The following is a 126,786-nucleotide window of genomic DNA, read 5'->3' as shown; positions in this document are numbered from 1 at the left end:
GCAGGTGAATTATTTCACTTTTTTTATCAGTATATAGCAAAGTAGGTTTAGTAAAATGAGTTCTCGTCGGGAATAGTACTTATACGATCACAAGAAGATTTTTTTATCAGTAGTAGGCATTTTTGCTATGAGTCACTGACATTACTCTACACTTTGGTCGCTTGATCTAATATAAACTTACTGGCAGCAGCAGCATACCCTTTATATTGTAGATATCATAGAGAGTGAGTAGTATGGAGTGCAATAGGTTCATATGCTTTCTGTGGAGAAAACATACAGTATTGTACTAGACACCGAAAACATGCTTGTGGATAAAATACCTTTATTATATGCACCCTTCTCCCTATGTAAAAGTGATCGACTAATGCTTCGTTCAATTATTGTACAGTATAAGCTCTGCGTTACATCTTATACAGGTGTAGTATGTATGTAGGTTTCGAAAAGAGCTTCAATATACCCCTATATATACCTTTCTTTATCAGCTCCAGACAGTGCTGTCACTTTGTTAACTGTTGTGTTTCTTGAATACAAAGATTTATTATTTATTACAGTGGGGATTATGTATTTGTAACTGTCATGGTTGATAGTGAATACCATCAGCAGTCTTGTTGTAAGGACAGCGAACAGTCATCATCCTCGTTTCCGTATGATGGCTCTGTTATGTATCCTGGGGCTCGCAGCAATAGGTATGTCTTGTTGGCACGAGAGGTTACAACGCTTGATGAATCTTGAGCCAAGCCCTAACATGTATGATAAAAAGCCGTTATGAGTTAAGCATTTCCCAAATACGTGTGTATACAGCAATGCTGAGCTTCAGAGGACAGAAGCCTTTCCTACATATTCCACACATACCACAGAAGAGCACTTTCAAAACTGCCGAATGGAAATAGCTCATTTGCTGATAGCTAAAAAAATATGTATGCGATCTTTTCCACAAATGTATGATATATCATCGAGCAATATCATGCATTGTTAGATAATTTGAAACTCTGTGTAATTCCAATTTCGGGAAGATTCAGGAACGAAAATATAGCCTATGAAGCAACTTTACAACCATTATCTGCCTGCTTCCTTTACTGCCGGTTTTTACAAAAGAAGTTTAGTGCTGTTCTTTGAAAGAAAAACAGGAGGACGCATCTATTTTCTCTCTAGCTTCTTGAGGAGATGGATGATGGCTGTAATAGGTGACAGCAGCGGGGGGAAACAATGAACCAGCAATTTCTACTACGTTTTCCCCTGAGCGAAGAAAAGAACAATGCAAATGGCAGCCAGACAGACAGACAGATAGACAGAAGTAGTAGAGATCTAAAAGGTTACAGCAGCAAAGATACAGGGGTGGTGCGCTGTGGTTTGGTAGCACTAGTGGGTTGGCAGTTCTTTTTCTCTTTTTGGTTGTTGTAAGTAAAAAAAAAAAAGGCAACTTTGAACAGTGGAGAGAAGGTCAAGAGAAATAAAAGAGAGAGAGAGAGAAAGGAGAGAAAGAAGAAGGTATACAGCTCTGACAGCTGCGAGAAATGGCTACGTATCAGTGGCTGACGATTGCTGCATTTGGATCAACCGGATGGGCTCCTGTTGTTGTGTCTCTATCTTTACAGGATGAGTTGCCGCTGCTGCTGCTGCTGCTGCTGCTGCTGCAATCTGTTCTTCGGGATGCTCCATGATTGTAAAATCGTCTCGATCTTGTTGATGAAGGGGTGGCGGTCGCTTGTTTGCACTTCCCATGATTTCCAAATTCGTCAGCTTCTTTTGTGCAGCCGCAGCGACGCCCGCTGCAGTCCGTTGATGCATCACGCCAAACTTTTGCCACACGTAATTGATACAGTTTTCAGTTCCGGGTAAATCTTGGATCATTTTGGCGATTGTTGCGTGTGTGAATCCGTAATAGTCAGGTCCAGAAGCTATGAACAGAGGGTGGTTACCACTTTAATCCCTCCCAACCCCAAGCGTTACAAGGCACGCATCCACCTGAGAAGTTCCGGACAATTAAAAACTAACCCGAGTTGGAATGATCCCTGTGTCGAATTTCATTGGCACGTTTGACAATGGCAGTCCATACACCGGTTGCAGAGTTGGCAATGATCGGCTGGTCGGGACAATCCTCAGCAACCACACGGAACTAATACATTTACAAGTGTCAAGTGTGAGCTTTCATTCACAGCCAAGTGAAAGAGACCAGACAACGCCATCCTCAAGCTTTTTTAGCTTTTTGCCGTACCCTAGGACCCTGTTCGCCATTCTCCTCGACCGAGCACGTATATGAAGTATTGGTATTTGGATCGACCATGCTCAGGTACGTTCTACAACAACAATCCATGGTTTTAGTACCACCCTACCCCATTGTGGGAAAGCTTAAAGTTGTTTGATTTACCTGCTCACTTTGAAGCCAGGAGGCCAGATGTAGCGATCATTGTGGTAGGTGGGGAGGGGCACGACACGACCTAGGGAGTGGACCGTAAGAATGCCGACACGCGCGGGCAGCTTGTATTCTCCTGAAACGGAGTCTTTTTCAAGCGGCTGCACACGGCGCATCTTGGGTTCCACGGGTCCACGCCGCATGCGTTTGGGTCGAGACGATGGTACCATGCGGCCGTCTTGAAGCATTACTTCCACACGTGGCCTGGCGGGACTGCTTGATTGCGATGAGGAGCCCTGGGAACTCGGAGGAGATGAGCTGTTCGAGGTGGGCTGAGGAAGTGGCGGGGAATCCAATGGGGGTGCAGGTGCTTCTGCTGTTGCTGTGGGTGGCTCAGGCAGTACAGGTGGTGCAGGTACGACATTGGGTTGACGATCATGATGATGATGATGATGATGATGAAGATGATGGTGCTGGCGGTGGTGATGATGAGAAGGAGAAGGACGATACGGGTCTTCCCGCTGCAGTGCTGATGGGGGTGGCAGCGTTGGTGGTTGTTGTTGTTGTTGATTGTGGTATGGGTTGCTGCTGCTGTTGGTATGACGTTGCTGTGGTTGTTGCTGATGGTGATGAGAAGGGTGATGACGGTAAGAAGCAGTTTCAGGTGGAGGATGCAGAGGCGGTGGTGGTGGTGGCAGACGATGTTGTTCTTGTGGATGGTGATGATGATACTGTCGCCGTTCTGCTTCTTCCTCTTCTTCATCTTGTTTGTGTTGCTGAGCTTGCCAAGGAGCGGATGGTATAGGTGACAAATCATGTGTGGGGTGCGGCGGCGGTAGTGATGGCGGCGGTGAATCTAGAAAGAGACAAATTTGGTGAGCACACAAAAGAGGCGCACGGACGGCACAATTGGGATCATCGACTGAAATTACGTTGGCTTTGCTGCTCATAGGCTTGATCCGAGACGGTGCTTGCTGAATCATCAATGTCCATGTGCATCGTCGGTGTTTGCTGTGCACCGGCAGCGCTGTCGGTGACGGTAGTAGCACCATCTGTGCTTGCAGTTGTATTTGTCGTAGTCGCATTAGTGGTGTTAGTAGTAGTAGTAGCAGTAGTAGCAGTAGCATTAATAATAGTAGTGCCAGGGGTGGCGACAGCACTAGGGATCATCATCGGCTGCTGCCCTCGATCATATCTGCATATTCTTTCTAGCAACATACTAAAACAAGTGGCGTTTTTCGGTCAATTGCATACTTGACCCTTTTCTAACCCTCTCCTACCCTTCCCTCTCAGCTACCCACCAGCCGACTCCTTTTCAAAAACACTAACTTTTTCTCTTTGGCGAGACGTCTCAATCGTTTCTTTGCTCGGCTCAGGTCATTCGTCAACGATTCGTTTTTCTGCAGCTTTCCCAATGAGTCTTTTTTTTTTCTTTTCGGGCGGGGGGCCCACCCTTTTTTTGAATTGTGTCTGATCAACGTTACCTCTGTGATCTCTTTGAGGCGTCGCTTCAGCAACTGGTATTTTTCTTCGGTTACTTCGGTGGAGGTATGGCGTTCGGTTACGAGCTGGGTAAAAGCAGTCGGTGTCATGTCCAGTTCAGTATTCAACGTGTCTGCAACGCTCAGGGCCATGGTGATTTTTTTTTTGTTTTGTACTGCAGCTGTTATTTTCTTATTGTATCGTTAATGGGCAGACACTGGAATCTTTGGGCGCTTGTAGGAGTGGGAGTATACGTTGTGTGTGAAAGAGAGTGAGAATTGGGAGGGGAAAAGTGGGCCTGAAACACATGGACCCAGCCAAAGTCGTCAGTTACTGCGCATCCCTATTAGACATAAAAAAAATAACAAGAATGTCGGGCGGACAAAATGTGGGGTGGGGGGGTGGGGTGGGGGAGGGGAGGGAGTAGTACCTTGTTTTGGTATTCTTTTTGAATTTTTCTGTTTGTTCGCTGGTGTACACTCGATTAACGGTTGTTCTTTTGAATGGATCGAATGAAAGAAAAAGGGGGGAAAAAAGGGATCACGGCAAGATGCAAGGCAAGCTATTTGCTGGAACAGTCGGTGCAAAAGCAAGCTCAGCTGTGCGTATGGCGAAAAAAAAAAAAGAAGGTGACGTAGAGAACTTCTTCTTACCATATTTGGTTGATTGCTGTGGGTACTACACACATACACACGTACAATTCATGAAACTTTATTATAGACAAATAGCAGTCGGTCAGTTTAGTCGTGTTTAGTGGGCTACATATTAACAATGGTGAGTGGACCTTTGCTGTCGTGGTTGTTTACAGCACATGAAGATAATATATTTACAAGACAACAAAGGATATAATCATATTAGGAGCTAGATGATGGTGACAAGAAGGAGAGTAGTAAAGTAGTAATAGTAATAGTAGTAATAATAGGTATAAAGCGGAATTATTCTATGATTGACACGTAGGGACACTGGCCATCCACTCATTCGCACGCAAGACCTCTTGAGCCGTCGGTCTTTTGCTGGGATTCGGGTCCAGGATGCGGTACATGAGCCGTTTCGGTCCCATCTCCAGGCCCTGAAACACATCACATCCATCCTCCTTTGCCCGTCGTTTGATCGTTTCTCGTGCTCGCGCCATCTCTGCCTCTCGATCTTCTGAGCTGCGTCGCAGACTCGCCCGCTCGCGCCGGAACTTTTGCCGCTCCCCGTCAATGAGCTGGCGGAATTTGATGTACCGGTCATAATCTTCGTCATCGCCCTGTTTAGCCACTTGCCACATTTGGTTGCCCGTGCGCATCCCCATGTAGATAATGCCACAGCTCCACATATCCGCTGGCGGCGCGTCGTACTCGTACGGCTCAAACTGTTCGGGCGCAATGTACGGCTCAGATCCGACCAGCCCGGCCTGCTGTTGATGATGCTGGACTGGGTCGCCGTTGTCGTCCTTGTGGACGATCTTTGTGGACGTGTCAAAGTCTGAGATCTTCAAGCAGCCGGTTGAAGTCAGCAGCAGGTTCTCCGGCTTGAGGTCGCGGTGCGCAATGTTGTTGCTGTGGAGATAGTCGATGCCTTGGATGAGCTGCTTGAAGAAGCAGTTGGCTTCTGCGGATATCAGGCCATCCGCGGCTTCAAAGATCAGAGCAAACAGATCGCCGCCGTCGCAATACTCCATCACCTGACAGTAGACCGGAGATGTTTCACTCAGTGGGAGCAGATCAAACGTTTGTATGACGTGTTTGTGGTCTAGTGACGACGCGATTTTGTATTCGCTCGTAAGTCGCTGGACGAACCGTCTGGTCTGCTCTCCACTCTTTTTCCTAAATTCCTTTTTTTTTTGTATTGTGTGTGTGCGTGTGTGTGTGCACGATGGTTTGTATATGTGATTGTACGCATAGCAAGAAAACCCTCACATGTGTTCTTATATGTGGCATAGAGAAGTGCCTCTCACAGCCCAAGTTTGAAGAAGAAGAAGAAGAAGAAGAAGGGGTCCAGTTACCTTGACAGCATAGAACGTGGCGTCTCTGTGAATGACTCTAATCTTTCCATAGGCTCCCCTGCCGATAATTTCCTGACAATTTCCCCATTTTTGGGTCAAATAAATTTTGGAGGGCGCACGTTTCAGCGTCGTGTCGACTGCATCCCGCTCTTCCTGGAGCGCGTCGGGTGACATCTTGCCCTCGCCCCACAAGAGCCCGCGCCAGCCGTCCACGATGCCGTTGAGCGACGACGTGAGTTTGCTTGGCGTGGGACTTGTCAAATGATGGCTGTGGCTGTTGTCTGCATGCACCACAAAGCGATCTCCCGCAAGACCGCTTTGTTGCTGATGCTGTTGCCGGCCCCGCTGTTGTTCCTGGTGCTGTTGCTGAAGGATATCGGTAGGCTCTGCCATGTTGGTATTGCTATACGATGGAGACAGCGGTGAAGTAGGAGGTGACGATGACTGCTTCACTGCAGTAGTAGCAGGTTGCTGTTGTTGTTGTTGTTGCTGCTGATGCGACTGGAAGAAGGTTTGAAATACGCCCATTTTTCTTGTTGTTTTTCCTTTGCAGTTTTAATGATGATGATGATAAAAAAATAAAGAAAGCAAGAAAGAGAAAGAAGAGATGCAAGCGGGAAAAACCCTGAGTTGAAAAAAAAAATTAATAGGGGAGTATGTGTGTGTGTGTGTGTGTGTGCTATGTAGAGTGAGTGAGTGGGAGTGAGTGGGAGTGAGAAGGAAAGGGCAGCTAAAAAAAACTAAGCATAATTTTACTCCGCACCCTCAGCTTCGTCTTTGGCATTGAGCTGACTCGTGAGTGACCGAACTTGTTCCCGGAGCTTATTCAGCTCGTCGTCCTTGTTCCGGTTCTGTGCTTTCAGCCGCAGGATGTACTCGTACGAGTGCTGTATTAAAACGACCTTGCTCATCTGCTTGACTTCCTTTTCCTTGTTACTCTTGAGCTCCTCTACCGATAAACTGCTGCTGCTGCTGCTGCCTTCTTCATTCTCTCCTTCTGCTCCTTCTATCCCTTCTAACTCTCCACCTTGCAGCTGTTTGAGCTCTTCTTCCTTTTCCACCAGCGCGTCTGCAATCTCTTTGCGCAAAGAGTCAAAGCTTTGTTTCAGCGTATCGCGTCGTTTCTGCTCTGCTGCCTTGTGCGCTGACCGTCGATTCTCCACACCCGACTGGAAACTCGACGAGAAATCGATCCCCAGGCTCTTGGCTTTTCCCTCACGCATGTTCTGATAGTTGCTTTTAGTCGCCAGTGCAGCCGCTGCCACCTGTTCTTCAATGGCAGATAACCGTTTGCCGTTAGGCTGGAGTGAGGGCGAGATCAGTGGTTTCAGGGCACGTGGTGACGATTGGATGGGTGCGGTGGTTGGCATTGGCCGCAGGGCCGCAGGTGATACAAGCGCTGCAATCGTCGGATCTGTGTTCGGCCGTGGAGACATGTGAGCCATAGGGGCCAGCCCTGGTGATGTGAATGGTGCTGCTGTCGTTGATCGCCCCGTTTTCCGTCGCTTCGGTGTCGGTTTTTTGCTGATGGACTTGCTGTTCTTGCTACTATTATCTTCAAGCATGGCGGCTGGCAACGATGCCATATTGTCGACTGCAGGCGAAACATGGTTGGGCATAGGCTGGCCAGTACCGCGGCCTAGCTTCATCAGTAACGACGGCGTTGCTGGTGCTAGGAAGCGCCCGTCCTGAGCTGCCAATGCAGGAGGTTGTGACGAGGACGACGACGATGGAGATGTCGAGGGTGGCGGTAGCATCTCCTGTCCGCCCATACTCGTAGGGGGGAGCGTACTAGCCGTTGCTGTTGCAGCTACTACTGAATGATTGATGTTGCTGCTGCTGCTGCCATTCGTCGTACTGTTGCAGCTGCTACTGCTACTACTACTACTGCTACAAGCAGGCATTATGTTGTTCCTACTGCCGGTATGCTGATTTCCTTGCAAGTGGCGATGTGCTGCCCGTAGCTGGTTCTGCTGTCGTTCGATCATGGCCAATTTTTGCTGCAAAACGCTCTCTGGTGATTGTTCGTTACTTAACTGGTTGAAATGGTGATGAGGAGGCACTGCTTGAAGTGCTGGGGATGTGAGTGGTGAAAATGTATCGTTGGTAGCTGCTGCTGTTGTAGCCATGGCATCGTGGTGGTGGTGGTGGTTATGCGTCGTGATATTATTATTATTATTATTATTATCGTAAATATTAGAAGTATTATTATTACTATTATTGTGTTGTGTAATAGTCGTGGGTGCAATGGCAGGCGATTCTAAGGGACTGAGAAAGTCCTAAATACAGAGATACACCAAATTCGTCCTTTCTTAATCAATACACACGCATACTCAAAATTCATCTGTTGTTGTTACCTCATCGTCGCCGAAACCAGCAATATCGTCCAAATGATAGGGTCGAGGATTCAAGCCGTTGACGCCATGTGTAGTTGAAATCTGCAAAGGCGACATCATGTACTCGGGATTCGTTCCGGACAAAACGCTGCTGCTGGTGAATTTGCCTGCATCGGGCGTCAGGTGCGGAACATTGGTATAGTCCACATGGTGTTGCTGCTGTGGTTGTTGCTGGGTCGCTGTCAGGTGGGTAAAATCGGCAGTGCCGTCTGCGAATGCGAAAAAGTCAACAGAAACGTCGGCATGGTGGTGGTGATGATTCTGTTGGTGTTGATCCTGGTGCTGTTCTTGGTGGTGGTGGTGACTCGAAGCGGTCGTGGTTGGCGTCGTAGGACACAGCTGATAGCTACCATTCTTGAAAACATCGTGCGTGTCTTCGAAATTTAAAGAACTAAAGTCCATTAAGGAATACGATTGGTCTGTGCTATCGTCGTGGTTTGCGTTGTTGTTGTTGTTATGGTTTCCAAGTGAAAGAGAAAAGCCTTTTTTTTTCAGCCACAACCAAGTGAAAAAAAGAAAAGAATATGTAATAGAAAAAAAGGCTGGGTTTCTACAATAGGATGCAGACCACTCTAAACTATGGGGTGCTGGTGCTGGTGCTGCTGAGTTAGCTTATACAAAATGTATATTCGCCCGTTGCTTGGTTGCTCTAAACTTTGCCAGTAGCATAGCAACGGTTCTGTTTATGATGCAAACCTTGTTTCTTGCAGCTAAATGAACCTTGTGTTCAAAATACCACTAATTGGGGATGTCTGGCTGCCACATAAATTATCCATTCAATTTACTCTTGGACACATCCAATACATCCAATACTGCCATTCAACCATAGCCTATTCTCACACTCCCAAATGCACGAAAAAAAGTTCTTATTGGTGCATTTTGTCCATACCCCGCCAACTTTGCCCAGTGAATGATGAGAAACATATAGCAGAAACAGCAGAAATCGGCTGTCTGTAGTCCGCCTTGGCGTTTCTCCTTACACCACTACGTCATAAGATTCACAAGTCTATGTACCGTGTTTCTATCATTTGTCTGGTATTATCGAATTGTGTGATCATCCCCTTCCCTAAACCAAGTCTCTTTTCCACTTGACAAACTGTCAGTCATGGCGATAGATCAAGAATGAATCCTCTTTGATTGTCACACGCATATTCTAAGCGCCGCTTATGGGTGCTGCTGTTGTGTAAGTATGCTAATTTAGCTGGAGTGCTTGCAGGATCGGACACATACCAAGTTTTAACCCCAAACCATGCTGATATAACACTCTGTTTCTCAATCATTGTCATAACGGTTTTCTGTAACTCAGCTTATCGAACATTACGGTTTCAATGGATTGATGTACCAAGCCGCCTAAGAAAAAAAATTTGCTTTATGTATGTCGTTAACAATGATGCTATAATAAGCACAATCTTGCAGAGACTTCAAATATGTCACAACCTCTGCCACTGCTTCTTTCGCAAACTTTTCCGGTCAATGTTTTGCACTAAATGCACTAATTAATTGACGGCCGGATATACGACTGTATAGAAGAACATATTACGATATACAAAGAAAAGAAAGACAATTAACAACAATGTAATATTAAAACTTTACAAACAAGAAAGGAGGGAAAGCAAAAAAGAAACTGATCGTGACGTAGTATGGAAAGAAAGAAAGGAACATGTACAGAAAGATTGACTTGTTCAAAGAAGAAGTCTTTAGCAGATGGAAGGGGAATGAAAGGACTTTTGGTGACTAGAGTGGAAAAAAAGTGGGATATATAGTGGAGTTCTTTTTACTAATATTATGTTCAACATGCTGGGAGATACGAGCGGCAGACAGGGCATTCCAGTTTAATGCGCATCCACTAGGTATGAAGAAGAAAATATATGCGATTAATTCAAAGAAAAAGTTGACAAGATCATCTCATCATAAGTTACTACTTGAGTTACTACTTACTTTCTCCAAACAATCGGTGTGGAATAAATGCTGGCAAGGGGTTAGCATGTATTGCGCCCGTCCAAGGACATGGAGCCCAGTTGGACCACTAGCGGATGTATCGACAGGAAGCATACAGATTGCACAATCCCGCGGGTGTCGTGACTTGTCACTGTTTTCCTGAACATTTTCCTCGTCTTCGACAGGTAATACAGGGTGATAATTGTATGTTTGCGGTAGATACTGTAGAATATATACGTTGATTTAGTTTTTTTTTTCCTTTTCCCAAGACTTATACATGTCTTAACTACTTACCTTCTCAGGCACAAAGAATCGTGGGCCCAGAATATCTTGGAGGAAAAGTATAAACACCTGCAAGGCTACGTAACCTACTAATGCCCACACCCAAGGCGATGGTTCGTGTGCAATCAGATTTTCTGGGCAACCATAGAAATCTATTTAGGAGTAACTTGTGAGTTTCATCTCGGACTATGCGATTCGCTGTAACGTAAAAGAAATAGAAAAAAACAAAAGCGGAGCGTTCTTTACACAGAGGTATTCCCAAACGAGTGACACTCATGCCGATCACATAGCGTCTGCTCAAAGGTCGTCGACAGCCGCGTAAAATGTTGCGCACAATTTGAGGTATCCAGAAGGAATAAAAACCAAAGCCTAAGGTTCCGATAATAATACTTTGAACAAATGCAGAACGTGTTGCCGTTTGATAGAATAGGAACAGTCCAAACAACAGAAGCGCGTCTATATGAAAAAATTATTATATCAGTTTTTCCTACTTTTGTCTTTATCATCTCTCACCTCCCGTCCAGCAAAATAAAAAAAGTAAGCATGTCTACAAAAGCTTACACATTCTATAATACAGTGCACTGATGTCACGTCGTGGATCGGAAACAGGCTGCGGTGTTGGTTGTGGTCGGTTAGCGAGGGGTAAGATAGTTCCTCGTTCTTCTTGGTTGCCATTTGCTGTTGTTCCGTTATCATCATTATTGCTATTGTTATTGTTGTTGTTGGAAGGCGATGATCGCGCACTCTCGGGCCGCTGAATTCGCCATATTAGTAACAAATAGCGCATGCCAAATACCGATACCAAAACAAAACTAAAGAACGCAGCAGTGGCAAATGGCATAAAGACCGTTTCAATGACAACGCCTGTCGTTAGGTGCAACAAACTCAAGTAGCCATCCATCATGGATTGCATAGCAACTGTCCAGTAGGAGACATTTGAGACGCTCTAGTTTTTTTTAAAAATACGACGCGTTATTTTACGTTACAATTCTGTTTTTTACTGGGTGCCACACAAAAGAGATTTCTGAACTTACCGAAGGTGTGGGGGTATATTCCATCTGGTGGATCAAAGCGAATATCTGAATTATAGCCAACACGCTTGCCATGGTTGCGTAGGAAACTGCTTTACTATAGTATCGTTCGATTTTGGCGCCGATGCCGTCATCAGAAGTAAGTGCCAACCCACAATTGGGAGAATACATGACGGCCGACATTGTGAGAGGAGGAGGACGAATCGTGCTAATGCCTTGGGGATTTTCCAGCTCTGTTTCAAATTGTTATTACATATGCATTATACTACAGACTTTGAAGGAAGAGGGATAAGGATACTTTACGAACCTTTTTCGTATTCCAAGAGCTGTAGTAACTTTACATCTGATGGTACAGGGTGTAGTTGAGCAAACATTTGAAATGAACAACCAAAGTTTACAGACATCGGCGGTTCTAGATAAGTAGAGACTGTAAGTAGCTTGTAATAAGAAGGCAAGCGATACTAGAAGAACGGGAGAAAACAAACCACGATCTTCAATCTGATCACCCCAGGACGCTAGTGTCTTTAACTCCTCAACGCGCTTGTCAATTTGCTCTATCAACGCTGCCCTTGTCTTGGTCATAGATTGGTTGGTCGGTAGCATGTGCAACAATTCCTCGAACTCATAGTTTGCTCTATGAAGGTGGAAGGTGGAAGGTGGGATTAACAATGTTAGGATGTCACATTATCAACCTAGAACTTGGAAATGATTCATTTACCCATCTGGTGCACCTATAAGATATATGCTGCCATTGCTTAGAAAATGGACACCTCCTGCCTGCAGTACGGCGCCATAATCTGTTTTTTCTGCATCTTTGAGCCGCATGTAGCCCTACAGCAAGAATCCAGCTTGAGAAAAAAGGGCTGAAAAAAACCACTCTACTGTTGTGTACAAACAATGGCTTTACCTCTAGAAAATTGACACTTTCATCACTTGTAGCAATGGACTTTATATTGAATGCGTATGATCCCCCATCATTGATATGAAAGCTTCCTCTCGATTCCTCTTCCAATGTCCTGTTCGAAACATCGATGTCGGGGACTGTCACGTTTTCACTCTGCCACGTTCCTGTTGAGACACATTCAATGAGCCTATCATCCGCTCCCCATCTCCATACATGAATCGCCAGATGCCAGGAATAGCGCTCTTGTATTCTTTACCTCTGAAAACACCGGTAACATTGTGATAATAATGGGAGGTTGGATTATGATTGTGCAGCTGCTGGACTTTGGTATTGATATCGGATGACAAGGGCTGCATAGATACATATTGAGTCATTATCATTAATGCCTCTTCTTATGCTTAATAACACAATAATATTCATATCGCAGGAGAAATCAAGTGTGCCTCACATGTGTATTATTGACGCCAAATGTGACGTTATTTAAGGATTCTTTTTCCAACTTATAGGATTCAAGTAAATCGTCTACTGTCGGTCGCCCTCGTCGTGTCGCCTCATCTTCTGAGAAATTAAGAAACAGTAAAGAAAATAGAAAAAGTAGCATATAAAAGCTAGACCGATTCATCGCTTGTCGCTGTAGCAGTTGCACATTTTCTGGTGATTCCATGGAAAACAATTTTGTATTTTTTTTAAAGCCGTGATAAACAGAAACGAAAAGAAAAAAAAAGAGGGACTACAGGAAAACTGTCTGTCTCTCGTTCCATCTTTCTCTGTCGCACGCTTACACAACACTGCTAAAGTTTCAATCCCAGACATGTGTTTTAACGACGAGCGCAGCATTGTTGGTGAACACAAAATTGGATATGCATAGTTTGTTTTGATGTGATCCCACAGTAACGCTGAACTCATCTGTTTACGTTTTCTCAACAGCGATTCAGATATTCATAGTAACCAGTACTTTTTGGCTCCTGCCAAGGTTAAAACACTCTATATTCTCACTCGACGATGCTGGGTGAGAGGATGACGGCAATGTAATCACCAATTTGGCACCATACAGCCGCCTTTTGCCGGACTCGGCTAGTTCTCTACGCTAAATCCCGGATAGTGCTGCTCTACAAAACCATTTTAAATACTATAGCGTGGTTGGATGATATTGTGTAGCATTTCTCACACCACCACCAATTTATACTGGCAGGACCACCTTACATGTAATATACAACGAATAATGCACAGTCAACGTAACTTAGTCATCTTATTAGAACACACTTCATACTCTAATTATTTTTCATGCAGCTAATTGCTCTCTTTCTATACACCCCCACGTATAAAACTGATCGGCTGTTTAGCATCTTACATTGCATCGAACGTTCGCAAGTGAACTCGAAGGTTTCAGACAGTATGCTTTCTTCACACGATTAAAATTAAAATATTAAATATCAACACAACATGGAGGCCGTGTATGAATCACATGTACTTGCAAATGGACTTACATTGCTATGACTTTTGTATATATTGCTGCTGGATGATGTCTCCGGTTCCTTCTGTGCTAATACGATTAAACCCAATATTCGCAGTTCAAACAAAATGTATTTCAGTACATATGGGTTGAAAATGGCCAAGTGGCAACATCCATTAGGCAATCTACCAGCCAATGGGAGACGAAGGAATTCTGAAGGTATTATAGATATAAGGGGATGAAACAAGCGGGCATACCCTCAAGGGGGGACTGTTGACGTATTAGTGATACCGCACATCTGAAAAAAAAAGACTCGTATAATGAGAAAAAGGTTAGTGTTGGGAAGAAACTGCGGATGTTTGAAATCGATGGTAAAAAATGCTGGTAAACTAGCCAAGAGAGAATGAGGACGAGAAGAAGGACACTTCCATGAAATATGCTGTAAGGACGAGTATAATACTCGTGTGTGTGTGTCTAGAGAAGGGCATACTCTGGAGCAGGTTCTATGTCCGGTTCATCATAGTCAACGCCTGTATGGCTGAGGCGATCTATTTTGCGCAGGACACAGAGCAGAGTCAGCCAAGCTCTCGAACAGTTGCTAAATCGAAGCACAGAGGAGGAAAATTGTCGAGAAAGCGAGCTGTTACAACCAGCAGTAGCAACAGCAACAATAGCAAAGAAGCCACATTAATACGCAGCAGTAGTGAATGACAGGCAATATCTAGAGGGAACGTAGTATGGCAGGCGACAAATATGCGGGAGATATTTGAAAGGAGTGGAAGGAGCATCCTTGACAATGCTGGCCAATTGCGAGCTTCAATGTACTGTTGATGTTTCTCTTACATAATATATTAAATGCCAGCAGGTTAGTCTTTTTTCTTCTTTCGTTCCGGCGTATACAGTAGCACGCACCATTACAGTGAGTTCACTAGCATCCGATCCATACGGTACTGACATTGTTGTCAAAGTTGTGCAGGCTGTTGTTTCTGTCAAACTGGACGGTAAAATGGCTAAACGACACATGTACACAATACTTTTTTCTTTCAACCCAACTTTGTATTATTGTTGCTGTTGTTAGATGGCGCAGAAAATGTTCGCGCGTATGAACATTTAGTAGGAGACCCTATCGGGTGCATCATTATAAAATTGCAGCAAGGAAACGATATCATTTTTGTTCACACGCAGTCTGCATACTGTATAGCAATATGTATTACCAGTGTGGTTTCCAAAGACGTGACATATGTGTCTTGATAATTGTTACTGATGTGTCGAGCTTACATATGATAAAATTATCAGATGGCAGCGATGATAGCTCAATCAAGAAGCAAAGCAACAGGAAGAATCCAGACAGCAATGATAATACTGATGCAGTAATGGAATCACATATTCATCAGGTGCAAGTTCATTCGAGAAAAAGACGAGCAAAATGGCTCCTTTAGTAGATGGTTTGTTGAGTTGAAGGCATCCATTTGCGCCGTTCAAACTTCAGTACTTCTATTAAGCAGGTATCTATACATAAATCAAAGTATGCAAGCGAGATCTACCCATTATTATTGACCTTAGCACTGCCGATTCTTTGTTTCCCTTTAATGTTTTCTTAGCACACTCACATAAGAACCACTCACTAACATCAAACTACATGTATAGTACAGGCGTCATGATCGATCTACTGAAAAATACAAATTCAAAAAGACCAAAGAGTTTACAACGCGGTCAACATGTTGCATAAGAGCTATTTGCACGGTTATTGCGCAAGCTTTATCGCCTTCTTGTCGCCTCTTGGAAGTGACGTTTGGCTCAAAATCACGCTTCTTTGAAAACAGGCGCAATTTACTGCATCTGAATCAGGTGAAAACCAAAATGACAAGAAAATCCTGTTGTGATAAGCTACGCGCAGGAAGAGAGAGAGAGAGAGAGAGAGAGGGACTAGCAGCTGAAAACAGACTTCTGTTGGCGTATGCTCTGTGGTGTTGCCTCTTATAAAATAACCCCTTTTTACAAGGAGGGTCGCACCATATCCGTGGTAACAAGCAATTTAGGCGAACACAGAAGGTGAAAAGGAGTGTCAAAGTGTGATAAAGCGCGCTGTGATCGTGTTACTGTCGTCTGTCATTGTTCCCCGCTTTGTTTAGCACGGAACTGTGGGTGGGCAAAAAAATAAGGAACTTGTCAAGCACATGAAAAAAAGGCAAAGCAAAAAAAATAAAGCGGCAAAACGTTTATGAGAAGAGTGCGAAAAGAAAAAGATTGTTTTATTTTGTTTATCATTTTGTTTATTTGTGTTTAATAAAAAATAAAAAGTTCGTTTTAATTATCCCACCACATACCCGAAGGTACGTGTCCACATTCCCACTAGTACATTGCAAAAGATTTCCTATGACCGGACCACTGAATCCGGCCAATCCTCAGAATCCTCTTGACAATCGCCAGCACAAGCAATGACCCGATCAGGGCACCAAACAGTGAATCTGTACTACAGATCAAAGCTGTACCAAAACGAACTGAAGAGAAGAGAAAAAAGAAAGGCGAAATTGCTCGCTTTATATAGACATTTTTTCTCGTTCGGGACTTCAAATCCCCGTGAATTCTCATTGGCCCGGATAACGGATTGCGAGTCAACTTGTGGGTTGCCTACTATGACATAACAAAACATACAGCACCAAAGGAAATGAAAGGAATGGTATACCCGATGGTCAAGTAGACTAGCGTGCTTCGGCGGTAGTGGTACGTGTCTCTCACCATGCGGAGCTGTACCCTCCGATGGTATCGGCGCTTGTTTGTGAGTGGGCCGTGCACGGCACCGTGTCAAGCAAAAACAAAGACACGAATGCGAATGAGCGTGTAGATTCACGGAAAAGGCGCTTTTCTGCGAGCAATAAAATGGCAATATGGTAATGACTGACAAGGGTAAACAACCTAAAAGGCTCTCCGGCATTAGCTGTTTAGTAAATATCAAGGACACGATCCTCCCAGCAGCCAGTTTCTATTCTTCACCCAACAAGGTAAACAGTATAGAGCGTAGTCCAGTACCATTCCATTTTATTAGCATCTTTTGATTGTATGTGTGGTGCATAATATTGTGCGTGTGCGGGCATAGATACAACACACACTTGACCCCAACGCTGCACTAAATGAAAAAGACCCGTTGCCTTTTATCTTAAACTGTGCTCGTCAACCATTTTCGCCATCCGCCAAGAACAGTTCTTTGAACTACGCCGTGTAACCTCTTCCCTCCGTCTCGAATTTATACTGCTGCTGGTGAGGAGGTGCCCACCCTCCATCTCAGTTTATGCTGCTGCTGCAAAAATTCCATCCTCATCCCAAGTATGTGCTGCTGCAGACAAGTTGGCCCGCTCATGGTGAGTATACGCTGCCGCTAGTGAAATCGACTCATCCTTCATTGTTTTTCATTGCTGCCGATAAAGTAAATCAGTTCGTTTGATTTTGTGCGGTTCTACGTACTCTTGAGCAGCGTTCAAGATCCATGGGGACGATCAGTAGAATAACACTACAAACGATGACTTCCTCCAGCTTTGACACTTTTGCGCGTGATTCGTTGCTCCAATTATTACCTTGCTCACTCGCCATCCCTTTGTGCGTTTCGAGTGCAAAGTCAATTGGCCAAATCGTTGCGTCACAATGCGCTTTCACTCTACATAGTTTTCGTTTCAGGGGAAAGCTTTTGGGACGTTTAAGGTTTGACACAGACGCGTAAATTTGTCACTATCCAAAAAAGAAAGATTTGTGTTGCGCTCTTCCTGATTTCCTCATTCCTAGACTATCTTTGCTTCCTGCTGATTTACGTCCATTATGCTTGTCGTTGGTGTGGATTTGTGCCCACGCGTTCATAGCCTTTGTTATGTAATAAAAAAAACAGAGAGACGTAGCGAACTTTCCCCTATTGTTGCCTATTTCTACAGCAAAATACACATTGTGTCTCTGATCGTCTTTTTATAGACTACTTGTCGTTGCCGAATTAATGCTGTTATAATAAAGCCCGAGAGAAACATCCTGCTCTTTTGCAGTTGCTTTTTATATACGCTAAGAGCACCGTTTACTGTGCATTACGTCCCACTCAGCTTAACATATAGTCCCTTTTGGTATAAATTACGATCCGCTTAATTTTTACCATGTCTTGTCTTTAAATGCCACAGAAAAGTGTGCTGGGGACGAGCAGCTTCTTCACTACAAGACTTCTTCAAGCAGCAATTCCATTCACGACTGGTGCATTGACTGGTGGCAAGGTGGCATATCAATTAAAGTTGGCAGGGATAGTAATATGTGTTTGCTCTTGGACTACATGCGTCTTTATGTAGGGCTTGCCGTACAATGGACGCTCCAAGGCTACGTTTTTGGTTTGAGCCACTGATTCGGTCAGTGTACGGAAATGTTCACGAAGCCATGTCACCTTTACCAATAGGTCAAGAAGGACTTCGTCTTTGGATCGCTTTCAAAGACATTGCATACCGTGGGCGACGACTGATAATGAGCGCCGAAATGACTATCTGTCCCTCCAATAGGGATCGTCGCTTAAACAGAAATACTCATAATTCTTAGATTTCAATGGAAGTTTTTCCAGCAGTGGATTATGATGTTTGGGGAATCCTTTGGTCATATACCATAAATGTGTGGACAGTAGCATATCATCAAATACATAATCAAAGGAACAAGATGGGCGGTGGAAATAAGGTAATCACAACGTGATCTGCCGACGTTGGTCAACATCCAAAATTGCGTTGAATGGTTTTTTAAATGTAATGAGGGTAATCATTAAATATCTCGAACAACCATTGGAAAAAAAACGTCGTGTATCATATTTGGGGAAGAAAACCGTGGCAGCTATCATCTACATACCTAAATGCGGTGCTTCCCGTCTTTGCACCATCATCTCATCGATCATACACGCCGCTCAATGCTGTTACTGTAGGTGGAAGTTCAATTTCATCCTGTACGTGGCTGGACACGCTGATTTTTACGCCTTGCGGTATCAATCGACGCTCAAGCGAGACGTGCCCTTTTCCCATTCTGTTATGAACAATTGATGAAACACCTTGTAGCCGAACAAATTGCAGAGTAGATAGTCTGCAAGAGAGACATTACTGACGCTACAATAACGTTGATGTGCAATACAGTAAAGTGTATAACAATTCAATAGAATCCGTACAAACGGCCCATCTGGACGCATAACCAAAACAAGGAGACCCTCGGTATGTGTACATACAAGCAATGATGCGTGGCATGGAGGTGGACTACGATGTCCTTAAGCAAACAAATCCTGGGCGAAAAGGAATCAAAACAGGAACACCAACAAACATGAACGAAGAGATAGCAAGGGTGAGTGTTTTTCAGCATTGATTCCGGGGAAGAAATAGCTGTAAAAGATAACGAACAACAACAGCGCAAAGCATGTGTTATTTCCATTGCTCAATATGTAAGGCGTAAAATTTATGCATTCATTTGGGCTACAAGAGTCTTTTCTATCAAGTGATATAAAAGAATCTAGAGATGAAAAGTCTAATGTAAACGAACAGTAACGCAGCAAAACTACTGTACTCTGACATAGTTGTACATACTGCATGGATAGCGCTCTGTTCGTACTAGATAGTACTTTTTTTCTTCCCCGCGCATGGGTATCTTTAACAAGTAGTGCGAATTTAATTGATGACGGGCTATCTCAACTACCACTACGGCAAAAATTGCAGAAACAAATTGCTTCAGTACAGAGAGGCGAACGATATATGAACCTAGAAAAAAGCCGTAAGCTCGAGACTGAAATATTGGAAGCTGATGCCTTAACAACATTATCGAGGCCATTTTGGAAATGATGATTACTAAGAGCAACTATTGTTAAAGTCGTCTTGACCAAAGCATAATCATGTGTGCAGCATGGGCGCAACTATGTATATAAATTTTTTGAAACGACCATAAATCTTAGCAATAGGCGTCTTCAAAACATACTTTGGCAACGCGGTTTCGCGGTTGTTAGTCATGTTTGACTTTGACTTTAATACTGCGGCTGATGGTCATGCCTTCCAAAGGAATCATGCATCAGAGGAGGAAAATTTTGATTTGTGATATGGAATGTCATTACCAAGACAATATAAGTAAATTGGTATGTTAGCGATGTAAATGATTTTACAAAGCAAGGTAGTGTGTATTATATAGCATGTACTAGTGGTGTTGTTGTTACTTCCAGCTTGAATAGTGTCGTGCATTAGTTTCTAAGAATTTGGCAATATCGGTGATTTGATTTTGGCTAACAATCCTTTATTACCGTACACACCAGGATGTTTGGAACCAACTCATACGCTTGCAATCGGAAACTTCATTCGATGTCTTGTAAGGTAGCATTGATCACGATCGATATGCTGTTTTGCTCCATAAGCTTCAATGCAGGGTTTATGAGGTCCGAGCTCAAATTGGTGAGGCATTCGCTAAACGTGTATCATTATAGCATGCAAAGTATATAAGTCGTTTTTCCCTCGCTCGGTCACTATAGCTCCCGACATTCATTGTTACTACGGAAATTATCAAATCGAATCGCAGGACAGGGTGGGTCGTTGCTTATCTAATGTAACACGAAAATTGCAATGTGTGCATGAGTGCGTGTTTTAAAGTTCGCTTATAAAAGTTGTACAAGAGACATGTCTAGAAGAGATGAAGTGGCACTAGGAAGACAACCATCTCGAGCAATGATTTGCTGACCTTCAGGCCCAATTCTGCAACCAACAAAATGCAAATGCATGCATAAAGTTAGTAGCCACTCGTTTACTTAATACGGCTGACGTAAACCAAATTGATTTTGTCTGTTAAAGATCTAAGCACAAATTGCGATAACACTTTCTGAGGAGACACTATTGAATGATAGAGAAGATACATATAGAGCACTGTCTACCTTACTATTGCTTTCATTTGTGAGTAGTAATAAAAGCCTTTGAGGTAAAGTATTCTATGCGTTATACGAACAAGCTTGCGGATGTATTACAGTGTTATGGGTAGGTAGTTATATACCAGCCATATGAATAGCAGATTATCCGTCTAATACATAGTTGTTGCTCGCGTAGTACTGTCTTTTGCTGGCTCTTTTATTACGGTTGTTCGATACGTCTCTTTTCGTCGTATAATAAGCCATCTCCACTACTGTACTTTACGCTGTTTAGACACGAGACAGATGTTTACAGCTCGCACTACCAAAATAAGAAGCTGTTTCACAAGTTTGATTTTAATAGTGGAGCTCTTACGATGTTTGGTCTGCATTATATACTCTGGAAGCACATCACTTACTGCGTGAACGCAAGAGGCCCAAAACCATTGTGCGTCTACTAGTAGTGAAACCAAACCACCCTTCCTCCGAACGATTTTGGACCCAGCAAGCATTTTGCTGCCAGGCAACAAAAAGGAAAAGAAAACAACGATTTAAGCAACAGCAATGCTTCGACATTTGACAGCTACACGCGCAATCACCAGAGGTCTTCTTGCACGAGCCTATACAACTGAAGCTTCGGGTAGGATTTATTTTCTGCGAATCCGTTACATACGATTTGACGTTTATTGAAAACTAATCGCGTTAAATACACCACACTAGGCGCTTTATTGGGACGTCTCAAGGACGATCGCAAAAGCTTTATGCGATCAAAGCAACAGCCAGATCTCAATGTCGTAAAGAACATTCTGAGCGACTATACATACCATATCAAGTCGCCCAACACCCCGGAAAACCAATCGGAAGAAGCAGCACTGTTGTCCGTAATCCAAAAGCTTGTCAAGAAGCGCCAAGATGCTATCGGCCAATACACAGCAGGCAACCGTCCCGAGCTGGCAGAGCAGGAGCAAGGCGAATTAAAGGTGCTGCAACGTTATCTTCCCGAGCAAATGTCGGCGGAAGAGGTGGAGCAGAAGGTCAAGGAGTTGATTGAGCAAGTGGGAGCGACATCAATGAAGGATATGGGCAAGGTGATGAAGGCATGGACGGATCAGACAGCAGACAAGAAGATGGTCAGCGATGCCGTGAAAAAATTGCTGGGACAGTAAAAGATGGGGATTTTGGGGCCAAGGCTCGCCAAGCAACGCTTGTGGAAAAGTATATAATCAGAAAACTCCTGCATAATTTTCAGCGCTTGGCAAATTAGAGCTTTTTCTTTCCTTTCTTTAATAATAACAACAATAAAAATGGGTGGCAGTCCCTCTCATCTTCAGCAACCGCAACAGCAACAGCAGCAACAGTGCCACAACTGTGTTTATACGCAATACTACCATGCACCGCCTTGTGCAGTGGTCGTGAGTCAGGTCAGCAAAGAGAGCGATTCTTTTTTTAGTGTGGTCCCTGCGCAAACATTGGCTGACAGGGCAATTTCTATTTTTCTTCTTCCCTTTCTCCCCTGTATTGTAACAACAGCGTGTTTGGTACTATAATCCACAGCACTACCAAAGGCACCACCACCACTACTACCACCACCACCACCAGCAACCGTACTCTTACCGACAGCCGACCACGCGTTCGTACCGATCCCCGTCGTTACGAAGATCAATGACCGTCCTACAGCCTTCACCCCCTCCGCCACAGCCTCAACCATTGCGTGAATCGCGATACTCTGTACGGCTCATTTATACAAAGTCTGGCTTCTACGCTCGAGCTGCTTCTGGCGAGCCTGACATTCACGGCTTTTTTGCGATCGTCTCGAGCAATGTCGTGAGTCTCTTTCTTTTTTCCTTTATCTATTCGAGAACTTTCCTCTTATGTCGCTGATAAATCCGTGATAGGCGGACGTTGATATCTTGGTAGCATGGATACCTGAATATCTGGTTGAGGCCAAGGATTTGGAAACCTTTTTGCAACTCGATGGTACCTTGGCGTCTGAGCAAGGTTCGTTTATTAGTACTTCACCACCTACTATATCCCCGGAGGCAACGATGACTAGGAACGATATATATTGATATAATGTCCCTCTCTCTCTCTCGTGTGATGTAGGTTTTCCAACAGTGACACTTGATACAGGCCAAGGAGAATCAATGATCATCCCGCTTTTTGATATTTACTCGCTCTATGTCTGTCCACCATCAACATTTAATACTAACGAAGACAGCGGATCAATCATAATCACCACTTCCAAAGGCGATCTACTGCAACCGTTATGGTACAGAACAAACGCATCACCTTGGCCAGGCTTTGACGTTCTCGATATCATTGGTGCATTTGCCACAGTGCAACGCTCACTGGATGACGAATATACCCATCTAATTATACGACCAACTACCAATATCCCTGATACCCAAGAAACACAACCGCCTACTACCACCACAGCTACTGGTAGTGGTACTAATGCTTATAATGCCGGTGCACAACCGACAGACGATCCAGGAAGACAAGCGCTTCGGGATGCTCGATGGAATGTCTTGGAGCGATTATCGCGAATAACCCAAATATCGCGTGATACAGCAGGTAGGATGCAGGATCTATTTTATCTTTACTACTCTACGCCATGTTATAAACAAAAAAAAATGATAAATCTATAGCTCAAGTGCTGGAGCATCCAATCTCAAGAGCGATTATTCCCTTACTACCACCTTCAATCCAGTCATTGAGTCGCAACATCACCGTCCGAGAAACCATGAACGATTATGATCGAGCAACGTATTATCTAGCACAATGGTAAGTAAACAGTTCAGGAACTCAGTTGCAAAAGATGGAACATCCTTAGATTTATGCTTATCTATGCCATGTAGGGGCGATGAAAATGAAAAAGATCATGAGCATTTGCCCGAGAACGAGCGCGATTTACTAATATATGACATGCCAGAGATGAACAAGGTGAATTTTTTGTTGTCATCACATCTTGTTCTAAGCTGTATACGAAGAAACTAACGAAATATCTGTTATAGCCCCCACCAACACACACCAGACGAGATCCAATTGCACCCGAGGAGTGGGTTGATTACTTTGATGGGGAAGGCAGACTTAGGGTTGCTGAAGGATACATTCTTGGCCTTATATTTCGTGGCGGATTGCATCCGGATGTTCGAATTGAAGCCTGGAAGTTCTTATTGGGTATCTATCCATGGGATAGTACGTTTGATGAACGTGAAGCCATTCGTCGCAGTAGAGTGTAAGCACCTTTTTTTTCACTCTTTCTAGAGTTTTTGTGACCACAGAATGGTATTAAGATATATTTTTGTGCAGAGACGAATACTACGAAATCAAAGCACGATGGTTCAATGATATGGAGGCACGCAGCGAGGACAAGTTTAAAGACGAGAAGCACCGGATCGGTAAGATAAAATAGCTATCATACTCACTACTTTTAAAAACGTTTTCGCTCTAACTTTAGAGAATTTTTATAGACAAAGACGTTCATCGGACAGATCGCACAATCTCCATTTTCGAAGGTGAAGACCTGCCAAATCCAGACCCAAACATGGCTGTCGGTACCAATGCCAACCTTGAGATTATGAAGGACATCCTGGTTAGCTACAACTTCCACAATACGGAACTTGGCTATGTGCAAGGCATGTCGGATCTATTAGCACCGATATTTGTGGCCATGGGGACCGAGGAAATGGCGTTTTGGTGCTTTGTGCACTTTATGGATCGCGTCGAGTCGAACTTTTATATGGACCAGTCAGGCATGCACGGACAACTCAAGACGCTAGATGTCTTGATTCGATTTATGGATCCAAAGCTATATAAGCGATTAGAGGAGACAGAGACAGCCAACTTGTTCTTCTGTTTCCGATGGCTTCTGGTATGGTTCAAGCGCGAGTTTGAGTGGGATGATGTGATTCGACTCTGGGAAGTGCTTTGGACAAACCACCTGTCACCCCACATGATCATGTTCATTGCTCTGGCCGTCCTGGATCAGCACCGCCAAGTCATTTTGGAAAACTTGACTCAATTTGATGAGATTCTCAAGGTCAGTTTAGGAGCACCTACAGCTCTTTTTCTTCATTCGCTTGTAAGATCGATAATACGAAAAAAAAAATTAACATGAGATAAATTAGTATATCAACGAGCTGACGGGAACGATTGATCTGGAAGAAACGTTGAAGCGCGCAGAAGTCTTGTTCTATCAGTTTGAACGACGAGTCAAGGCCATGGACCGAAAACGAGAGCAGCTCGAAGAAAAGCTGGAAGAGCGGTCGGTATGGAACAATGAAGACGAGCGGACCAAAGTTGAGAAATCAATCAAGGAACTTGAGGTGGACGATAAACTAAAAAAACTACTAAAAAGCGACGCCGATCCTCAAGCGTCTCTGTCGTCGTCGTCGTCGTCTTAGTTGTTAGTTTTTTTTTTGTGAATGGCAATAATACATAATAAGAGGTAGATTGGTATGCAACATAAAAGGGATTTATTGGGGATTTTCAAAGAAAGGGGGTTGCAGTATGTGTGTTTGTGTGTTATCAGGAGAAGGAGGCTGTCATTGTTTGTAATTAATGGCAGTGTGGTTGCTCAGCATAACCAAATTCTTGCCTGAATGAATGCCATAACAAAGAAGGCCACGGACATCGCTGTAAGAAAACAAGCAAAGAGTCATTTGATACAAAACAAAGAGACGGCCATGTGTATCCGCAGCTACAGTGGTGACGTGTGGCAGTGGGCCACAATCGTTCATTCACTATTATTCCTGTCAAAGACAGAAAATGTGGGCACCGAAGCGCAGCGGAACACGAAAAACAAGTACAAAAAAAATCCGGGCAGGTTGAACGCAGAAGAAAAGGTTGACGCTCTCTTTTCCTATTTACGATTCGCTTTTTTTTCCGTTATGGAGCGTAATACCACCGCCTTCTATGAGACTCTGGGCGTCTCAAAGACCGCTACACCTGAGGAAATTAAGAAGGTATGCTTCTTGTTTAGGCACTCCCTTGGTCGAAATGTCCCAACTTGATTGCTGATCTCGCGATTCCACACTTGTTTCTAGGCTTACCGACGCTTGGCACTGCGATACCACCCTGACAAGAATCCAGACAGCGCTGACACGGTATAACTTCAAAAAAGAAAACCCTTCACGATTTACATTGGCTCTAACGCGTACATTTCTTTCTCTTTTTAGTTTAAGAGCATCAGTCTTGCTTATGAGGTATTACTCATATCAGAAAGTGAACTCAAAAGCAAGCTTGTTGCGGTGACTGACATATGAAAATTATCACAGGTTCTTAGCGATGAACAGAAACGACGTGTATACGACCGCTATGGAGAACTGGGTCTTCAAATGATGGATACGGTGGCGAGCCCATTGTTTGATCCCGAGGTGGAATCGATGCTATGCACAATGCTGAGCTCTCTCGGACTCGGCTTTGCTCTATTGATCATTTTTTTCGCCTTCTTGACCGTCCGCATCGACGAAATCGTATCATGGAGTTGGGCTGTCGTATGGATTCCCTTGTGGATCATTGATGCCGTCGTAGGCCTCCTTGTCATACGCTATTTTATACACTCGCTCAGCAAAGACGACAGCGACAACGGCCATAACCACGACGACGATGACGATGACGAGGAAATGGACGAAACAAAACGAGCAAAACGCAAAGCGGCGAGGCGCAGGCTTGGCATCGCGCGACAGCTGGTCCTGGTTGTTTACTGGATACTGTTTCTACTGTTTCAAATCTTTATCGTATTGCGCCTCGACAATCGCGTTGCGTGGTCGGCTGCAGTCATCTTTGTACCGTACTTTATCCTGGAGGGTATCCATTTTGTCCTCAAATGCATCGAGTTTGTTGTCACAGCAACGGCTGGTGTGCGCATGGCTGCATCCGAACACAAGACCCGGATTCTGTTGACGCTGTTTTTCCAAACATTCTGGTTCTTTGCTGTGCGTCTGGTGCAGTTTGTACTGATTGCAACAAGGATCGATAACACTATTACGTGCTCGTGGGGGGTTGTTTTTATCCCGTTGTACTTGGTTGCCGTCAAGTATGCGCTACAACTGGGATGGAGCTATGTTGTGTTCAGCCGGCTATCGGCACAACCGGAATTGCAGCATCAAGGAAAAGTCACGGTCATGCTCGGCGTGGTGGCACTTGTGGTCGTGGGTGTTCTGGCCTATGCTTTGATCGGTCTGCTGGCGAGAAGACTCGACGGTAGTTTTGTCAAGATGTCGAATGTGTTTGTCCCCATTTTTATTGCTCTGGTAAGTCTAGATACTATTTGAAACGGGGACGATGGGAAGAAGTGCATCATGTATGAACTGACGGACGTGCATGTAGTCGTTCTTATTCTGCTGTGCAGGATGCTGTCTCCCTTGCATGCTGATGGTATCGTCAGTGGCGGATATGGAGGACATTGAACAGGAGCAGCGGCTAGTCGATCCGAATAAGCGCATTACACAGTCGGGAGAAGCGTCAATGTCGAGTACACTTTAGAGTTGATACCACAGACTCACACAACACACCTGTGCATCCGCCACACTTACACACACACACACATTCCATCATCACTACTACTACTATTATTACTACAACTACTACTACTACTACTATACTCTTACTGCATAACTCATCCCGTTTTTTCTTTCTACTATTATCTACATAACTTATCATTTCGATTGTACTCTATTGTTTCCGTTTCATATTGAAATAGATACCATTCTCTTCTCATTAATAACATCAGTATTAATAGTCTAAGCAAACATGCTTACTATTTTCTGCATGGTCTTTGCTGATGAATAAGGAAGCCACACTAACCCGAAACTCCACACACACACACACACCCTTTGTAACTTTCCAAAAGTCTTGGCCTTTGTAACACAACGAATGAAATAGCAAATCCAGGTTCAGTCATCGTTCACTCCGCAGACGTCAACCGACACTGTTCCCCCTTCTTTCATATTCATAAAAAGCTTTAAATAAAAGGAGAGCTTTTCTGTACCTTTCTTTTCTCAATACTTATTTTTTCTTTTTACCCCTCCATATACCGGTTTTTTTTACAATGTCGCTCAGGGTAGATTGGAAAAGCCCGCACACAAAAAGAATCATTGTATCCTATTTACCGGACTGGATTCTCGTGATTCTTATGGCAGGCGCTTTCTACGGTATTGACCAGATTCCACCGTTCCATCGCGAATTCTCACTCGAAGACAAGACAATCATGTTTCCACACTCACCAAGCGATTCCGTTCCCATGTGGGTCGTCGGTGTAAGTATGATATGCATGTTTATCTTTTCTTGGGTGTGGCGCTAACGTTCCTGAAAACTGGGTGGTTTTTAGGTGATATGTCTTGCAGCACCCATTGTCATTATCGCTATTATGTCTCTCGGCTTCAAACGCAGCATAATTGACTTTCACAGTGGTATACTCGGTAAAATTCTTATTCTATCCTTCTGTTGTTGTAGTAACAACAAAAAGCATTAACCCTCTTCTCTTTCTGCTTCCTGCCTCTACGCTACCAGGCCTCGGGCTTAGCTTAAGTATGTGTCTCATGCTGACGACAACCATCAAGGTAAATATATACACAGTGAGAGTATATCAATAATTAATAAAGGAAATTGTGGTCAAACGAATAAACTGCTTAAAATTAATGACTTAGATTACCGTCGGTCGCCCAAGACCTGATTTTCTTGATCGGTGCCAGCCTGCGGAAGGGTCTGTTGACCCTCCATTTGGCTTATCCAACTATACCGTTTGCACATCGCCACTTGACACGCACGAGATGCTGGACGGGTTCAAGAGTTTTCCTAGTGGACATTCTTCATGTAAGCTGTTCTATCCTCGAGAAAGAGCATAGCCACTAACCACCAACCATTCATCATTAGTTTCGTTCGCTGGGCTTCTTTACCTTGGGCTCTTTATTGCAGGCAAAATGCAAATGTTTGATGAACGAGGCGTATGTCTATTTCTTTTTTTTTTACCACTTCTACACCATTGTTGCTTGAAATTAAAACTCTACCTGTGATAATACCAGCATACGTACAAGGGCTTTATATTCGCTTTTCCATTTATCGGTGCGCTGCTTGTCGCCATTTCACGTACTCAAGATTACCGACATCATTGGCAAGATGTTTTCATTGGCTCCTTACTAGGTAAAGATACATGTAAAGCTTATTTCTGAAAACCATTTAGGCTAATTCATAAAATAATTAAGGTTCAGCATGCGCTTGGTTTGCTTACCGTCAGTACTATCCATCTTTGGCTCACTCGACGCCTCACCATCCATTCAAGAGCAGAATTCATTTTTTTAAACATGGTACTTCAAATGAAAGAATTCTACGTTATAATCAAGAACCTGTGTATAACCCAGGTCGAGCAGACAGTGAACATGGCTTATTGGGCGATGATCCCGGTAACGCGTACGCTATGCAAAACACGCGCAATTATCCCCAACAATCATCACAGCAGGAACCGCAAAACCAGCAATACCCGTATAGCCGTGAAGGTACCGTGGCTGCTTCTAGTAGCTACGACCCTCCCAGTGGTAAAATTTAAAATAGTTCTCTATCTTTATTCCCGCCATCCAACCTATCACTTGCTCGGCATATATATACAGTCCCTATCTGTTCCTTTTTCTTTCATGTAATACTATGTAGTGATTCTCTGTGTATTTTTTTGGTCCAAAACGCGTACATATTCTCTTTTGCTCTTCATTTATTTATTACTTTATGGCTCTGTTGCTTACTATTGATAACTCACTGAGCAACGAATCGATGTGACGGATGTCTATGTTATTGTTCTGCACTTTCAAACGTCGCAGTATACTAGCACATATACTTACATATTGCATTGTTCGCTTTCAAATGCCAAGATGCAGATAAAATATGTTGACGTTGCTCAAGATGATACTATAGATCTGTTCTTAGAAATTGAGGATAACTATCAATGTTGAATTGCGACAATATATGGTCCCTTCTTTGGTTGTTTTCGCTATTGCAATCATTTATACTGTACCTCAAAACAATTATTCCTGGAGAGCGACGGTTTTTGATCGCCCACTTTCGCCGCTGTCTTCATCCATTACGTGCGAAAAAAGTAACACCATATGATAGTGGTTGTAAGCTCTCTTTTCATACTGTCGCCAATCATTACCTTTATACATCCAATTTGTAGTAACGATCGTTATCTGCGTGTCTATGACCGTATATTAGATAGAATAATATTGTGCATCACTCTAATACCTGAGATTGTATACAGATGTAATAGCCCTCCCACTGCCCTTTTTTGACGCGTCCTATCAATTGAAGTACCAACGCATACGTGCGTCAGCTTATTTGACCCTCGATCTTCGTCTCTTTTACACTTATGCCAAGTAACTAATAAAGTTAATACGACCATCTTTTTGTCTTTGTTCCTTAACACATTCATTCACTTGCGCAGGTATATATAGTATTAGCAAATAGAAACGAGCGTTAAAAAATGGTCCAATTCTTTCATATGTGTGTCAACGACGACATTGAACAGATAAGAGGCGTTTCATCTAAGCTTAGAATACCGAGCTAGAACCCATTCAAACGGTTTAAGACGCGCCTGTCTAAGCCTACTGCTATCTCTGCTAATCTATATGACGCGTTTAAACGATAACTATGTATAAAGGGTATATACATCTGCAGTGACTTCTATCACTAAAATACTGCTACTATAAGTACTGCTTGGTTAAAGCGATGTTTAAGCGATGTTGATGGATAAACAGCACCATATAATAAGAACTCGATGGTTTAGCGCGTCTTTTATTTATTTCTTCCATAGCAAAGACATCATAAGGTGCGTAAGAATCGCGGATCAAACCAATGCTATCACACCTTCCTAAAGCAGCACCGTGCTTGAAATTCGGGCACAATTTTAGTTTTAATATACCCAACTCTCTTTCCTCTCTTATTTCTTCTCTCTTGTTGCCACGTTATGTTTCTGCAGCGCATATATAAGGGAGCTGCAGCGTTTCTAATATTAGCGACATGGTTAAGTAATCATGTTTTAGCTGACGAACATAACCATGTGGTAAGTTCTCTCCAATTGTAAAAAAAAAAGCGAAGAAAGCAATAGAGCGTCATGTCTTTTTTTTTTCCTACATGCCACCGGTAACCATTTGACTTGAAACCTTCAATAAATAGTACGAACCTGAAGAAGAGGTTGTAGCGTGGATGAATACTGTCGGACCACTCAACAATCGGCAAGAAACATACCCTTATTACCAATTACCTTTTTGCCGAGGAACGAGTTCCGTCGAACACCATCATGAAACGCTTGGCGAAGCCCTGCAGGGCATGGACCTCATTAACTCGGGCATTCCTATACGTTTTCTTCGTACGTCAAGCATATACTTGTATAGCACACACAGTGCTTTAATTGCCTTTCACAAGTATGCCTTTCTTATATGCTTATGGTAACTATTTTTCATTATATAGAGCCGGTGGCGAAAGATACAGTATGTCAGAAGACGTTGGACCCTGAAGAAATTCGTGTTATGCGCTATGCTGTGTATCATGACTATTGGTATACCATGTTTGTCGGTAATATTGATTTACTATTTATATAAATGTAGCAATAATACCTCAGGAACCTCTAATAATATATAATACCTTTTGACATAATAGATGACTTGCCTGTTACCAATCCTGTGGGCGTTAACGATGCAGAGTCAAGCATGAATGAAAAGGAAGAGGACCACGATTCACGTTTCGATACGCTTTATCTTTACACGCATAGACACTTTATTATCCATTATAACGGCGACAGGGTATTAATGATGGGAATTTGGTTAAGCAAAGAAAGAAATGGAGATACTAAATGGTTAGGATGAATTGAAGACTGATATGTGGTGAAAAATATTGTGTAGATCATTGCTGTCCTTTTACAATATGGCGAACAATATGCCGAACCTGTTGAATTGAGCCTTACTGACCCGTCCTTAGATGTTACCTTTACATACTCGGTTGAATGGAAAGAAACAACGACTACATTTGAGGATCGCTTCCAACGACTTTTAGAGGCTGACTTCTTTGAGCACAAGGTAAGAAGAGCTACTTTATTGGCTGAGCAGGCTTTTGCATGGCGTTATATGCATGTGTTGATTGTGAGTGTGAGAGAGGAAAAGAAACATAGGAAAGAAAACTAAGACTAAATCAATACGCAATGACAGGTTCATTGGTTGTCTATTTTCAGCTCTTTCATGATGGTACTATTTTTGACTGGCTTAGTATCCGTCATTTTACTACGCACTATCAAACGGGACTATGCACGATACGATCGCGAGGAAGGATTGGCCGATTTTGTATGTGTTGTCTGCTTTATTTTGTAGATAAACAAACCAAGGGTAAATGCAGACAGAGAGGATAAACTAATTAGAATGTTTATATAAAAGGATCGCGATCTTGGGGACGATTATGGCTGGAAACAAGTACACGGGGATGTTTTCCGACAACCTCCTCGTCTCATGGTCATGTCTGCCTTGATGGGAACTGGCTGTCAATTGGTCATGCTTGCAGGCGTCGTCATTTTGTATACGATCATAGGTGACTTGTATGCCGAGCGCGCAACCATCTTGACAGCAACCATCTTTTTATACGCTTTGACATCTGGTGTTGCTGGTTATACCAGTGCAAGATACTATGCCCGTTATGGAGGTATGCTATAAGCAATCGAAAAATACTTCATCTCTTTTGGAGAAAGCAATCGCCTAATTTACAATTATTTTTGGTTGCTAGGCAAGGAATGGGTACGAAACGTGCTCTTGACTGCCAGCATATGGCCAGGATGCGTTGCTATGATTGGTGGATATGTCAACAGTGTGGCTATCTATTATTCTAGCTCGCGTGCCATTGCATTCACCATTGTGGTACGTGCTCTATCATGCAATGACAACTCCAAAATTCAATACTGACCAAATAATACTGCGCGTTTAAACAGCTCGCGATGCTTGCTATCTGGGTATTCTTATGCTTCCCCTTGACACTACTGGGTGCCATAATCGGCCGAAACTGGGGCAGCAATGCTGACTTTCCTTGTCGCGTTAATCCGATCCCTCGACCCATCCCAGACAAGGTCTGGTATGCCGAGCCTATGGTGATCATACTGATGGGTGGTGTGCTGCCATTTGGAAGCATTTTTATCGAAATGTATTTCATCTTCACGTCATTCTGGACGTACAAGATCTACTATGTCTATGGATTCATGTTCCTTGTTTTCATGATTATGCTCATTGTCAGCGCATGTGTTGCAATTGTGAGCAGCTACTTTTTACTCAACTCTGAGGATCATCGATGGTAAGTACATCATTATTTTTGGATCTAGAGTGTACTAAAAGAAGAGGAGTAAGTGGAAAGAAAGGTATGCTGAACAGTTGGGATTATTTTGTTAGGCATTGGCTCAGTTTCATGACATGCGCTTCAACATCGATCTATGTGTACATTTATTCAGTGTACTACTTCTTCGCAAAAACAAAGTAAGTCTACTGTAAGGCATATATCCCCAGGAATTTCTTGACCTAATCTGCCGTGAATATAGAATGACGGGTTTCTTTCAGACCAGTTTTTACTTTGGTTACACTGCATTATTATCTCTGGGCATGTTCTGTATGCTAGGTAAGTCCAAAAGCCATGCATTCTGTTTAATGAAGATAGATGCCAACTAACGCAAAATAAACACCTCAGGATTTGTTGGCCATTCGGCAGCTGGTCTGTTTGTACGGAAGATTTACCAGAATGTAAAAATCGATTAAACTTATAAATATATCAATATAAATAAACAAACAAAAGCTATTTCGCATTTTTCATACAGAAAGTCGGATCACGAGTGTATGAAGACAAGCGCAGTTTTCTTTTAATGTTTTGTTTGTTATAATTGCCACACAAATGTTTACCACTGCTATCAATTATGAGCTAATTACAGGCGTTACATGACGTGTAGTATTTTATTAATCCACCTCTTCCATCTTGGAAGCACCAGCATCCTCAACAGGAGCAGATTGATCTTGAGATGCTGACTGATCGTCCATGGAGACATCGTCTGTATCATCGATGCTGAGACCAAGGGCGACCATGCGGTAGATACGGCTTGCGTAATCGGACGGGTTGTCCAAAGTGAAACCAGACGTCAACAATGCAGTCTCGTACAAAAGCTGGGTCAAGTCCTTGACCGTTCGGTCACTTGAATCAGCATCGACCTTTTCCTTCAATGCCTTGACAATACCATGGTTAGGGTTGAGTTCCAAGGTCTTTTTCGACGCCATGTACGACGACATGGTCGAATCGCGCAAGGCCTGGGCCTTCATGATTCGTTCCATGTTGGCTGACCAACCAAACTGGCCAGTAGTCAAGACACATGGAGAGCTTGTCAAAATATCCGAGATAATGACCTTCTCGATCTTGTCGCCCAAAGATTCCTTGATGGTCTGGCAGAGTGGCTCGTACTGCTTTTTTTCCTCCTCCAAGCGTTTCTTTTCTTCTTCATCCTCTTCCAGCTCCACACCTTCCTTGGTGATGCACACAAGCTTCTTGTCGTCATACTCGCGCAGTTGCGAGATCGAGTACTCGTCAATAGGGTCGGTCATCAGAAGAACTTCAAACCCGCGTTTTTTGAAGCCTTCAAGGAACGGCGAGTTTTCGACTGCTGCACGTGATTCGCCCGTGATGTAATAAATGTTCTTTTGCTTCTCGGGCATGCGAGTAACATAATCCTTGAATGAAGTCATTTCGTCGCCAGACTTTGTAGAATAGTAACGCAACAATTCGGCCAGTTTGGTGCGGTTCTGGTTGTCCTCGTGGATGCCCAGCTTGAGGTTTTTGGAAAATGCTTCATAGAACTTGTTAAAGTTCTCCTTGTCCTCGGCAATCTCGTTGAACATTTCCAAGCATTTCTTGACAAGGTTCTTGCGGATTACCTTGAGAATCTTGTTTTGCTGAAGCATTTCACGAGAAATGTTCAAAGGCAAGTCCTCCGAATCAACGACGCCCTTGACAAAGCTGAGCCATTCCGGAATCAACTCTTCACAGTCGTCGGTAATAAACACACGGCGTACATAGAGCTTGATATTGTTGCGCTTCTTCTTTCCTTCAAAGAGATCGAATGGCGCACGCTTGGGGACAAACAGGATGGCACGGAATTCAAGCTGACCCTCGACTGAGAAATGCTTGACTGCCAGTTGGTCCTCCCAGTCGTTTGTCAAGGCCTTATAGAACTGCGCGTATTCTTCAGGCTTGACATCCTCTGGATTACGTGTCCACAGAGGCTTGGTTTTGTTCAATTCCTCTTGATCGATCACCTTTTCCTTGACTTTCTTTGTCTTTTTCTCCTTCTTAGTATCCTCCTCGTCCTCGACTTCTTCAATCTTGGGCTTGTCTTGCTGTGCTTCTTCTTGCTCGGCTTCTTCGTCGGGAACCTCCTTCTCGACTTCCTTTTCAGTGACCAACTGGATGGGATACGAGATGAACTCTGAGTGCTTCTTAACAATATCCTTGATACGTCGCTCCTCCATGTATTCCAGTTGATCTTCCTTCAAGTACAGACGGAGCTCTGTGCCACGGCCCAGTCGCTCATTGGATTCGTCCAAGGTGATGGTGAAATGGCCGCCTGCAGCAGATTCCCAGATATACTGCTCGTCATCGTTGTGCTTGGTGATGACTTGCACCTTGTCGGCAACTAGGTAGGCAGAATAGAAACCTACACCGAACTGACCAATCATGGAAATATCCGCGCCGGCAGACAAGGCTTCCATAAACGCTTTCGTGCCAGACTTGGCGATCGTACCCAGGTTGTTGACCAGATCGGCCTTGGTCATGCCCACGCCCGTGTCGCGGATCGTCAGCACGTTGTGTTCTTTGTCCGGGGTGATTCGAATGTACAGCTCTTTTTCTGCGTCCAATACAGTCGGATCCGTCAATGACTGGTAGCGCACCTTGTCCAGTGCATCGGAGGCGTTGGATATCAGCTCACGCAAAAAAATTTCCTGTATATTGAATAAACATGTGTATGCATGTGTTATTGCTACATCGCGGGAATGTTTCGCTATCCTTTGAATGAATCTTTCAGCGAACAACTTGCCTTGTTGGAGTAAAAGGTGTTGATGATCAAGCTCATCAACTGAGAGATCTCAGCTTGGAACGAAAATGTTTCCGTTTCAGTACCCATTTTGAAGGATCAACTATGCAAAAGATGTATGTGTAAAGGGGAAAAAAGGAAAGGAAAAAGAGAGAAAGAGAGAGCTGGGGTATTGTCGCTCGCTTCGTCGTCGTTCAACACCAGAGCTAGCGCTTCAAATTTTGTTTGCGTGATGCGGCAAATGCAATTTGGAAAATTTAATATGCAGGTTTCAGTTCGGTTTGAAACATCAAACAACAAAGGCTGCAATCCAATCCAATCCACTCCAATTAATCATCGCTATCACACGTCAAAGAAGATATCATGTCTTGATCAATCAGTTCTATCATGATAACGTCCTCGAAAAGATATTGAGACTCGGTAGCATATTATCAACCATCCTTAAGACTTAAACTCATGCAGCTCGGCTGCAGTAGCGACGGTGTATTTGGGCCTAGTGCTTTTAAACAAGCACGCAACAAAATTGTTAAACAGAATTTTCCGCTTGCTATGCAATAAAATCACTTTTAAAAAAACAAAAAACATTTAGTGCAAAAGGAAAAACACTTACAGCTATGTATTGTTGCTTACCTACAGACTTTATGCTTTCATACAGCCTTGTTCGCGTACATATAACTCCTCTTTTGCTGTCACCATTAGTAGCAGCAGTAGTAACAATTTCTAAAGACTGGCTTGGTTTTCGAACGTGGACAGGAAGGGCTGATGCCATAGTCCGAGGGGAATTGTTGTTATCAGGATCTACTTGTACTTTATTCAACAGAGTATATTTTTTGAGTTGACAAGACGAAAGGCGCATTTTTAACAGAAATGAAGAATAAAGGAAAAAAACTTAAAGTTTACCCGTGGTAGTGGTATGCGTAGTAGATTTGTTCTTGACGCCAGGAACCAAAGATATAAAGAGATTCTGCAGTCGAGAAAACATGGCGGCAGATGCACGCGTTGTAAGTTGGTACGCGATAAAAGAACAATGAGAGCGACAGATATTCGCCCCCACCAGTCAAAAATTCCCACTTGAAAAGGCCTTTCCTCACGAAATTTATGCTTCTTTAAATTGGTGTTCATTTTTTTCTGGCAATCCGAATTTTTTTCAGTATGATACACTGGTGGAGATTACGGTGTGATGTTTTATGGTAGATTATACGGGTATTCTTCAAACAAAAGTCCACGCTCCTTTAAGATCATTTGTATCCCTTTGAAATGGCATACTTACTGTTTGTCGGCCGTGACATTTCGCTTGCGTTTCTTGATATTTTCTTCGATGTTCATGTACATCCTTTGTGTTGCTTCATCAATAAAGCAGCCGTCCCGATACACGTGCGTGCTGCAGTCATGTTCTGCGTTATGCACCCCCACACCACCTTGGATCCTTGCACATGGTTCGCGCCAGTATTGCATCACTTGGGTAAGCGTTATGATTACTACTTTGATCGAATATGAATAATGCTTGACAACCAGGGTGCAAGAGGTCAAATAGTGGGATCGCGTCTTCTTCTAGCTGCTTAACCATGTCTTTGCTGGTCCAATACTGTTCCCGGTTAGCCCCTCCATAGAAATACGTACGCGAGGTCCATATTCCAGATCGCATTGTGCCATGACACGCGCATTGGAACTCGGATATCATAATGGATTGCCCAGGACTTTTGTTGCGTAGGATACTCTCGCCGTCTGCCAGCCATAGCTTTTGTCTAACGTCGTTCTCGTCATGGGTAACCATAACGATTTGTTTTTTTGATCTGGCGCTAAAGATGGCTCAGTTGTGACTTCTGCACGTTCTCCTTCGTACGACTCCATTTGCTTCTAGTACTTCATCATTTGTTTCGCCCATTGTAATCGGTATGCTACCACGTCATCTCATTCGTGCCCGTCGTAGTATATACCCTTGCTTTTTTTTGCGGTATCGATAACCCCATTCAGACATGCATCGCCATAATGTCGTCTGTGATACTGAGCCTAGAACACCAAGTACTTTAGGGACGATAGTTTCCATTAATAAATTCAACCAAAGCAAGGATGTTACGCATTGTTGGTGTGTTGAGATGGACCCAGAATCACGGAATTCGCGCGCCCAGTAGCAGATGGCCTTTGCCCTGTACTCTTTTGATGGAGTGGTCCAGATATTTGCGAACTATCAATACTGTTGTTCAATCCCTGTGATCGATAATAGTAGTACCGGTATACAGCTTGTGTTTTCGCCATTTGAGAAGCATCAATAGTATTGAACGTGCTTCCTTGGTTCGCTACTGGCTTTATAAGTGCTGTTAAAGATGCTAAAAGTTGTGAGAGTTGCTCGTCACTATCGACAATGGCAATTCTATGGTTTTTTGGAGAGAGCTTGGAAGAATTTTACTCGGCGTTTGCGTCGCCTTCTTATAATAGCTGGTGACTTTTTTGCAACCTTCTGCAGCACCTTCTGCTTCTGTTCGTCTTCGCCAATCGGTCGTACGGGAGCCTTTGTTGTATACTACGCGCATGGATCTATCTGCATCGTCCCTCCAAACCAGCAATAGATTTGCAGCCTGTTGTAAATTATCGTGAGTCAAGTCAACGAGTTCCCAATCATTGTTAGTATCGTCGTCGTTGTCATTTGATTCGGATTCTGCATTGACAAGTGTAACAATCGCTGGATTTCCCGAAGCTATAAATCTTTCATATTCATTGTGTTGTTTTCTCTTTGCGTTTTCTCTTGCGCTCTTTAGACGCTTTCTAAGTGGTGGCGTCTGGTCGAAGGAAAAGGGTGTGGCCCCATCTCATAGCTCTTGCCAGTGACAGTGTAAGGCATTAGATATTAGCCAAATTAGGAAATTTCACGCGAGTATTGTTTACCCGAATATGCATGAGTGCGTTTCAATTTTCCCCTTCGCCTGACCGGCCGACTTTGACGACTATCCTCTCCTTCCCAAAACATGCTTTAGAGGAGTTATATAGCCAAATAGAACTAGACTAAATAAAAGCAATTGATTTGGTTGATAGCTTTCAATTTTGGGGAAATGTTTGGCGGTTATAGATGAAATAGACCATATCATATCGGTAGATCTTTTCGCTCTGCCTATTTTTTTAGACTTTTTACGCCGGCCAAACAGCATCAATAAGTGGCAAAGAAGCAGCAGTTTACCAGAGAATAACAAACTATAAGCATAGCTTTCAAGCTTTGTGTGTCGACTATGGCTTTCCCCTGCAAAACTTTGAACTTGGTCCTTCAAAGAGACTTGAAAAAGAACGAAACTGTTTTTGAGATCATTCTCGTCTTTTTATATAGTGCAGACATGATGCTGAACCAGCCTTAAAATTGCCCACAATAAAAAAAATCCCACAAAGTCATTCACTTGAAATAAAGAAAGAAGCAAAGAAAAAATCATCGTCTCTTTCGATCCAAATCATCCAAATAGTCACGATACAGGTCCTCGCGAAGATGCTTTGACTCGATCGCAAGGTATCGACTATCCTTTTCTAAAATGACCTTTGCATCCCGCCACCGCATGCCTGCGTGAATCTCCTTGGTTTGTTTGAGCAGATCCATGTATGCCCTCTGTTTGTCGCGTTTGCTGCTGTGACTTCCGGAAGCCGCAGACGCATCTTTTTCCTTCCGGAGCTTTTTGACATAATCTTTAAACATGGATTCGCGTGTCTTGATTTCACGGATGGCTTTAAAGCGACTGTCGTTCTTGACTTTGCGTCGAAAGTCGTCCCAATACATTTTGGCTGTTGCTTCTTCTTTTAGTAGCGACATGAATTGTTCTTCTGGAGGCTGTAGTGCACGTAGTTAGCAATTCATCTTGTGGGATCATTCTTATAATGCCTTTGTAGTCGGTTTTTTACCTTGGTAACAGGCTTCTTGGCCTTGTGCTCTTGAGCAAGCACGCGACAGAAATTATCAAACAGGTTCTTCCGCTTGCTAAGTGGTTGTATCACTATAAGGGATCAGCTAAAATGAGGGTCTACTAGCAGAAAATCAACGAGTGTCGAAAAACTTACAGCTATAGCGCTCGTCATTGATCATTTTGGGTAGTTCTCTTTCCCATGTGGTGAATGGCGATATATCTTTTTCCGATAACATTTGCTGTATTTGTTTGTTTGGAATAGCCATGTCTTTCTGTGAGCATACATGTACTTTTTAACCGGATTCGGTATATGTCAACAAAACAACGAGCTTACCGTGAATAGTTCTATCCGTTCTTCTTCCAACATCTGTGGTGGCTCGTTGGACTTCTCTGGTTGTTGCTGTTGTGCAGGAGGTTGTTGTTTATGTTCTCCTTCTCCTTCTTCCTCTGGAGCAAGACCCATGGCCGCCAATTCTTCAGGTTCCATGGCCTGTAGTTGATACATCAAATCTTCTTCTGTCATTCTAATGATCATATCAGTAAGAGCCTATCGCGACTGTGCAATTCGAATCAAGTCGAAATATGTATCCACAAAACTTACTCGGCTGCCTCCTGATCTTCATCCTGCTGCTGCTGCTGCTGCTGTGACTCTTGTTCGTTTTCTTCATGCTTGGCCCGTTTCGTACTATCCGAGTCATTTTCTTCTTCCTCCATTTTACGTTTGCCTTGTTGCTGTTCTATTAATTGTTGTTGAATGCGTCGTTGTTCGTCCTCTCTTTCTTCTCGTTCACGCTGTTCGCGTTCTCGTTGCTCTTGTTCCTTCTTTTCCTGCTCTTGTCTAAGTTGTTCTCGTTCCTCTTCCTTCATCTTCTCCACGGGTTCCTTTAACTCTTCTGGTAACTCCCATACGGACTTTTTGGTCGGTTTGTGATAAAAGAATTCAAGGCCGTCGGGCGTCTGTACCAGCAGCCACTCTGTTCCTGGAATCGGTTTCCTGTTATATGTGTATATGAGCTTACATATTTCTTCCATGGCATAAAATATATTTTGTGTATTCAGTTACTTTGTCTTCTTTTTCGATTTCGGTTTTACTGTTTCTTTTGTAGCTGCACCAGTGACTCCAGGTGGTGGCATGGGTGGGATCGTCCAACTCGTTTCACCGGTTGCGCTGTTGTAGTAATAAGGCCTTTGCATGCCAGGTTGACGAGCAGTCAGCCAACCTGGTGGTAATTGCACGTCGGCATTGACTACTGTCTGTGGCAGTTGTGCTTGCACTTGTGCTTGCGCCTGTGTTTGAAGTTGAGGCGATTGCTGCTGCTGCTGTTGTGGTGGTGGTGATGGATCCATTTCGCCAACTTAAATATATGCTCTTTTCGCAGGTGGTGGTGTCTAAGAAAAAAAAAAAGAAGACGATCCATTTCGGGCAGCGGAGTGTGACGTAAAAATCCAGGTCCGCCTCTCACTGAAGGAGCAATGTGAGAGAGAGAGAGAGAGGGGGACGACGCGTACTCACTTTGGACTGAAGGGTGCTTTCAACTTTTTTTTTCCTCTCTCTTCGTATTTGCCGCGCGTCACTTTTTCAATCCTCTCTACTTTTGTTTTTTCGATACCACTAGAAAGGAATTTACATAACCAATCATGGTAATTATTCTAAACGATACATTACAACACCCCATTGACGATAGAAAATTTACGGGGGAGGAAAAGCACTAAAACACTTGTATTACTTTTTCTTGCTTCGATGCAATCTAGTCGATTATGCAATATAATGGTGGGTCCGTTGTGGCCATGAATGGAAAGAACTGTGTGGCTATTGCTGCAGACAAGCGTCTAGGTCAACAGTTCATGACCGTATCGACTGAATTCCAAAAGATGTTTCAAGGAACCGAGAAAACGTTCATTGGTCTTCCAGGATTGGCAACCGATGTCCTGACATTGTAAGCTTTCACTATGCCCACAACTGGGGACTATTCGAAGTTATGTGCATATACCCAGTACTGACCACGATGTATATGATAATACACATATTTATGCAGGGCTGAACGCTTCCGATTCAAGATCAATATGTACAAGATGCGCGAAGAAAGAGATATTGAGCCAAAGACATTAGCACACATGGTTTCATCCACACTTTACGAGCGACGGTAATATGAGAATGCGCTTTATATCAATTAACTCTTAGGAAGATGGGGGAACCACTGACAAGATAAGGATATAGATTTGGACCGTATTTTGTGGAGCCCGTGGTTGCGGGTTTGGACAAGAACAACGAGCCATTTATATGCTCGATGGATCTGATTGGCTGTATCAACTTTGCCAAGGACTTTGTTGTGAGCGGCACAGCAGGACCTAATCTGTATGGCATGTGCGAGTCGTTGTGGGAGCCTGATCTAGAGCCCGAGGATCTGTTTGAGACGATTTCGCAGGCGCTGCTGAATGCACAGGACCGAGACGCATTATCTGGCTGGGGTGCTGTAGTCCATATCATGTAAGTCTAGCACTGAAGATGCGGTGTGTTCAACTTAAAAGTCCAACTCATATAATGTCTGTAACCGACTGTAGAACACCGGATAAAATTGTTACGAGAACCCTGAAAGCACGACAGGTAAAGTGTGAAGTAAAAACGGGGCACTAGTATTTGCTGCTTCTTTATCGCTAATACCATCCATATGATCACAGGACTAAGAGAACATGACAAGGAGAAAGAGCTCTTTTCCTGGCTTACAATAACAATAATAAAACAACAAAAACAGTCTTTGTGTGTAATACGGGTTTATGATATTATTACTACTATGGTTACTTGTGACATGCCAAAAAGAAAGAGAGAAAAAAAAAACGACAACAACAGAATGAGAGAAACAAAATATACAAGGGGGTGGGTGTTTGCAAAACAAAATAGGTGTTGATATCTGTACATGAGAAGAAAGGAGATGCAGTGTGGAAAAGATGTATGAGTGGAGTGGAGTGGAGGTGTGTTTTTTAAAGAAACAAGTGTGCTAACAAATGAAACTGTGGAATATGTGGGGATCTGCTTTAACAGGAAATACGGATTGGAGGGGCGGGCCGATCGTCAAAGGTTCGAGACCTTTTTCGAAGACAGGTGCAAGAGGCTCCGAAGCTTGTTTGTCATGGAAGACGTTCGAGAAGTGGTTGGTTGCGGCTGTGGAGCGGCTTTGGCGGGAGGGGCATCAGCAGCAAATCGCACAGACGGACGTTTTGGGGATGGTGGCGGTGTGTTGACCTCTGCTGCTGCTTGTGCTTGAGCCTCAGTAGTAGCAACAGTAGTAGTGGTAGTGGTAGTGGTAGTAGTAGTGGTAGTAGCTGGCGGTGATGGTGGTATTGACTGTGCTTTGTGAATGAGAATGCTGGGCAGTTCTTGGCTCGTGGATGACCGTCGTGCAACGGTGACTTTTGGGGCGTCTCGTTCCATCTGCTCAAACTCTTCTCGCTCCCGCCGCTCGTTCTCTTGGATGATGACCTGGAGCAGCTCAAAGCAGTCGCGCCGTCGATCGGTGTGGCGATGGTGTCTGCTGTGTGAGGGACGAGGACGTCGATGCGACGAGTTGTTTGACGTGGGTGGTGGCGTGGGTGGAAGAAAAAAGTTGTCCTGTTGGTGGAGCGGTGTGATGGTTGTGTCGATGCAAAACTGAGGCGACTGTTGTTCGTAGAGCGCCTGCGCTGCTGTTGTGCTGGACGGCGGCAGGGCGAGTGCTGAGGACATTTGGAAAGTTGACAAAAGGAAGGAGGAGGGGGGTGGGATGGTGATAGTGGTGGCAATAGTGATGGTAGCAGTAGAGGCCAAACGGACGAGAGGAAGTAGAGGAAGAAGAGGAAAAGAAGCGAAGAAGAGCAAGAAGGTGGGTGAAGGGAGTTAAAAAAGAAAAAAGAAGAGAAGCGAGCGAGTGGGAAGGGAGGAGGGATTTTCTTTGCTTTTGAAACACTAAAAAGTCCGAATGATTTGCGCTTTTGTCGATCTTTTTTGCTGAACTGACCAATAGCGCATGGCCTGTGACACGATTGGGATTGTCCTCTATTCGCAGTTATTTACTCGGTATGGCGCAGCACACGCCCCCATGCCCCCCCACCCTTCCTCCCCCGGTCCCAAACTCTGTTGCATCTCCCTTTTATGGGCTGCCCATCACTGTCATTCACTCATTTGGACGGGAACGACTTTTGGCAGACATGAAGAGACAGCATAGGGAGATGTGTGCAAGAAGAGGTGTTGCATATGCGCTGTGAGAAAAAAAAAGTTTAGTTTCGTTAGCTTCTCAAACAGCCATTAGCAACCAAGTGTGTCCCAACTCAACCCGCAGCATGTTTGCTACTCCACAGAGATCTCACTCATGCAAATGACATCATTCAGAATGTCTCTTTTTGTTTATTGATGATATTCACATTTATTGCAATGGGAAGGAGGGGTCTGTACAATGTTGCTCGCTTAAGGGCAACAATCAAAAAGCCTTTCACTGGGCCTTGGAGAAACGCTCGGCAACGGTCTTCCAGTTGATGACCTCCCAGATGGCCTTGAGATAGTCCGGGCGGACATTCTTGTACTGAAGGTAGTAGGCCTAATGGAAAAGAAACACCCCCCGTGACCCCAATTGTTTAGTCAAGTGTAAGAGAACAAGGTGCGAGTGTGATGCGCAGGTGTGTGCGATCGACTTGAGCTCCTCCTCCTCCCCCACTCCGCGGAATTAAAACTCCCAGCCCAAAAGCACTACTTACATGCTCCCAGACATCAACACCCAAAAGAGGAGCCAATCCTACAAGAGTATTGAGTTAAATGCACGTTCCGGTTAAACACTTTAGCCATTCACCGGTCAGTGTCTTCATGCGCGCCCTTTCGGGGCCAGACTTTTGCTGCTTACCGAGCAAGGGATCTTGGTTCGGAGTGGTGGCGATCTCCAGCTGCTTCGATTCCTTGTTGAAGCCCTGTTTACATTCCCAACGTCATCCATTAGTAATCTCTCCCCCCCTTAATTCAACTCTATAGAAGATTCAATTTGATTCTTACCAGCCATGCCCAGCCAGAGCCTAGAAGGATCATGAAAGGTGACAGGAGTTAATAGCCGATGACGAGTCATATCCAATCAATGGATTTGCCTTTGCTTACCTTGGACGCCAGCAGCAGCGGCATTGAACTTGGCAACAAAACCATCAAAGGAGCCCCACTTGGTTTCAATCGCGCTCAACAAGTCGCCCTTGGGCAGCTCACCGCCACCATTGCTCTTGGGTGCCAAGTTTTGCCAGAACAAGCTGTGGTTGATGTGACCTACACACATTTTACATTTTCTAAGTATTTCTCTTGTTTGCTGCCAGTCTGTTGCTTGTTTGTTTATAAAGTAATTGACACGCGTTTAGGGTAAAAAGAGACCGAACTCACCACCACCGTTAAACTTGATTGCGTTTTGCAAAGCAATCAGCTCGGTCAGGTTGTTAGCCTGGAACGAGCTCTGCAACTTTTCCTCGGCAACATTGTAAGCATTGACATAGGTTTGATGGTGCTTGGAATGGTGGAGCTTCATGATTTCAGTGTTGATATAGGGTTCAAGCGCCTAAGAGAGCACGAACAAACATTTTTATTAATCACAATGATGGGCTTTTGTTGGTCCCACCCCGTGGGTTTGGTAATACGCGTTGGTAAGAAAACATACATCATAGCCGTAAGGAAGATCAGGCAAGGTGACCTTGGTGCGGACGGCAGTCAAGCAGCGAGCAGCCGACTTGAAGTTGGAGGACTTGACGGAACGGGCAGCGAGCGAAAGCATTTTTGTAATTGTTTGTTTCTTTCGAAAGTGTTAATAAAAGAAGAAAAAGAAATGAAAGCAGATTTCGCACGAAATTTTGTTTAAAGCCCCGGACATGTTGACGGCGGGCGACGCGTTCATATGCAAAGCGAGCAGACCGGAGACAGCGAAACAAGAGAACTAGAGAGAAACTTATGTGCGGATGGTGATGTCACCTTCTCCTTCTCCTCCTCCGACCTCTCCCCGGATAATCGATTGACCGTCAGCACGTTTCGTTACCATAGGGAATAAAGTGGCTGTTCTGGAATACTTCGCACACGTTCTCTCCTATGAGTTTCAATGATAAAGGGAGAGAGAGAGATGGGCGCAACGGGCAGCGTTTTACAGCGCATCACATAGCAGTAATTATAATAATAACAATAAGTGTGTACAGAAACGAAAATATCATGAGGTATGGGGGAAGATGCATGGATCAACCAACGACCATACACAAAGACATCGGAAACCCCGCATATTTTGTGTCCACATAAAAACTTACAATAGCCCTTCAAAGAGAGGACGGAGTGGGGTGCACATAAAAAATATACAGTAGCAGCAGCAGCAGCAGTAAGTGAACGGCTCCTCTTTGCAACACATACAAATCAAGAGTATATATAATAAGCTTTTCTTCTACATCAATCGTCGTCGCCTTTTCCCTTCCCCCAGTCCACCTTCTTCTTCTTCTTCTTTCTACATAGCATCTCTCTACTCATCACTCTCACTCGCACTCGCACTCCCGCTGTCTGCCGCGTATTAGAACCAGTGCTTTCCGCTTCAAATAAACAAAACACACATACACATATACATATATCCCACCTAAACATAAGCCATGCCTCATCCATCATCATCATCAGCAGCAGCAGCAGCAGCAGCATCCCGCACACATTCCAACGAACAAGCCATTCGACCCCACATTTGCGAATACTGCCAAAAGTCGTTCTATCGGTTAGAGCATAAAGTGCGGCACATCCGCACACACACAGGCGAAAAGCCGCATGCTTGCACGCTATGTGACAAGCGCTTTGCACGATCCGACGAACTCAGTCGCCATGCGCGCGCACACTTGAGTCCACCCACGATCCTGCTACATCGACGCAAGCGCACCCGCCGGTCTTCCAACTCAGCCAAACCGCGTTCACCTGACGACGAAGCAGCTTATATGCGTCAGCAACAGTACTGTTCGATCCTCAGATTCATCCATCCAGGACAACAACACCATTACAACAAGTCAGCACGCAGCAGTAGTAATAACAGCAGTAGGAGCAGCATCGATCAGAATAGCACAGTATCATCATCAGCTCCACAACAGCAACAGCAGCAGCAGCAGCAGAAACAACAACAAGCTTTAGCCAAATTAAACCATTGTCCTGCACCAGGGTGTTACAAATCATTTTGGCGACGGGGCCAGCTGACCCGCCATATTGAGCAGCTGCATGGAATTCAGCTGTCTACAAACGAGCGCGCAGACCCGGAAAAAATACCAGAATCAACGTTTCTCATTAACAACAACAACAACAAAGATGACGAAGAAGATGACGATGACGACAATACTGATATGGTTACTTTTGATGGCGAAGACGACGAGCCCTCATTATCAGCAGCAGATTCATCAGAAGAAAGCGCAAGCAGCAGCAGTGAAACTGGCGATTACGACTACTCCTATTACAATTATCCTCGAACGCTAGTAGCAGCAACAACAACAACAACAACAACGCAAGCACCTATAAGCGGCGGAGACTGTGTGGAACAAAGAACCAATCACCAGGGACAACAACAAGAAGAAGACCACGAAGCGTGGGTGTGTGCCCAAAAATGGCAAGCGTCAGCACCTTTGACGATGATGATGATGCTGGTGGACGAGCCAGGAACACCAGAAACAACAACTGCAACAACAACGCACTATTATTGTCGACTCGGCCCTGAGCAACCGTTGTGTGCAATGGACGATGGCTTTAAAGGGCTACCTCCATTGAGCTCTTTAGCTGCTGCAGGTTACCTTAGTCAGCATTCACAACAAGAACAAGAACAACAAGAACCCCACCACAACGACATGTGTCCTCCTCCAGCTGTGGAGCGTCATGCCCGGTTGCCCTCAATAAAGCTATTGCTTTGTGACGCTGACGACTTATAGCGACATTCTCGTAAACTTTGGGCTACTTATTATTGCACCCCTTCCCTACCTTATACCTGTTCCTGTTTCTATATGTCATCATGGCCAATTGCATCTCCCCACCCCCCTTCTTTTTTAAATTTAACAAGCGTTGCACATTATGTTACTTTATGGGTTATCTTTTTTATTCTATGTACGTATAAATTCAAAATGTGTGTTTTCTTTCTTTTTCTAATACTGTAACTATTTCTACTATTATTACTATTATTTATATATATGTATATCAACTGAGCTGTCTTTTTTTTTTCGGGGAGGCGCTCTACGCAATCGCATGTACAAGGGGGGGAAAAGTTGAGTAAGGTTATGATACAAGTTATTACAATCTGAACAAAAAGTTTTTGTCCTCTTTGTCGGTCAAATCCAAGTGAGCATCTGTTGGGGCATCTGGTGGGTTAGCCAAACGACGCTTGTTCTCACGCATCATCAGGGCTCGGAGAGTGAAGAAGCACGCAATGGCCACACCATTGCCGGCGCAAAAGCCAATCATGGCACCAATGTATCGTGGAGCCTATTTTAGTGAAAGATCAATTCGGTCAATGAGTCTTCTCATGGTACGACAGCAATTCTAGAAAGAAGAATAGATATATACAAACCTCCTTCTCCAACATGATAAGTGGTCCAATGAAGTTACCAAGGGTGTAAAAGACGACAAGCATGGAATTGTAGAAAATCTTCTTTGTGTAGCCAGACACATTGTTGCCAACGGAAGTGGCAAGAAGACCATAGCCACCGGTGCTTGCCCAGCTCAAGTAATAACCCAGGAGTTTGACGGCGCCATCAGGAATAGCGGCTAACACAATGCATCCGATCAAACTGATGATGGCCATCATGATGCCGGTCAAGCATACTTGATTAGTGCGTCGAGCAACAAGAGTGGCAAGGATAGTACCTAGGGTGGAAGCGACGCCACCAGGCATTTTAAGCAAGATCGATTCGCCAGACTATTATATATCATGACCGTTTAGTATAATACAAATAACAAATAAGATCTAATGTAGAATCTCTTTACTCTTTTTCTGGTTTGGGCAAGTAGCACAAACAGCGAGAAGAAGCAGGGGCTGAGGGTGTGTGAGAAGAAGTAGTAAGAGTTGTACAACATACCGAAAAGCTACCAAGACCCTTGATGAATTGAGCACTGAACACAAGCAAACCGCCATTTTGGATCTGCAAACCAATGGCAGCAATGCACATCAACCACAAACGCGGCTCCATGAGTGCTTCGACGATCTGGTACTTTTTGATTTCCACGTTACGAACGACAGCATTATCCTGGATACGTTCCTCGACAATGACCTTTTCTTCTTCCGTCAGGCGCAAGAGTTTGGATCGCTGGTTATCGGCGAGGAAGAAGAACGCCAGGAGACCCAGGAACACGGTAATTGAGCCAAATACAATATGATTCCACCGCCACATTTCAATGTTCAAGCGAGTGCCCATGTGCGAGATACCAAAAGCAACCAAGTTACCGACCACAGAGCCCATACCAAAGCACATGGTGACTACACCAAAGTAGGTCGTTTGTTCAGATCGACGGTACATGGTGTTGACCAAGAGGTAGATTGTGGGCATGCATGCAGCTTCAAAAAAGCCCAAAAGGAAACGGACGGCTGCAAGTTCTGGAAACGTGTGACATAGGGCGGTGAAAAGCATAACCTATATCAATGTCAAAGTACAATATAAGCTTATCAGAGAACTTGATTGTGTATGATATTACCTAGTAAACAAGTCTTAGAATCATTTTACATACCGCACCCCATAGAATAATGCAGACGCCCATATAGCGGCCGATCGGAAAACGTTGTAAGAAGTAACTGTTAAGGGGCTACACAATATATACGTACACCAAAAAGAAATGTTATATTTGAGTTATCATTGTTTCAATTCAACATATTAGAGAAGTCCTGTTATTATAATTACCTGGAAAACAAGATGACCCAAAAAGAAGAGTGATCCAAGCCAGCTGAATTGTGAACCGGTGATTTGCGTGTCTTCATAGATACCAAGTACGGCTGAAACGCTCAAAGCTGCTTTGTCGGCAAACTATCATTATTAGAATAGAGGGTAGAAACATGATTTAGATTAATAATGCTCGAATAAAATAAAGTTATTATCTCACAGTACAAGTCCAAAATAAACAGATGATTACCTGTACAATAATGATCCAAGACACCAAGGGCATGATAGTGTATGTAATTTTTCTCACTAGACGCTTTTCAGCTTCTGTCTTGACATATGGCTTTTGGAAACCAACACCACCTTTTTCATGATCTACAGAGAGACTGGATGCGGCATCACTCTTGACGTCGTTGTGAATAACATTGGGTTTTTGCTCGTCATTGCTGTTGCCGTTCTTGTTATTGAACAACATGATGAAGGATATCTAATATGAAAGGTCTCGTGTAATAAAAATTGCAATAGTAGGTAGGTAAATTATAAGAGAAATAGAAAAATAGTATGGTAACAACAGGGGCGTGACGAACGAGACGAAAGACCTGTTGATAAAAGGAAGGACAGCTTATATATACAGAAGGAAGATCTAGTGAATCATAAGGTTGGCTGGAGAAAGGCCGCCGGGATGGAGCAGGCAGGTTGGCAGGTAGGAGTCACCATTGCGTTTGACAGATCGAAGAGTTGGATCAAAACGGATAGTATCATTCTCACGAAATACCGTTTTGTCATGGAGATTCCCGCGCTTGAACAACGTGCTCTAATACCACCTTACTCCTCATCCAATACACACACACACACGCACACTCGCTTCTTTTCTTTTTTTTTTGGAGTTATGGGGTAAATCCGGGGTAACGGTGGTTGAAAATACCCATATTGGGCAGCTGTGTATCACTCGAATCCCATTTCGCTGAATTCCATGCTTGAACTATGCGGGACCAATAATTTTTCATTGCCCCCCCACACTTTTTGAGAAAACAGAAGTTTATTTTTTTTTATTTGAGTATTTCTTCCCACACACACGCATCGCATCTGTGCACCCGAAATGGGAATATTTTGTACATTCTATGCGAACACCACATCTATGGTTGGTTTTTTTTCCCGTAGTAGTCTGTATTCTGTCATTGGCATATGTTTCTTTTAGGAGAAAATGCGACCTTTATGGGAAAAAGTGTATGTCTTTTCTGTGTAAATTCAGAAATGAATACAATTGTTACTTTTTTTTTCCACATAATCCTTTATTCTACAGTAGCTGTTCTGGGTTAGCTTACATATTTGGAAGCGAGAGTGACGGTACAAAAAGTACTCTATATTTTTTTATGCTCTTAATCTTAACGTCCGTCCCGCACCCCACTCCCTCGGATGTGTTACTCAAAAAGAAAAAAGAAAAAGATACGAGGGCGTGAGTGTGTCGTCGGAGAACCCGAAGGCATCAAGAAACCAGCGCGCATTATGTATTAGAAATCAAATCTCTCCGGGTATATATTCTACAGTGTGCATTATATATGTCATTCGACTTATCGATGCTCCGTACACTCTTTTTGACCATTTTTTTTTCGAAAGTTGAAGCTGGTTCATTAAGATGAACGGTTTAACCATCATCTTCTCGACTAAACAGCAGTATCGTTTGCCGCATCAATAAGTAGCGTACCAGATTTGACACAGCAGCAGTAGTACCCGCGATCTCTGCCCTACATCATAATAGATTCCATAACAAGAAATCCACTCAAATCGTCACCCACGTTTCCCCGTTGAGTCCAACCGATAAACTCGTCGAATATGTAGAATATCGGGAAACCTCCCCACCGTTATTTTTGGAATACTTTACTGTCACTGCTTCCTTAAAATTTTATCATCTTAGATCGTGAAAATCTACTTAATTTTCCTCGTACGATCACCTGTGTAAGGTAGTAGACGATGGCTCTTATCTCAGCTTCATGTTAAGGCAGTAATAACGTATAATTGGTTCTGAATGGTCGCTGAGCTCTCGTTCTTCAATTACTATACACACAACATCAGCAACCATCGTTAGCAACGTGCCCTTTTCTTGTATCGTCACAAATACACACGCAAATTACTGAACCCAAGCTAGCGGTAGATACTAGATTTTGATGAATGAAAAATATCTACCATACATCGTTCGCCTTTTCAGCTATGTTGATATGTACCAATCTTACTACAGCAGTGTCGAAAAGACATAAATATGTAATTTTAAACGTTTCTATGTGTACCCCATACAACACAGATCAACCTTTGATTCTTGTCAAAAGATACATGTTGGAGATGCGCGACGTTACAAACGAACGTCTGCATTGAGGAAAGACCATGGGTTGAGTGATTGAGTATAGTTGAACACGTCAAGCCAATAAGAGTTAGCACATCAGGGATAGCACATTTAGATTGTAATAAAACACATCGCTTTGAGACTAATTCGAGCAGGTCAATTCACCAATCTGTTTTAGTAACGCGAAATCTTCTGTATACGGACGAACTAGTAAATTGACAACAAAGTATTCAGCACCATATTTCCGATAGTCCCCCAACTTGAGTCACTCAGAACCAATAAATGTGTACACAACGTCCTTTCCTTATTCTTGGTCATTCATCACTCTCTGTCACCATCTCATTGATATCAGAATTGACCTAGTCGATATCTGGCAAAGTACACGGATAGGTTTCAACTTAGACCAAAGATACATACTGCGAATCAGAATGTACAGACGTTAGGCAATGGTAAATAAGTCATGATACTAGAGAAGTACCGTTTCACGTAGTTCTTCTATCTAATTTTTCCAGGTCTCTATTTTTTTCACATGAAGCAAATTTAAGGAAAGTGATGTAGCTAATACTGACAGCAGTGTTTCACAAATAGACTTTCGAAAACTATGTCATATTGCAATGGTTTCTGTGCAACTACTATACAGAAGGTCTCAAAATGGACAAATGCCGATGAAGGGATGACCATGTGATGATGCTGCTCTAGACAGAAGCATGATGACTAAAAATGGACGGTATGATGACACAGAAACAGAGCTCGATATCGTGCTAGAGGATTAGGTTCTAGGAGAATTACAGAATAATATATATATATATGTAGAATCTTTCTTCAACGGGCTGTTAAAATATAAGAACACTATTTACATATGGCAAAGCAAGTTGTAATCAAGGAAACATTTTAAAGAAGCTTTATAGAAACAAACTAATATATATACAAAATTTATATGTAGTTGCGTGTATGAGTAGAAAATACCACGAGTATGTAGTACTACGTAATAATGTAGAGCAAATATAATAGTATCACTCTATAGTTTATAAATGTAGTTTCTATCTTGTTTATCGGTGAGATCCAAAGTGACGTCCGTTTCCTCTGCGGGAGGATTCGCCAACCGCTTCTGATTCTCCTTGGCCATCATGAAACGCATCACCAGATAACTAGCAATGGCAACACCGTTACCAATACAGAAGCCAATCATCGCACCTGTGTATCGCGGTGCCTATTATACATTTATTAGTTTCATTTATTTCGTCGAGAACTGGGCATGCAATATAGAAAAAGTTTGCGAAAAAGATACTGACCTCTCTTTCAACCATGCATAATGGACCGATAAAGTTGCCGATTGTATAGAAAATAACAAAGGCACCGTTATAGAAGATCTTCTTACTGTAGCTGTTTTTTTTTGTATACAAAGTACGTGTCAATGAGTTCAGCATTATACAAAGAATTAAAACGAGTGTTGTAGCAGCAAATTGATTATGAACATACCCAGACACGTTAGTTCCAATTGTGGTAATTAGCAAACTGTAACCTCCAGTCAAGAACCATGAAATGTAAAATCCAGCAAGCTTGGCAGGACCTTGTTCGACAACAGCAAGGATAATGCAACCAATTAGACTGACGGTAGACATGAAAGCTCCAGTGTAGCAGATTTGACCAGTGCGTCTTGCTACAATGGTTGCAAACACGACACCCAAGAAAGAGCATGTACCAGCAGGTACCTTGAGCAGAATCGATTCTCCAGCCTTTATAATAAGTACCAGCTATACGTTAGTGTCATCGAAGATATAAAGAAAAATATAATCATCTTCAGCTTACAGTAAAGTCACCGAGTTCCTTGATAAATTGTGCGCTGAAAACTTGAAGTGCACCATTTTGCATATTCAATCCCATGACAGCAAGGCAGATGCAGTAAAAGCGAACTTCTGTCAATGCTTCCAACATCTGCCCCCATTTGATGTTCTGGTGGCGAACAACGGCATTATCTCGTGTTCGTTCATCTGCAATTTTTTCTTCTTCTTCGGTCAATCGCAAGAGCCATGACTTGGGGTTGTCGACCAAGAAGAAGAAACAGAGAAGTCCGAGAAGGATAGTCAATGCACCAAAAATGATGTGGTTCCTGTTGTCATGATGGGTGTTAAAGTTAGTACTATCCTTTATTTATGCAATGCATGATACCCAGGTCATCCTGCCACCCGTGGTAATCATCTACTTACCAGCGCCACATCATAATTCCTCGCTGATGACCAAGGTTAGAAATACCATAAGCTACTAAGCCTCCAAAGATAGAGCCCCATCCGCTTGCCATGGTAACAATACCATAAAATGTCGTCTGCTCAGATCGTCGAAAGAGTGTATTGACAATAAGGTAAACACTGAAGAAATACGGAGGTAGCTCATAATTAGATTCCAAATCACTGTTGTTTCTCGATCCTTGTCCACTAAAAAAAAAATTTGTACCTGGGCATAGCGGCTCCCTCAAAAAGGCCAAGCAGGAAGCGCATCCCCATGAGTTGGGAGAAAGTATGACAATACGCTGTTGCAAGCATGATCTGTAAAGTATATTAGTTATCATTTATTCTTTACACTTGTACCTGCTTGGTAGTTGCTAAGTATCCTTTCTACTGAATAGTAGACTTACAAAACCCCAAATAAAAATGCAGACACCGAGATAACGTCCAACTGGAAGCTTTTGTAGCAGAATGTTATTGAAAGGCTAATAGTAAAAGGAGGTATACAGTACATTGATTGTGAGTTCAAATTTTAGTTTTGATGCGTTGCATTGTATGACTAGAAGCTGTGTCTGCCGTGCTACTATTTGATAGTACCTGACAGACTAAATGCCCTATGAAAAACATGGAACCAAGCCAGCTGAATTGTGACCCAGTCAAATGCACTGTGTTTACAAGATGAAGCGAATAGTTGTTAATAACCGTGTGTTTGGATGATGCTAAAAAACGAAAATAGTTACACATACCATCATCGTAGATTCCAAGTACAGCCGATACACTTAATGCTGCTTTATCTGCGAACTACGGATTGTGCATTAAAAAGTTAGCAACTCGGAATAACAAAATAAAAGCGATCAATAATGCCGTGTTAAATTACCTGTAACATAAGAATCCATGCCACAAAAGGCATCAGAGTGCATGCGATCTTTCGGACAAGTTTCTTCTCTGCTTCAGATTTGACGTACGGCTTCCGGAACCCTTTCGCTTTCTCTTCATCATTTTCGACACCGTCCGAAGAGTCCGACGAAGCTGCGTCTCCGTCTATCTTTTTATCTTGTACGATGACACGCTCAGTATGCGTCGTTTCCATCACTTGTGCTGCCTTTTCATTGTTGCTATTGTCGCCATGATAGTCTTGCTGTGATGCCCCCATGTTTTATATTATATGCTTTGACTGGAAGTATATACACAAACGAGAAAAAATAAGAGAGAGCCGTGGGAGGATGCTTTTCTTGAGCGTCATAAAAGTGTCAATTCTTTTATAGCAGTGACAACGTGTACGTCTCAACTAGTACATATTCTCACAGACCATAATCCATGTCCTACATTCTCGTAAAATTTTCTCATACATAGCGAGTTTTGTCACGGATCAGGCGTCGTGACTTTACAGAGTGAAAGCCTGGTATGATTGTATCTGGCGGTAGCGTCTAAGGATATTGTGGAGTGCCTTATAATGTTGGACAATGCTAGTGTAGCCGTTGACACATTTTCAAATGAGAGGCCGTACTACTTGCATTAGCAGCGGAAGCTTTTTTTTATTATTATTATTGAGCGACTAGCATGATAAGAACGAAGTCGGAGGAAAGACAAAAGAATAAGGCTGTCACGCAAGATCTGGTGTACCATGCAACAACTGCTCTTGTCATACAGCGACGCTGTTCTGTTACTTTTAATGTCATAGTTTAATTTTACCGTGGTGTTTAAGGCTATAAGTTATCGTTTTGGCTTCTTACTTCTAAAGCGTACACAAGCATTATTTTATTGAAGCGGTACACAGCCATCGCGCAGCAACAGGCGAACAGACTAGATCGTTATTGTAGCAACTGTTGTGCACGTTTTTGGGATTTTTGATGCCCCGCGTTTTTCCAATACCGGATCAATATTCAAAGTCGAAAGTTGGTGGAATATCCCCGGGATTACAACCAGATCTGTATTCTGTTGTGGCACCAATCACTTTTATTATGACTATTTTCTCACTGCATCTCTTGGGAATTATTCGTTGCCTTTTATGTATAAAAACAGTAATCCCAGTTGTACATCTTTGATTCATTTGCTGTGCTAACGGATATAACAGCCAATCATAGCAAAAATTTTCTTTTATCTCACTAATCATTGTATCATTGGATTGTATGGGAGCTGCTATTGCTACCAGAGAGAGAGAAAAGAACAGGTAGATATTGGTGCTATATGTTATAGAGCGTTCTGTTCTGATGCTCGTCTCACTAATCCATACTTTCTATTTCACACGTTCTTTGTTCTTACTCGGTTGAAATGGAGTGCGTTTAAGATCATCCGTGCAAGCCGCCTGATAGAGAAATTGGCACTATCTCAGAAATCTTGGTTGAAAATCGTCATTGTTGCTAGTGCGGATAGAAACAGCTTCCTCTACCTACTGCTTCTGTTTGGTCGAAGGGCTCGATCAAATCATACATCATAAAGCACTGATATATAACAGATTGATCATCGATGAGACATAGTGCAACCACGTACACATATAGTCAATTGTCATCAAGAGAACTTGTCATCAATTATCTGACTCTGTAATATGTATCATAAATCATCGTTGTATGATATGATGCTTATGTATCTTTCTCTTCACTTTCATGGATTTTATTTCTACGGTCAGAATCTTTTAGCTACAGCTATACAGTATGTCCTATTGTTTTTGTGTGTTAGACATATAAGATTGTAGAGAATGCACGTATAGGCTACCGAAAACAATGGCATTATTCATTAATCTAAAAAAATAACACTAAACAGGAGGGGGAGGGGCATGAATAGCAATTATTACTTTGTGATGGTCTTGCATAGTAAAGCACAATCATTTATTTACCTATCGTATACATATAGTATATGTTCGATCTAAGCGAATGTCGATGATAATCTAATCCAAAGCGACAGTAAAACAGTTGTGGATGCTAGCATGTAATAACACAGTACGTTGCTATAACGTTTGAAGAGGATATTATTATATGAGCCAAATAAACAGTACTTACCGCTGATGAACGACCCAGTGTGACAAAGCTAATCATCACTATCGAAGGGACTATAAACTCACCACAACTTCTACTTCTGGTGGCGCTTACTAGCTGCAATGGCTCTTAAACACATGTAGTGATGGCTATCAATCTAGGAACAGGGAGTTGAACTACAAATTGTGTTATCACTGTAGTTGCATCCTCTTGCCTGTCAAATTCGGTCCAATGATATTCCCGAACCGTCATCTGGACGAAAAGAGAATCCAGGAGTTCAGAAATCCTATTCAACACGTTTACGATAAAAAGCCTCAAATGCATTTAAATTTTGACAGCACATGTGAAGCAGTGCACCTTGTCATGATTGAAGAAAAACAGTTATGTACAGTGGCTGGATCCCCATTAACTGCTGTCTACTCGGCGTCAGGCTCAACATCAGGGTGAGGCCAATCTGAATTGCATCAACACAAAACAATCGAAATGAAGAGATATGCGTACTAGTGAAAACGCCTGATTTTATGTATCATTTTATGTACTTTACTAAGAGATATATTACGAAGCATCGTCGACGGTCGCGGTCGGATATTCAGCTCCTTTTTCTTCTTCTGGAGACAGAAAGAGAAAAATACACAATAAGAATGAGTAAAAGAGAAATAGACAAAGTTACACATTTCATGCGTGGCGCACCAAACGTTTTGAAGAACCTTTAGCATTAGTTTTAAGTTGCTGCCACAAAGCTTCCTTTTGCATGTTTGCTTTTACAAGTTTGCTGCGAGCTCCTTGTAACCGCCAAAGATACTCATTGCTGAAATTGATGTTTTCCTGATTGATAACAGATTATCCAGGATCAGTATTCTTGTCCAAACAAACAGTCTTTCCCTTGTTGCTTACCAGTAGTAACTCGCGTACGTTCCGTACAACTTCCAGTGCTTCTGTGTCTGGGCCAGCTTCAGTCATATCCTCATCTTTGTCTTCTTCTACTTTGGGTCTGATTGCTGCATCTGTATTATCTATAGATTTGTCTTGCGTGGTGGTTTTCTCGTCCGATGGAGATCCGTTTTGTTCTTTTTCGCTTTCTCCGGTTGCATTTGTCGCGGCAGTATCATCTGCACTGTTGTCTGCTGCCGCTGCCGCTGCTGCCGCTGCTGCTGCTGCTGCTTTTCGTTGTTCCGGCGTCCTTTCATAATCCAGATCGAGATATTGAGGATCGTCGTGGTGAAGAATGGCTGATAACCGGGAAAGGATTTTGCAAAAGTTCTTCTCGCCTTCAATGAATTCCATTGCTGTGTTGCCGAGCTCTTCAATTTGCGGAGATTTAATGATCCGCTTTAAAGCCGGTCGTCGAACGATGTCCGTGGCGTATTCAATTGGGCTTAGGATTTCTGTTTTCCATTTATTTTCACGGAAAAGGCACAAATGATTTAGTTATCCTGGGTCGCCGCAATACCGTCACCAAGCTATATTTTCTTCTCTTATCCTCCCGCTACTTACCTTCAATGTTAATTTTTCGATAAGGATCGTCCTCTTCAGCATCAGACAGCTCTTCATCCAGTTCTCGTCGACGACGTTTCACTACCGTCCGTTTTTTGTCACCCAACAGAAACTATACAATCGAGAGGAGTGCTATGTTAAATATTTTTCTGGTGCTGCAGTCGCTATACGTGTAGCCAAGTTGCATATGAGGCCCCTAAGCAGTACCTCCTCTTCGTTCGCCAAAGTACGCGGTGCCCGTAACTTGTTTCCACCTAACTGTGAATCGGCAGAAGCCCAATTGTTCAGTGTAGTCAACGGTTAAGGATTTTCTTTTTTTAAATGTTTTTGTTTTTCCTTCATGATAGTCTTAGTAAATCGTATCTTTTAAAACAGAAACAATCAAAAAGGATATGTTTATAGCCGCGATTGTGAGCCACCAAACCAACTTGGTCAGCTTCACTATCAACGTCGTCGTCTCGAATCCACTTGGATGCAGCAGGGGGTGCATTGTTAGGCTGGCTTCGTTCTGCTGAAGGTGGTGCTGTGGTTGAGCTGTTGGATGGCGCTGCATGTGCGAAAGGATCGTTCATGGTGCCCATGAGTACTTTCTGTTTCTTTAATCGAGGTGGAGAAAGAGAGAGGAGAGGTCGAAGGTCTCAAAAGGAAATAAGGGGAAAAAAAGTCAGCGCAATGCCAACGAGCAGCGCCTCTAAGTTATCCCAATTTCGACCCAGCGGGATGCATCATCTCCACCAGACATGGAGACGGCATAATATAAAACGCACATTTGACAATTCTTGTACCGATGCAAGCGCAATCTTTTTCAATGAAAACTTTATTTTGCTGTGTAGAGAAAAAGAAAGAGAGACAGGAAGGGAAAAAGAAGGTGAATTTATACATATTGCGACAACCAGCGGAAACCATCGCCATAGCCCTGTCTCATTACAACCGAGCACATGAAGATCTCGATAGGTCGGATATCATTAAGGGGTACCTTGCCCTACACAATAGCAGCAACAGCAGATGGTTTGTTGATTATTGTCACGACACGGTCTCCACCTTTATCGCATGTGCTACACCGCATCAATCCCTTTCCCCATATGCCTTACCTTGCCAGTGGTTTGGAACATGCCGAGCTGCTGTCGCAGTTCATCCTCACTCACGGCACCGGGAGCATCAATCTTGTTGCCAAGGACCAAGAAAGGAACGTTGGACAGTTGTTCAATGGCCAAAAGTGCCTAATATCCCCCATTCATACGCACATACAACAATTCAGTCTTTCTTTTCTTTTTTTTTTCCTCGTGAAAATAACAGAGGTGATACTTACGTCAAGCTCCGCCTTGGCTTCAGGGAAACGACGATGATCGGCAGAATCCACAAGGAAGACAATGCCAGACACTTCTGGGAAATAATCTCGCCATAATCGACGCGCCTGCTGATGTCCTCCCAAATCATATGTTGTGAATTTGACATTACCAATGGCAAGTTCTTCGGAGGCTAAACAAAAGGGAATAGCATAACGCGTTTATTTTTAAATGTAAGCTCTCATTGTCTCCTTCTGCTCCCTCTTGTCGTTGATGTTCTTCATACGTATCTTTACTAAAAACAGAAAATAACAAGATAAACAACTTACTGGGGTGAAGAGTGGGTTGCAGTGTGGCGAGACGATCATTTTTTAACATGTGCAAAAGTGTGGTCTTGCCTGCGTTATCGAGACCAAGGAAAAGAATCTTGGCGTTCTTGTTCAAAAGACCTAAAAAGGTGTAAACGAAACAAGAGTTTTTTAAGTGTCTTCGTTAGCACTGATGGATAAGTTTATGTTCCAATTTGAAGCTAGACATTACCCAAAGAGGCCAACACATCGTAGAACCAGTTGATGATGAACATGGTGAAACAAAGAAGTTGTGGAAAGGGAGAGAAAAGGGTGGTGTGCCACCTGGCAGTGACGACGTTGCCCGCCAGCTCTCGTCGGTCCTGATGAATTTCCGTTCCGCTTCTGCCAATAGCAAGGGACGAGAGGAGGTGTGATGATCCCTTTTGAATTCCTTGTTTGCACTACCCGGATAAGCCTTTCTTATTTATATCACCCGATTTTAAACTATTAATCTGCAACAGAATGTTCATTTTTTTATGTATTTCTGAAACTGTAGAACCATAGCAATACACAGACAAAACCCCCATAATGACAAAACTATAGAATAAAGCATGATATCTTGTTGTAGTTTCGAGTCGACTTGCTTTTGCACCACTGACAAGAGATCTGATACAGAGGAAATAGCATAAAAGCTTCGTTCCACCGAGTTTTTTGCATCCAGCGCACTGACACGTGTCAGGTTTACATAGGTGTTTTGAGCCTTGACAATGCAACGATATCGGAAGCATGAATTAGTACTGTATATACAATCGATGGTGGGAGAATGGCTGAGCAAAGGAAAGATCTATACACTTACAATCCAGGTCAGACCATTTTCAAGCTGCTCAATTTTTGTCATAAAGAGACAGTCTAGTACATCTTTAGCAGGCTCCTCTAATACCGTACCGCCAAGTGTCAGCTTGACAAAGTCACTAATATGGTCAGTGACTAACCCTATGGTATCATTAGCTGACAAGGCTATTGATCGGATAGCGCCAAAAGTGTGTTCATTGATGCTGGCTTCCGAACTCGCTATCCATTGATTGAGCGTGTTGGCTTGTGACTCTATATGAGACAATGCTTGAATGGCAGCGCTACCCGATTGGTCTGTGGCCCAGTGTTGTACAAGAGTGTTGAACTGGCCATTGTTCTCCAATATCTGATGCATCGTTGCACTTGCCACAAAAGTCATCATAAGACCCAAAATACCGGTAAGAAAACAATAAAAAACCACAGGATGCGTCAGATAGTCGAACCACCAGGCTAAAACAGGTCGCCGTTGGAGCTTCTCGTTTGTTATGATGGATGCTATTACTGGCTTTCGATTCGCATGGCCCAGACTCTCGAGTTTTTGTTCGATGCTTTTGCGTTCGCTTCGCAATTCATCCGACTTGTGCTGCAAGGTTACCAACGTGAATGCAAGATCTCTGATGCGTCGACTGGTGTACGTGTGTCGAAATCGAACCCAGAGGACGTTCACGACAATGCAAGTCAGAGCAGCTACGACTATAAGAACGATAATAATATTCGTCACCGTTAACAGCTTTTGCTGCACCGAGTTCAACCCGTCTTGAATGGCCGTCAAATCACAGAATTCTTTTGACTGTAACTGCTGCTGTTGCGCAGTAAATGCTGTTGGTACGTTGTCTGGTTTCCACGTCACCACGTTGTCATGGATTTGCTGCTTGATTTTTTCAAATGGCTGCCGAATCATGAGGTCGAACGGATCGTCTGCACCGTTTGTCGTCCAATTTTGCACTTTGTTCTGGACATCCTGCATAGTGCTGGTCCAGTTTCCGAGTTGTACACTATTGTCCGCAACGTCTTCGTCGTTATCGCCAGAGATGAGGTGTCCGATGATACTGGTACCCTTGTCTAATCCAGTAAGGATGCTTTCTGCTGCTTGTTGCACGGGTCCTGCAATTTTGGTCACTGCTGATATCGCTCCGTTGACAGCTAGGCCGAGCAAACATCTGTACATGGACTTGTAGGCACCGATAATCCACAGAATTATCTCTTCTAATGCTTGGACCATGAAAATGAGTTGGCGAGCGATGCTGTCAATGACGGCGCGGCTGGCTTTGATTGAATCCTCAAGCATGATATGAGGGATATTGGCAACTTGGGATGCGGCGTGGTCAATTTCTCGACAGAAATGTTGAGCATTAAGCTGTGCTGATGCTATCGAGGATTGGATTACTGTCCGAAGCTGGGCGAGTGTGATGAAAAATGGGATAAAAATCAGCGTGCCTATGTTAAGCCATGCTATCGCGTACTCGTCAAATACATTTAGCATTCTTTCGTGAAAAATCAAGTCAAGGGGATGTGGGTATATCAATAAACGTTGTTGTGGATGTGAAAAAATATAGAAAGGAAAGCAGCGATTTATATGTCATCTTTCTCATTCAAGCGAAGATCAAGTTTAAGTACATAGTGCACCATTGTAAAGGTCAAAATCCCATTTATAAAGGTCATAGTCGCGTAAGAATAAAGAACAAGAATAGGTAGCGAAATTGGATTCTGATTCGACGATACACACCAAGACATACAGTAAATCAAATGTATTTCGCTCATTGTTCCTGGAAAAGTCAAGCGTACATTATAGTTGCCTGTCTTTGATATACTTCATTTGTTATGCATTGTTTGATGCGAGCACCTTTATTTACACAGTGCGAATATGAGCACAAGGGGAAAAAGAAAGATGATTTAGAACTGAAATAGCAATTGTCTTCTACAGATACATTCCTGGCTTTTGATAATTGAATGGTGTCGTCTCTTTCGTCTCCTTTGTCCATTCAATGATCCAGTCGAGCACTTCCTTGTGCCAGCGGATCGAGTTGGCTGGGCGCAACACCCAATGACTCTCATCCGGGAAATATAGCAAACGAGAAGGAATACCTTGGCGCTGAAGAGCAGTGAATGTAGCCAGACCTTCACCATCAACAAGTCGATAGTCACGGCCACCTATATAGACGGATACCCACCATTAGTAACTAATGTGATCGGGGAAAAGAAACACAGGTAACTTACTGTGGATGACGAGAGTAGGAGTGCGCCAATTTTGGACATAGTTCGAAGGCGACCATCGCTCATAGATAACGCGATGAAGAGGGTTGAAAGGAACTCCACCGAACTACATGTTGTTTATCAAAAGTAGTATGAGTAAATTCATTGCTCATACAGCATTCACAATACCACAATGAATTTTACCTCTCGTTCGGGGAAGTAGAGCTCGTCAGTCGTATAGTAGGTGTTCACGGTGGAAAACATGCCATCATGGTTCACTAAGGCTCGGAAGCGTTTGCTATGGGAGTTTAACCAGTTAATCATATATCCACCGTATGATGCGCCCAAGCCGGCCAAACGGTCGGCATCCAAGAATGAATAGGTTTCGAAAAGATAATCAAGGCCCTTTTCGAGGTCATGGTAAGGGTGAGAGCCCCAATTGTATTGGATCGAATCACAGAATTTTTGACCATAACCTATCAAGTTGGAAAGATTTATGTTTAGCATAATGTACACGTTACATTATAGCCTTGATCATCGCTAAATTACCAGTGGATCCATGAGGGTTAATAGCAACGGTAACAAATCCAGCACCAGCGAACACTTGTGGGTTCCAGCGCGTCGACCTTAAAGCCATTGATAACTTGTTAATATCTAAAGTTCACCCTAAAAGGAATAATAATATAAAGAGGAGCAACTCGGGACACTAACCAGCTATCAGTCCAAGCACCCTGAGGACCACCGTGAATCAAAAATGCAACAGGATATTTAGCATTCGAGTCGAAATTTGGTGGCTTGATCAACCAACCATGCACACGGTCACCAAGAGCGCCAGTGAATTCGAATTCCTCAGGTTTTTGTAGGTCCAGTACGCTCAGAGCATTAAACAGGTCGTCAGTAACACCAGTAGATTGTACCAAACCTGACGTTGCGTTAAAGGTGTGCACGACGTTGGGAAAGTTCATTGAGTTGACAGAGAACACCAAAGATCCAGAAGGCAACACAGAAATTCCAGATGCAGCGTGTTCTTCAGTGAGAGTCTGGATCTGCTCAGTAGCGATATCGATAGCAAAGATCTTTTCACGTCCGTATTCTTCGGCCACAACATACAGCTTGGAGGAATCAGGCGAAAATGCCAATTCTGAAGGGCTTCTGTCCCAGTTTTCGACCAAATATGTGCGATGGCCGATGTTGCGATCGTATATCACGATACGGTTGCGGTCAGATTCGTATTGAGGTGTGAGCATTTGGAGGTAAGCCAAAGATCCAGAAGGAGCATATTTAGGAGAGGAAGAAGTGGCGGGAATATCTGCGTTCAAGGCAATGGGTCTCGAGTTTCCAGTAAGTGGGACAATATAGACGTGCTTTGAAGTTTGCCAGGCGTTGTCAGGGGTTTGGATTTTTGATAGGAAAGCTAATTCCTCGCCTATTACAAAAAAACCGCAACTTAGCACGAAGATACTCAAAAACAACTATACCGGGAGTGGGAGATGGGTTGGTTTTCCAATTTACCATCAGGTGAGATGTCATAATCAGACTTGTCTCCAAAAGGAGGACTAGGAGATTCCTGAAGTTTGCATTATTACAGTGATCGTCATCATCCATTCATTTGAATACTTTCTTTTTCACGTACCAAATCGCTTCCAGCCAAGAGATTGCGTGGTTCTTCAGAAATCTTGTAGCGACCTTCTTCCGTGACATCCATCTGAACTGCGAAAAGGTTGCTCTTCTTTTCCGCTCTGAATTCATCCCAGTGACTATCAACCGTTAAACAGAGAATTGCATCGATTAGATTTGGAGTACATATTCATGTTTATCTTTTTCTGTTGTCGATCAGAATGTACGAGAACTTACCGAACCATCAAATGATCATAAGCAACGCCGGAATCTTTCTTTGTTTCCTTCAGTTTTTGGTCTTTGGCTTTTGTACCATCCAAAGTAGGTTCATCTGGATACACTGAGGCGGAAAAGACAAGCACTTGCTTCTTTGCATTATACCTAGAAATAAATCAACCGAAAAAAATCATGCATATCTTAATATCCGAACAGATTGCAGATAATAATCCTTCCTTAAATCTTACTTGACGTTGGCAAAGTCGATAGAAAAGTTGGTCAGCTGATAAGCTTCCTTTTTACCTTCGACGTCAACCACGTATAGCTGATTAACAGCCTCGCTTTCACGATGCTCAAAGTAAGCAATGTGCTGATCGTCAAGGAAAAAGGGTTCGCTTTGCGAAGCGCCAAGTTTGGGTGAAGTCAGTTTGGAACGTCTGTTTGTGTCGAGTCCAATTAACTCCAAGTTGCTTGCGCTCTACATTAGGATTGAGCCATGGAGGTGTCATGTTAGCTTTTCAACGAATTGTATGGCTTCACTTCACTGAGTCTGTCTCTCTCTTGCATTACTTGATCTTCGTCAACGTTGTATACAGACTGCGCATAGACGGCCAGATGTCCGCTAGGGGAAACGGAAGCACTGCCAGGCCGAGGCATGGAAATGACATCAAGTGGTTGCAGTGAGCGTCCGCTCACCATAGCATTAAAAAATAATGCGCCTAAAATGAGCACCCAAGAAGCTTGGTATGCCATGGGAAAGTAAATAGTGGAAAAAGGGACAACACCAACTGCGTTTCCGTACTTTCGGCGAAAAACGTTTATGAACGGAAGCGCACGCGCGGGGCCCATAACACCTTTCCAAATAGGGCGCGTTTTGCCTTTGTTGGCTGCAAACGCGCGATTCTGGGGTTGATTATGCATATAGTGTGCAACCTCATCAATGCTCACCTTACTAATAAATGTCACCAGAACAAAGCACGGCAAACAACACGACACGACACGCGAGTTTTTCTAACTGTTTTTTTATTATTAATTGATTAGTTTATTACAGTGCCCAAAGCTTGACCACGCCATCGCTGGATCCACTGGCTAAAACGCCATCGCGGAAGCGCACGGAATTTACTGGTCCGGTATGACCTTGTAAGGTTGTATGTTGGAACGATGTCCGGTTATAAATCTACAAAAACACGGTTACATACAGATGAGTTATTTCATCACGCATCTCCGCTTTTTGAGTGTCGCTATTACTTACATCGATATTCTCTGTAGTATTTGAGCTGATTATCCGGCTTGCGTCAAACTGAAGTGACGATACCGGACATGAATAATTTAGTGTGTCAAACACGGAACCAGTCCGTAAATCCCAAATCTGATTTTAATTGTGTTACAGATATAATTCATGTAAGTCGCGAGAAGTTGTTGAAGGGAGAGTAATAAGAAAGAACAGGTTGAACTTACGCGTATTGTTTTGTCGGCACTGCCGCTGACAAGATGTACTTCATCAAACTGTAAGCATGTGATGGGGCCTAATCATAACATGAGCACATAGTAATGAGTCTTCAGTTCCTTCTCCATGGTAGAATGTATCGCTTATGTACCTGTGTGTCCAGGAAGTGTCCGATGGGCCTGTCCTGTTCGTACTATAGTATAGAAATCGAATCACTTAAGCATCAATACTCAAAAGAAAGAAAAAATTAGTACAAAAATAACTTACAATCCCACATCCGTAGCTTTCCATCGATGGTACCGCTTGCCAGAGCGAAATTCCAGAACTGAAGTGCACCTACAAAGTTGCTCGGTTCGAAGAAGCTGTGTAGTCCATCCAACGACCATTGATCGAGTGATTTCATGGCGCGCCACCCGGAAGAGGAAGAGCCACTGCCCGCAGAATTGCTCGCCCACATTACGTCTAGAGTCAACACACATTGCTGTGTCTCTAAATCCCACTGTTTCATTGTTTTATCGTTGGCACCAGAAACCTGTTTCAATAGAATAAGCATTTCAATATACCAGGCATATCCCTCCATTCCTTCTGTAAAAGTCAAGTAACCAATGCTTACCGCCATTGTTTGATCCGAAAATAGAGCTGTCACTTCAGCATGGTGGCCTTCAAGGTTTCCAACGCAGCAATCATTTAAAACGGGGAGCATGTTGTCATCATTAGACGCTAACTCGGGCGAGCTTCGTCCGCTCGAAACAGCCGAGGTAGCAGCAGAGCTAGTCGATGATGGTGTTGGTGCGGGGGAAATTGCAGTCAAGTTCCATTGCTTGATGGATCCGTCCTCCGAACCGGTCAATAAACAGGCGTTGTCAAGCTGCATGCATCGGACTAGACTCGTGTGTCCTTCCAGACTGCCAAGGCAACGGTTGCGATGGAGATCCCATGCCCTTACTGTACCATCCATGGACGATGACACCAGAATGCCTTTTGGATGGTTGAAGTCTACGCAAAGTACATCGTCGGCATGTCCCTCGAGCGTCTACAGCAAACAAAGTTTGGTTGTTTGTTAGCACAAATAGTACTCTTGTTTAGTTGGTGATTCGTTTTTGCCGCATGTGTAACCTTGTAGCATGTTCCACGTTCATATATCTCATCCTCCGAATCTGCCTCGTCTTGTATCCCGGTTCTTGAACTGGCCGCGTCGCTGTCACGACCATCTTCCTCAACAGCAACGATTGATCCATTGAGGGCATCGACTGGCAAACAGACAAAAATAGGTTGGTTAAGCTCTAGTTCTGTTTCTCCTCCTTATCGTCCTTTCCGCAGCCTCCTTCATTTAAACACCACCACTCACTGGTCAATAAAAGCTGCTGTTCCTTTGCCTCTAGTTTCGCCCATTTCGTTTCTAATGACTTGCGTTTGTTGACGAGTTCCTCTATTTGCATATTGATCTGGTTGATTTCGTTTGCTGTTGAAGACTAGTCAACGAGAAATCGTTAGCCGTCATACATTGTTCGCGACAGTATATGAACACCCTTTAGTTTTGGTGACTTTAGAATTCACTACCTTTTGCTTCTGTAACTTATTACTCTCTCGCATCTTCTGCTCCCTGTCAGCAATTTTCTGTGTTAATGATCTGCCTGTCTCTAGAAAGTTACAATAAACAAAGAGGCATGTTAGACGTTTCTTTTGTTCTTGTCATTTGAAAGTTATGTAACGATGAAGCTTGCGTTCTTACCACCATCAGCAATACTGCTTGACGAACCACCATGCTTTTTCCGTCGGTTGCGTGACCGCTTGTGTGAAGTAGGTGCAGGATTAGAGTTTGCAAGCGAAGGATACGTTGCAGCGAAGCCTTGGAACAACGAAAGCGGTGCGTTGGATTCGGGTATCTCGGCCTTAAGCAGTTCGGAGCTCGAGGGCCAAGCTTGCCGGGCTCCCTGAAGGACGAGCTCAGAGCTCACCGTTGAGCCGGATTGCGATGAAGACGTACGTTGACGTTGTTGTTGTTGCATTAGTTGTAAAGCTCTGGCAAGCGATTCGCTTTGATAGACCGGGTGTGCAGCCAATGGGCTAAACATGACCGTAGTGAGAGATTCGAGATGGGTAAGTGGAGCAGTCCAGTCAGGAAACGACGAAGGTGTAAGAAAGTCTCGCGCTGCTTGCGCTACTCCGAACGCCTTATCACGCGCCGTGCCAACCAGAGCAGTTGACGAGTAGTTGAGACTGCTCATCCGCGTTGAAACTGCTCCCTGGTCATTGTTTCTGGTGCGGCGTGAAGTCTCCTTCGTTGACATTGAAGGGGAGAAGGGAAATAAAGAAAGAGGCAAAGAGAATGAGCTCTAGGGACTTGTTTAGCGCAAAGCAAGATGGAATAAGCAGCGGGGTTTTGACGTATGTCCAGCTGTTTTTTTTGTTGCCATGATGATTATATAGGCAGGCTGAACTGCAGCTCAAATTTGAGAGTCCCCTCCGCTCTCACACACTCTCTCCGAATTTCATGCTTCTTCTTCTATGACTGAATCTACTGACACCACCACCGCTGCCATGCCAACACTGGCTTCCCAACTGACTAATGTATCATCGGACACCGATTTTACAGAGCTCACTGCCGGAACCTCAATAAAAACACAGGGCTCTTGTACACGACTCCCTCTTCCAGACAACATCGAACGTGACCAAGATCGACTGAGTATCAACGGACAAGAGTCAAGTGGCCAACCGCCGACGACCAGAAAGAATCGTGCCAATGAGATTCGCAAAAGCTATCAAGCACCACCTCCAGTCGTGCCAGACCTGGAGGGTGAAATGGAAAAATGGTTTACCATGGCAGACAGGTATGCTATGCTGCATTTCACTACAGAGTGGGGGATACGCACAAAGAAAGAAGGACGACGGACGTTTTGGCTCCGAGGGTTCATTCACACTCTTGGTCTGACCGCTATTATTGTAGATATGGATTTCTAGTAGAGAATTCAACACAGCAACCCAATGCAGAGTATGTGCCTGATTATTTTATGCACGAAGAAGAAAAAATGCAAGTGAAAAAGTATAGTAACCACCCTGCAGACAGGCACAGAAAGAAGTTGAACGCTCTACTAAATGGGCTCGTATGGCCGAACATACGCGTTTGAATGGCGAGGATCTCCACATATTCAAAAGAAACCATAAGGTATTCCAGAAGATTTTACCTGTGAGAAATTTCAGCATTTCGCTATATTGACGTGTGAGGGGAATCCTTGTGTTTCATCTCGTTTGCTTTGACTTAGTTCGTAAAACGTATATTCAAGGGTATACCGGATTGCTGGCGGAGAGATGCATGGTATTTATAGCGAGGCTTAGATAAAAAGCATTTGAGCATAAGCCCTTCTAACGAATTCCCCTTCGACCATACTCACAACACACATCTGCACCCAGGTACTTTTTATGCACAGACGGGCTGCGTACTGCCGAAGATGATGAAGAGCTACGTGAACAGTACAAGGTACATAAGTATATCCTATATTCTTTCTGCAGCTCATTCGTTTGTGCGAGAATTATGCTGATCCCAGGTGTGCATGTCGGGGTTTTCCTGCTGCTTGCTTTAGTCTCTACTGTCAAAGCCGTCCCAGCATGAGCGTCAAATCGATCTTGACATAGCAAGGACGATGCACGGTCATATCATGTTCCGCCAACGATACGGGCAGGGGTAAGTGTATTTAGTGGGAGATGCCAGGAGTTTTTGTGGGTGTAGGAAGGCTTAGAACTACAAGAATGCTTAATTTCTTGGTATAGCCAACGTGCTTTATTCAACGTTCTGCGCGCTTTTTCAGGATTTGATACCGAAGTGGGGTATTGTCAGGGAATGACAAATATTGTCGCAATGCTACTGATGTATTGCGAAGAGGAGGTTTGTATCTAACCAAGCTTTTGTGACTAGGTGTAAAGAAGGAATAACACTCCCTAAACAATAATGGTGAATACGACTGTACACACTCACGCTTCCTCACTCTCGTTGTAGAGATCTTTTACAGCATTGGTTCACATGTTTCTCCGTGATGGATTGCATGACTTGTTCATTGCAGGGTTTCCGGCATTGATGGAGAGTTTCTACATCCAGGAACAGCTCGTGGAACGCTATATGCCGAAATTACACCATCATTTGGTAAGGATCTGCTTTCGCGAGAGATTGTAAAAAAGATGACTGTTCAGAGCTCATCCAATCCCAATGCTTCTATATCTAGATGAATGTGGGGTTGAGCAGCGACGCCTACGCCACTCGTTGGTACATCACTTTGTTTACTGGTGGTGTTGTATCCTATCAAACGTTATTGCGGATATGGGATGTATATTTCCTTGTCGGTTTTGATATATTTTATTTTGTGGCCATTGCTCTTTTAAAAACACATCAAGGTATAAGTGGTGTACATGTAAGAAGGAAGAAATAGATGGTATTCCTTCTGGAACATACTGTGATAGGTCAATTAACAATTGCTCCCTATAGATCAACTGTTGACAGGTGAATTCGATCAATGTATAACACTGCTCGGGTCTACCATGACTGTACCGGACGATGATAGATTTATGAAGCTTGTAAAACGGCTATACGAAAGAGGAGCGCGGTATATACCCACATTCAAATCAAACTACAAATCCAAGAAAAACCTATGGTACTGTATAGTAGCAACAACAATACCATATGAGCCTGAATAGCTTACTTGTTTCGTTTATGTAGAATGCACACCGCCTTCTAATAATATCAGTGGCCAATCCAGTTTATAATTTTCATTATCATCGTTTCTACAGCACAGCCGACGGCATTTCTTATTTACACATTCTCGTATATTTACACAAATTTTTGCGTTCTTGTCCACTACATACACAACACATCCAATTCTTACGATTTTCCAAAGGCGTAACATACATGTAATGAATAATGACTATACCAATATTATTAATTCTCTTTTCGTACAAGTATGGATGTCTTTTATACACCGCAACAGATATGATCCTTGCACGATGTTTGTCACCTTCTATTATACATGCACCATCAAGGAGAATGCTGTTTCAATAAAAACTAATTGAGGTCCCATCATCCGTAGGATATGTGGAATAGCTTGAGATAACCAGGAATAGAGTAAGGAGCTGTCGATACTCATGAATGACATCACTTGACAAAAGAAAAGTTAATTGGCGTTTATGCATTATTAATGCAGTGTGCCTCTAATTTCGGTAAAAAGAGGGAGCAAGATCAGGCACGCACATTGTCTGCATGCAAAGACGATCATGTACAGTGGGCTGATTGTATACACGTGCAACAGCAGCAGCTGTTAGCACATTCAAAAATACATGTATATATTCTTCCATCTGGGGTTCGTATTATCATCAATCAAAATTGATGTTGAATTCTATTTCAATCGTAAAGTCTGCGGGGAATTGACAGTGGTGGGTATCATTGACCGCTCCATCGATCTCGGCTTTTGTCAATTTGAACGTTCTTGGGACATTCGTGTTGTCAGGTACGATAAACCGTGTATTTAGCCAAAACCTACATAGTTTTTTCTAGTGTTGTTCAAGGTTAATAACTTCTCGTGAGGGTCTTAGGAACGCATACACTTCTTTTGAAAAAGAAATGGGTACTTTGAAGACATAAAGCGATCTAACAAAAAACTCCAGCTTGAAGTCATCTTCGACGCGAATGCACGGAATTTCCAGTACGATAGTCTTGTCATTGACTTTGACGGTACACTAAAACAAAGCATACAATGTTACTTCTACTGTTTCGACACTTGATACGGATCGTATGGAGTGACATACGTTTGACTGATTTCTTTGAAACAAAACCCCCTCGCCATTGGATATGCAAAAATCAGTCCAAATATCTATAGACGCATAAAGGGAAGAACAACATGTCAGTATATCTTCGGTATTGTACGAGGCCTTTTTTTTTGGCACACGAACAACAAACATATGCTAAAGTACTTTAGAAACAACCTGCGTGGTTTATATATGCAGTAGGAATGCCGTAAATTGTCACTTTGAAAATGCTGATGGCACAAGATTCACTAGTGCAGTTGACGGTGTTCCTGGCTACCCCAGAATTGTAAATACATTGCATCCATTTTTCAAAATACTGCACATAGCGTATCTGGCTGGGTATAGTGATGCCCTATAAATTTCGTGCTTTAACATAAGCATCGCATTGACTTGTCGTTCTCTGGTGTTTTAAGAAAGTAGTTTAACAAACATACTCTTCCATCTTTCGTTCTCTTGGTGTTATAGAGACGCATAGCTGCATCAGAACTTGCAGCCTGCTGCGTGTATAGCAGTAAAGCAGCAATTGCAGTTCCCGTTCGTCCTTTACCGGCCTTGCAATGGATTGCAACTACGTGTTTTGGATCCTTTAGCCATTGCCCAGCGTCTTTGCAGAATTCAATCAACAGGTTAAAGGGAGGTGCCTGATGATCTTTGAAGCCAAACATTGCAGCTATAATTTTTTTCCTGTGTTCGATCAATTTCTATTTCCTTTGCCTTTCCACCAGCACGACATTCTTGATACGAATGTTTTAAATTTCCCTTCACCTGACGAACTAAAAACTTCCTCACGATACTGCTTCTCTGATCGTCTATCCAAAACCACCGTATATTAATCGCACAGTACAGCACTAATCAAACAAGCTTACCAAGATATCATTGCGAACAACTTACAGATTGTATACTTTGTAATTTGTTGGACCGTGTCGGTCGTCAAGGAATCTTTTGTCGCTATTAATATCGAACTATGACCAAAGACGCAATCCATCATCGCACAAAGTAGCCTTACTAAAATTTCTCCCTCTTGTGCGCACTCACTTTTTAACCTCCTTCAGTGGGTTCCGATAGAGCCCTTCCCAGCCTTCGGAAGGATATGACATTGCAATTACTCTGTCGGTGACATCTATATGGTAGCACAATGACTTTAGCATCACAGAGTGTGTTTATAGAGTGAGTGAATGAGATGAACGTACAACTAAGATCAAGATTGACGGAGGCTTTCGGATCAACAAAACGGCATCTATTTTCAGAGACAATGGAACGTACAGCCATTGCGCGAAGCGTAGTATCTTGCGTTTGTCAAGAACAAAGAGAGTGAATCAGTAGCTGGGCATGAATTTTTATGCTACTCTCCCTGTAGCTGTTGTAGTCATGACAACATTTGGGCAACTACCAGAGTCTATGAAAATCATGCAAGACACAGTAGCGGAACAATCGATAGGTATCAGAAACATGAACAATACAACACGAGATCATTACAAGGAAAGTGCCTTTTCCCCCAAAATATGCTGTCTGTAGCAGAGCAACAGATTCCCTATCGATCATCGTCGATTGTTTTATTCTGTTAGCATTGCTACTGCCTATTTGCTGCAGCATAGCCATCACAAAGGAGGTTCGTTACAGTTATGTGGATCATTTGTTGTCCGGTGCACTTTGTAGATCAATTGCTGCTCGTGATAGCCTACTATTCTTGATCAGAAAGTGCCTTCAAAGACACGATATCAGTCAAATAGCAGCCCCATAATGCCTGATGCTAAACAACTACAGTGACAACACAATGGCGATCAAACAGTTAAAGACTTAATGGGGTAATAGTATAACAGCACCGTGGAGTTTACTTGCTTTATTTGACTATCAAAACCAGAAAATCCGAAGCAAATCCGGAGTCGTTGGACGCCGCCAGCACTCACAATTTTTTATTACTCCTCCTCCACTCCACGCACACGTGAATCCGCACCTAGAAAACGATGAGCGGCATCGTGAATGATATTGTACAGTCTATTATGACGCCCGGGTACACGGCAAAGGGGGTCATCAAGCTCATGTTCTACGCATTCTACGTCCTGTTTGCTACATTGGCTGCAATGGTTGTCGTCACGGGTTTCAATGGTCATGTCATTGCGTTGTTGCTCCTATCTATATGCCTGTTCCTGACGATACGATGGTACATATACATATGATTTTCATTTTCTAGCTTATACATCAATATAACATGTGTGTTTGTATAGGTTTATTGCTGAAATGGAGCGGGTCAAGGCTCAAGAACAAGCAAAGAAGGATTAGGGATGCTTTTTTCTCTGGTTCTCTTCTTTTTCTCTAATAATCTGCACGTGTACACATGAAGTGGGAGGATCATGCATGTCTGGAGAATATACATTATATTGGCGGGTTTCTTATGACGAAAAATGCAGCAATTCAGCTACCTTTTTTTGTATGGCACGGTCCAGCTTTAAAAGATAGAGAGAAAAATAGACAGGAGGAAGAAAAGCACGTAGCCCCCAGGAAAAAAAACTGTAATATTCTATACTGTCAGGGACAGCTCTTACAGTGAAGAAGCAAAAAATAGGAAAGGAGTAATAAGGAGAGTTTAGAGTAAAAGTAAAAAGTGCGGTTTCCCGCAATGCATGAACGAATAGGCCCCATTCTGGTTTCGAAGGGGTTGGAAAGTAAGGGAGAGGAACGACTAGTGAAGAGCGGGTCGTGGTGGTGTACAGTAAGAGGGGTCACAGTACTGTACGATGCCGTGCCCAAAAAGACAAAGGAAGACAGAGACGTTGAAATCCTGTCAAGTTTGTTTCCACACTAAAAATTACTAGAGGAGAAAGGGAGAATACCACGGCAACGAATATATTAGATGAATGTTATTATGTGTATCAGATCGCTTCTATCATACTATTATTAAATATGATAAGTCCCAAATTATACTCGTGACGGGATAACCACAACGTCCTTGAAGCAAAGATAGCGCGCAAAAAAATGAAGGATGCAATATGAAGAAGAAGAGAAGGGGTATTGGGGTGTACGGGGGGTACAAAACTAGAGGAGCATGGAGCTAGCGCAGAAGATAGGCGTGTCGAGGGGATGCAAAAACGAAGTTCTTCGATTGACGCAAAGGCCCGGAAAGGTGGCGGAACAAAACTACAGTAATGCTGCATATCGAGAAACCCGCTCATGTATTAACGACGCACCTCATATGTAATAGTGAGCTTATCAGGCAGCACATTTGACTTTCTGATCTTCTCGCTCTCGCTCTCTATCCAAGGTTGCTCTACCCATATTTGTGTATGCGTCAAGGAGCCGACCGAGCATTAGAAAAAAAGTTCGTGGGTGGGTGTCGATCACATAATAATGCATACATGGTTAAAGTCACGTTGATATACATCATTTAGTTTCTCCATCCTTCGCCTGCTGCTGCCATTGGTGATATGCACGATATGTATTGCCTTGACATCCTGTACGTACATACATGTTTATTGCCCGGGGATAAAAAAGAAATCAAGGCACTTTTCTCTTGCCAACAACCAGACGCTAGCACGCACAAGTTTGCGAATCTTGCATAACCGATCGAGCAGAATATATTTATGCTCGTTTTATTATATGGCATCAAATATACTTCATGAAGTACCAGAAAATATCAGTGCATTCAACAAATCATATTGGTAACATACTCTTTTATTACTCACATGACCACTCAAAGTAACATTCTATCAGCACGAGCACTCATATTGTATGATGCGCAGAACGAGAGCGAGAGAGAGCAAGGGAGGGGTTTTTGGATCAAGTGTGTGTAAGCAATGACAGGAGTTCTTTTAATAGCAGAGCACATCCTAGTTTCTGGAATATCTCATACAGTGGCTGTAAAAATCATGTGTAAGTACATCGTAGATACATGTACAGTGTACATGCTGTTTCTCTCATATGTCATGTAGATATAAATATATACTTGTATGCTATACGGATACTTCCAGATTATCCCTTTACGCACTCTTCTCTTTTTTGCTCTTATATATAAACCCTGTACTTTCTTACTTCTTTTTCCCTTCTATTCATACGCGTCTTCACTTATATATACATCACTCACTATATACTATACATACTCTACTCACTTCAACTTCTATCATCATGGAAATTTCTGAAATTGTACATCGCGAACAAACACCTAGCAAGGAACGACCTTTTCAATGCACATACGATAGTTGCATAAGGGCATTTGGTTCGTATATTCAGTTGCTCTTCATTACTTCCATTTTTCAAAACCGATGACATGTAAGCTAACAATAAAACCTCAAAAAGCTCGACGCTCTGACCTTGTGCGTCATTTGCGCATTCATACAAATGACCGGCCCTTCAAATGCGGGGTGTCCATGTGTGATAAAAGTTTTATTCAGGTAAAGTTAAAGTTCATGGGGGCCTTTGAAGCCCTTTTCCTCGATCCATCGGTTTCTTGTACTAACGACCGACGTAACTGCTATTAGCGCTCGGCATTGAATGTACATATGAGAACTCATACTGGTGAGAAGCCTCATTTATGCGAGTATCCCCAATGCGATAAGCGTTTTAGCGACAGCAGCTCACTAGCCCGACACAGGTATGTACACAGGTCTACGCTTTTCTTATGCTTCGAAGATTGCCGAATCTAAACTTCGTTTCGTTCCGCTTGCAACAGACGTACACATACTGGACGAAAACCGTATCGCTGCTCTGAGGGTTCATGTACCAAACGATTCGTTCTTAAAACCACCTTAATACAACACATGAAGGCGGAACATCCGAGTAAAAACCAGCAGCAGAAAGCCAAATGGCAACCATTTCGTCAAGAGCGACAACTACATCATTATTATAGCACTTTTGCTAATACTTCTCGGCAACAACAACATCAGCAGATGACGATGCTTTCTTCTACTGCCAAAATAAGCAAAATCACGTTTGGCTCTACACCATCGGCACCTTTATTAGCCTCGGCATATGAAAACCATGGAGCAGGAGGAGTTAATTTGTTTGCAAATAACCATAATAACATAATCTACGGAAGAATGGTGTCATCATCACCAACATCTTCAACACTCGCTCTCGAGCACCACCACCAACAACAAGAACAACAAGAGTATAATTGTAGTCCATCACCTACTTCCACACATAGCACTAGCACAACATGCTCCATCGAAGATCATCGTTCGGTTGTAAAGACGCCCTACTCCACGCACCACCATCATGGTTTGTCGCCTCTTCTACTCGCGTCTCCTTTTCGACATCCCGGGTTTTCCTCTTCCTGCAGTAGCCTTCATATGTCTCCTTCACAGAAACGGCAGCAGCAACAGATCATGGCTGTTTCAGATAAGCGTTCACGTTATCACGAAACGAACACCCCATCCTCAGGGATGCAATTCGCATGCAAGACATCATTGTCCGGGCCACCACCATATACTACTACTATTCCTCTCCCTCTTTCTCCTCCTCCTTCTTCTCCTCCAATGTTTTATTAAGATGCTTCGAATTTCCTCCTCCCATGTAAAAATGCAACCAACTTTCTTTTTCTGTTCACATCCCTGCAACAACATCACACACCCCCAATTGTTACCCTGGAAGTACCGCCATGGATTACTCATTTGCGCGAAAAGTGGCATGCGACAGCAGTCAAATCTTGTACCATACTTATATACTTTCTCTTATAAACACGTCTCTATAATCACGATAAAGTACTTATCATAAAGGGTCCAAGTAGCAATATCTACGTATATAAAATATAGTAAACTGAAGCGAACAAGAACATCTTGTTGATATAGTCTTGATACTCGATTATTACAATACAAACCTAAGGGTACTACGCGTATACTGCTCCTCAGTATCTACTATATGTTTCAATACGACAATGATAAACCTTCAATTTACAATAATACGTAGTAGCAGTAGTAGCTTGTTTATTATACCACACCTGTACTTGTCCTTGCCTTTCAATATGTACTACTTGAGACCCGTTATGTACTGCGTACCTGCGTGTGTAGATCATCCTTCTTCAAAATTAAAGAGGAGGTATGTATGATTTGCTGCTATGATGCGCTAGAAATGACAATGTTGGCGTGCAGTCAAGAAGAAAACAGGTAAGTCATGGTAAAAGCCTGTGTATATTCCTGGGAAATCGCCATTAATCAGGGTCCGTCTGTTTTTTTCTTTTCTTCGAAAAGGAGAGAGCACGGTGAATAGTGTTGTAATAGTAGTAGCAGGTTTCAAAAATAGTAGTTAACCCTATAATTTTTCCATGTGCTCTTTACGTAGTAATGACAGTAATATTGCCATCAATGATAAGGCTACGCCCATCATGATGTTGTCCTATTTCCTCTTTCCAAAAGATGCAGCAATATGAGGTCAGGGGCTGGGGCGATAGAGTAATTTTTGCTTACATACTAATTTAAGGGTCTTGTTTTGTGCGTGTTGGCTTGTGCGTCAGGAGTTCTCGTGATCACCACCACTCAACAGCAACAACACCCATCAACCCCTGGATATATGATATCCCCGACTTTTTCATATTCAAAAAACATCCTTTTTTAACGTGATAAAGAAAGGAAAGTACGCTATTACGCTATGAAGGCATCGATGCCCTTCTTTTTGCCCTGTACTTTTTATCGTTATATTAATACACGTGTGTACTCGTACCTATGGAGAAGGGCCATATAATCTCCATAAAAGAGTAAAATGTGGTACGACTCATGTAATCCGAGAAGACCCTGTATCCTCATTTTCTTTTCTGAGAGATTACGATTGCAGCACAGTCTTTCTCTCTGTGTATGTGTATGTGTATCTCTCACGTACCCCACAAATAAACCAGCACATCCTTGTTTTGTTTCTCCTTGATCATAGTCTTTTTTGGATTTTTTGCTTTGTCAAAAGAAGATGGTCTTTTTATTCTATGCTCCCCTGAAGCCGCCTGTTGCTATATGGAGAAAGAAAAAGTTTGGAAATTAAGACACGCATGTTCATGAGTCTAGGCTATACTAATCGTGTAAGATAGAATTGCATGCAAGTATCGTAAAATTTGAATCGATCTGTATATAATATCGCACTACAAACTTACATGCGCGTTGCACATACTGCTCGATAAGGTTTAACCATAATCAGAGCTACTATAATTTGATTCGTTCCACATCATAGTAAATTTCATTTGTCGTGGAGCTAAAGAAAAGAGGGCACAGATGTAAGGAACATATGTTGTTATACGCACGAAACGAAAACAGACACCATGCAGACCCTTATTATACTTTAAGGCTTAGCACCGCTCCGAAAACCCTTGCAAGTCATCAAAATCAGCAATGTAATCGATCCAACTGTCAAACTAACCCTTTTTATTGCAGAATAAGCCGTTATCGGCTCAATAGCAACCGAGGCTTTGACATACTGTTATATGTAGCTCTTTCTCTCATCAACCTACTGAGGAGTTCTCTAGACTCGAAATAAGAAAACTAGGAAACCTTCGGGACATATTATCACCCTTTATTATTCGTGACCATAAATGATTCTTTTTTTCTCTGCTGGCTTCGGGCTTCTGAACACTTTTAGTCATCCTCCAGTCATCATCCCCTTTCAGTTATGGAACAGCTCGCTCAGAGGGATGACATTGTAAATTTCCAACATGAGCTAAGGACCACACAAATGTTATATGAAAGGCCAATACACTAAGTAAAAGCAAAGCAGTACTTCCCTTGTACTCAGACGACGTCAAGGAATGCAACGAAAAGCTATTGCTTTTTATACGGTTTGTTTTGTTTTCCATGACCGAAACGTATCAGTAACTTTTGAGTGTCGATATGTATGGAGCTCGACGCTTCCACATTTACAGTAAATCGGCCGACTCGCCCCATATGGCTGAACCTTCTGAAAAGTACTTTATTTCTTTTTTTGGATGTAATGAGGAGAGATACCAGTGATAGTAATCGAACTAATTAGATTGGGCGACATGTATTTGAACATAGTAGCTCTGAATGCCGCTACTGTATATACATATGATAGAATATATATGAGTCAATACTTTTAAAGTAGTTAGGAAGGGAAAATGACACCAATTATACCCATGCACTGTACATATACGATCACTTGGCATGACATATAATATAAGATTGACCTTTGTACATTGTCAACGATTTTGAGGTTATAACGTTTGGTTAGTCACTGAGCTCGTTTAGCTGCGAAAAGTACAATGAAAACGAATTTAACATGTCTTGATAGCACTGTAACATCGTATTAAAGGCTTCTGCACGGCTGACTGGTGCAACATACGCATTTCGTAGCAATATATCCTCTGACAGCGCACTCGAGGAGCATCGAATTTGACATGATAATTTGTACGCAGTTGTATCCATTGCCTATTCTATCATGCTAGGAATTTACGACACAAGTAACACCTCGTCCAGCAGAGAACAGGCGGAAATGTGACAGAGTGCTGATAATAACCAACCGCTTTAATATCATATTCTACCATACCCTCAATGTGCGCATTTAATCCTCTACATGCACGGACCACAACAATATATATATATACTTAAATTATCATTATGCAGCTCTACACATATACAGCACTACCATATTTACTATGTAGTAGTTACGAAGATATGTATTACGACGATTGATTGCTTAACCTAAGTTAATCATGCCAGTTTATCGATGTGTCTTTAATCATTAAGCAGCTATACAGCTACTCATCATGATGAAGAAACGCTTCTAAGAATATAAAAAAAGGCAAAGTCGTCATATAATCATACTATACCTCGACTCTCTACCTCTCTCTGAGTAGGTACCATTTTTTAGAAGATTCAGAATCATTCCAAGGATTTATGTATCTTTTTAAGACTTCACTGTGCTGTTATGCAATGGCTATAGTGTAAATGTAAGCGCCTCAATGTCCAACTCCCAATATATAATACAATTATTGTCAGCTTTTTTTATCTCCCACAAAGCACCGTGAAGAATTAGTTACGGTGGAACGTTTCACATGACCGTGGGATAGTTGATGTGCTCAGGTACCCCATATAGCAGCAAGTACCCCGCCTTTTCTTCTCTCTTTTACATTCGTTGTTGAACACATATAACATAATAATGAATAGACTCTCCTCCACCATGCTCCGATCCTCTACCCGATCAGCAATTACAAAAGTATGTTACAATCCAACAACAAGAAGAGAACAAGAACGGCAAAGCTGATCGATTGAGCGTAAACTTATATAGGCTGCTGCGTCTGCATCAGTGCGTCGAGCCTACTCAACACCAGCGGCTGCGTCGAATTTCGTCAAAATCGTTGAAGTGGGCCCTCGTGACGGTTTACAAAACGAAAAGCAAGTGATTCCAACACCTGTCAAGATTGAGTTGATTGAAAGACTTGCCAATGCTGGATTACCGGTTGTGGAAGCAACCAGCTTTGTCAGTCCAAAATGGGTGCCTCAGGTATATAAAGTCAAATGGAATATATACGGATCGAATTTAAAGAGAGAGAGCGAAAAAAGAGCCAGCTATTCATTTCAGGCTGATGTATGCGAGAATTTATAGATGGGCGATAACCGTGAAGTATTTACGACGATTAAAAAGAAGCCTGGTGTTGGATATCCGGTCTTGACACCTAATATCCGTGGTGTAGATAATGCATCTGCAGCCGGTGCATCTGAGGTGGCCATGTTTGCAGCAGTCACTGAAACATTCAACCGAAAGAACACAAACTGCTCGACCGAAGAAGCTATGGATCGCATGGTGGACGTGACTAAGGCTGCACTTGACAAAGGCCTCAAAGTTCGAGGGTGAGAAATAGAAGATGCAGTTGTGTAATCACTGGCGGAAGGAACTGATGTACTAAGCTTCTATGTGCCTATGGTAGTTACGTCTCATGTGTCCTGGGATGCCCATATGAAGGCGTAGTATCACCTATTGCCGTTGCACAGATGGCAAAGAAAATGTACGATGCCGGTTGCTATGAGATCAGTCTAGGCGATACGATTGGTGTCGGGACTGCCGGCTCAATGGGGCGGATGCTGGATGAAGTGCTCAAGGTGGTTCCAGCCGACGCCTTGGCTGTCCATTGTCATGACACATACGGTCAAGCGCTGGCCAACATTTTGAAGGCACTCGAGGTAACAGCATAATTTCAAATTGTGTGTGACATTGAAAGTAGTATATATTTTCTGACATGATGCATTTTTCCACAGTACGGTGTTCGAGTTGTAGATAGCTCAGTAGCAGGTCTCGGTGGTTGTCCTTATGCGCCTGGTGCCAAAGGCAACGTAGCCACAGAGGATGTGGTATACATGCTCCACGGCATGGGCTTTGAGACCGGTGTCAGCCTGGATTCTCTTGTTGAAACGGGACGGTGGATCTCTGAGCAACTGGGTCGCGAGACCAACTCTCGCGCTGGAGCGGCATTGATGACCGTCAAAGCACGTCGTCAAAGCAAAATTTAAAGATGAATGTAAAAATTTATATATATTAAAAACGAGAAGGCGACATTACATTTAGAGAATATTACATTACTATAACAATATGCGATAATTTTTATAAAAAATGTTACTAGCGGAGAAGGGAGATTCAGGCGATAGAGAAAAATATATGAGGAAGAGAGAACGAATCAAAATGATGCGATGGAACAAGCGAACAGATATGTAGTAGAAAATTATATTAGAGGCAGTCAATAAATAGTAGTACGAGATTAACGGAATTGTGGAATGAAAAGATGGAGAGAAATTTAGCCCTTGTACTTGAGCACAGTGCCAAAGATGTAGTCCCAGACCTTGGATGTGATGCCGTAGCCAAGATCAAAGTTCTTGTAGTGGTGTGCCATGTGGTACTTTTTCATCTCCTTGAAGTGGAATTCAAACACCTTGGCGTGGTGCAAGTAATAGTGGACGCAGTCATACAGCACATAGCCAAAGAAGCCACCTGCAATCACACCGTATGCTATCACCGGTGGAAACAAGGCGTGGCCGAGTCGAGTCAATGGATATGAAATGAATACGTTCAATGTAGGCGGCATGACAAGTCGTAATCTAGAATTTAAATTTTAGTCACGCCACCGGAATTTTTCCGCAACGAAATATGACACCCTAAACCTGCCGATTCATGAACTTTTTTTTGGCCCTTACCTATCCATAGGAAGATAATGATGGAAACCGTGCAGAGTAAAGTGCAGAGTAAATGCGATTTGGTTGTCGGGAAGATAATCGTCGACATGGAATAAAAAGCGATGCAAGCCGTACTCGAGCAAGGTCCAGATAGCAATTCCAAGACCAAATGACAGCACACTGGCCAGCGGCATACCACTGTCGAACGACACCTTGAAATGGTAGGCGACGACGGGTAACCAAAACACCGGTATGACCCACCATGCTGTCTTGCTCAGCGGCTCCAACAGCCAGTGGCCAAAGAACTGTGCAGGCTCAGGCAAGTACCGGGGCTTGTGCACCTGCTCCAGGTAGAATTCCTTGGTAAAGTTACCTCGCATCATTTGGGGAATTAACGGTTTGCGCAGGTCCAAGAACTGATGCTTCTTGATATCGAGTGCGAGGTCTGTTACGGAAGGGTGGAAATCGGGTCTGGCATAATCTTCGTCTGCTCCATTTAATGTCGCTGTTGTGGTTTTTGGGGTCGTTGAAGCTTTGTTGTCGGAAGAAGGTGCAAGGACACCGATACAATACTCTTCCAAAATTTCATAGGCTGCCTCCGAATGCTCATGCTCGAGCTCATCTTTCATGATTGCTGTGACATCTTTACCACCGTAATCGAGAATCAAGTCGTCGCCGCCAGGATGATCTTGGATGAATTCGGTGACATCGTAGACATTACCCTTGTAGAGGACCCAGCAGGACTCTGGTGTGTTGTGGCTGACGACTTCGTCTCGGGTATAAAATTTGACAGCCATGGTTGAAAAAGAATAAAAGAAGAAAAAAGTATTACAGCTTTCTTTTTTTCCAAGAAAAGAGATTGGTGAAAAAGAGTAGCGGAGGTCTTGCCAGCAGGGAAATGAAACCCACCTCACATTTGGACATATTCCCCCTACTCCGCCGTTTGAATGCACGACAGGAACCGGCGACTTTTTTTTTCTGTTTGAATTATGCGTTTCGAGCCGGGCTTATCCTACTTGTGCTTTAAACTGCGAGAGAGAATGAAGTGAAGGTTCTCTTTTCGTCCAAATAGCAGAACAGCACACACGCACACACAGCGGCAGTGCTGTTTGTGCTTACCATTCTCCCCCACCCCCCCTTGGTCCACGATCATTCCTTGGCAAGTGCTGTTATCTGATCAATTGATGTTGTGCACTGAAACCCCTTCCCGGCGTTTGTGTAGCACTGCCTTAAACTCTTTTCATACGCCCCCACCACATTTGCTTCTTCTCGTGGTTTTAGTGGTTTATCTATTACACGTATACAAAAGACACGATGTCATCGTCTGCATTGCGCTCGGATGATACATGCTGTACGTTATTCTGTCCGAGTACTGTTCTAGCATACTCTACACTATTTCTGCTCTCGTCTATGTTTGCACACTCGACTAATTGCATGGATACGAGGCTGTTGCCATGACCATGATCGATAAAAGCTTTGAGCCCATCACCAGTAAGCTTTGTGCAGCCCTTGAGTGAGAGTCTTCTCACCTTTGAAGACAAAAGCATCAGTAGCTCATCTGTCAGGAGCCCATCTTCTTGGTGCTCCGTAATTCCTAGTTCGTCAAGCTCCCAATGAAGATTGTGCGCAAATGCACGCATGCCGTCTGTAGTAAGGTCTAAACGATGATTATCCGTTGCTGAATAGTCCAGTGCCACGCGCTTTAACGTGGAGGCATTTGACTTTTCCGTCAACGCCTCCAAGATGGCATTCGTAACAAGGCGATTTCCAGACAAGCGGATCGACTCTAGCCGATGTCTGGCTTGGATAAGATGGTTGTAGATAGGATCTTCAGTGTGGCTGGTAGCGTCATTGTTGCTGTCAGCAAATCTATCATGTGTAACGTGTAGTCGCTTCAATCTAGCATTGCTGCTACCGAGCGCCTGAAAGACACGGTCAAGCCAGTAGGATGTCTCGTCTGCGGTGACTGTGTGCAAAGACAACTCTTCAAGCTGTGGGCAATGATATATCCACCTCGCCAAAGACTCGGCATTAACATGGATATTATCGATATGAATAGTCTGCAAGTGGTTGAAAGTGACATTGTGTCGCGGCGTGATTGGGTACCATGGGTCTACAGGCTGGTTCTGAAGGCGCTCGAGGCGGACAGTGCGAAGCGTACGACGATGGGCTAACAACATCTGCGTAAACGAGTGGCCGCCATGGTAGAAGCTGCCGCAGACAATTTCTTGTAATCCGCAGATGTATTCTCTTTCTGTTGCCTTTCTCTTTGGCAGAGATACCTTGGATTTCCAGTGCGAAACAAAGTCTGGACGAATACGACCCCATGCTAGACATTCGAGAGTAGGGCATAATTGAACACACGCTTCAATCACATGTATCATCGTGTGGCCATAGGGTTTGACAGAGTCAAACACGAGACATCTGAGTTGTGGACACTGCTGTAAGATATAGTCGACTTCATAGCGGTACAATGTGGCGTGCAAGTTGAGATATGTGAATTGGAGCTGTGGCAATGATGGCTCCTTTGCTGGCGGTGGAGCAATGCTGTAGTCACGGTCCATGATCATGGCGTGGCGTGAAGAGCTGCTTGTGTCAAAGGTAAAGTGTGTGATGTTTTTGGGGCACAATTGTAGAAAGGCGTGCAAATCCATGGCGTGTGTGTGGCGTCGAAAAGATAGGTCGACTAGTGAGTTGAGGATGGGTCGAAAAGCCTCCGACAATACACGTCGATCAATCGTTCTGCAATGGAACAGCTCTATTCAGACTAATGGTATTAGCTTCTTTCTCTTCTCTTTTAGTGGATTTTGTTTATGTGGTACCACTTCTCCTATAGTGTGTTGGAAAAAAAAGACATCGGCCTAATTACCCACGGAACGGATGGAATCACACCGGCTTTTCTGTACGAGGCCGTGTATCACCATGCCAATTTCGCTCTCGTTCAATCTTCGTAGACGCAATTTCTTGAGATGTGGACCCAGGCAGCGCATTAACAGATCATTATTGAGGGCTTCTAGCGACGATATCGTCACTTCTTGCCAGAGATCGCTGGTGTATTGCGGCACATGGCTGAGCCACTTGCGTGATACGCTCATGCACTTTAGACAGTCCGACTTTGTGACATGAGAAAAAATGGTACTGACAATGTCATACGGTAGAGCTGAGGTAAAATCTCTTTGAATGACAGAGGAGCTAGTGGTACTGTCGCGATCAGCGAGGGCCACAATGTTATGGGTTGTAGCAATGGGAGGCATTGTTGTTGTGTTCTCTAATATACAATAGGGTATTTGAAGTGATAGCGAGTCTTGAAGGAAGGAAAGATTGGAAAAAGAAGGTCAAGCGACTCTTGCTTTATAAAGAGAAAAGACCAAGTGAGAGGGAGATAAGGGCGTATCACCAGTGCTTTCATCGAAACTGTCCCTTTTCTGTACATCGTTTCTTACAACAACAAACATTTTTTACGGGCGCAAAGAATGTGAGTGATAGGGCGTCCCTTCCGATCGGAGCCAGGAGAGCTCGCATAATGCGAATAATGCGTACCGTCAAAAAGCCGCTGTTTGTTTTGGGATGATATGACCAGTGACAAAACCGATGTGAGTGATCTCTTCTCATGGAGTCTCTAAATACCGAAATGTTTCTCCTATTAGGTGCTCAATAAGTGCCCACTGTAACCACGTATGGCGTTTGACTCGCCCATCTTCCTCCAAAAGTTCAACGCGACAAGCGAATGGATGATGATGATTACGTCTCAATTGTCGATGATAAAGGAATATACTGTTTGTTACAACAATGACATGCATGTATAATATAACCATATACTATACGCAGCGCTTAGTGGGACATATTTAACGTACGCGTGTCTTTTATGTATTACAGCAAGATTTGCTTTGCTATTCTTACGCCTTACATATGTACTGTACAGCATCAAGAAAAGCAAGATCAGCATTATTAGTGTATAATACGTGTGAAAATAGATGAACTAATCAACGCGCCCTAAAAATACTTCATATACGCAGTCGAGTGGATGTTGATGTGGCTCAGGTAGGTCGCAATAAAGCCTGGCTAAACCATAGATAAAAGACACCTTTGAAGCAACCTACGTTGTAAGCACAGTGTCTACTGTGATAGTCTGCTCTTGCTCATAACGAAATGCTAATAAATAGCTACGGAGAAACAAAGAAAACGCGTACAACAGTAAAAATTTATACTTTACGCTTGCGGCATAATACATCTCAGTCACCAGTTCAAAGAAACACTTCTCCTACAACAAATAAAAAAAGAAATCCCTTTGCATTCCTCAATGCACTGTCAGGAACATACCAATGTCCGACAACATTCCTCACTATGGTAGTCTTTTCCTGTCCGATGAGCTGCACAGCGGTGGTGACGACGGTGGCGATTCAGACAACACAGTCGAACAATCGCTCAATGCTGCAGTTTCCGGCTACATGGATTCCGACGCGGGTGTCAGTAATGAAGAAGACGACGACGAAAACGAAGATGACGATGACGAGGTAGATGAAGAAGACGACGACACAGAAGACGACGAACGACGCATGAGCGATTGTGCGCGTGAAACAGGCGCGATACGCGTCTATGAAGAAACACACCCAGATCATTACCAAAAGGCTACGGGTGGACGCGAGATTGCCGACCACGAAGCGATCTGGTCCGTGTCTACATTTCGACCTGACTGGGGAGTTGAAAAGATGCGCGACAATAACCCATTGACATATTGGCAGTAAGTCTTTGTATGTAGCGTGTATGAGTTTCATTAAAAAGGATCCTTTCCTTTTACTCATGAAGTCTATGAATAATAGATCGGATTGTCCGAATCCAAAAGCACCACATACAGTCGATTTACTTTTTCATCAGGCTACTTTTATAAAGGTAAAATTATGCACCTATCAAGCTTCGACGTAGTGATGCTAACTGGAACACATGAACTATATTCAGCAAGTGTCGATCTTTATAGATTACACGCAAGATGACAGCTACACGCCGAAGAGCATATCCATTCGTGGTGGCACCACCTACAGAGATTTGCACGTTAGTAGATTATATTTGCAAGGCGTTGGATGGAATAGGGAAGAGGGCTGCAATATCATATAATTAACTGCTATTACTGCAGGAGGTGATGGCTCTAGAGTGTCCTGAAACTGTAGGGTGGCAAAACGCGGATTTATGCGCTGCCACTGGGTATGTGTTGTCCTGTTTTTTGTTTTAACTGGTTCAAGCGGAGTAGTTCTGTACACGAGGTAGTTGACATGGCACGATAAAATTAGTGAGCCCGTACGAGTCTTTCGTCTACAGATCGCCGTACTGAACACTCACTTGAATGGGCGTGATACACACATTCGCCAGATCAAAGTTTATTCTGTCCTCCCGTAACGTATCGTTTTATTGTCCTTAAAATATAGCAAAAGTGTCGCCATGACTACTAACTTTGTTTCTATGACCCCCGCAAAACAGTTCCTATCTTCAACAACAGCAACAACAAAGGTTACCTGAAAAGAGCATTGAAGGATTAGCAACTGGCTTTTTCAATAAAGGTCTTCGGTAACCCGCAAAGCTATGATGAAAAGCTCTCCCGTTTTCTTTTGTAACCAAGGCAGCAAGGAGTAGTAGGAAAGGAAAAGGAGAATCTCACTCTAATGATGACTCAATATGTTAAAAAAAATTCTGTGCAGAAAGAAAAAAAAGATAAACTCAGATCTACAAATTCAATGCACTTGTCTTTTTTTAACTTCCCTTTCTCCTTTATCCAAAAGAAAAAAAGAAACTTTGGCAATGTCATACTTTGACCATATTGCCGATGACGAACTGTGGGCATACATAATAGGCTATGTCAGTATTGCCTGCTGGTTTGTAGTTTTCACTCCGTAAGTGGTAGTGTTATTTTATTCTCCCCGTTGTCGAGTATCCCTTGGAAGATTTGACCAACGCAACACACCCTATCAGACAACTGTATGAAAACTACGTACGAAAGAACACGGACGGCGTCTCGGTTCATTTTCTACTGTTGTGGATCTTGGGCGACATTTTCAATCTTGTCGGCGTCTTCATGGAAGATCTACTCGTTACAATGGTAAAAAAAAATTGTTCAACCTTTCTTAGGATGTGACAAGAGTGAAAATTGGTTTTTTTCGGAGCCGAACCCGATGGATACTAATCTATGAATGATAATAACAGCTTCTTATCGCATTGTACTATCTGTTCTCCGATACACTCCTGATGGGCCAAGTGATCTATTATCGATGGGTGTATAAGAACAAGAACAAGATGCTGGTGGATGATACTTCACGGCTATTGGACAACGACGACGACGACACGGAAGGCAACGAGGGCTATAGTAGCAACTACAGAAATGATGAAGACCACCATGTCGAAATCGAAATGGTCCGGCCCAAGGATCCAGCAAGAACCCGGCGTACCGTACGCATATTTACTTTCTGGAGTATTACTTCGTCTGTAGCGATAGCGCTGGGATCGGTATATTACTTTTTCGGAATGCAAGAAAAGGCCGACGCCCAACAATTGCATCTCCTCCCGCAGCTGTTTGGCTATGCAAGCGCCTTGCTCTATTGTTGCAGTCGTATTCCCCAGATCATGCAAAACTTTAGGAACGAGAGCGTCGAGGGGTTGAGCTTATGGCTGTTTGTGTTTAGCGTTGCAGGCAATGTGACCTATTGTGTGGTAAGATTCTCACCATTGGGAATAATAGGCTACATGGAATTATCGTGTGTGGGTAATGCTGATGCTGATATGTGGGCCTTTCTTAGTCCATCTTTCTCAAGTCGCTGGATCGCACGTATCTGCTAACAAACTTCCCTTGGATTCTGGGCGCTGGTGGTACTCTCTTCTTCGACTTCACGGTAAGCTTTTCTTTTTTGACCTTGTGTTAGAGTCACTTAATTTTTAATAAGAGGCTCACCATGATATCATTTACGCACGTACAGATCTTTTTCCAATTTTACACCTACAGGTCTTCTGAAAGATACGTCAAGTGATAACCGCGTACCCTTCCTACATAACCCCGCTATCAACAATATTAGCAACACTCCCCGCATTCACATTATTTACAAACATTCATACAGTTACAACAACTTCTCTCTCCCATCCGCCATCGTGAGGATACCACATAACGTTTCTTTGTTTTACACAAAACACCTATACTCTTCATTTTTACTTCATGTTTCGTAATATTTCATTTGCACAAACCAATCCAACAAATGCGCTAGACTCTTTAAGCATTCTCTTTATTACAAAAAACACTGCACTGACAACTATTGATTTATCCAATATACATGACGCTAGACTGCTTAAAGGAAAGAAAACCACACACGTGCATGGCATCGCATATCGATTTATTGATAATGTAGTGAGGAGATAGCTTGTAAATATATTGAGCCGACTAGGCAAGTTAATTAATAATGGGGTATACGCAAAACGACCATACTATTTACATGTGCAGGGAGAATCAAACGGGTTTCATCGACAGTTTTGAAATGATGATGGGTGTTGGGACTTTTATGACATAAAAACGTCTCGCACATCGCGTTCTGAATGATCTATTGTTTGACCGCCTTTCCTGTCACTGCCATCTTCCTCATCTTCATCTCCTTCCTCTTCATCACTGGCATTTGCTACGGGTGGCAAATAGTAGACTTCATCTTCTTCCATTTCCTCATCATCCGAGTCCACAAAAGCTTGCACGTTCTCGACAGTTGTTACATCGACAATTATATCTTCGTCATCTTCTTTCCGTCGTGATACCTCTTCCGCCGGTACCTAAAACGTATTTGTTTGTACGCTGATTTAGTTCTTTTCTGATTACTGGACCAATGACAATTTGTTAGAATAAATGGATCATTATGCAACTTTACCACATCGAACTCGTCTTCCTTCTCTTCATATTCCAAGTTCTCTTCTAACTCTGTAAAATCAGGTGCGAACGCGCTCCAGTTTTCTTCGTGCTTCGTCGTCCATAAATAGATGTTTCCATAGCTGCTAACTGATGCGATGACAGGGCGAATAGGATGCCACTAGCACAGGAGATCCTTTGTTAATAATGCTTACTTATCGAGCAGCAAATACACATCATTAAGCGAACTAACCGATAAATCATCCAATGGTTCCTTGGGTCCTTCCAATATCTTAACCAAGTTTCCGATATTCTTATCCCAAATGTATATATTGTGCTCGGCCTTGTGTCCTGACCCTGTTTTTCAAAATTTGATATAAATAAACAAACAACTCACCGATTCGGATATATAAAGTGAAGAGACATTATCAAGCAGCCGTTTACCTCCTATAACAAACTCGCCATCTGCACTGAAACTCGCGCTGTTCCATTGAATCCGGTTCACCAAATCTTGAAACTTGTTTTTTAGAGTCGGGATCCCATCGTGATCCTCCAAATGATAGTAACGCATGACACGGTCATTCGCATTGATGAGGATATCTCTGTGATTATACAAAAATCATCTTTAGTATCAGTGGCTATTCCAACACACGATACAACGCTGCATCAATACCCTTCATCCGTATTAGCCCTATAAACATACTTTCCGTTCCTGCTCCATTGAATATCTTTGATTGTTGTGCTTGTAACACGTGTTTGATATAGTGTCTACTCAAGAAAACAAAAACCTTAATTTTGTTGGTCTATGCACCCCTTCTTTTGTCGCTCTTGCTTTCTCTCTTTACCTCATATGAATCTCCATCAATGATATAGAGATGACCTTTGGATGTCCCTGCATATATTCGACTACCTGTTTTGTTCCACGAAACAGCCGAAACGTAAAACCTGTTGTTTGTGGTAGTGGGTTTCCTTTACATGTCAGAAAATAGGGGTCGGTAGCACAAAGTGTGCGCGTAATTAAAAGGGAAAAATGACCTACTTCCCGCCTTCAGAATCTACATCGGCTAACAGCTTTGTTATCCGTGTTCTGCCCTCTGACACGTCGACTGCCACTGGATTTGACTGATTCAATGCCGCAACAAACACATAGCTATTTTAAATTACAGAGGTGTATATGCGCATCAATGAAGAGACAACGGGTAAAGGAGAATATAAATACAATGCACACAGTTTATGTCTTACTTGTTTTTGGGATGCATATGTGCCATCATCAATGCCGTTGGAAACCGTATACGCATATGTTTTTCAGCCGTGATAAGATCCCATATTACACACGTCCAATCCTTTGAAGCAGAAAGTAAATATCTGCCATTGCGAGACCAGCTATTTATACAAACAGGAACAGAATCCTTTGTGTTTAGCACATGCATAATCGGCAAACGTGTATGTACTTTATTAAATACCTCACACTGGCAACAGGTTTAATATGCCCCAATAGATCACGCGCGATGCCCTTTGTATCGAAATCCCAAACAATGCATCGTCCGTCGTGAGTGCCTGCTGCTAGTAATGTACCGCGTCGATTGAATTTGCAGTTCAACACGTATCCATCTTCAAGTGTCTCTTCAATTGTTTGAGGATACTCCTGTTCCCAAGGATCTTGAAAAAGTCAACTTAATTTATTAATTCGAGTGGGGAAAGAGAAAAGCGAAATAACGTAATTGAAGGATCGTTGACGGTACCTAGTAATTCCAAGTTCATTGGGACACGCGTGGTCGACGTTTTTTAATCAATTGGGTGTTCTTGATCAACACTGGCGGAGAGACAACTGACGGACGCGCTGCTGTATTACCAGAAATTCATAAAGGGCGGCACATAAGATTATGAAGTCGACCATCCTTTCACTTTATTGTTGTATATCTAACAGTAATCTCAGTAATTCTTTCAACGATTGTCCAATCCTCAATATGGCGAGCGTACCAATAGTGGATACATCACGTCGAAAACTTTATATCGACGTAATACAACAATCGTCACTCATAAGTATATTCGCTCAAATTCGGGTATCGTTATGCGATGAGTTTGTGAATCCGTCACTCATAAAGTCTACACCGTATGTGCTGCTTCTGTGTTCTCAAACTAGTAACTCATTGAGCCTGGCAAAATGGCCGATCTGTTGCGAAAGTGGTTTTACAGCGCTGCAGCATAGCTCATTGTGATACTAGCAAAGTCGTCATAGTCATATTTATGGCCGCAGATATTCTGATGATGACAGGCGACGTATGCGATGCACGCTTTGACTTAAGGTCTGGGGAATACACAACCTATCAATACCTTCTTCTTTCTACTTAAAGCTTCCGAAAGCAGCAAAACTCGTCTCAATTACCCCATCTACTGTCTTATTACGTTCATTGTCAGCTATAGACTAATCGGGGTCATTGGAACAAACACAGAGCGTTCAGCAGAAAGAATAGTGATTGTAGCAGCAGTAGTGAGTAGTAGCTCTTGTGACAAAGCACCAGAAAGAAAACGGCACAATTGTTGAATCGCTTGGCGTTGCAAGGAGCATGATGACAGTAATATTGATAATTGCTGATATTGTTGGCGTTGATAAGGTTGTTATTAGGAACAGTATGTATTTATCATATGATCAGAGGAGTCAGCGTAAGCATAGTTAATACGATGATGATTGTGGTATATTTCTTGCTGTATCTGCTGATACGCTGCGGTTACCGATGTGAACGGACATAATCACTGTCAAAAGGGGTTCGAGTGTAACGGTTGGTGTGATTGCTCAACAATGATGCGAAGAGGAAAAGTGAGGGCGCCAAAAGCATGAGGTGTATTTATAGCTCTAGCACCGAGCCTTACTTTTTCTTTTTCGTGGCTCGATATGTAATTCATTCTCATGGCCCCCATATATATTTTCTGACATCGCCTGTACTTCTCAACAAATGTATTCGAAACACGTACAGAGTTTCCGAGGAGCAAGAGAGAATCAAAGCCAAACATGTACGAGTCCAAGTTTGCAACGCTAGTGCTATGTTTTAGCTGGAAGAGAAGGGACCCTGAATCACAAGCTTCTCACAGTAACATAAGGTATGTAACATATCACAGCAGTGTTTTAAGAAACTAAACTCCTGGCTGACTAAAATGGTAGTAGTTCCTCTTATTATCAGAAATTTGATAGAAATACTTGCGTTGCTTACTTCTTCCGTGAATGTATTGATGGTGCAGTATCATTATCGGTTATCCTGTATGTCGCGCCTGTTTTGTATATGGTGCCCGCCACCTAGAAACGACAAGTGGACATTTCAAAATTTTTAATTTCCGCCTCTATAAACTTCTATTTTTAGCTAGCGGTATTTATTCTTCGTCTGTGAGATCATCAATGTCGAAAATTCGCCGGTGGGATTTATATTTCTTCACGGCTTTTTCTGCTTTTCGTCCAGTGAGTCCTTTCTCATATGCGTCAATATAGCGCCATGCTTTTCGCTCAAAGCGACGTATCATAGCTAAAGGAATGCTATCTAAATATTGTGTAATGTTTTGGGAGAGGGATCTGAAGCTATAATCACATTCTTCCCTGGCAATTCTCTTTACAGCACCCCAGTATCTTTCAATAAAGTTGCATTCGCAATGAAACTTGGGGTACAGATCGAATACATGGCCAGCATTTTCAACAGTTTCTGCAAGAGCTGTCACCTGTCTCCGAAAATCAGGATGGGACCCAAGAAGATGACGAGCGCAACAGCAGTTATCAGATGTACCAGGGCTGTTCTTACATGTCAACAATAGACCAGGAATCCATGCGCCACGCTCTTGCAAGATCTAAACCATTTTATAAATGATAGATACAGGACAAGATCTTGGTGCACAGAAAACATATATATCGGCATTAGCTTCAAGCTAAAAAAAATATGATCACTTACTCTTTTGATGCCTTTGAACTTCAGTTGTCCATTATCATCTTTGAAATACATGTTTTGCGGCTTTGGTACCCTCCCATACCCGGAGAGCTCGGTATAAAACCATCCGGACTTAAAATGGTTGCCAGGATCGGCATCCGCGTCTGTGGGATGCAGACTCATTCTATTAACGCATAACGCATCTGGTGCAAACGCGTTATGATTGCTACTCTGGTCGAAGCAGAAAACAGCTACTTACGATCGTTAAAAACTCAAAATCAAGTAATATATAATATTCTCCCTTCACGTGCACATACCAATGCAATCGTCTCCATGTAGTGCATTGAAGATCGGGATGGCTCGCTCGCGTAACTGCTTCACCATATTCATGCTAGTCCAGTAGCCGTCCCTATTCGCGCCAGGATAGAAGATTGCTCTGGATTCCTTGAATTGGAGATCACCAAATCTTTCATCATCTGGATCAATCTTCAACGATCCATGGCAGGAGCACATAAAATCAGAAATCATTATTGATTGACCTTGACTTTTAGGTGTCAAAACGGTTTCTTCCTCAGTGAACCATGCAGATTTGACACCGTCGTTCGAGTAGAAAATGCATTCGTCGTGTGTAACTAGCACATAACGGGTATCGCCATTACGTACAGTGTCCGGAACACACTCGATTTCCATACTCTCGCCGGTGTATGTGACCATATTTTTGGCGTATGTCAGCATTCTCTTGGTCCATTCCTTTCTATATTTCACCACATCATCTCTTTCGTGACCATCGTAAAAAACCTATAAAAGAATCTGAGCTCAGCCTACAATATCTGCTCGATCTGTACATCCACTCAACTTATAAATCCGTTCAACCGATATATCCACTCAATGCATATTGATAGTCAAATGGTAAAAAGCATTCATACGTACATTCTTCATATTTCTTCGGAATTTGTATCCCCACAAGTGCAAAGCTCTCGCAACTGTTCTTTCACCAATCGACACCGGCACACCGAGCTTTCGTGGGATGATATCTTCTTGCAGTTTTTTTCTGATCAGCTCCACTTTTCTTTGCTGTGGGGGCTGCTCTTTGATCCACTTGCAAATTGCAAGCTTGATATCCTCATCGGCAAGCAGAGAAATTCGCTTAGAATGCTTGCCTTGGCGATGAGCAGTTACTTTGCTAGTGAGAACATATGATTTGGTCCACGATCTGATTGCCCGACCCAAATACTGTATGGAACCACCACCTAATTGTTTCGCAATTCTTTCAGATTCGACGATTTTCTGTTTCTTTTGGCCTTGGTGCTCGATTAGATATCCCAGGAATTGCAAGACACAATTGTACCGTAGGACATCGTATGGCTTCATTTGGCCTGATGGCGACTGCTGGTTTCGGCTGGTCTGCATCAGTTGTTGCAAAGCCGCATGTCTCTCCTTCATTAGCGATTGATCTTCGAGAACGATCAAGGCTTCATCTGCAGCTGACAATGACGATGGATCGGTGGTCGATGACGCAGCAAAGAACTCTGTTATTTTTCGATGCTTTTTACCCGATGCAGCGAGCTCTCTTGCATTTCTACGACGGCGCTGTGCAGTTTTTTTGCCATTTCCTGTATTTGGAAACGACTGCAGTAAGAAGATGAACCAGTCAACAAACAAACTAGAAGAAATAAGTCAATCACACCTCTACAGTCTGGAAGGTAGTCATCAGCACCATCTCTCCACTCAAGACTCAAATTGGTGGCAGAATCTACTAAGGTTGTTGCAGAAACTCCAAGCAGCTGCCAGTCCTCTGCATCAGCAGCGTCTTGATTGGTACTTTCGGCAGTATCCTCCCACATTTCATCGTCGAAATCGAAAAGCTCATTGTATTCACTTTCGTTCACGTTATCCACAAGTGGTACCCAAGTAGGCTCATTAACGCTAGTAATGAGGGGTAGGATGACTTAATGTAAACAAACTACTCTCAAATGATTCTTAAAAACTGACAGTTCTCTTTGAATGCACAAGAAATTTACTTGAGTGTGTTCTTTGACTCTTGCATGCTTTTAAGGTGCTTCTGGCGCTTGTTGAGTCTCCCCATTGTATGGAATGTTTTGGAAGAAGAAGGAACAATAAAACTTTGTCATCCTACTTATAATTTACATGGCACCATTACAGTCAATGTTGATTGGAAGGCTGAGGTATATATTGCACCGGCGCTTATCACTAATGTTACACTACCTTCCTAATATGGAGATCGCCGATTCAATGTCATACACTAGTGTATGGTGGGGTGGACATTCTGACAAAATCCTCTGCTAAATTTTCGAATCTACCCCAACTTCGACGCTTTATTTCTCAATTTTTTTTGCCTGTAAGTAAATAAAAACGCTTCATAGAATTGCTCTTTGAGCCTCTCTCTATCGTTCTATGAAGCCAAAAAAGTAGGTTGTATAAGTGAAAAAAGTTGAAATAAAGCATCAAAAATTGGTCCAAAAATTTACGTTTCTAGGTGGCGGGCACCATATCTCTCTTTGCGCGCATGGCTGAAAATGGAAGGAAGGATTTGAAAGTTATTGTTCAATCACACTGACCTACAGTCAAATCTTGCAGTTTCGCCGAATTTTTAAAGCAGCAGCAACAATTGCCAGGAATGTATATGCTTAGTATGTATGTAGCTCTCCCAAACCAGATCGGGCAACGATAGTAACTAAGCGTAATAGTGTGTAATAAATTCATACATCATCTGCTCATTTTTGTAAAAATTCTTTGAACAGCAGACCGTCATCTATAAGATATGCTCTGGCACCGGCTCATTGCTGGCATCATAATCCTCGGCTGGGTGGCTCAACCTGTCTATTTCTTTGAGGGTCTTTATTGTTTTCACGGCTAAATACTTCCAGTGTGGCGTTTGGAATGTTCCCTATTTGTGGATATCGCTTCCTGTAAAAGAAAATATGGAGAACACAAGGCTGGGTAAGTTTCCATTTTTGATGAGTTACGGTTCAATGCCAGTGCTATAATTGGATACTATACAACGAACGTTTGTACACTCTTTTTCAATTGATACCACAGAAATAACGGAGTGTTACTTATGTATGATAGTATGATAGCAAGCGTCTTGTTACTCACCAAATGGTGATGCTATACTATATGCTGCAAATGTTTGCCGTAGTTATCATGGTTAAATTCTGTCAAGCTAATCCTACTCTACACATGCTGCTTATTACATTATACTTTGGCTGTTCCCATAGTTAGCTAATGTCAATATCATAAACTCAACAACAGTTTAGCAACTATTGGTGAAATTGGAATAACCGTAGCAGCCCCGTTTATGGACCGTTGACATCTTTCTGTGCTATATTTAGGATCCGCGGGGAGCTTGCTGTTCGACTACTCATGTAGTCATGGAGTGCTTAATGTAGCGACCTATTATTATCTTTTTTTGAGCACCAAACGGGTCACTATCACATCAGTGTTTATTATAGCGGCTTAGCTATAATCAGAATAACGGCATGGAACTATCGGGGAAAGAGGCAAATTCGTTCAAAGAAGTTGTTTACGACACGCCCGTAGTTTAAGCTTGCATTCACAGTACTTTATCTATAAACATGGTCACGGATGAAGTCATCGATATAAAGCATCAATCTATAGAACCCTATCATACACACTCGCACACGACTAGCACTTATGGAAGCATCAAATAATCATATACTTACCACATACATACATGTACTCTAAATGAACATATTTGATTTTTCTTTACAAGCTTTATGGCCCGGTATTGTTGAGCTCTTATAGCTATAGAGACTGTCTACAATAAGCCGAAAAGCCCAGATGACGAAGTTTAATATGAGAAACACGATGTAGCAAAACAGCTAGAATGTAGTGCTGTATCACTTTCATCTGGTCGGATGAGAAACAGCTTTTTCAGCAACTGGAACCTCGTTAGTCGAGGTTCCTGTATGTTAGCTTCTTTTCTCAACGGTAAGCCCGCGCCAGCGTGACATGTCAAGACGATTTACCAAGCCCCGTTATAGCACCGACAGCGGCTAATACACAAAAGCTAAGCCTAAAAAAACTTGCCCAGGCATATATAATCCGACATCGGCGGTTCCGGATAACAATCACATACGTAGCTCCTATAACCTTTCTAGATATAGGGAATTACAAGCTAATTCCCCGTTCAACGCACCATTTTTGTAAACATACGTTTCACACTACTACTGCTATCCCCAACATACACTATACTCGTTAGACGCACATCCACAAAGATGTATTCCAATACCATTCTTTTATTGCCTTTATTACTACTTGCTATTTTATTGATCGGATTATCGGACAGCACATCTGCACTGTCAATCAAAACGAAACAAGGTGACCATCAGCACCGCAAACCTCTGCCTGGACGCTACTTGATCGAATTCGCAGGCGATGACGACGCTGATAAGAATTCGGTCATTCTTTTAAACTCTCTCAAGACAAAGTTTCCCGAGGCTCGCCTGGCTACTCCACGAGTGCTCAATTACGAACTTATGCGGGCAGCCACACTCCAGATAGATGCGGCCAAGGGTCATTTACACGAAAGTATCCTCAAGGCTGTTTCCGATTCCAACTTAGTTTCTGACGTCTACCCACTCCATGCAATGTCTCGTCCAAAAGGAGTGACGTCTGCTCCCCTTTCTCTTCATAAGAGCCTTCCTCCCTCGCAAAAACACGCTCAGCACGAGAAGGTTATCGATGCACATTTGTTGATGGCTCATTCAATGACCCAAGTGGACCGCGTTCATGAAGAATACAATAATACTGGCGAAGGCATATTCATAGCTATTATCGATGACGGTAGACAATGGTTTCTTTTTCTTCCAGAATTTACAATTTTAATAAAAATAATTTTATAACAATGTACAGTATAGGTGTCGATTATATGCATCCTGCATTGGGTGGCGGATTCGGCCCAGGTTACAAAATCCGCTATGGAAAAGACATGATCGGCGTTCCTGCAATAGTAACCGACAACGAAGGTAACTCGAACCGTGTTCCTGACGATGACCCAATGGACAACTGCGGTGATTACGGTCTTGCAGGAGGTATGATAATAAATTAAACAGTATACTTTCACCTGCTTGCGGCAACGAATTCCTTACTAAAAATACTACAAATAATTGCCTGAATAGGGCACGGTACCCACGTCGCTGGCATCATAGGCGCCAAATCAGAGGTAGCTTGAAGTAATACTTCAAATTAATAAACAATAACATGTAAAACTAGTCCACTGACATGGCAGGAGGTTATTTTACTTAGAACTACACGGGCGTTGCTCCTGATGCCATCTTAGGAATGTGGCGAGCCTTGGATTGTACTGGTTACGGTGACGAAGATTCCGTCATTGAAAGCATGCTTGATGCTCATAAGGCTGGTGCCCATATAATTTCCATGAGCTTGGGTGCTCATGAGTCCTGGTCAGAGTTTGTAACTGCCGTTGTGGCGGAGCGTATCACTGCTAATGGAACAATTGGTATGGAATGATCATACATATATTCCTCATTGTAATATTATACAATCAGTAATTCTAACTTTATAATACCTTCATTAGTCATCGCTGCTGCCGGAAACGATGGTCTTGATGGCGCGTTTACTATCAAGTCCCCTAGTGTCGGAAAAGGTGTTGTCTCTGTAGCTTCTTTTGATAATGAACACACTCTAAGAGAGACCATTCACGTTTATGGTGTTGAAGACCCACTTGGTATGTTGTATGCAGATCGTTGTGTACGCATGTACACCTTTCGATTCAAATGATATGTATTCACACATCTACATATGATACACCATTATATAGATATTATTACTGTAAATGATACGATTGGTGCTATTTCTGATGGTCAAGTTGTTGCTGGTGACGTACGTGTTGGCGGCGAATCCGATGCTTGTGATGCTGGTGATGTTCCACCCAATGTCAACGGAAAACTTGCTATAGTACAACGCGGAAATTGTACCTTCGACCTCAAAGTACACAATCTCCACCAAGCAGGAGCTATTGGCGTCTTGATTTTTTTCAATGAAAGCACGCTTGGTGATGCGTTATTCGTCCCTGGTGCAGCGTCAGCCCAGATTCCTGTTGCCGGCCTTTCCTACAACAACGGTGTCACCGTCCTTAAAGCCATCGAGAGGAATGATGGAGAGCCAATACAACTGAATAGAAGCGCCAGAATCATCAAGGTTCCTACCGGCAATACAGTCTCAATATTTTCCAGTGTCGGTCCTTCCTATGAAAATGATTTCAAGCCCAATATTGCAGGTGTAGGTGGCTATGTTTATTCGACCTTTCCTCGTTATTTGGGTTCTTGGAAAGTCGACAGCGGTACATCAATGGCCACGCCTTACGTGTCGGGAGCCTTTGCACTCTATTTAAAGGCAATAAGCGATAATAAACAGGAGCAACAGTCGCCAACTTATATTCTTGAGCAGTTCCAAAACTATGCCTACAAAGCACTTGCCTCAAACGAAACAGATGAAGCTGATTCACCTTACCGACAAGCAGCTGGTCTCATCCAAGGTATTAAAAGATTTTCGTTGTATAAGTAGACACATATACCGAATGACGGGATAACGTATGTACCAAAAATGTCAAAAATGATTTACATAGTGTACGATGCGATCAGTCAAAAGACCCACGTATCACCTGGGAGCATCAGTTTCAACGACACCGCCAACTTACAAAAGACTCATAAGCTTACTGTCACTAACAATGGCGATTCGATTGTTTCGTACGAAATCGTGAACAAGGTCAGCGTATCTATTGCACCTTACAATGACAGCTCGAATATCTTCAGCGAGCCTGCAACAATGATCAGCGGTTCGAGCGCACGTCTTCGTTTCTCCCGCAAGATGGTCAAGATTTCGCCTGGCGCCACCACTAATATCACGCTTACTGTAATGCCACCGGACACGGATCCAAAACTTCATATCATGTACGGAGGCTATGTCGAGCTGAAAAGCAAGGTGTCGTATCACAAAGATATTACTGTTCCATACATCGGCATCGTCGGAAACCAGCGTGATCTGCCCGTATTTTCTGACGACTCGCCTGCCATTCTCGATTTCAACCTTACGACGATCTATAACGAAACGAATACTTTCGTTTTTAAACTCAAAGACAATTCGACCCAGCCTGTCGTTGCTATTTCTATGTTGTCACCAAGCAAGCTTGTCTTATTCCGGTTGTACAATGAAAAGAAAGAATATTTAGGCTACGCGATGCCTCCCGCCACCAACTGTGTGCGCAGCACCAACAAGTCTCCTCTTTCCGTGGCTGAAAGTTGGGAAGGCTTTTACTACACAGCGCTTCCTCCGGCCGATGATGGGTATGAAGTGAAGACAAACACTGACGCTGGTGCATCAAAGAAGCAAGTTGGACCTGGAAGATATAGAATCGGTGTTGAAGCACTTAAGCTACTAGGCGATCCTCAGAATCCGCACGATTGGGAGCACTGGACATCTGACGCTATTCAAGTTGTGTAAACTGAGTGTAGTTTGTACAGTATAGACGTCTTGTAAAATAGCATATTGTTCTGTTTTTTTTTTGGAGATCTAAATAACAAATATTGGCTAATTTTATTGGCACATTCAATCAAATGGCAGATACAGTTAAATGACGCGATTTTCTCCATGTTATGCGTTCAAACAGTTCTTTTATATTAAAAGAGCAAAGATGTACGTATTTTTGGTATTGTGTCTACTTTCTAATCTCTGCAGATACCTTTTGCACAGTCTCCAAATAAACCTTCAGGGCCTCTGGGTCAACGGTGGGGAGAATACCATGTCCCAAGTTGGCAATGTGCTTTCCATCCTTTCCAAAGGCATGGACCATGCGCGTGGCTGTTTCGCGAATTGCTTCTTCGCCACCGTACAGCACCGAGGGGTCCATGTTTCCTTGCAACACGACCTTGTCCTTGGTCACCTTGCGAGCGTATTCAGGATCGATGGTCCAGTCCAACGACACAACATCGTAGCCGATGTCAGTGAGATCCTCGAGAGCAAACCATGCGCCTTTGGCGAAAATCACCATGGGAACCTCAGGCAGCTTGGCTTCAGCCAACCGTTGTCGCACCTGAGCTGCTATTTGCCGGATATAAGGGAGCGAATAATGCTTGAAATCATACGGGCTAAGCTCGCCAGCCCACGAGTCGAATACTTGGAGCAACTAGTGAATTGGGGAGAGAAAACTTTAGTTAGTATCAATACGCCTACAGAGTAATAAATTACCCTTCGCCCCTGTGGTCTCACTTGTTTCCAAATAGGCTTACCTGTGCGCCTGCTCGTACTTGGCCCACCAAAAACTCGACAGATACATCGGCAATCTTTTGCAACAACTGGTGCGATTCGGTTGGGTATTTCCACAACCAGCTCTTGGCCTTGCTCAAAGTTTTACTGCCGCCACCTTCAATCATATATGCCATCAAGGTCCATGGTGCACCAATGAAGCCAAACAGGGGCACGCGGCCATCCAGTTTGTGGCGTGTCAACGTAATCGCTTCATACACGTAGCCCAGCTCCTTGTCTACGTCCACATCCATCTGTAAGCGCGACATGTCTTTAGGTGTCTCCAAAGGATCCGTAAAGACAGGGCCACGTCCAGTCACCATTTGCACGTCGAGACCGAGGGCTTGGGGGATAACAAGAATGTCGGAGAAGATAATAGAGCCGTCAAGCAAGGTGCCATAGCGATCAATCGGTTGGAGGGTCAACTGGCAAGCCAGTTCGGGAGTTCGGCAGATCTCGAAGAAGCTGTGATTCTTTCGCACTTCATGAAATTCTAGAAAAAAGTGTTATACGCAATGAACAATTGGCAAAGCACAATCTACGCGTGTTTGAAACAGACGAGAGCATAGATGCGCTTTGTTATATTGACATTTACCTGGCAGGTAGCGACCTGCTTGTCGCATAATCCAAATGGGGGCGCGTTCAACCTTCTCTCCTAATAAGCATTTAGATTCAAAGAGGTTCGCTAAACTAGTAACAGAGAAGAAAGCGTACCCCGAGCAGCTCGTAGCAATAAGTCGTTCTTAAGTGGAGGGAAAGATTTAGTGCTGGTGGTTGACATGGTTGTTATGAAAGAAAATTATTCGTCTGGCGGGGGCAAATCTTTCGTTCTGTATAATTTCCCAGTCCATTCGTCCATCATGTGAAATAAAAGGTCAGTGGGTATGAAATAGTACTGACAGACTGGATACACATATGTTATATACGTAAAGTGTTTATTGATTCTACAAGGCAAAATAACAAAAATAGCGAGAGAAATAATGAGATAGAGATTATAGTAAGATGGAGAAAAAGATACTTTTAATCGGTGACAATCTTGTCAGAAGAATACTCTGAGCTATCAAGAGCACCCTTCCACAACTCCGTGTTCCACTTGGGATACACTCGCTTGTATAGATTCATAAGCACAGTATCCTGCTGCGTTATTGATCCGTCAAAGATACACTTCATGTAACCATGAGTACCCAGTGATTCTCGGATATGTCCCACTCGGCCGTACTTTGTTGTGAGCTGAATTGGTTTGAAGTAATTGATGTCCTCTGCAATTGTTGTAGTAGAAAAAGTTCAGTCAGCACAAAAAGATTCGCCTCTTAGTTTGAAATATCTGATAGTAGTTCTAGACGATATATACCTGGATTGAAGAACATGTATCGGATGACGGCTGATCGCTTATGAATCTTGAAGGGATGACCACTGAGAACAATACGCTTCGCAACGATACGTTTCACATCAGTGTTCAAGAATGTACCGGTGGATACCAAGTTAGGTTCTATCGAGGAAAGCAAAGAAGGGTCAGCCTTTAGTTGGATAATGTATATATGCACTATTTACCATTGACATTATCTGTTTCTTTGTAGAACATGCAAGGCACCTTGCCAAATACTATGGGACCATAGACCGTGGCGATGGATGATTTGCCCATTTGTAAAAAGCGTTCGAATTTATGTACATGATTTGTGCCTTTGTTTGTGTTTTGGGAATAGATCGGTCGAACCGAGTACCGGCGGAAACCGACGTGTAGCACCATGGGATCCTGTTGACAACGTGTAAGTTTATGCAGCAACGAATAAACGACATCATACGAAGTTTTTGTTTCTCATGTACCTTGGACTTTACAGGCTCCTCGTAGGCATTGTCACGCTGAATCTGGAAGTTCAGAAGCGACTTCTTGTGCTCGTACTGCAACAAGCCAAAAACAATGTATGGGCGCTGCTTATCATATGCACCTGCAGAAAAAATATACATTAGATAAACCATCCTTAATCAAAAGCGTAATCAATGGATGACCTTGTGCATCTTACCATAGGCTTCCTTAGGAACGTTCTTAATCCACAACGTGATTCTGGTGCCTGGTTTGACGTTACCGACAATGGCCTGGGTGACAACACGACTCTTGGTTCGTTTGAAATTCTCAAACTGGAAGATACGTGCATAGTCAATGGGAAGGTTTTCATAAGGATCCCAGGGTGATGTACGGAACGATTGTAAACCGCGATATCTTTGAAATCGCTCTCGTGCTGGTAAATCAATGGGTGTGTCGATTTCATCAGGGAATTCCATATTCTCCTTGAACTCCTTTTGTCTGCTTTGCATATATTCTTCAAACCTGATAGAAATGCATTTCAGTTAGCCAAACCAATAACTCATGATTTGAGCCGTGGTATTAACCGGAAGGAACGTAAACTTACTGTCGTCTCTCTTCTTCTGGATCCAATTCATCCTTATAACCACCCTTTTCTTCCAGCTCAATGTCTTCATATTCTTCATCCAAATCGTTGCTACGCCCAAGCTCGTAATCTGCTGGCTGAACATCATCTTCATCGTTGTCGACGGCCATTTCCATATCATCATCCTCATCATCTTCGCTGTAATCCTCGTCCTCAGAGTCGACAATCCATGCGGCTTGATAAGCGGATGTGCCTTTAGGAACACGCTTAGTCACCTTACCGCTTTGCGGTCGGTCATCATCCATTTCACGGCCCATCAAACGCATTCGTTCTGTTTTACAAAGTGCAAACCTAATCAGTAATCGCTTCACTCCCCGTTTTGAGCATTTTTATAGATTAGAAAAGAGAAAAATACCTTCGCCTGCAGCCATTTCTTCCTCAGTTGGCCATGTTTGCTCGTTATCCATGAAATCAGGTTCATTTTCCGAGATCAAGTCGTCTTGTCCCTCGACGTCGGGCGTATCTACCACTTGCTCATCCTCTTCCATACCATTGCTTTGACTGTTGTCTCCCGGAGCTGTCGTAACTTGCTCAATTTGGAAATCACCAAAGGACTGCAAGTGCACCAGTCTGTTCGCATTGAATGGGTTGCCACGTGCGAAGCCTGTCACCTTCAAAGTACCCACGTTCTGCTAATTATTTCCAGAAGAGAAATGGCGAATGTTAGTCCCCGTTACCATAAGACATGGTCATTTTCTCTTACCTGATCAGACGAAGGTACATATTGAACATCCTCAGCCAGCATATAAGGGTGCAAATCGCGCCACGCCAAAGCCTTGGGACGCTGTGAAGTAACATATCGCAAGACGTTTGTAGCATCCGCCTCGTTATCCAATGTAAACAAGTGTTCCTCGTTAGGGAAGAATTGCTGGTTAAACGCCACCAACGACTTCTTGACCGAAGCTTGCATCTTAGGCGCCACCTTATCCAAATGCTAACAAACAAGATGTTAACCAAACCAGTCATCATTACTACAGCTTATTCTATTCCAGCTCTTCATACCTGAACAACAGGAGTAACAGAAACAAGACCTTGATTAAGAACGCCAAGCAAACAATTGATACCAAATTGATCCACCTCGACTTCCGCAGACAGCAGTAAAATTGCCATATCGGCCACCTTGAACGCATCCATAACATCGACAAAGTTGCGGCGCAAAGGAACAAGCTGCAGTTTTTGCTTAAATCGTTCGACATTCAAAATCGAGCTTTCATATGGCGTCGAGGGCGGTTCCTGGCCGAGCGATCGGTACAATGAAGCAATGGCAACGTGCACATCGGTGTCCGGACACAACGACAATACAGGAACAATTTTGGGTGCGCCATGTCGACCCTCGAAGATGCGGTGGGTTCGTGTCAGTTCTTCACGCTTCCTTTGCTGCTCCAATTTGGCTGCATTGCGACGATCGACTTTGCCGACGGTTCTGACACCGGATCTCTTGATAGCAGTTCTATTCACTTTGCCCTTTGACTTTTCTCTGAGCGAGCCTTTACTGGCATGGCGTGATTTGAAAGGCTTATTTGACTGATGAAGACGGCCGGGTCGGTGCCGCTGGTCGTTGCCCATGGCTATATAGATAGTAGGTTTTAGGTGAAAGAAAAAAAAAGTTCGAAAAAAAGTGCGGGCGCAGGATCCCGATTCCGAAAATTGCTTGCATTGTCCACAAGCCACATGTCCGCTATGTTTCATTGCAGAGGGCAAGATTAACCTATATCTTTTAAATAAAGCAGCATGAGGGACGCTGAATACAGAAAAATAATACATGAAGGCTCTTACGTTTCTGAAATGGCTAGCAAACCATAAATAGACTCTTTTCTTCTGTTTCGTTTCTAGGAAAACTACCTTTTTCCGAGCCAAAACCTGTCGTTCAAAGGCATTAAGCAGCTTTACTACACTCGATCCAAATTTTGGCGTTATGAATATTTAGCTATGAAATCAACCATGCAGACTTGTCGAACTGAAACTATTCTATCAGCCTTTGAGTCTATCAACAGTCGGTGTTTTCATAGCCACCACGATTATCCTTCAGTGTTGCTGTAGCATTTCCTTACCTGTAACCGTTTCGAAGGACGACTAGAAGTACCAGTTGCTTCACGAAGCTTTATTTTTTTGGTAAATCGATTGAACGATTCAGATTCTACTTAGCGGCTGCCTGATACACTGACCCAGACACATTACAGTTGATAATTGAAGTGCAAGCACACGCGCGAGAGAAATTGCAATCTCACTGATACTGTGCAACGTGAGATAATTGAATTTGAATTCGGCTATTCGAGGTAACCACAACAGTTCAGTAAGGGCTATTGACGATGAGAATCATCCACTTTCTGTTCATGGATTCACAAACACACTGATCAGGTCTGCGATTTGATTAAAGCGACTTATCCTCTATAGACCGAACCGAACAAGTGGTCAATAGGCGTTTTCGACTGATCACTTTATTAAAGAAACCCAGGACATCTACCAATTTAATCAAAAGACAAAAGTATCATTAATATTTAGCTTTATCCATTGTTTCTTTTCTTTTTCTTTACATACAACAGCAATAAGCAAGAGCAACTTATGATATCATAACAAGATCAATGTAGTAGATATATCCACATATCATAAAGATACTGTATTTGCCATTGTCAGCTTACAAAAACGTAACAGAAAGAGTAGTGCTGCGTTTAATGATTGACACATTGCTGACATCGGCTATTTTATAGTTTGATATAGTACCATAATAAAGCTTAAAGTCATCGTTATTTCTACAATTTAGAGTATGTATGAAACTGTCCTACTGTACTATTATGTAACTATCCGATAAATTTCACAAATAGTAAAAGATAGCTTTAATTATTTACGACGATATGGTAACCATTTTCAGATACTCGCACATCCTTAATGTGTTCTCTTGAAACAGATACAGCTTCAAAGGGTATAGCTACATCTTCCACTACCAGTGTACCCAACTTTTTACCCCGATTGAGACGTTGGACCGCTTCTTGAGAATATTTTATCATATGCGTTCTAGGTTTAGATACGATCGCTGATTACGATACAACGGTTTTGATAAAGGGCCACACTTTCCAGGCTGCGGATTCTTGCTGCATTGAGCAGTACTTACTGTCGGTTCCCTCGAAGTCCGCGATATACAGCTTATGCCTCCTTTTCTATCTTTTTCGTTTATCGTTGCAACATCCGGATAAACGCACGGGATTAGATATCAAGTAAAAACCAACCGCAGGTTTGTGTGGTTCATCATTCCAGCGATAGCACTGAACATTTTAACAAGAAGCGTAGCAGTTGATGTGCTTTGACTGCCATTATTGTTATCTCCATCATTGTCATGATAGTTGTTGCTATTATCATTATAAAAGCCCTGGAGTCGTGGCAATTCCAGGCTTGGATAGCAACGTAGCATGACCTGCATATGATTGGTTGTAAATACATTGGTGCTCTCTAAAGTATCAAAATATCGATGTTTCAGCTTGTGCATCACCATTGACGATGAAAGGTGTTAATCTGCGACTGTGTTAGCAGGATGTCCATAAATGTTTTGAGCTGGTCCAAGATAGATCGCACGGCAATATTCAGAAGTTTTGGGAAGTCGTGCACGAATAGGTAATATTGCACGCACGGGTCGCAATGCACGGTATTCTAACCTTTCTTTTGGGCCTTCATCTCAGTGCTGTATTTAGTGATGGCGAAGTAGGTGCTTTTGGTTGACCTTTTCCCTTTCTATTTGAAGGCGAGGAGAATGATGGCAACAGACGATATCGAAGTCGCGAGTATTGGCAACAATGGTTGTCAGTGTGGCGCAATGATAATCGATTAGGCAGAATATCACCGTGGTACCTAGTGGCTTAGAATCAACGATTGGACTTATGAACAGTGCACAAAGAGTAGCTCAAGACTAGGTGTGGATATAGTTTGCCTGGTTGATTGAAGAAGGACGCGGGAGCGAGTTAGTGTGCGATACTGCTATGCCGGTGCCATAACAGTTGCGGATCCTCGGAATGACTAGTTGCTGTAAGCTTCTGGCAGATCAATAAAAAATTTCCCAGCGGAACTTGGCTCACTGCCCTGTACAAGCGTAGCCGTTATTTGATTTGAAATTTTTCAGGCGCATGCTATTGCAGTATACAAGCATTCAGCTTAAGCTTACCTATAGGATACTGGTGCGAACATAATTAGATGCACATTTACCTTTTCTTCTATGCATACAGGGCGGATCAAATATTTCATAAGCAAACACTTACATTGATCGCCCGTCTAGTGATCGAAGATATTAAAATGATGCTTAGTAAATAGCGTTTCGCCATCATTGTAAAGGACCAGTTTTTTTTAACGTTGCGATATAGCGCACAATATACCCAAGGTTCTGGTGTCGCTTTTTCCGAAAACGTACAGTATGTACCTTGACGCGTATCGTCGTCATAACGCTCTTGTGTTATGGGTGTATCTCTTTCCGCCTAGTCCTACACTAGTTGATGAGAATAGCTGGACTCCTTGTTAGTTTTGATCGCTAAATGTGACAGTTTCTGTTGTTTCACTTTAGAGATCGTTCGTATTAGATTGCTTATTGCAGGTATAGCAATCAGGATTTCTACTCAATATGAACGCTTGTGGGTTGTAGTTGAAAGAGGAGTAGACAAGAATTGTCGAGTTATGAAGCCGCATTTTCACTTCGGAACGTCGCACGAGAAGAGGGTTTGCTATTCTGTTAAAGTGCTACAGTACGAGTAATTATATGGCGCTTTTCAGTAGAGTCACCAATATTTAATGATAAGCTTGTTGCAAAGGCTAACGACATGAATCGATATGTATTGGTGCATCTTTCTTTTGCTGTCTTAGTTACGCTGATTCTGCATCGCTGATCATCCATAATGATAGTAAAATCGATATGTTCGGTAGTAGTCTTATATACTTGCTTTACATAAAGCGTTGCTCACGGCAAAAAGACTCTATATGATACTGTTTATTGGAGATTTGGTGGCAGTGGGATGGATTACCAAGGACACATTTTTCATGCCATTCTTTTTTTTTTTATCTCAATGGAGACGACGCTTATTTTCATGTCCATCATGGTAACGAGCCTTGTAATAGACACCATCACATCTGCTCATGCTTGAAGTACAACCCAGTTCATTGTCTGGAACAAGCTACAGAGCATTTGTAACGTTACATGAAAGAATAGCAAAAATAACGGCAAGAAGCTGATACATAATGGGACGATGCAGAAGGCGCAAAAAAAGATCCAAGCAATTCGCGTGCATTCGGCGCTAAACCTAATTTGGATAAAGATAGACCAACTTTGCTATTTTTGAAGCATTCGCCCCTCCCTGCTTCGCATATGACGTCGCAATCGCTGCTGCGGTTGAATACCCCGTGAGCACACAGATCAGAAAGATAGTGAAAATTACACCATCAGCGACAAGTAGCAGCAAAACTAGTTATGTATTTTTCTATATGTTTGATTAGAAAAACAGCTCCGTAACATGACGAATAATACAGCGTCGGAAAAGACGGACCTTTTTCGACCTCTCTCCTTCCAACTGCACCGAGACATGATATATATCCAGGGGCAATGTATGGAACCTTAGCGTCTGACAGCATCCAATCAAATCCCGGGACCAACTCCGCAAGTCACAGCAGCAAAAAAAAATCTACTACATTTTTTTTTCTGCGTTGGATCCGCTTAGATTCTTTCTCTTTCTCCCTCCCCTCTTCCCTCTCCTTATATTACTCTAGTAATTCAATAATGAGCGGACAAGTATCAGCTTCAAAGGCCAAACGTCTCGCAGCTCGCGCTGCCAAGAACGAAGCCAAGGGATTAACCGGCAAGCGTGCCGGCAAGGCTGAAAAGGCCGCCGACACAGAGCAGAACGGATCGCCCGACGATCTCAACGTGGACAAGCTCAAGATTAACGTCGATCGTACTGCCACCGGTGTCTATACTTCGCAGGAGCGTAGTCGTGATATTAAGATTGAGTCGTACTCGCTCAACTACCACGGTCGTGTGTTGATTGACAATGCTACTATCGAACTCAACTTTGGCCGTCGATATGGTCTTATTGGTGCCAACGGTTCTGGCAAGTCTACCTTCTTGGCTTCGCTTGCCGAGAGAGACATTGAAATTCCTCCTCACATCGATGTAAGTTTTGTTTTATCTTGATTGGATTAGTGGAAGGGAGTTTATGCAAATTTAGCATAACAAAACTAAATGTATACTTTTTTTTGGTACGTATTAGACGTACCTGTTGAACCAGGAAGCCGAGCCATCCGATATGAACGCTGTTGATGCTGTCATCGACCACGCCAAGAACGAAGTCGCTCGTTTGGAGAAGGAAGTGGAAGAGATCCTCGCCGCTGAGGACGCTGACAACCCAATTCTCGACGATTTGTACGAGCGTATCGAACAAATGGACCCGGCTACCTTTGAGACCCGTGCATGCACCTTGCTGAGCGGTTTGGGCTTCACAACAAAGCAGATGGAGAAGAAAACCAGAGATATGTCTGGTGGTTGGCGTATGCGTGTGGCTCTTGCCCGTGCCTTGTTCATTCGTCCTACTCTGTTGCTTTTGGATGAGCCTACCAACCATTTGGATTTGGAGGCCTGTGTGTGGTTGGAAGAGTACTTGAAGACCTACAACCGTATTCTTGTTGTCAACTCTCACTCGCAGGATTTCCTTAACGGTGTCTGTACCAACATGATGCACCTGACCCACAAGCGCAAGCTGGTCTACTATGGTGGTAACTATGACACGTTCGTCAAGACCAAGGAAGAAAACGAGGTCAACCAGGCCAAGGCCTACCAGAAGCAGCAAGACGAAATTGCCCACATCAAGAAGTTCATTGCCTCGGCTGGTACTTATGCCAACTTGGTGCGTCAGGCCAAGTCCAAGCAGAAGATCATCGACAAGATGGAGGCTGCTGGTTTGATTGAAAAGGTCGAAAACCCTCACAAGTTCGTCTTCACGTTCACCGATATGGCCAAGCTCCCACCACCTGTCCTTGCTTTCCAGGATGTCACTTTCTCCTACACTGGTGATGTCAAAACTGCCTTGTACAAGAACATTGAGTTGGGTATCGACATGGACTCCCGTGTTGCCTTGGTCGGTCCTAACGGTGCTGGTAAATCTACTTTGCTCAAGCTCATGAGCAGTGAATTGATGCCCACTGACGGTCGTGTCCAACGTCACACCTCGCTTAAGCTCGGCAAGTACTCTCAGCACTCTGCCGACCAGCTTGACATGGACCTGTCACCCATCGATTACATGCGCAAGAAGTTCCCTGATGTCAGCACTGACATCAGCTTCTGGCGTCAACAGATTGGTCGCTACGGTCTGTCGGGTACCCATCAGACCTCGCCTATTGAGCAGCTGTCTGACGGTCTCAAGTCGCGTCTCGTCTTCTGTGAATTGGCCGTTATGCATCCTCACATCATCTTGTTGGACGAACCGACTAACCACTTGGATATGGAATCCATTGACTCGCTTGCTGATGCTATCAACCAGTTCTCCGGTGGTGTCGTATTGGTTAGTCACGGTAAGTTCAACGATGCATTTGAGCAAAAGATAGCGAGGAATTTTTTAATGTAATTGTCACTAATGTTAATTTATGCATTGTATAGATTTCCGTCTGATCAGTCAAGTAGCTAAGCAGATCTGGCGTTGCGAGAACGGCCATGTCATGCCTTTCGAAGGTTCCATTGGAGAATACAAGGAATCTCTGCGAAAGAACGTCAAGTTGTAAAGCGAAAAGTAGAATGGAAATACAAAACTACATATATCTTATTACACCAAAATCCCCTTTTGCACAATCTGCCCGTCAAAGCATTCTAGATAGACTCCCTCTTTATCCCTGCGATATACACTTGACCGCTTTCCTCATCCACTCTTTGTACATTTCTTTTTTTTTTCCATACAGAGAATATCACTTTTCTTATATTTTATCTACAAAAGATTTTGCGTTTTATATTATATTATCTCGCTTCTTATATGTTATGTGTGTTTGATGTCGATTGCCTTGCTCGTTTGACAGCATGATTGACTTATCTTGTTTACATTAATGGTTCTTGGTTGATGATTAAAATAAATCTATGCATTAAAAAGTGCACTCACCATCTCAAACTTCTCTGCTCTAACTTTTTACTCTAACCACTTCATATTAAGATGCATTCATAAAACAGAAGTATATTCAACCCACGAGCTTGTGCATCCAACGAATTCTACCATTCTGTTTTACTGAAAACCCATTTTCTGCAACATAACCCATTTAGTTCTGTTAACCCGAAATATAGCAAACCACGCTGTCGCTAACATCTTCCTACTACATATGCCAAAATATTATTTTTTATACAATATAACAAATGAGCGAGAGTGTTCGTGGAGATAAATATATGCGACACCGCTATATATCACTTCCCCAGGATCGCCTTCTGCTGGATATTGACGGCAAATAACACGGTAGATACGAGCACTGACGTTACCTGTCCAATCAAAAGGAATATCAAGAATAATACATTTGTCGCATTTCACCGTCAAAGACATAAACGCAGGTAAATGGCTTCATCCTGGCGCCACCCAGTCATAAAAGGGAATGTCTTGTCATTTTTTAATGCTTTGTCTTTTCCAAAGACAGCTCTAGTACGTGAGATCTACCTACTGTAGTTTGAGTTGACATCTTGTCCTCGCTGCTTAGGAGTCACAGTAAGATAATCGCACTTGTTAATCAGCAGCTATGCCGTTCTGGAAAAGTGATCCGGTCGATCGAGACTGTATCGGCGTGGTCTTTGAGCAATGACTCTATTCTGTGGCGCATATGAACCCCCAGAGATACCGCTCCAAGACGGCAGGATATACGTGCCTTGAAGAGTGTTTTTACAAACGCCTTGTGATTCATCAAAACAAAGGACTGTCAAATCCTTCTCGATAAGGTTGCTATAGAAGTTGCTCACGACGGTCATGAACGGCAAGTCGTAGTTGACTTCAAAATCGACAACCCCAGCAAAAGACATTGGCCAGAGCATACGCTCGATTGTGCTCTTGTCGTTTTACGAGGATGGGCAAAGCGAAGAACGGTGCTTGCAGTATGGGTTCTTTATGAAGATCACGTGCATGGCTGTATGGAAAAACGCTAATCCAAAAGAGGCTACAGTCTGAGGATCCGAATGGTGCTGTAATAAATGATCTGCATAAGATACATATGGCTCCAAACATGCAGTCAGTTTAAAAGCAATCGAGATCATATCACTACTGCTGCCACATAGATTCCCAAAAGAAAAGCGCAAAAGTCATATGATATGTGTTTAAGCGGTGATGCTCGCTGTACAAGTGCCTTGGGGAGCACACGCATAATGTACTACGTATACCTACTTATAGCAACAGTAATATAGCACAAACGGTGAGAAGACCAAGATCAACCCCATAGACAATAGCAGCAAAAAGGGCAAAAATGATATGTCGCAGAGAAAAGTAAGTGTTTAGAAGTTTGGGATAAAGGAAGAAAGAAGGGGAATACGTAAACAACAAGAAGCACATGTGCAAGAAGTCAGCTTCCGATCCGCTGTAAGCGCAACTTTTTCTACTTGGGAAAAGGAAAAAGAGGGATATCAATGGAAGAAAGAAGGGAGATAGGAAAAGAGAGAACTATTGTTGTTGATAGGACTGGTCCTGTGCCTCTAGACCTGGGCCCGTCAGTGGAGTGCCAAGGTATTGAGAGCCATCGACGTTATCGACATTATGAAAATCCAGAATCTCGGAATACATCATTACTACAGGGAAAATATCGTTGTTATTTCTCCCAACTCATGTTGACAACAAACACAGCTGATTTCCTCTCTACCCCACCCCCAATCCTCCTTCTCGTACCTTTCCATGTGTCTACAGGCAACTCAGCCTCGTTGAACGACCAATCAAACTTTTCTGGGGCAATCGGTTCATCAGACGGATCGTGATAAGGAGCCAGGTAGGGATGTGCAAGTGCCTCGGCGGCTGTGATACGCTTGCGAGGATCAAACATCAACATCTTTTCTAGCAGATCAATTGCTTGAGGATCCTGTCCTGCGAATCGTTGGGAGAATGGAATAGGGTCACGTTTGGGCAAGTTCTTGACGAATCGAAGCGTCTAGACCCCCACCCCTTTCAATGTTAGTGTGTTCCATTGGCATTGTCCTACTCCCCCTCTTCTTCTTCTACTTACATTTTCGCTGCAAATGGTAGCGATTACATCGTCAGGGGGTGTGCCCAACAATTCCGTGATGATGGAGAACTGATGGACGTCTACAGTTACAGTTTTTTTTCCCTGTCAGCTTATCGAGCTCCACGAAAAGCGCCATCGTGAGCCCCTTCCCCACCCCCCCCCCCGATATTTTACCCTTGCCATTCAAACTTACGATCTTTTCCCGGGAACAAGGGTTTGCCTTCAAGCATTTCAGCAAAGATACAACCGGCGCTCCAAATGTCAACTGATTTATGACGTTTTTCCAAAGAAAAAAGGTGTTAGTATGAATCAATCATCCAATATAGAATTAATCACTCTCTTACCAGCAACATCGTATTTCTGCCAGGTCAGCATGATCTCCGGAGCACGATAGTATCGCGTGGAGACATAGCCTGTCATCTGAGGATCCTGGATACGCGCCAGACCAAAATCGCAGATCTTCAGATCACAATTTTCGTTGATAAGAATGTTGCTGGGTTTCTATAAAAAGCATCCCTCATGAGTGCTCCGTAGCAGAAAAAAAGTTACCATGCACGCAATACACAAGAATACAGACCAAGTCTCGGTGAATGACGCCAGCCGAATGAACGTATTTCAAGCCTCTCTGAAATAGCATACCAGCGGAAAAACGCACTTTGTGTGAGGTCGCTTTCTCACAATGTTATCACCTCTTGCTTCCCTCCTTCAACCCCTTCGTGTAATTACCAAAATCTGATACAAAAAGTACTGGATAAATTGCTTCTCGAGGGGTCGTGCTTGCAGCAGTCGGTGAAGATCGGTGCCCAGGAGCTCGGTTACGAAATAGCTAGAGTACACCACCTGATGAGCCACGCGATTTGTCTATTTTTTTTTTTTGTGTGTGTGCGTTGTAGCTATTTCGTTAATATAAACTTACATATCCTCCAAAGGCGAGATAAAAATGTCGCTCAAGCTGATAATCTATGGAAAGGCAGTAATGATTGTAAACATATCAGTCGACGCAACGTCAGTATATCCATGCAGGTGAAAAGCTAAACTAAGCTAAGCTACTTCATACATTTTCATGTCGCAGTGCCTTGAGAAGTTTAAGCTCACGATACGTTCGCTTGGCGAGCACTGGTGCCGAGAATGGCTTCATGATCTTTTTCACAGCTACGTTCAGGCCTGTCAATTGGTCCTTGGCAGAGCTATTACAAGGTATACATATATCACTATGAGTTTTACCCCCGGTATCTCCCGTCTTTTGCCACAACATAACTTCCCCCCCCATCGTTCACACTCTCAGTGGCTCCCCTCTTTCATTCCATTACTGAATCCACAGACAGAAGGGAAGAATAAAATATGAACGTAACGTACCAGACCAAGCCAAAAGCACCCATGCCCACTGGTTGCAGGTCGACATATCTAAATAATACAAGTAAAGAGGATTAATTGATTGAAACAACGTAATTGCTCAACAGTGTGGTGCTATTTGTCGCGGTTGAACACAATGTATGGAAAAGGGAGGCGCGCGTATGCAAACCTTGTGGTGACTTCAAAAACGGTGCCAAAGATGGAGAGCTTTACGAATTCGGCCATAGTGTGTTAGGTCTAATGGAGCAAGAAGCTTTCAAATGAGAACGCCGTTTAGTGTAGAGCAGAAAGAAAAGAAAGAGAGAGATCACTGGACCTCCTATTTTGCAACAGCCTTTTCTTACCGGTTTGCGGTTCGAAAGAAAGAAAGAAAAAGAGGTGGACGGGAATCCTAACTCTAGTGCTCTCCGACGTACTCAAGCAGATTTTTCATACGTAGACTCCGCGCAATGGATGTTTCGTAGCACCCACACGCGCGGATCATCACTGCCTCCTGCTAATAACGGGTTCCCTGCCCTCAAAGCAGTGGTTGTCTCCCATAGTCATTGCAAAGTGAATATCGTGTCTGTTCTTCTTTTGCTTGCTCAAGAAGGTGATGTACTCGTGCAGGGGCTGTGTTGTTATTGTTGTGGCGAAAATGAGCTCACTCAAGTCAGTCAACGCCGTATCACCTATCAAGCTGTAGAAGCAGTAGTGTGGTGGAAATTTAAAAAAAAACAGTCGCTCATTTGCATAGAATACAATGCTTAGGTTTTTATACATATGCGAAATGCAGCAGCTTGCTTTACCTTTCGCGCGAAGTCTTATCATTCTCGAGCAACATGCGTTAGAATGCACCTGATCTCCCCCATATGATCCGTAATACGCTCGCCCTCAGGCACAGTACGCGTTCGCCCCAGCAGCGGGTGTCTTGCGGGTTTTATCGACTGTTTGCTGAACATGTGCGGAGGTCTGTTTGTTGTTTCAGATGATGAAGCTGATCGAAACAAAACCTCACAAAGCACCGACTGACGTCAATTCTGTGCGACTCGAAGAAAACCCAGCGGGCGACAATGACGTTTTTCGTAGTCTCCACTATTTAAGCGTGTATAGTGGAAAGTGAGAGTGAGAGTGAGAGTGAGAGTACACTTTATTTGTTTATGCCATGTTTTTGGAAAAAAGAAGTACGTTTGTTTGTTGAGTATGTAAAAGATGTGTCTGTGTGTGTGCGTGTGTGTGTTATGAGTCGGTGTTGTTTATTTAGGAGAGTATATGATGTGTGTTTTTACAGGGAGTTGGTTGCCACAATGGCAGAATGCTGGCCGCCACCAGCGACACGGAGCACCTTGAATCCTTCTAACTTTTGTCCCGTCAATTGGCACGGTACCTCCTCATCCTCATCCGACCCGTTGCCTAGTGCCGATGTCTCGCCAAAGCCCCACGTGTACCCAACACCCTCGTTTGTGACTGCAAGACTGTGGTTGCTGCAGCTGGAGATCGCCTTGACGTTTTCGAGGTTGGGAATACGTGTAGGCATGCCGATCGCACGCTTGAATCCACTCTTGGTCGTGTCGCCGTTTGCACCTTGGTCTTGCGTCAGCTCCTGGATCACCGCAGAAGGCAGGCCCAGTTGGGACGAGTCTGCGCGGCCAAACGCATAAACGTGGCCGTCCTCCATCAGAACGAGCGAGTGATGCTCACCGGCTGCAACTTGCTTGACTTGACCCTCAAGGGTGGTGATGACCGTGGGCATGGTCTGATCTGGCGGGGACCGGTTGTCGTCGGTCCACAGGCCGCATTGTTGAAAGTTGTTGAATCCCCACACGTAAAGCTCGTTGTTGTGGCTCAGTGCGAACGAGTGGTACGCGCCCGCACCAATGGCTTTGATGTTGCGCAGTCGCAGTGTCTCTGGCATCAAGGCGTTCTTCTTATGCCGCTCCGAAATACGGCGTCCTAATTGGTATTGTTGGCCGTTACCCCAGGTGTAGACTCGGCCGTCGTTCGTCAATGCGACGCAGTGGTCAGCACCAGCCGCAATGTCGACAATCGTTTCTTTGGAGAGTGGCTCGAACACAGCAGGGATCTTCTGTACATCCTGTTCCTTTGAAAAACCAAGTGCACCTTCGGATGACTGATTCAAATATCAACCATCAATTTATAAACGCTTCTTGTCCGTATTCCCCAGACAAACTTACTCTAAATGTGCCCCAGCAGAATAATCTGCCTTCATCGTTCAACGCGATCGTCACCGAGTCACCGCATGCAACTTTGACAATATGCTCGTTGTCAAGGTTTTCTACGCGGGCAGGCTCATATTCTTCGCCCGAACGGCCAAGCGCACCTTGGTCATTGCAGCCCCAGCTCCATACCTAACCGCAAGTAGTGACGTGGTCAGTGTTCGCTCTCTCTTTTTCCCACTCGAAGCATATATATCCACACCAATATAGTATTTAATTACCCTTCCCTCGCGTGTAGTAGCAATAGTATGCATACCACCGCACACAACGTCGACAATTTCCTCATCATCGAGGACTTTGAGAGGCATTGGGCGCTTTCGAATAAGCATTTCGTCGCCCAAACCGAGCTGGCCCGTGTCACCGGTACCGAAAACAAAGACGTGGCCTGTCTCTTCGGGAAGAGAAGGAACTGAAAGATCTGCCATTTGAGATGATGATTGTCGAGAAATGCGACCGCGAGTGGTAGTTGATGACTGTGATGAAGGCTGTGTGGATAATGTGCTTGTTTGACTTTCGAGATTATTGCGCGCGCGCTTCTGCACAGGTGACATATCCATGGGTTCTTCAGCCATTATTTTTATACTTTTTTTTTTTTTGCAACTAGAATATAATCAGGTGGGATGGTGCTGTTTAAGAGTGAAAATACAAAGAGGACAGAGGGGAAACAAAGACGAGTATGCAGCAGGTTTTTTTTCAAAGAGCAGCACAACCTCGAAATGACGCGCTCTGCTGTGTGGCTTGCCTGCGGAAATCGGCATTGACCCGCATTTCCGGGTCGCCATATTCCCATCATCGCTGATAATAAATAAAACGTTCTTGTCTCTATCGTCGTGTACATTGTACATTATCCGTTCATACAAAGCCTACATCCATTCTCTGAGATTCATCCTAGCGTACATACTGAGCAGCGCGTATAGGGTCCAATTCAAGCCTGATTGAGAACTGGATCTTTGCTAGCAGTACAAAAGATACTGTTCCTTTATGCGTTCGTTGTCATGCGGGCTTTATCCCCTTTCATCTATTTTTTTTCTCATTCGCATCACACCCCAAACATGACTTCTTATCCTTCCTCCTCTTCCATATCTATCACCCGCCATCGATATAACCAAAGCATAATGAGTCTTGCTATCCTTGCCACTGCTGGTATTATAGGCGCATCCTACATGGCCCTGCGCAAGCAAGGCTATACCCCCCTCGAGAAAGAATTACTGACATTGTGTAATCGACCCTCTATAATTACTACTTTATGAATTGCAAACACAAACCATAGAAAAACATTTCACTCATTCTTTCTCTTAATGTGGCAGCCGACTCGAGGTATTTGCTTGACCATACCGAGATGGTGACTGTACGTGGTCATCGTCTTCGCGTAGTCAATTTACCTGGTAAACAGCCCGAACGACCCCTATTGCTATTTATCCATGGTTTAGGTGGCCAGGTAACGAAAAAAGTAAAATGAATTAATAGAAAGTTTGCTGTGGGGAAAAAAAAGACAAACTCATGACCTTTGCGCTTAGGCATCACAATGGGAAGAACAACTCAAATATTTCTGTGATTATGCATCCCGCGTCGTGGCCCTTGATTTGCTTGGCTGCGGATCCAGTGAGGTCGTTACAGAGTAAGGGAAAAATACTGTTTGATTCTTTTGATTCGATTTCCCCACACGACGTGGAGTCCAAAGAGAGCAAATATTTATACAACTACATCGTACGTCATCATGTATAATAGCTGGAAATCGTATGACACTGCAGAACTAGCGTCGGATATCGAAGCCGTAGCGAAAACCTTGGATACCAGCAAGGGAATCATTGCCATAGGCCATTCATATGGCTGTCTGGTGTCCTCTATTCTCGCAACACGCATCCAGTTGAAGGGTCTTGTCATGATCTGCTGTCCCAGACTGCACTTGGACGCCAAACAAAAGCGAGGACAAAAGATGTTGCCCTTCATACCCGATTGGCTCATCGACCGGGGCCGACGAGCTGACCGGAAAGGCGGATTGCACAGTCAAAGTGTCAACCGCTTCCTCGGTGAAGAGGCAGATGAAGAAACAAGGCGACGGTATGTGCTTACTGTGTTGTTTCTTGTCAGCAATAGCATCATGACGCAGGGAATATATTAGCTAAAACAAAAAGAGCTATAGACAGCTCCGATGGAACTTGATGAGCCGTACGAGTGTCTGGAAACGGTTCATGAGTCGTGCTAGAATACCGTCGCCGGAGATCCTGTCAAAGATATCAACGAACCGAGTTCTGATAATAGGAGGTTCTGAGGTAAGAATGATGACAATGATGATCTCCATATCGGGAAAGTATAACAACAATCCTTGTTATGGCTGCTGGTACCGCTATTACCGTTGGCATTGCTCACAATCGAAGTTCATCTATAAAAAAGGATAAAATGGCTCCCCCGTCTACCATGGACATCGTTCAAGAACACTTGCAAGAAGCTCCAACTCGTTTGCTGATCCAGGGAGCAGGCCATATGCCCATGGTCACCAATACACAACAAGTAAACTCGGCCATACAGGAATTTCTATTTCAATAGGCAATGAACTTATTTAGGGACAACACTTGGCACTGTATTTCTATATTTCCCTAGCACTCTAATACCTGTTCTAGCAATCATACTACATGTATGAAAGAGAGAGCGTGTGTGTATGTTATTTATATGTACAAAATACTGATAAACTAAAAAAAAAACATGTAAAGCGCGTGTAGTACCTTAGAGAAGCTCCCTCCCCCTGGCGCTCGTGTGAGTGATGAGTATGTAGTGCGAGCGTGAAAGGATACAGAAATGTATGTGAGTGGAAAAAGGGCAGGTGGAGCATGTACATTAAATGCCTTTTTCTTATGGAGCATGAAAATAGCAAAAAATAAACTCCTCTTGTCACATTGTGAGATAGCCCCTAAAGAGTCCTAGAACGAGTAGATCTTTCACTCACTTACTCGCTTTCTTTTTCTTTTTCAGAGACAAAGGCTTTATATCTGTTTTCGCTTCTTTTCCTTTTCGTATTTCCGTTAAACTTTTTTTTGATCTTTTCCTTCTCGCTCTTTAGCTCGATCATCACAGACAGCACAAAAGTATGCCTTGCTTTGGAAGCAGGAAGAAGAACAAACGTAAGAATGTTCCTTTAGAAACGGCTGCCGCGCAACCGTCACCAACACCGCAACCTGCGCAACAACCAGAAGAAAAGCAACCCCAACAACAACTACACCCGCCTGTCACTAGCAACCGACCTCCAAGTATTGCCAGCTCAGTAGTACAGATACGTCAAGAATACAAAGAGCTTAAAACCAAGGTTTGTTACTGACATGAAAGAAGAGAAAGAGAGCACCACTCAGTCATTTTCAACAACATATTTGACTCACTGTCACAACAGCAAACAGAACATCTCGATGTTATTGCACGCCAATCGGCCGAGTTAGAAGAGTTACGCTCACTTGTTTCAAACCACAAATCCGGGGCCGATCTGGATCTGCAGCAGAAAGAGCTCAAGTTACAACAACGGGAGAAAGAAATCGAGGAATTGATGCAAAAGATACAAGCACAGGAACAACAGCAGGACGAGGAGCAGTTGCAGCTAGCAGAACAGCTCAAAGCCAAAGACAAGCAGCTGGAAGAATTGCAGGCCAAGTGGAAACAGGAAGCAGCCGTCAAGCCAGCATTACAGCAAGTAACGGACCAGCTCGAAGACCTAAAGAAAGCAGTAAGTCTCTTTCTGCTCCCTAAATTCTTGCTTACATTTGGGCTTAAGAGAGAGAAAGCGACCCCTTTTCTTTGGTGCTCCACCATCCCCCCCTCCCTTCATCCCCTTTGTTCTCCGCAATCCATAAATCCCTTCTTCTTGTTCTTTCTCCCGGTCGGTATTTGGAGCTCCTATCAGCCGAAAAAAGCACTAAATATGCCATTCTCTGGAACAATGATAGAACGATGCAGCCGTGAGCAGACTGGCAGAGACGGAAAAGGAACTGACAACGTTACGGTCCCAACAAAATCCACCTGATGGCAGTCCTAAAGATAGCAGTAAAGATCAAGAGCGCCAGAAGCGGTTGAACCGGTTGACAATGGATCTGGAAAGTGACAAATTCATGATCCAAAAGTTGGAAGAACTGAACCAGCAGTTGGAGGTGCGTATAAACATGAGATCCTTTTCATCACATTCTCCCTCTCCTCCCTCCTTTTCCCTCTAACAGAAAAGAAAACCATGCTAACTTTAAAGAAAACAAACATTAGGCTCAGAAAAAGAAGCACGAGGCAACCTTGCAAACACACGCAGAGGAAATGGCTGAAAAAGACCGCGTCCTCGTCCAGCATCAACAATCCCTGAGTGAGCTGAAGGCGGACCAAGAACGTGCCATCAAAAACCTGGAGCGCAAGCAAACCGAAACTTTGAACGAGCTGCAAAACAAACACGAACGGGACACCAAAATCTTAAAGGAACGTTTGGAGAATGTGGAAAGACGTGCCAAGAGCGATATGAACAGCGAAGTTGAGAAACTGCTGCAGGAGTTTGAGCAGTCGGAGCACGCACATTCCGTCCAAATGGCTAGTCTGCAGAAATCACATCAGAAAGAAATGTCGGTCATGAAACAGGGCCAAAAGGCAGAGTTACAGAACCACATTAAGCGTGCAAGCATGGTCTTGTTGGAGAAGAATAGCGAGCCCATCAACTTGCGCAAGACAGGTGGATCCGCAAGCGCCAGAGTGATGCGATGGCCTGTTGCTGTTATGAAGCAGCAGGAGATTGAGCTAGTGCCCCGTGATTCATCCCACGTGCAGATCTATGTCTCGAGCGTGTCGGCAAACCCTACAATCAAGCGCAACCAAGAGTCCCTGCAGACCATGCTTACGTCAAAACAAATCACATTCCAGGTTGTTGATGTGGCACAAAGCGAGCCAGCACTTCAGCATATGCGTCGTCAGAATGTCGGTAATACAAGGAACTTGCCTCAAGTGTTTGTCGGCGGCGAGTACCGTGGTGTAAGTTCTTTCACTCACTTATGCTGTCAATAGAATTGATATGCATTCATCATGAAAAGAAGGATTCTCATTTCTGTTATTTGTACACCACAACACTACACATATAGCCATACGATGAAGTGATGCGTGCAGTGGAATCAGGCACGCTTTCAGAGTTCCTGCGTCCACGAGAAAAAGATATCAAGCTCAGCGTTGCTACGAGGAAGTTGCCACGGAAAGGATCACAACCATCATCGGGATCGCTGTCATCCAATGAACCTACAACGCCGACGACCTTAGCACCCGCTGTTCCGCCTGTGCGTATTGCCCAGCAACAGCGAATCAACAATGCCACCCACGATGAAGACGCTGACTTACTAAAAGAAATTGAAAAGGAGTTGGCGCAGTCTGATTTTTCTAAAGTTGATTTAAACTTTTAGAATGTAATTTGTAAATGAGTTCTGTTTTTTTTTTCACGCACAAATAATAGCTTATTTTTAATATTAATAATTGCACACAACAATAGTATAATAACGCTCATGATTGCACTAGCTAAAAATGATAAATTCTTGCATCATGCGTGTATATATGTACTACACTAAGATTCATAAGAAGTCGACTTCAGGAGTATAAAAGCTGTGCACAAATTAAAGCAGAGACGACATGCAAGATTATTGTTCTAGGTTTCGTTTACTGTGATACCATGTCAGCGTAAAATATATACATAATACTTTATTAAATCCTTTTAGAATTTATATTCCACAATATATTGATGGCTACGAATATATATCATACAGATTACTATGTGTAGACAAAGTTGCTCATAATCAAGGTTCATCACCATTATCATCGTAATAGAAGCAACAAGGCCGAAAGGAGAGATAAAAGAAAACAGATATACTACCATTGAATTGCAGAACGAGTACAGCTGCTAAATGAGCATTGACATATAGACACCAGCTGTATATGATGATGAATATTACTTGTATTAATGCAGCATAGATCCAAGCAAATCGAAGCCTAGCCTTGAAGATAGGAAAATTCTGAGTCAATTCACCAGCTCTTCTTTGTTCATCCTGAGTCGCCCCCCTATGATATTGCTTTCTGTATTGCGGAAATCACGATCCATTATCATATCCGTCCAGCGCAAAACGATTCAAGGATAGATCCAACACTGGGTACCAACTAACATAATTCAACTTCGAGCTCATTGAAATCATAGCGAAAGGCAAAGAGAGACGGGCTTTATGTGAGATCGCATTTAGTAACAAGGCCACAAATACAGTACATCGGATTCTAACAAGTACAGCATAGGTCGTATTGGGTTATGAAAGCGCTTGAACCTGGATAGACTGTTTTGATCGTTTTCTTCTCGGTAGTTTTCCGTGCATAAATATATATTCTACCCCTTGGCCAGGCATCGGGTTGGCGTACTCAGATCCGTCACCAATAAGACTGCGTAGCGTCTCCGGTAAGAAAAAAGGATGGCCATGAGAAAATGCAGCCGTTGATAAGCAAGAGTGTAGTATTCTTTTTGGCAGATAATACCGTGGTCAATGAGGATAGAGAATATATACTGTAAAGGAAACAAAGAAAAAAGTAGAACTGAAGATAATGTTTATGTAGTTTGCGGGGCAGTCGGTCATGAAGGAGCAGGACGAGTTGGTCCATTTCTGGGCTAATACTGTAGAAAGAGAAAATGTCGAGATGAGCATTGTCATTCCTATGTATTATTTTGGTGCGATAACAAACAACGCGATAGCATAAAGAACACCCTTCCCACGATATGTATTAAGTAATAGAGGCAATGGATACAGAAAAAAAATAAAATGTTATTTTGATAGCTTCTACTGTATCTACAGCATTATACATATAGTTGGGTACAATGTTTCTTAGGGCAATTGCGCTGTTTTTCATGTAACATCTCAGGGGTACGTGTGCACAGGAAAGGAAGATTCTCGGCGCGTTGCGCCTTTCGTTCGATCCGAGCCTCTGTTCGGTGTGAAATGAGAGTATGTATGTGAAATTGCTTTATAGGTTGAATATTGTCGTGTAGATTCCGCCGCTCTATCGAGTGTTCCATTTTATTTACCCTGACAAAAGGCGACAACCGACTGTGTTCGTCCCGTAGACTTCTGCGAGCAAATATACTGTAGTACAGTAGGTTAAGTATTACATTCTCGTTCTCTAGACGATTGGGCAAGATAGTTGACCATGTGCATATACAT

General features: G+C 43.2%; 44 protein-coding genes across 44 annotated transcripts; 18 read left to right on the top strand and 26 right to left on the bottom strand.

Annotated features, from left to right (window-relative positions):
* Positions 1-1,518: 1,518 nt before the first annotated feature.
* On the bottom strand, positions 1,519-2,583 carry BDB00DRAFT_753305 (F/Y rich C-terminus-domain-containing protein; the record flags this gene model as incomplete). The annotated part of the gene is made up of 4 exons (XM_053118687.1): positions 1,519-1,898; positions 1,996-2,116; positions 2,216-2,297; positions 2,369-2,583. 4 exons carry the CDS (start codon positions 2,581-2,583, stop codon positions 1,519-1,521), a joined length of 798 nt encoding a protein of 265 aa, XP_052985645.1.
* A 978-nt stretch (positions 2,584-3,561) lies between these two features.
* BDB00DRAFT_232148 (uncharacterized protein) lies at positions 3,562-4,540 on the bottom strand. The gene is made up of 2 exons (XM_053116569.1): positions 4,266-4,540; positions 3,562-4,016 (listed from the first exon to the last, which is right to left on the bottom strand). Exons 1-2 carry the CDS (start codon positions 4,489-4,491, stop codon positions 3,643-3,645), a joined length of 600 nt encoding a protein of 199 aa, XP_052985644.1. The 5' UTR covers positions 4,492-4,540; the 3' UTR covers positions 3,562-3,642.
* Positions 4,541-4,729: 189 nt separating this feature from the next.
* BDB00DRAFT_796616 (kinase-like domain-containing protein) lies at positions 4,730-6,383 on the bottom strand. The gene is made up of 2 exons (XM_053121478.1): positions 5,826-6,383; positions 4,730-5,654 (listed from the first exon to the last, which is right to left on the bottom strand). The coding sequence occupies exons 1-2, from the start codon at positions 6,351-6,353 to the stop codon at positions 4,776-4,778; spliced, it is 1,407 nt and encodes a 468-aa protein (XP_052985643.1). The 5' UTR covers positions 6,354-6,383; the 3' UTR covers positions 4,730-4,775.
* A 45-nt stretch (positions 6,384-6,428) lies between these two features.
* BDB00DRAFT_796614 (uncharacterized protein) lies at positions 6,429-8,762 on the bottom strand. Its single transcript, XM_053121477.1, has 2 exons — positions 8,183-8,762; positions 6,429-8,104 (listed from the first exon to the last, which is right to left on the bottom strand). Exons 1-2 carry the CDS (start codon positions 8,621-8,623, stop codon positions 6,578-6,580), a joined length of 1,968 nt encoding a protein of 655 aa, XP_052985642.1. The 5' UTR covers positions 8,624-8,762; the 3' UTR covers positions 6,429-6,577.
* A 987-nt stretch (positions 8,763-9,749) lies between these two features.
* On the bottom strand, positions 9,750-12,526 carry BDB00DRAFT_232057 (uncharacterized protein). Its single transcript, XM_053116568.1, has 10 exons — positions 12,380-12,526; positions 12,204-12,303; positions 11,961-12,106; positions 11,780-11,884; positions 11,476-11,705; positions 11,003-11,387; positions 10,688-10,897; positions 10,454-10,593; positions 10,160-10,381; positions 9,750-10,067 (listed from the first exon to the last, which is right to left on the bottom strand). Exons 3-10 carry the CDS (start codon positions 12,073-12,075, stop codon positions 10,011-10,013), a joined length of 1,464 nt encoding a protein of 487 aa, XP_052985641.1. The 5' UTR covers positions 12,076-12,106; positions 12,204-12,303; positions 12,380-12,526; the 3' UTR covers positions 9,750-10,010.
* Positions 12,527-21,105: 8,579 nt separating this feature from the next.
* Positions 21,106-22,104, top strand: BDB00DRAFT_231946 (Yqey-like protein-domain-containing protein). Its single transcript, XM_053116567.1, has 2 exons — positions 21,106-21,334; positions 21,415-22,104. The coding sequence occupies exons 1-2, from the start codon at positions 21,259-21,261 to the stop codon at positions 21,858-21,860; spliced, it is 522 nt and encodes a 173-aa protein (XP_052985640.1). The 5' UTR covers positions 21,106-21,258; the 3' UTR covers positions 21,861-22,104.
* Positions 22,105-22,356: 252 nt separating this feature from the next.
* Positions 22,357-25,100, top strand: BDB00DRAFT_753738 (rab-GTPase-TBC domain-containing protein; the record flags this gene model as incomplete). The annotated part of the gene is made up of 10 exons (XM_053118711.1): positions 22,357-22,518; positions 22,590-22,692; positions 22,798-23,016; positions 23,104-23,256; positions 23,349-23,478; positions 23,553-23,637; positions 23,709-23,932; positions 24,007-24,095; positions 24,168-24,736; positions 24,825-25,100. The coding sequence occupies 10 exons, from the start codon at positions 22,357-22,359 to the stop codon at positions 25,098-25,100; spliced, it is 2,010 nt and encodes a 669-aa protein (XP_052985639.1).
* BDB00DRAFT_231371 (uncharacterized protein) lies at positions 25,057-25,907 on the top strand. The gene is made up of 2 exons (XM_053116566.1): positions 25,057-25,802; positions 25,875-25,907. Exon 1 carries the CDS (start codon positions 25,299-25,301, stop codon positions 25,707-25,709), a length of 411 nt encoding a protein of 136 aa, XP_052985638.1. The 5' UTR covers positions 25,057-25,298; the 3' UTR covers positions 25,710-25,802; positions 25,875-25,907.
* Positions 25,640-27,371, top strand: BDB00DRAFT_796553 (uncharacterized protein). The gene is made up of 4 exons (XM_053121476.1): positions 25,640-25,802; positions 25,875-25,901; positions 25,974-26,951; positions 27,028-27,371. The coding sequence occupies exons 3-4, from the start codon at positions 26,034-26,036 to the stop codon at positions 27,181-27,183; spliced, it is 1,074 nt and encodes a 357-aa protein (XP_052985637.1). The 5' UTR covers positions 25,640-25,802; positions 25,875-25,901; positions 25,974-26,033; the 3' UTR covers positions 27,184-27,371.
* Positions 27,372-27,748: 377 nt separating this feature from the next.
* Positions 27,749-29,242, top strand: BDB00DRAFT_753807 (phosphatidic acid phosphatase type 2/haloperoxidase; the record flags this gene model as incomplete). The annotated part of the gene is made up of 7 exons (XM_053118714.1): positions 27,749-27,955; positions 28,028-28,118; positions 28,210-28,259; positions 28,347-28,512; positions 28,573-28,643; positions 28,722-28,839; positions 28,902-29,242. The coding sequence occupies 7 exons, from the start codon at positions 27,749-27,751 to the stop codon at positions 29,240-29,242; spliced, it is 1,044 nt and encodes a 347-aa protein (XP_052985636.1).
* Positions 29,243-30,605: 1,363 nt separating this feature from the next.
* Positions 30,606-33,545, top strand: BDB00DRAFT_796542 (uncharacterized protein). Its single transcript, XM_053121475.1, has 12 exons — positions 30,606-30,745; positions 30,859-31,051; positions 31,153-31,257; positions 31,342-31,484; positions 31,584-31,757; positions 31,887-32,018; positions 32,109-32,370; positions 32,452-32,582; positions 32,654-33,009; positions 33,105-33,188; positions 33,251-33,327; positions 33,397-33,545. The coding sequence occupies exons 1-12, from the start codon at positions 30,650-30,652 to the stop codon at positions 33,462-33,464; spliced, it is 1,821 nt and encodes a 606-aa protein (XP_052985635.1). The 5' UTR covers positions 30,606-30,649; the 3' UTR covers positions 33,465-33,545.
* A 114-nt stretch (positions 33,546-33,659) lies between these two features.
* BDB00DRAFT_783427 (chaperone) lies at positions 33,660-36,764 on the bottom strand (the record flags this gene model as incomplete). Its single annotated transcript, XM_053120381.1, is given in 4 exon segments — positions 33,660-35,690; positions 36,393-36,394; positions 36,413-36,589; positions 36,683-36,764. 4 exon segments carry the CDS (start codon positions 36,762-36,764, stop codon positions 33,660-33,662), a joined length of 2,292 nt encoding a protein of 763 aa, XP_052985634.1.
* A 2,317-nt stretch (positions 36,765-39,081) lies between these two features.
* BDB00DRAFT_796529 (uncharacterized protein) lies at positions 39,082-41,142 on the bottom strand. Its single transcript, XM_053121474.1, has 6 exons — positions 40,724-41,142; positions 40,262-40,654; positions 39,995-40,184; positions 39,815-39,899; positions 39,659-39,750; positions 39,082-39,587 (listed from the first exon to the last, which is right to left on the bottom strand). Exons 1-6 carry the CDS (start codon positions 41,005-41,007, stop codon positions 39,195-39,197), a joined length of 1,437 nt encoding a protein of 478 aa, XP_052985633.1. The 5' UTR covers positions 41,008-41,142; the 3' UTR covers positions 39,082-39,194.
* A 20-nt stretch (positions 41,143-41,162) lies between these two features.
* On the top strand, positions 41,163-42,412 carry BDB00DRAFT_796526 (nucleophile aminohydrolase). Its single transcript, XM_053121473.1, has 6 exons — positions 41,163-41,301; positions 41,413-41,597; positions 41,697-41,804; positions 41,879-42,148; positions 42,223-42,265; positions 42,340-42,412. Exons 1-6 carry the CDS (start codon positions 41,299-41,301, stop codon positions 42,343-42,345), a joined length of 615 nt encoding a protein of 204 aa, XP_052985632.1. The 5' UTR covers positions 41,163-41,298; the 3' UTR covers positions 42,346-42,412.
* Positions 42,413-43,558, bottom strand: BDB00DRAFT_796525 (uncharacterized protein). The gene has a single exon (XM_053121472.1). The coding sequence runs from the start codon at positions 43,379-43,381 to the stop codon at positions 42,731-42,733; it is 651 nt and encodes a 216-aa protein (XP_052985631.1). The 5' UTR covers positions 43,382-43,558; the 3' UTR covers positions 42,413-42,730.
* Positions 43,559-43,997: 439 nt separating this feature from the next.
* Positions 43,998-45,772, bottom strand: BDB00DRAFT_796522 (Manganese/iron superoxide dismutase). The gene is made up of 7 exons (XM_053121471.1): positions 45,315-45,772; positions 45,044-45,215; positions 44,774-44,932; positions 44,675-44,694; positions 44,529-44,592; positions 44,386-44,423; positions 43,998-44,228 (listed from the first exon to the last, which is right to left on the bottom strand). The coding sequence occupies exons 1-7, from the start codon at positions 45,426-45,428 to the stop codon at positions 44,124-44,126; spliced, it is 672 nt and encodes a 223-aa protein (XP_052985630.1). The 5' UTR covers positions 45,429-45,772; the 3' UTR covers positions 43,998-44,123.
* A 503-nt stretch (positions 45,773-46,275) lies between these two features.
* On the top strand, positions 46,276-46,881 carry BDB00DRAFT_753618 (uncharacterized protein; the record flags this gene model as incomplete). Its single annotated transcript, XM_053118703.1, has 2 exons — positions 46,276-46,690; positions 46,790-46,881. Coding segments are annotated over 2 exons (507 nt in total), but the record flags the coding sequence as incomplete, so codon positions are not given.
* Positions 46,882-47,932: 1,051 nt separating this feature from the next.
* BDB00DRAFT_783423 (major facilitator superfamily domain-containing protein) lies at positions 47,933-49,984 on the bottom strand (the record flags this gene model as incomplete). Its single annotated transcript, XM_053120380.1, has 6 exons — positions 47,933-48,124; positions 48,210-48,557; positions 48,718-49,269; positions 49,364-49,438; positions 49,534-49,656; positions 49,763-49,984. 6 exons carry the CDS (start codon positions 49,982-49,984, stop codon positions 47,933-47,935), a joined length of 1,512 nt encoding a protein of 503 aa, XP_052985628.1.
* A 2,881-nt stretch (positions 49,985-52,865) lies between these two features.
* Positions 52,866-55,222, bottom strand: BDB00DRAFT_866847 (major facilitator superfamily domain-containing protein; the record flags this gene model as incomplete). Its single annotated transcript, XM_053126274.1, has 10 exons — positions 52,866-53,057; positions 53,140-53,230; positions 53,327-53,583; positions 53,657-53,957; positions 54,055-54,279; positions 54,374-54,390; positions 54,480-54,554; positions 54,667-54,734; positions 54,816-54,870; positions 54,947-55,222. 10 exons carry the CDS (start codon positions 55,220-55,222, stop codon positions 52,866-52,868), a joined length of 1,557 nt encoding a protein of 518 aa, XP_052985627.1.
* Positions 55,223-57,544: 2,322 nt separating this feature from the next.
* Positions 57,545-59,318, bottom strand: BDB00DRAFT_796519 (uncharacterized protein). Its single transcript, XM_053121470.1, has 5 exons — positions 58,932-59,318; positions 58,743-58,824; positions 58,536-58,647; positions 57,936-58,426; positions 57,545-57,866 (listed from the first exon to the last, which is right to left on the bottom strand). The coding sequence occupies exons 1-5, from the start codon at positions 59,114-59,116 to the stop codon at positions 57,717-57,719; spliced, it is 1,020 nt and encodes a 339-aa protein (XP_052985626.1). The 5' UTR covers positions 59,117-59,318; the 3' UTR covers positions 57,545-57,716.
* Positions 59,319-60,429, bottom strand: BDB00DRAFT_796514 (GTP-binding protein sar1). The gene is made up of 5 exons (XM_053121469.1): positions 60,362-60,429; positions 60,151-60,270; positions 59,845-60,014; positions 59,627-59,755; positions 59,319-59,517 (listed from the first exon to the last, which is right to left on the bottom strand). The coding sequence occupies exons 1-5, from the start codon at positions 60,402-60,404 to the stop codon at positions 59,410-59,412; spliced, it is 570 nt and encodes a 189-aa protein (XP_052985625.1). The 5' UTR covers positions 60,405-60,429; the 3' UTR covers positions 59,319-59,409.
* On the bottom strand, positions 60,430-62,522 carry BDB00DRAFT_924605 (uncharacterized protein). The gene is made up of 2 exons (XM_053128779.1): positions 60,968-62,522; positions 60,430-60,871 (listed from the first exon to the last, which is right to left on the bottom strand). Exons 1-2 carry the CDS (start codon positions 62,444-62,446, stop codon positions 60,638-60,640), a joined length of 1,713 nt encoding a protein of 570 aa, XP_052985624.1. The 5' UTR covers positions 62,447-62,522; the 3' UTR covers positions 60,430-60,637.
* Positions 62,523-62,719: 197 nt separating this feature from the next.
* BDB00DRAFT_796503 (uncharacterized protein) lies at positions 62,720-65,920 on the bottom strand. The gene is made up of 9 exons (XM_053121468.1): positions 65,560-65,920; positions 65,238-65,467; positions 65,011-65,154; positions 64,790-64,913; positions 64,669-64,723; positions 63,868-64,582; positions 63,706-63,782; positions 63,361-63,632; positions 62,720-63,283 (listed from the first exon to the last, which is right to left on the bottom strand). The coding sequence occupies exons 1-9, from the start codon at positions 65,908-65,910 to the stop codon at positions 63,137-63,139; spliced, it is 2,115 nt and encodes a 704-aa protein (XP_052985623.1). The 5' UTR covers positions 65,911-65,920; the 3' UTR covers positions 62,720-63,136.
* A 3-nt stretch (positions 65,921-65,923) lies between these two features.
* Positions 65,924-68,887, bottom strand: BDB00DRAFT_796495 (WD40-repeat-containing domain protein). Its single transcript, XM_053121467.1, has 10 exons — positions 68,169-68,887; positions 67,997-68,076; positions 67,785-67,908; positions 67,553-67,686; positions 67,050-67,469; positions 66,704-66,968; positions 66,588-66,629; positions 66,448-66,515; positions 66,242-66,358; positions 65,924-66,166 (listed from the first exon to the last, which is right to left on the bottom strand). Exons 1-10 carry the CDS (start codon positions 68,725-68,727, stop codon positions 66,035-66,037), a joined length of 1,941 nt encoding a protein of 646 aa, XP_052985622.1. The 5' UTR covers positions 68,728-68,887; the 3' UTR covers positions 65,924-66,034.
* Positions 68,872-71,525, top strand: BDB00DRAFT_924603 (rab-GTPase-TBC domain-containing protein). Its single transcript, XM_053128778.1, has 10 exons — positions 68,872-69,267; positions 69,384-69,428; positions 69,500-69,602; positions 69,700-69,752; positions 69,848-69,914; positions 70,018-70,118; positions 70,205-70,319; positions 70,431-70,574; positions 70,654-70,822; positions 70,914-71,525. Exons 1-10 carry the CDS (start codon positions 68,945-68,947, stop codon positions 71,120-71,122), a joined length of 1,329 nt encoding a protein of 442 aa, XP_052985621.1. The 5' UTR covers positions 68,872-68,944; the 3' UTR covers positions 71,123-71,525.
* A 100-nt stretch (positions 71,526-71,625) lies between these two features.
* BDB00DRAFT_796467 (protein-tyrosine phosphatase-like protein) lies at positions 71,626-73,553 on the bottom strand. Its single transcript, XM_053121466.1, has 9 exons — positions 73,417-73,553; positions 73,262-73,346; positions 73,118-73,165; positions 72,992-73,035; positions 72,661-72,896; positions 72,404-72,578; positions 72,227-72,291; positions 72,050-72,157; positions 71,626-71,971 (listed from the first exon to the last, which is right to left on the bottom strand). Exons 1-9 carry the CDS (start codon positions 73,493-73,495, stop codon positions 71,795-71,797), a joined length of 1,017 nt encoding a protein of 338 aa, XP_052985620.1. The 5' UTR covers positions 73,496-73,553; the 3' UTR covers positions 71,626-71,794.
* A 567-nt stretch (positions 73,554-74,120) lies between these two features.
* On the top strand, positions 74,121-74,535 carry BDB00DRAFT_796462 (uncharacterized protein). Its single transcript, XM_053121465.1, has 2 exons — positions 74,121-74,387; positions 74,452-74,535. Exons 1-2 carry the CDS (start codon positions 74,191-74,193, stop codon positions 74,504-74,506), a joined length of 252 nt encoding a protein of 83 aa, XP_052985619.1. The 5' UTR covers positions 74,121-74,190; the 3' UTR covers positions 74,507-74,535.
* A 1,810-nt stretch (positions 74,536-76,345) lies between these two features.
* Positions 76,346-77,049, top strand: BDB00DRAFT_748994 (uncharacterized protein; the record flags this gene model as incomplete). Its single annotated transcript, XM_053118583.1, has 4 exons — positions 76,346-76,436; positions 76,517-76,611; positions 76,699-76,811; positions 76,890-77,049. Coding segments are annotated over 4 exons (459 nt in total), but the record flags the coding sequence as incomplete, so codon positions are not given.
* A 4,705-nt stretch (positions 77,050-81,754) lies between these two features.
* BDB00DRAFT_753347 (uncharacterized protein) lies at positions 81,755-82,656 on the top strand (the record flags this gene model as incomplete). The annotated part of the gene is made up of 3 exons (XM_053118689.1): positions 81,755-81,999; positions 82,077-82,329; positions 82,405-82,656. The coding sequence occupies 3 exons, from the start codon at positions 81,755-81,757 to the stop codon at positions 82,654-82,656; spliced, it is 750 nt and encodes a 249-aa protein (XP_052985617.1).
* A 36-nt stretch (positions 82,657-82,692) lies between these two features.
* On the bottom strand, positions 82,693-84,526 carry BDB00DRAFT_796457 (uncharacterized protein). The gene is made up of 2 exons (XM_053121464.1): positions 83,335-84,526; positions 82,693-83,238 (listed from the first exon to the last, which is right to left on the bottom strand). The coding sequence occupies exons 1-2, from the start codon at positions 84,108-84,110 to the stop codon at positions 82,938-82,940; spliced, it is 1,077 nt and encodes a 358-aa protein (XP_052985616.1). The 5' UTR covers positions 84,111-84,526; the 3' UTR covers positions 82,693-82,937.
* Positions 84,527-84,605: 79 nt separating this feature from the next.
* On the bottom strand, positions 84,606-85,967 carry BDB00DRAFT_783412 (uncharacterized protein; the record flags this gene model as incomplete). Its single annotated transcript, XM_053120379.1, has 1 exon — positions 84,606-85,967. The coding sequence occupies one exon, from the start codon at positions 85,965-85,967 to the stop codon at positions 84,606-84,608; it is 1,362 nt and encodes a 453-aa protein (XP_052985615.1).
* A 207-nt stretch (positions 85,968-86,174) lies between these two features.
* BDB00DRAFT_783411 (uncharacterized protein) lies at positions 86,175-86,567 on the bottom strand (the record flags this gene model as incomplete). Its single annotated transcript, XM_053120378.1, has 1 exon — positions 86,175-86,567. The coding sequence occupies one exon, from the start codon at positions 86,565-86,567 to the stop codon at positions 86,175-86,177; it is 393 nt and encodes a 130-aa protein (XP_052985614.1).
* A 909-nt stretch (positions 86,568-87,476) lies between these two features.
* Positions 87,477-89,040, top strand: BDB00DRAFT_796454 (anaphase-promoting complex, subunit 10-domain-containing protein). The gene is made up of 6 exons (XM_053121463.1): positions 87,477-88,054; positions 88,134-88,203; positions 88,270-88,362; positions 88,445-88,512; positions 88,599-88,700; positions 88,786-89,040. Exons 1-6 carry the CDS (start codon positions 87,636-87,638, stop codon positions 88,874-88,876), a joined length of 843 nt encoding a protein of 280 aa, XP_052985613.1. The 5' UTR covers positions 87,477-87,635; the 3' UTR covers positions 88,877-89,040.
* Positions 89,041-89,709: 669 nt separating this feature from the next.
* On the top strand, positions 89,710-90,218 carry BDB00DRAFT_753791 (PQ loop repeat-domain-containing protein; the record flags this gene model as incomplete). The annotated part of the gene is made up of 2 exons (XM_053118713.1): positions 89,710-90,009; positions 90,096-90,218. The coding sequence occupies 2 exons, from the start codon at positions 89,710-89,712 to the stop codon at positions 90,216-90,218; spliced, it is 423 nt and encodes a 140-aa protein (XP_052985612.1).
* A 556-nt stretch (positions 90,219-90,774) lies between these two features.
* BDB00DRAFT_230317 (WD40-repeat-containing domain protein) lies at positions 90,775-93,076 on the bottom strand. Its single transcript, XM_053116565.1, has 10 exons — positions 92,920-93,076; positions 92,641-92,836; positions 92,420-92,560; positions 92,217-92,327; positions 92,023-92,122; positions 91,881-91,945; positions 91,622-91,779; positions 91,431-91,534; positions 91,200-91,358; positions 90,775-91,104 (listed from the first exon to the last, which is right to left on the bottom strand). The coding sequence occupies exons 1-10, from the start codon at positions 92,936-92,938 to the stop codon at positions 90,844-90,846; spliced, it is 1,314 nt and encodes a 437-aa protein (XP_052985611.1). The 5' UTR covers positions 92,939-93,076; the 3' UTR covers positions 90,775-90,843.
* A 6,268-nt stretch (positions 93,077-99,344) lies between these two features.
* BDB00DRAFT_866831 (peptidase S8/S53 domain-containing protein) lies at positions 99,345-102,591 on the top strand (the record flags this gene model as incomplete). The annotated part of the gene is made up of 7 exons (XM_053126273.1): positions 99,345-99,912; positions 99,987-100,160; positions 100,248-100,291; positions 100,375-100,588; positions 100,667-100,816; positions 100,910-101,626; positions 101,717-102,591. 7 exons carry the CDS (start codon positions 99,345-99,347, stop codon positions 102,589-102,591), a joined length of 2,742 nt encoding a protein of 913 aa, XP_052985610.1.
* A 214-nt stretch (positions 102,592-102,805) lies between these two features.
* BDB00DRAFT_783407 (uroporphyrinogen decarboxylase) lies at positions 102,806-104,173 on the bottom strand (the record flags this gene model as incomplete). The annotated part of the gene is made up of 4 exons (XM_053120377.1): positions 102,806-103,273; positions 103,377-103,885; positions 103,988-104,047; positions 104,107-104,173. The coding sequence occupies 4 exons, from the start codon at positions 104,171-104,173 to the stop codon at positions 102,806-102,808; spliced, it is 1,104 nt and encodes a 367-aa protein (XP_052985609.1).
* Positions 104,174-104,412: 239 nt separating this feature from the next.
* BDB00DRAFT_880972 (uncharacterized protein) lies at positions 104,413-107,405 on the bottom strand (the record flags this gene model as incomplete). The annotated part of the gene is made up of 9 exons (XM_053128047.1): positions 104,413-104,651; positions 104,744-104,881; positions 104,944-105,145; positions 105,217-105,338; positions 105,414-105,718; positions 105,801-106,110; positions 106,195-106,471; positions 106,543-106,773; positions 106,842-107,405. 9 exons carry the CDS (start codon positions 107,403-107,405, stop codon positions 104,413-104,415), a joined length of 2,388 nt encoding a protein of 795 aa, XP_052985608.1.
* Positions 107,406-111,585: 4,180 nt separating this feature from the next.
* BDB00DRAFT_866828 (P-loop containing nucleoside triphosphate hydrolase protein) lies at positions 111,586-113,579 on the top strand (the record flags this gene model as incomplete). Its single annotated transcript, XM_053126272.1, has 3 exons — positions 111,586-111,978; positions 112,076-113,372; positions 113,458-113,579. The coding sequence occupies 3 exons, from the start codon at positions 111,586-111,588 to the stop codon at positions 113,577-113,579; spliced, it is 1,812 nt and encodes a 603-aa protein (XP_052985607.1).
* An 891-nt stretch (positions 113,580-114,470) lies between these two features.
* Positions 114,471-114,968, bottom strand: BDB00DRAFT_230144 (uncharacterized protein). Its single transcript, XM_053116564.1, has one exon. It carries the CDS (start codon positions 114,853-114,855, stop codon positions 114,565-114,567), a length of 291 nt encoding a protein of 96 aa, XP_052985606.1. The 5' UTR covers positions 114,856-114,968; the 3' UTR covers positions 114,471-114,564.
* A 97-nt stretch (positions 114,969-115,065) lies between these two features.
* BDB00DRAFT_796435 (mitogen-activated protein kinase HOG1) lies at positions 115,066-117,817 on the bottom strand. Its single transcript, XM_053121462.1, has 12 exons — positions 117,697-117,817; positions 117,550-117,617; positions 117,384-117,431; positions 117,085-117,214; positions 116,944-116,987; positions 116,754-116,853; positions 116,605-116,652; positions 116,372-116,528; positions 116,221-116,292; positions 116,028-116,107; positions 115,697-115,952; positions 115,066-115,599 (listed from the first exon to the last, which is right to left on the bottom strand). Exons 2-12 carry the CDS (start codon positions 117,603-117,605, stop codon positions 115,475-115,477), a joined length of 1,116 nt encoding a protein of 371 aa, XP_052985605.1. The 5' UTR covers positions 117,606-117,617; positions 117,697-117,817; the 3' UTR covers positions 115,066-115,474.
* Positions 117,818-118,644: 827 nt separating this feature from the next.
* Positions 118,645-120,021, bottom strand: BDB00DRAFT_753457 (regulator of chromosome condensation 1/beta-lactamase-inhibitor protein II; the record flags this gene model as incomplete). Its single annotated transcript, XM_053118696.1, has 3 exons — positions 118,645-119,490; positions 119,555-119,728; positions 119,818-120,021. The coding sequence occupies 3 exons, from the start codon at positions 120,019-120,021 to the stop codon at positions 118,645-118,647; spliced, it is 1,224 nt and encodes a 407-aa protein (XP_052985604.1).
* Positions 120,022-120,305: 284 nt separating this feature from the next.
* BDB00DRAFT_796425 (Alpha/Beta hydrolase protein) lies at positions 120,306-122,504 on the top strand. Its single transcript, XM_053121461.1, has 6 exons — positions 120,306-120,814; positions 120,904-121,034; positions 121,114-121,214; positions 121,325-121,657; positions 121,740-121,869; positions 121,991-122,504. Exons 1-6 carry the CDS (start codon positions 120,592-120,594, stop codon positions 122,141-122,143), a joined length of 1,071 nt encoding a protein of 356 aa, XP_052985603.1. The 5' UTR covers positions 120,306-120,591; the 3' UTR covers positions 122,144-122,504.
* Positions 122,505-122,681: 177 nt separating this feature from the next.
* Positions 122,682-124,998, top strand: BDB00DRAFT_949151 (SH3-binding, glutamic acid-rich protein-domain-containing protein; the record flags this gene model as incomplete). The annotated part of the gene is made up of 5 exons (XM_053129566.1): positions 122,682-122,897; positions 122,979-123,305; positions 123,526-123,726; positions 123,833-124,579; positions 124,687-124,998. 5 exons carry the CDS (start codon positions 122,682-122,684, stop codon positions 124,996-124,998), a joined length of 1,803 nt encoding a protein of 600 aa, XP_052985602.1.
* Positions 124,999-126,786: the final 1,788 nt, after the last annotated feature.

Source organism: Zychaea mexicana (assembly GCF_025766255.1).
Source record: "Zychaea mexicana strain RSA 1403 chromosome Unknown BDB00scaffold_2, whole genome shotgun sequence".
Classification (NCBI taxonomy): domain Eukaryota; kingdom Fungi; phylum Mucoromycota; class Mucoromycetes; order Mucorales; family Lichtheimiaceae; genus Zychaea; species Zychaea mexicana.
The sequence above is the reverse complement of the archived record's forward strand: the minus strand, read 5'-3'. Positions and strand labels throughout refer to the sequence as shown.

Coding starts and splice junctions, on each gene's coding strand:
- BDB00DRAFT_924605 (XM_053128779.1), bottom strand. CDS start 62,446: ATGCTAAATGTATTTGACGAGTACGCGATAGCATGGCTTAACATAGGC. Junction 60,872..60,967: donor AAAATGGTCTGACCTGGATT/GTAAGTGTATAG, acceptor TGCATTGTCAAG/GCTCAAAACACCTATGTAAA.
- BDB00DRAFT_796529 (XM_053121474.1), bottom strand. CDS start 41,007: ATGGATCCATCACCACCACCACAACAGCAGCAGCAGCAATCGCCTCAA. Junction 40,655..40,723: donor AAATCGAAAAAGAAGACAAA/GTAACTGAATAC, acceptor CACATATAACAG/GAAACCGATTCCAGGAACAG. Junction 40,185..40,261: donor GAAGATCAGGAGGCAGCCGA/GTAAGTTTTGTG, acceptor TATGATCATTAG/AATGACAGAAGAAGATTTGA.
- BDB00DRAFT_232057 (XM_053116568.1), bottom strand. CDS start 12,075: ATGCTACCGACCAACCAATCTATGACCAAGACAAGGGCAGCGTTGATA. Junction 11,388..11,475: donor AATATACCCCCACACCTTCG/GTAAGTTCAGAA, acceptor AAAAAAAACTAG/AGCGTCTCAAATGTCTCCTA. Junction 10,382..10,453: donor GATTCTTTGTGCCTGAGAAG/GTAAGTAGTTAA, acceptor TATATTCTACAG/TATCTACCGCAAACATACAA.
- BDB00DRAFT_796462 (XM_053121465.1), top strand. CDS start 74,191: ATGAGCGGCATCGTGAATGATATTGTACAGTCTATTATGACGCCCGGG. Junction 74,388..74,451: donor CTGTTCCTGACGATACGATG/GTACATATACAT, acceptor GTGTTTGTATAG/GTTTATTGCTGAAATGGAGC.
- BDB00DRAFT_231946 (XM_053116567.1), top strand. CDS start 21,259: ATGCTTCGACATTTGACAGCTACACGCGCAATCACCAGAGGTCTTCTT. Junction 21,335..21,414: donor CTATACAACTGAAGCTTCGG/GTAGGATTTATT, acceptor ACACCACACTAG/GCGCTTTATTGGGACGTCTC.
- BDB00DRAFT_796519 (XM_053121470.1), bottom strand. CDS start 59,116: ATGGGCACCATGAACGATCCTTTCGCACATGCAGCGCCATCCAACAGC. Junction 58,825..58,931: donor GCTCACAATCGCGGCTATAA/ACATATCCTTTT, acceptor ACCGTTGACTAC/ACTGAACAATTGGGCTTCTG. Junction 58,648..58,742: donor CTTTGGCGAACGAAGAGGAG/GTACTGCTTAGG, acceptor TCGATTGTATAG/TTTCTGTTGGGTGACAAAAA.
- BDB00DRAFT_796614 (XM_053121477.1), bottom strand. CDS start 8,623: ATGGACTTTAGTTCTTTAAATTTCGAAGACACGCACGATGTTTTCAAG. Junction 8,105..8,182: donor CTGGTTTCGGCGACGATGAG/GTAACAACAACA, acceptor CTCTGTATTTAG/GACTTTCTCAGTCCCTTAGA.
- BDB00DRAFT_796522 (XM_053121471.1), bottom strand. CDS start 45,428: ATGCTTTCGCTCGCTGCCCGTTCCGTCAAGTCCTCCAACTTCAAGTCG. Junction 44,933..45,043: donor AATCAAGTTTAACGGTGGTG/GTGAGTTCGGTC, acceptor AAATGTGTGTAG/GTCACATCAACCACAGCTTG. Junction 44,229..44,385: donor GTGTTGATGTCTGGGAGCAT/GTAAGTAGTGCT, acceptor CTTTTCCATTAG/GCCTACTACCTTCAGTACAA.
- BDB00DRAFT_796526 (XM_053121473.1), top strand. Junction 41,805..41,878: donor TCCACACTTTACGAGCGACG/GTAATATGAGAA, acceptor ATAAGGATATAG/ATTTGGACCGTATTTTGTGG. Junction 42,149..42,222: donor GGTGCTGTAGTCCATATCAT/GTAAGTCTAGCA, acceptor AACCGACTGTAG/AACACCGGATAAAATTGTTA.
- BDB00DRAFT_796542 (XM_053121475.1), top strand. CDS start 30,650: ATGTTTCTGCAGCGCATATATAAGGGAGCTGCAGCGTTTCTAATATTA. Junction 31,758..31,886: donor CTGACTTCTTTGAGCACAAG/GTAAGAAGAGCT, acceptor ACGCAATGACAG/GTTCATTGGTTGTCTATTTT. Junction 32,019..32,108: donor AGGAAGGATTGGCCGATTTT/GTATGTGTTGTC, acceptor TTTATATAAAAG/GATCGCGATCTTGGGGACGA.
- BDB00DRAFT_796457 (XM_053121464.1), bottom strand. CDS start 84,110: ATGGCTGTCAAATTTTATACCCGAGACGAAGTCGTCAGCCACAACACA. Junction 83,239..83,334: donor CATTATCTTCCTATGGATAG/GTAAGGGCCAAA, acceptor TTTAAATTCTAG/ATTACGACTTGTCATGCCGC.
- BDB00DRAFT_796553 (XM_053121476.1), top strand. CDS start 26,034: ATGATGGATACGGTGGCGAGCCCATTGTTTGATCCCGAGGTGGAATCG. Junction 26,952..27,027: donor TCCCCATTTTTATTGCTCTG/GTAAGTCTAGAT, acceptor ACGTGCATGTAG/TCGTTCTTATTCTGCTGTGC.
- BDB00DRAFT_232148 (XM_053116569.1), bottom strand. CDS start 4,491: ATGGTAAGAAGAAGTTCTCTACGTCACCTTCTTTTTTTTTTTTCGCCA. Junction 4,017..4,265: donor AAAAAGAATACCAAAACAAG/GTACTACTCCCT, acceptor AGAAAATAACAG/CTGCAGTACAAAACAAAAAA.
- BDB00DRAFT_796435 (XM_053121462.1), bottom strand. CDS start 117,605: ATGGCCGAATTCGTAAAGCTCTCCATCTTTGGCACCGTTTTTGAAGTC. Junction 117,432..117,549: donor GTTTTTGAAGTCACCACAAG/GTTTGCATACGC, acceptor TGTATTATTTAG/ATATGTCGACCTGCAACCAG. Junction 116,529..116,604: donor GCGTCATTCACCGAGACTTG/GTCTGTATTCTT, acceptor TGCTTTTTATAG/AAACCCAGCAACATTCTTAT.
- BDB00DRAFT_796454 (XM_053121463.1), top strand. CDS start 87,636: ATGTCCGACAACATTCCTCACTATGGTAGTCTTTTCCTGTCCGATGAG. Junction 88,055..88,133: donor AACCCATTGACATATTGGCA/GTAAGTCTTTGT, acceptor TATGAATAATAG/ATCGGATTGTCCGAATCCAA. Junction 88,513..88,598: donor GATTTATGCGCTGCCACTGG/GTATGTGTTGTC, acceptor CGATAAAATTAG/TGAGCCCGTACGAGTCTTTC.
- BDB00DRAFT_230144 (XM_053116564.1), bottom strand. CDS start 114,855: ATGCTCTGGCCAATGTCTTTTGCTGGGGTTGTCGATTTTGAAGTCAAC.
- BDB00DRAFT_796525 (XM_053121472.1), bottom strand. CDS start 43,381: ATGTCCTCAGCACTCGCCCTGCCGCCGTCCAGCACAACAGCAGCGCAG.
- BDB00DRAFT_796616 (XM_053121478.1), bottom strand. CDS start 6,353: ATGGGCGTATTTCAAACCTTCTTCCAGTCGCATCAGCAGCAACAACAA. Junction 5,655..5,825: donor CCACGTTCTATGCTGTCAAG/GTAACTGGACCC, acceptor CAAAAAAAAAAG/GAATTTAGGAAAAAGAGTGG.
- BDB00DRAFT_796503 (XM_053121468.1), bottom strand. CDS start 65,910: ATGCATAATCAACCCCAGAATCGCGCGTTTGCAGCCAACAAAGGCAAA. Junction 64,724..64,789: donor TCTTGGCTGGAAGCGATTTG/GTACGTGAAAAA, acceptor TGCAAACTTCAG/GAATCTCCTAGTCCTCCTTT. Junction 64,583..64,668: donor TTATGACATCTCACCTGATG/GTAAATTGGAAA, acceptor TTTTTGTAATAG/GCGAGGAATTAGCTTTCCTA.
- BDB00DRAFT_796514 (XM_053121469.1), bottom strand. CDS start 60,404: ATGTTCATCATCAACTGGTTCTACGATGTGTTGGCCTCTTTGG. Junction 60,271..60,361: donor CGATGTGTTGGCCTCTTTGG/GTAATGTCTAGC, acceptor ACACCTTTTTAG/GTCTTTTGAACAAGAACGCC. Junction 60,015..60,150: donor GCAACCCACTCTTCACCCCA/GTAAGTTGTTTA, acceptor CCTTTTGTTTAG/CCTCCGAAGAACTTGCCATT.
- BDB00DRAFT_231371 (XM_053116566.1), top strand. CDS start 25,299: ATGAATGCCATAACAAAGAAGGCCACGGACATCGCTGTAAGAAAACAA.
- BDB00DRAFT_796425 (XM_053121461.1), top strand. CDS start 120,592: ATGCGGGCTTTATCCCCTTTCATCTATTTTTTTTCTCATTCGCATCAC. Junction 121,035..121,113: donor TCCATGGTTTAGGTGGCCAG/GTAACGAAAAAA, acceptor CTTTGCGCTTAG/GCATCACAATGGGAAGAACA. Junction 121,658..121,739: donor GATGAAGAAACAAGGCGACG/GTATGTGCTTAC, acceptor AAAGAGCTATAG/ACAGCTCCGATGGAACTTGA.
- BDB00DRAFT_924603 (XM_053128778.1), top strand. CDS start 68,945: ATGACTGAATCTACTGACACCACCACCGCTGCCATGCCAACACTGGCT. Junction 69,753..69,847: donor TGCTGGCGGAGAGATGCATG/GTATTTATAGCG, acceptor ATCTGCACCCAG/GTACTTTTTATGCACAGACG. Junction 70,119..70,204: donor CGCCAACGATACGGGCAGGG/GTAAGTGTATTT, acceptor TTCTTGGTATAG/CCAACGTGCTTTATTCAACG.
- BDB00DRAFT_796495 (XM_053121467.1), bottom strand. CDS start 68,727: ATGTCAACGAAGGAGACTTCACGCCGCACCAGAAACAATGACCAGGGA. Junction 68,077..68,168: donor AAGCAGTATTGCTGATGGTG/GTAAGAACGCAA, acceptor GTAACTTTCTAG/AGACAGGCAGATCATTAACA. Junction 66,359..66,447: donor GTGCCGACAAAACAATACGC/GTAAGTTCAACC, acceptor AATTAAAATCAG/ATTTGGGATTTACGGACTGG.
- BDB00DRAFT_230317 (XM_053116565.1), bottom strand. Junction 92,561..92,640: donor AAACCTGTTGCCAGTGTGAG/GTATTTAATAAA, acceptor TTGTATAAATAG/CTGGTCTCGCAATGGCAGAT. Junction 91,780..91,880: donor CAATGGAGCAGGAACGGAAA/GTATGTTTATAG, acceptor GTATAATCACAG/AGATATCCTCATCAATGCGA.
- BDB00DRAFT_796467 (XM_053121466.1), bottom strand. CDS start 73,495: ATGGCTGTACGTTCCATTGTCTCTGAAAATAGATGCCGTTTTGTTGAT. Junction 73,166..73,261: donor CCACTGAAGGAGGTTAAAAA/GTGAGTGCGCAC, acceptor TAGCGACAAAAG/ATTCCTTGACGACCGACACG. Junction 73,036..73,117: donor AATTACAAAGTATACAATCT/GTAAGTTGTTCG, acceptor GGTTTTGGATAG/ACGATCAGAGAAGCAGTATC.